Source organism: Ascaphus truei, chromosome 2 (assembly GCF_040206685.1).
Source record: "Ascaphus truei isolate aAscTru1 chromosome 2, aAscTru1.hap1, whole genome shotgun sequence".
NCBI lineage: Eukaryota > Metazoa > Chordata > Amphibia > Anura > Ascaphidae > Ascaphus > Ascaphus truei.
In genome coordinates, this window is record NC_134484.1 from 153,667,513 (window position 1) to 153,811,691 (window position 144,179).

At 40.9% G+C, this 144,179-nt stretch overlaps 1 protein-coding gene across 3 annotated transcripts; it reads right to left on the bottom strand.

Moving 5' to 3' along the window:
* Positions 1-30,193: 30,193 nt before the first annotated feature.
* On the bottom strand, positions 30,194-109,700 carry TMX3 (thioredoxin related transmembrane protein 3). 3 transcript variants are annotated; one of them, XM_075585438.1, is made up of 16 exons: positions 109,556-109,700; positions 108,985-109,045; positions 101,154-101,193; positions 96,751-96,874; positions 91,044-91,089; positions 89,341-89,421; positions 86,889-86,988; positions 86,348-86,425; positions 83,468-83,534; positions 56,444-56,542; positions 54,259-54,316; positions 40,959-41,012; positions 36,455-36,511; positions 35,763-35,892; positions 34,171-34,239; positions 30,194-33,354 (listed from the first exon to the last, which is right to left on the bottom strand). In XM_075585438.1, the coding sequence occupies exons 1-16, from the start codon at positions 109,590-109,592 to the stop codon at positions 33,094-33,096; spliced, it is 1,362 nt and encodes a 453-aa protein (XP_075441553.1). In that variant the 5' UTR covers positions 109,593-109,700; the 3' UTR covers positions 30,194-33,093. The 3 variants fall into 3 exon arrangements, with proteins under 3 accessions (XP_075441553.1, XP_075441554.1, XP_075441555.1); XM_075585439.1 differs by lacking the exon at positions 109,556-109,700 and adding an exon at positions 109,427-109,533; XM_075585440.1 differs by lacking the exon at positions 109,556-109,700 and adding an exon at positions 109,427-109,533 and having other exon boundaries at positions 101,109-101,193.
* Positions 109,701-144,179: the final 34,479 nt, after the last annotated feature.

Here is a 144,179-nt window from a genome sequence, read left to right on the forward strand (position 1 = left end):
ATTCGCTTTATGAGCTAAACAAATGTAACTTTCGATTTCGCTCCAGCAGTCTGAAAGCGCAGTGTACAGAGAACCTGCATCTCACTGTACAGCTCTTACTGGTGGTCACGCTGCTTAATTTATATTTATATATGTACATAGCATTGAAGCAGGGTGGCCATGGAGCTGAGCCGCATTAATTTCAGGTCTGGGGAACCCCTGCTTCTCGAGGTACAGGCCTCTGTATCAGGTGCCAGTGTCTCCTGCAAGTTTAAATGTCCCGTGTCACAGCCCATGTGACCGGGACATTTAAACTTCCTGGAGATACCGGCACCCCATTCTGGGGCCTGTATCTCAGTAAGCAGGGGGTCCTCAGACCTGAAAGTAATGTTTTTCAGCTCCATAGACGCCCTGCTTCAATCCTAAATAAAAAAAATAATTAAATACAAGGCGATCATCATTACTTTAGTTGTTAATCATTAAGGTAATGAAGGGGTTAAACAGCAGTATCAGTTTTTTTGTGGTAGAGGGCACAGGTGAAGGTTGTAGTTGCCCCATGGTATGTGGTTAGGCCTCCCAGAAGGGGTTATCCCTTCCCTTAGCGGTTACAACCGCTAAGGTAATGAAGGGGTTAACCCCTCCCATGAGGTCTAACCACCCACTCTGGGTAGATTTCCCCCTTCACTCACCCTAAATGAATCTGGCTGCATCTGTATAGCTACTAGAACAGAAATGTTTGGCTACCGTGGACTTTAAATCCCTCTTCCTGACTCTACTCTTGTGTTCACATATCCTTTAACTCAAAGGCCTAATCGTCTCACTAGCATGTACAAATCAACATGGACATTTAATTCTATTGATAATGAAAGATGTCTGGCAATTTAAATATCTCTCAATGGTGAATTATTTACCCACCCTGGTGTGAAAAAAAAACACATCTCCATGTATGGCATTATTGCACTGTACACTTCTCTCATTTTTGGTAGACAACAAGAGGTGAATTTAAACTGTGGTAAATCTGCTTTCACTAGGAAATTACTGATATTGCAATGAAATAGGTTATCATTGCTACGGTAATTCTCTGAAATGTTCTGCAATTTTCGTATCTCGTTAAAACATAACATGTTTAAATCATATGTTTAACGTCTTTATAATGAGTAGTACTGTGTCACGGGAGACCAGCACTTTTAACACTTTCTGGGATCATTCACTAGGCAAAACAAGGTAGTGGAATAAAATAAGGTTTATTCGGGTGAAACCCGCGGACACACAATGAATACACAATATACAGAAAGAATACATACTTACATTTATGAGGAGTTCTCTGGAGCACCGGATTAGGGGCTTGTTTTAGTTCATTTTGTTCTATATCACCAGGTCTGGCAGTTCAATTATCTTCCCTGTTGGAAGTCCTTTTTCTCTGGACCCAGTACTCAACCATTCCCCACTCACAAACTGTCCTGATACCTCTGGACTTCCCTTCACCCCTTTGATCCATGATCTCTATATAGACATCCCAGCGCCTATGTAGATGCCCGGGCTGAGAGACTAATACATACCGTATAAAAAATAATACCATGTTCTGTTAAACTTCTAAATCTTAGGGAACACTATATATGTTGGGGAGATGGGACCGGGAAACTTGGGGTCAAAAACCGTATTATGGGGGACACTGTGTAGCCCCGGAGTAATTCACCTCGCATACCCGCAGATACTGCCTGCACGTCTGGGAAAATTACGGGACTACCGGTAACTTTGTCCCCCGAACCCCTACAAAAGTTCTGAATGCATTTTCATCCAAATATCCCCCCTGAAACCCCACTGTGATTCCATGACGGGAAAAGGTTACACATATACAGGACAGGTTTATAACATGTTACACACTGTGTTCCTGGCTTATGGTGCTTTTTAGCTACCAGGGACCCACGGTTTTCAGGGTAACCAGTTGTGCTTCACCTTTAGTATGAACACTGGCTACCCCCTACCGTCACATACTGTATACATTTGTGCCACTGGTATATGTTTGCCATATCTATCCCTTTGGGTCATCTGTAATAAATTATCCCTTGGCATCTCCATAATTTTTGTGAACACCTGCTCAAGGCTATCCGGTGTATACCCTCTCCTAGACAATTTTTCAATCATCTACCTAGCTCCTTTCTTAAAGACTCTATCATCCTCTGTTATTCTGCATAATTTCCTGGTGTGTCAGCCCATTTTGTATTTTAATATTATATTGTGCTATTTATATTGCGATTTATCTACAGTACTATTTTTACTTGTACAATGCTGCAAATATACTACTTTTGATACTTTACATTTATTGCAGAGTTTTTGACTGACGAGTTTAGCTGCACTATAAGTTCTTTCCAAAAAAGTAACATTACAGTAAATTAAAGTGTATTAAATAAAAATATATATATATATATATATATATATATATATATATATATATATTAATAAAGTAGTAATCGAAACAACTAACAAAAGTCTCATTCAGAATCAGTGAGAAAAATATATCTTGACATTATCTCTTAACATTCCATGTAAATAATAAAACAGTCTATTATTTACAGTCAGTTCACGTGTTTTGGATGCTTTCAAATTATGGACTGAAAATTAAACATTAGCATAATTTTGCATTTTAAATAGCAACTGTAATTTAATTAAAAATAATGAAATAAAGGAGATTGTCAAATGTAGCTACAGTAGCTTAGGCTCTGTGCCCAACATGATATTTTATTCAGGATTTATGTCCAAGCCAAACAATTCTGAGTAAAGCATTTTCTGTCATCAAATTTTCCTGAGACCAAAAGTGCCTCACTATCACTGATCTGCTTTTCAAAATCATTTACAAAGCCTATCAACCTCTGTGTGTTCTGAGAATTATAACATATTATTAATTCATTCATTTCTTTTTAATTCATGATGGAAGATACAGCATATAGCCGCATAAAAAAGCAACAGACCAAAATGATTAAAAAAGAAACACAACTCAATGTCTACAAAGATAGGGGCCTATTGTAGTAGCTTCGTTAAGAAACTCATCCAGCATTTTGAGCCCTTCCCGAACGATTTGGCAACTTTTCTATTCAGAAAGCTCAGATGACTTGCCAAACTCGTTCAGGAAGTGCATCTCCCGGAGAGGTAATGCCGTGGCCCAAACACACTGAGCGGGAGCTGACTGGAAGCTACAGCTCACATTTTTTCTAAAATCACGCTATTCTGAACTAGCCAGCTTGTCACAGATCTCATCTCGCCACCCCAAAGGTCTTTTTATTGCATTGGATTGTAGCCTGGAATCTCCAGAGTTGAAACTCATTTATACCAGCTCCGGAGACCCCCGTGCTTCCATCTAACACAATAAAAAAACATTTACACACAGCTTCATTCGCTTGGTGGCTAACCGCTAAGGCAATGAAGGGGTTAAACACAAGTGACGGTTTATTGTGGGTAGCAGGGGTGGGTGAAGGTGATATTTGGCCCATGATGGGTGTTTAGGCCTTGCAGGAGGGTTGCGGGTGGAGTTAACCCCTTAATTACCGTAGTGGTTACTACTGCTAATGTAACGAATGAGGTTAACCTTCCCCTCCTGCCCAGCCGGTAGGCATAAACACCCACAATGGGCCAAATACCACCTTCATCCACCCTCACTACCCACAATAAACATTCAAACAAAATGCAAACACAATACTAAACAATACACCCATTGATTACAAGTGTGGTTCCCTATGCCCTCAATGGGAGCAAATGTAACCCCAATGGCAATGAATGGGAACCCTCTCCACCCCCAACAACAACTCCCCAACATATACAGTACAGTAATGGTCAAAATGACTTTTATCCAGATCTGGATATTAGCTCATTTGCCAAGTAAAACTAAGGGGCTTATGCAGAGAGGAGCGTGATTTGCTTAGAAAACGGCAATAACATAGCCACATATTTGGCATAAATTATGGCCGTATGCAGAAAGCGCATTTACCTTCTGTTAGCAGATAGTAGTCAAATTGCCAAGGTTTTCTGGCGACCTGGAACACGCCATATTATAGGTCAGAATGGCGTGTTCCAGCGGTTCGGTCCTTCTTGCATTGCACGCTATATTAGCATGGCGAGTTCCAGGTTCTCGCCACGAGTTTGGCGACTTTTAAACTTCTGAAAACTTTTCTGCCGGATTTTAAACATCGCAGCATTTTCTCACGAGTAAAAGGATTAGTGGCGATTTTTTTGGCCAGAAGATGGCGCAATTTCCATATCTATGCTCTCTGCATAAGCCCCTAAAACATTATCCAGCCAGCATAAAGTAAATAAAACTTGCATTTACCCCTGCCAGGATGAAGGCCATCCTCATCACCGTCCTCCGCATCTATGTCCTCTGTGGGTGCCAACAGTACAATAAAAAACAAACTAATAGTTAATAACCACTATGGTAATTAAGGGGTTAACCGCCCTCCCCTGCTATCCACCGGGGTGGCCTAACCACCCTCCCCAGGGCAACTACCCCCAACCTCTACCATTGATTGGCACAGTGGTATATCATGCCAATATAGTATGGGTATAATTTCCCACTATGGCAGTCAATGGACAACCTAAAAATAAAACCAGCACCAAAAATACACAACAAATAAAAAAAAACTCACTAATTAAACACAACTGAAAAAAAAAATCACCAAACAAAAACACAATTAAAAAAAACCAACCACTAATAAAACACAATTAAAAAAAAAACGAAAAATATGGGTGTTCCGAGCACACAGAGAAAATATGACAATTCAACACTGGAATATGCCAAAAGAATTGTACTGAAACAAATATATAATATAACGGATGCTACAGTACAATAATGCTGTACTTAGGATCTTGTATTCAAGGTGTATATACAGATGCCGAACTGGCGTTGTTGGGAGGGAGGGGAGTGGGGAGAGAGGGGGAATAAAACAGAAGAGATGGTGAAGGGGAGGGGAAATACAGTGTAAGACAATACTGGAAAAAGACGATGTGGTGCAGTAAGGAGGGGCAACGTTTCGGGGCGGAATGCCCCTTTCCCCGGGCCTGTTCCCACAGACCCCACAAAAGGACCTGTGGTACTTCCCTTCAAAACTAACGTCAATCTCCCTCCGATACATTTAAATGGTGCATAACACGCCAAACAAATGTAGCATCAAGTTCTGCTACCAAAGAAGAAATCACGTAATATGTATTCCCTTGACAAATACAACTATACAGGACCCAATATAAATGGTTACTTAAAGACAGAATGCTAACACAACAACTGTTTCTAACATATATAGATATTCATGTACATACAGTAGCAGTCAAGGATCCCAACGTGATCTGATATCAGGGCAGAAGCAATATAAATGGACCCACTGCACTATTTGTGGATATACTTTTGGGAAGCAACAATCCAAGTGTGCAGGGAAAAAATACAATCAAACTATATTGAAATAGAATTCCACATGTACAGAGTCACTCAGAAAGCCATACATTATATATCCCTGGATCAGTGCTGAACTTTAGTCTCTGGTGCCACCTGTAATAAAAATCAATTATCAAAAAAAAACACTATTAAAAATCAGGCATCAAAAATCCGCAATGAAAAAAATACAATCAATGTTTTTCATACTTTTGACGTTTTCACCTTCGGATTCCGAGTCCATCAGCAATAGCAGGAACCTCTTAGTGAGGGCTGTTTCCATGGAGTGAGCAGTGCGGAAGCCAGATTGTAGAGGGTCTAGGAGAGAATAGGTGTTGAGAAAATGGAGCAAGCGAGAGAATGCAAGACGTTCAAGGAGTTTAGAGGCAAAAGGCAGGAGGGAGAAGGGTCGATAGTTAGAAAGACAGGTAGGGTCAAGCTTGCTGTTTTTGAGTAATGGTATGACTGTTGCATGTTTGAAGGAGGATGGAAAGGTTCCAGAGCAGAGGGAGGAGTTAAAAATGTGTGTGAGGGATTATAGTAGGAGCAAGAGGTTTTAGGAGATGGGAGGGAATGGGGTCAAGAGGGCGAGTGGTAGAGGGAGAAGTGACGATCAACAGCGACACATCCTCCTCTGAGACAGTGGAAAAAGAGTCAAGGAAGGCAGGAGGAGAGTTAGGAAGAGGTGTAGGATGGGAAGAAGAAACAGAGGGGATGTTCTGATGTATGGATTCCACCTTTTCCTTAAAATAGTCAGCAAAGTCCTGAGCGGAGATGGAGGAAGGAGAGGCAGCTGAGGGTGGTTTGAGTAGAGAGTCAAAGACAGAGAACAGTCGGCGTGGGTTAGACTTGTGCATGTTGATTAGTGCAGAAAAGTAGGCTTGTTTAGCTTGCGAGAGGGCAGAGTTGAAACAGGATAGCATAAATTTGTAGTGAAGGAAGTCTGCGAGAGTGTGAGACTTCCTCCAGAGGCGTTCAGAGGAACGAGTGGAGGAACGCAGCATGCGTGTGTTGGAATTTAGCCAGGGTCTAGGGTTAGAAGGGCGAGTGCGGCAGAGAGAAAGTGGGGCATGTAGATCAAGAGAGGAGGACAAGACAGAGTTGTAGTTCCTGACCAGGTTGTCGGGGTCTGTAGCAGAGCTGAGAGAGGAGAGGGAGGAGCGTGAAGTGGACTCAAAGTCAGGTAAGTGAATAGAGCGCAGGTTTCTGCAGAACCGGGGTGTAGATGGAGGTGGAGAAGGGGAGAAGCGAGATAGTGAAAATGAGATGAGATGATGGTCAGAGAGAGGAAAAGGGGAAACGGAGAAATCGGAGAGAAAGAAGTTCTTAGTGAAAACCAGGTCTAAGTAGTGGCCATCCTTGTGGGTGCTGGCTGCAGACCACTGTTGAAGGCCAAAAGAAGAGGTTAGAGAAAGAAAGCGGGAAGCACAAGGGAGAGAGGGGTCATCAATGTGGCAATTGAAGTCCCCAAAGAGAATAACAGGGGAGTCTGAGGAGAGGAAGAAAGAGAGCCAGGATTCAAAGTGAGAGAGAAAGGCAGAAGGGGGATGAGTAGAGGTAGGTGGGCGATAGATGACCGCCACATGAACAGGGAGAGGAGAGAAAATCTGGACAGTGTGAGCCTCAAAGGAGGGAAAAGCAAGAGAGGGAAAAATAGGAAGGTTTCGGTAATGATAGAGAGAGGAGAGCAGGAGCCCCACGCCTCCACCCCTGCCATCAGTGCGCGGAGTGTGGGAGAAGGAAAGGCCACCGTAGGAGAGGGCAGCTTCCAGAGCAGAGTCAGACTGAGTGAGCCAGGTCTCAGTTATAGCAAAGAGAAGCAGGGAGTGAGAGAGAAAGAAGTCATGCACAGAGAGGAACTTGTTAGAGAGGGAGCGAGCATTCCAAAGGGCACAGGAGAAAGCGAGAGAGGAGGGAGGGTGGCAGGGGATGGGTATGAGGTTGGAGGGGTTTACACCAGAAGGAGTAGAGGTTGCAGTTGGCAGGCGAGGACGAGCACATGTAGGAATAAGACAGGGACCAGGATTGGGAGAGATATCCCCAGAAGCAAGGAGGAGAAGCATGGATAGAAAGATGATGTGTGAGGATGATTTGTAGGGGTGTGTTTTAGTGCAGGGTTGTATAGCTGTGTGGTGTCAGAGGACGCAGGTAAGAAAGGAGTTCATGTGAACAGAGAAGTGGTGAAGGAAGGAGAGATGGAGATATATGAATGGAGTTAGAGACATACTGAGGCTGGTAAAAAGAAGTGCATAATTTGAGAAGAAGTGAAGTCACAGCAAATATAAATGGTAAAGGCAGCATCACAGCAGTAATGATGCAGTCTGGTATTGATGATATCCTCCTTTCCAGCGTAGTTCAAATGCAGGAATCAGGGCCAGATGGGGTGTCCACTTCTTCCTCACTTCTTTTGAACTTCCTTTTAAACTTCAGTTGTTCAGTAGTCATGCCACTTATAATGGGCCACTTGGATATGGGCTGCAGGCAGACTAGCTGTTCTGACTGGGTTTATATAGGCCTAAAAAGTCACCTGACAGTGTGGTTCTTTCTGCTTAATTAGCACATCTGAGGCACATTCAAACAAATGGTTTTCTACACAGGGTGTTCCCTGCCTAGGTGGCAACACTTAATTTGATTAGGGGTAGACAGAAAACAGCATTCAAATATGGTTATATATATATAGAGATAGATAGATAGATAGATAGATAGATAGATAGATAGATAGATAGATAGATAGATAGATAGGTAGATAGATAGGTAGAGAGATAGATAGAAAGAGAGAGAGAGATACAGATATATATGTAGGTATGCTTATATTGGGAAAAACTATAAGTTTCAGCGGAAATATAGATAAGAACTGTAACATACGACACGCGTAGTACAGTAACATTCGTCACCTGGTGGAAATTGAGCCGAATATATTCCGATATCTCTGTCCCCTGTCAAACCCTCCACGACGACAGGAAGAATTTTTTCCCGCATCTGCTCCTCCAATGGAGTTAACATTAGAGCTTGTGCTGGTGGCCCACCTCCAGTGGCAGAAGCATGCATCCATTGTGCTTGGATTTTTTTCTTTAAGTTTGCCCTGATATCATCGAATCTCTTCCGACAATTCGCCCGGTCCCTGACATGATTCCCACACGCAGACACAGCCAATGTTATTTGATCCCACATTTCTTTTTTTGATGCTGAACTTGTCCGCCCTTGAAATACATACAAAATATATGACGTTAATTATTATTAGAAAAACGAGCAGTTTCCTAAACTGCTGCCTGTTCCAAGAGATACCAAACATGCTGGTTTAGGTTGAATATGTGTACCACATGAGCATTTACGTGGAAACATACAAATATGTTTGCATGAATATTGCATGAATATTGTATGAACTTTGGCAAACTTTTTAGACTGATTGTTATGGTCGTTATAAAGCATGAAGGATTATGTGTGTAACAATTAACTTTAATTGATAGATATTAGAGAATAATAGCTTGATATTAAGACATCTCACATGACATAGGATAACATGTCTTTGAACAATCAATGCAAAGATAGACGTACCTAGTAAATGCCCATACAGAGAGTCATAGTGCTCCAAAATCCCTGTGACAAGAACTCTGTTTTCCTCTTCATTGAAACGAGGATTACGTGGTCGCTCCACACATTTCCTCCGACCACGTGCAGCCCCAGAGCTTGGCTGCTGCTGACTGGACTCTCCTTCTTCCAATGGAAAAGACTCAAAAAGCGGCCCACCACCAACCACCCCACCACCAGACACCGCAGCAGCACCACCACCAGACACCCCAGCAGCACCCCCACCACCAGACACCCCTGCAGCACCAGCAACAGACACCTCACCAGCACCAGCACCAGACACCCCACCAGCACCAGCAACAGACACCCCACGAAGCACCAGCAACAGACACCCCACCAGCAAAAGCACCAGACACCCCAGCAGCACCAGCAACCGAGCCACCAGCAGCACTCGCACTCCCAGCAACACTACTCGCACTCCCAGCAACAACACTCGCACTCGCAGCAACAGCACTCCCCTGAATCCTACGTTCACTCAGACGCGTACTCACACGACTACCAGTACCACACACACCAGCATCACTCTTCCCACGCCTTTCGGCCATACCTATAGCACTCACAAAGAACAGAAAATAAATTTAAAGACAATCGCACTGAACACTTACAAAGTGAAAACAAGACAAAGATCTTAACAAAACAACACAGGACAAACCTCTCACAATACACAACAACTCTCTCAGTCAATATGAAATATGTAAATCGCCCAGCTCTGTGTGTCTCTCTCTCTCTCTCCCAACAACACAGAGAATGAATAAAAATACACGCTGCCTTTAAATGGGACGCTCAATCAAAAACATGCTTGCTTCGGCAGATTCAGCAAGAAGTTTCGTTGGCGAACCTAACATAACCCCGCCATGCACACCGATACACCTGTGTGTGATCGGCAAATCATCGGCAGAGTGGGAACAAATGTTTTCGGCTTGATTCGGAAGGGATTCGGCACTTATTGCATACGGTGAGGGAAAATCGGCAGAATCATGCCGATAAGGAACACTTGGCGAGAGGACTTTTTCGGCGCTTACTGCATAGAGCCCTATGACACTTGGATGCAGTGCAGTTAAACTAGATATCCTGTATCAGAACCAAGAGTAAAGGAATCAGGTACAATCACAACAGGAATGAGAGCTTATCAGAACTGGGCTGACTCTACGTTGTTCTAACCCTTTTCTGATAATCGTTTGCTAACTGTTCAGTGCTGTACTCATGCACCATACATTAATATAATATATTTGGCAAAATATGAATTATATTAAATAAAATTCCACTAAAGTGTTTAAAAACATTTTATATTACCCATCTATTTAAAAAGGGTCAGGTAAGGGTTTTGCGATCTGCAAATTGATTTTTAAGACCATATTCTATATCTCCCAAAGCTGAAATGGCATCGTTTGGGGAGCTCAGAGTCATATATAAAATATTTTTAAAAACATTCATGCATAGTGCAACAATTTTTTAAAGTCAAATGGGGTTTTTGAATATGATATCAATATCAAGTGGACAATGCTATTACGCAAATGGTGTAACGACGCGCATCCCAAGCAGGAAGTGGACCCGCAGGGCTGAAGTAGGAAGGTGACAGAACCGACCTGATTCGAGGGACAGAGTCCTGATAGAGTAGTGAGTCGTAGGCCGAAGGTCAGGGCTGGCAGCAGAGTTGCGTAGTCGGTGTGGACGCAGAGGTTGAGGCCGGCTGAAAGCATATTTGAGGTTCGTGCAGTGGTCGGGGCGGGCTGAAGACAAGGATAGCCATGGTACGTGAGCCGGGTCTGGTAACATGGAAGACAATAGGTATAAGCGCATTGCATGAACTCAGCATGAACTGGAACTTTGCTCTGCAACTTCCTGCTCAGAGTGCTGTCCTTTTAAAGGAAGTTGCCAAAGACAAAGGTGGACGAGTTGGCCCCAGAGAGCAAGCAAGAGCAAAATTCCGAACTGAACCCTGAAAACCCGGAAAGGATTTTGCTAAACCTCATACATGGCCATGTGAGAACGAAGTGCCTTGAAAGGTATCTTTAGGGATTTTCCTCAAATCACCTCTGTCTTCCCTGGATCTTGCAATCAAGTGATTGGTCGAAGGCAGGTGTGTGATCCTCCCCACGATTATGGCAAACGGTATCCCGCAGAGATGAATATTACACAGAGAGATAGGTGCATATAAACATGTATTTTTATAAAACAAACTAAAAGCAATTATGCACTAACATATAGGGGCAGGGGAAACCCCACTTCCACATCCGGCAAGCAGGCTGCAGCAACAGCTGATCACGAATGCGTAGACCACCTATGGTGGCTGTCAGGAGTCCAAAATAACAGTGTACAGTCAACAATGCGTTTCGCATAAAACTATGCTTCCTCAGGTCCCGTGATCACGGGACTTTTGACAACCACCATAGATGGCATACACATTCGCGTTCAGCTGTTGCTGCAACCTGCTAGCCGGATGCAGCAACGGAGTTTCCCCTGCACCGCAGCAATTGGAGGGACGCTGTGCCACCACGCTGTGGATATTGTCTCTGTCTGAGCCATTCAGCACTATATGTGAGTGCATAACTGCTTTTAATTTGTTTAACATAAATATATTTTTATACCCACCTATCTTTCTGTGCAATATTCATCTCTGTGGGATACCATTTGAAATTTTCGTTGAGAGGATCACATACTGTACTTACCTGCCTTCCACCGACCACTTTATTGCAAGATCCAGGGAAAACAGTGGTGATTTGAGGGATCTTAAAGATAAGTAAAGATACTTTTCAAGGCACTTCGTTCTCACATGACCATGTGAGTAGTGGCATTGTCCACTTGATATGATATCATATCCAAATCCCCCATTGGAATTTCAAAAATTCTTGCACTATATGCATTTCTTTTTATATTTTATATTTGACAGCGCTATGACACCATTTCAACTTTCACGAGGATCTAAGGAGGAACCTATTGGGTTGAGTAGCACAATCATTGTATTGTATTAACAACTTGTATTTGTTACTACTATTTATGTTATCACGTTATCACCACCATTCTTTTAGAGCGTGCCTTAGCGTTTTTTCTTTTCACAATATCCCCAAAGCGCCATTTTCAGCCAAAATTCCTCAATTAAGTCAATTGGGAATTCCGTTACAAAGTGGCACAATTGGCCACTTTGGTGGATAAAGGCCCATAATGTTTTGTGAACTTTAAAAATATTGTGAACATTCTCATGAAGAAAAAGGTAAATTTCACTTGGTTTGCGTTAGGCTGCGGTCCCAGTCACCGCCACAGCGCACGGCTCGGCGTGCGCTGTGCTATCAAGCCTCGCCCCCCCAGTCCCTACCTTGTCGCGCACCTTTCCCCAGCGGTGCGCGACAGGTTTTCAGGGAGGCAGGAGAATTTGATCTTGACATCTGCGACGGGGGCGTGGCCATGCCCCCGCCGGCAGTTCAGCCAATAAGGGCGAACCAGCCGCAGGACATCATGGCCACGCCTCCGCAAACCCACAGCCATGCCCCCTCCCTTCGCAAACCTTCCCTCTCCCCCCCAGACTGCAGATCGCAGTGTCGCGCTGTGCACGCGCCGCCCCCCCGCCGGGCGCGCGTGCCACAGTGAAGACTGGGGACTCAGCCTTAGTCAGCAAAAATGTAGCACATTTTTACTTGTCACTGTTTGTCACCCGAAAATTAGAATTTACAGAGTTCATCCCAGTGTACGAAGTACCTGATTTTTATTTTCATATGGATATGCAATGAGAGAAAGACAAATATTGGAAAATGTGCAGCGAGTTTGCTGTACGTGGTTTTACCAACGAGCAAAAAGAAAAACTGGAGAAACACATATATATATAAACCAGGTCATAGTGCACTGTAAAATAAATAAAGTGCACTAAATCAGGGAAGTAAATTTAAAAGAATCCAACTTTGGGGACACCGAGGCTGTACATGGTTTTAAGACTTTGTGTACAGTTGATAATTTTTGTAAGCAGCAAGATGAGTAGAGAAAATATTATAAGATAAAATAAAATAAGATACTTTTTTAAAGCCTGAGCTGTAAATGTTAATATACTCTAAGGAATTTAAAATGTATTTGTTATCAAATCTAAACTAAGATAGTCATGGGGCTGACTGAGAAAACTAACAGCTGTAACAATCAATCAGCTATAATGCGGAGCAGGAGAGGATACATAAAACAAAGAACCAACTTATGGATTCAGTGATTAATTGTGCCCTGTCTACAATTACAAAATGACAGATGGAAAGGGAGAAAAAAGGCACGAGAAATAAAAAATGTCATAAGCAAAAAAGGGAGGTAATGTAGGAGAAATACATATGCAATATCAGTCTCCTCAAATTCAGCTTTTCTGCAATTCTTAAACAATGATCGCATCCATTTAGACAAAATATTTCCTGGAGTAATTGTCCCAGAACTAGTACTGTAGTTTTGTTTTCCTATGCGTTATTGGTGTTTCTAAACTCTATTGTTTTCCAATGTTTATTCAGCTAGTAAATCTGTAAACAGATTGTACGATTATCTAAATGTATCTTCCAAGACTGTTGTACTGCAATGAGCCTTATACTGTATGAGTTTGATTCAATTTAGTTTAAATCTTGCATGATGAAATCATTAACTTAAGCTATTTATTCCAAGATAAACCACTGAACCAGTTTTAAGTGATGCCATAGCTACTGTCAGTTTATATGAAGCACCACAATGTAGTGATAATGTGAGCAACTCTAGAGGTTAATGTAAAGTTTGGTAATTATTTGAAACCACAGAGATGTACAGACGGCTATAAAGACAGAAATACATTATGCATTAGGTTGGCTCTGAGGCCAAAGTTAATGCTTCCAATAGTAGACTTGGCTAGTGTGAACATCTTTAAAAAAAGAGTTGCATTTCTTACAAAAGCATTATTTCTTCCTTTTGGTCCACTATATAATATACAATAGAAGCAAGGTCATACACAGGTAACAAAGCAACAACGTTATTTCAAGTGAATTGAAGTTTATGCCCCATTAACTGCATATTTCTCAGCTTCTAAATACCTTTTCTCCTCTTTATGTGTTCTTTATATTATTTGTTATTTATATGATTGTCACGTGTATTACTGCTGTGAAGCGCTATGTACATTAATGGCACTATATAAATAAAGACATACATACATATGTAACCAGGTCCCGTTTGGTACCTGGTTCCGCTGCATTCCTCCTCCTCTTACCTCCAGTGCAGGGAGGTTGATACCGGGCGAGCAGGTAGCTGGAGACCCGCGGCAAACGCCGCCTCAGGGCACCACCATGCAAGAAAGACTTGTGAATGCGCATTGGTTCCAGTACTTGTGGAGGCACCAGCACAACGCTTTGCGCATGCACAGTGTGGAGCATAGTGGCGGCCATTGGGGAAATAGCTCCGCCAGGGGAGCTACAAGCCCCAGCAGCCCCTGGGGTGAAGACCACATGGCGCACAACTGCCAATAGGGCTGCGAGGATGCCCTGCAGAAAAATAGTTACATTTGGCGCGCTAGGAGAGACACGTCAGTCAGAAGAGGGACCTCTGAGGAGTAGGTAGTGTCCTGGGAGCAGTGCTCCCCTGGACTAGGCCAGATTTTCCCCCTTAGGTCCCAGTTAGGCCCCAACTCATTGTAGCTTTTGGCTACTATAGGGAAATCCCATAGTCAGAGACCTTTCCCTAGTAGATGCCTATAGTTAGGTACAGCACCAGTGAGACGCCACGCGGTGACTGCGACCTGTGGTCTGGGACCAGACCAGCTACGCGGTAACGATGGTGTGGTGATATTATCCACGTCGGAAGTCACCCCACACAGAGACGGACACCATCGTGGACGACAACGTTGGATCAGATGGATCCTTCTTGTTATTCTGCAATACCTGGGTGCTGGAGCCCCGGGCAGGTACCTGACCAAGTGCACTAACACTCCACGGGATAGCGCTATCTCCAATACTTTGGGTGGGCCTTGACATTGGGAAAGGGACATCAGGGAATTGGTGCCTGGCACCCAATGTACTCTGGGGACACTCACTGGTGGTATCAGGTTGGGAGTCTATTTTACTGTGTGGTACAGGGTACCACTATTATTGTGTTCAGTAAAGGTTGTTAGCATATATCTGTGTGCGTGTATTACTATAATTGTTCCTGTAAGAGCCCATCCCTCCAAGTCGGGATTCCTTGCAGGTGGAGGCACTGTCACCATAAAACTCAGGTACACTCCAGGCTCCCAGCAGCGAAAGTTCTAGTCTTCTGTGAGCTACAGGTAACGCACCACACACCGTAGTCACCATATATACCAAAGGGTGGGGAAAGTGCGCTACATTTGGAGACTCTGCTGAGATCTCAGACCTGGGGTGCCCAAGCAGCAGCTAAATTACACCGACTCATCATGTTTGTGCCTTCTAAGCAACAGGTCCACGACTGGGCCTTAGAATACCGCGTGCAACAGCGTCACATGGTCACAGTGGGAGGGTCCTCATCCTTACGTCCATAAGTGCCAGGTGGGATCACGCAAGAAACTCACTGGGTCTGGCCAGTGCCACTTTCCGTTCCAATGCCATACTGATGGTAACCGACCATGAGATATGCCAGGAAAATGCCCCATAGACTTTAAAAGCCCCAGAGGGCCCGCCAATGGGCTACCCCCTCATATATTCTGATTTACCAGGGATCCGAGAAATGTTCATCTCAAGACCCCTCTCAGTGGTCCCTTCACAAGCCGAAACGTCCCCTGTCTCCCATCTCACCGGTGGATGGCCGTCTACTGCCCCAGTTTCAAGTACTCCCAACCGGGTAGACGCAACCTTATCACGAGTAACCTTCACCCTACCGCAACTAGTGGAGGCCATAACTATGTCTTCACAGTCACAGAATTACAGAAAGTTCAAGGCCTTCTCCGGGATAGTGCCAATGCCCATAGGAGAAGAAGGGCTTGAGACTTTTAGGGTACACGCTCTCCACGTGCTAGACGAGTGGTCATGCTCGGAAGCCATCAAGCGACAGAGGCTGGTTGAGTGTCTCCGACCCCCAGCCGCACAAGTGGTACAAACGCATTGGGACACCAAGGGAGAAGTTCTTGCCCACGAGTTGGTGGAACTGCTGACCCATTCTTACACAAGTGAAGTTGACGAGGATCAGCTAATGGCCCAGTTCAAGGCTCTCCGCCAGAGGGAGGAAGAGGAATTGTCCGCCTTCGTCCGCAGGCTCCAACAATCCTTGTGGACACTTCTCGCTAAGAAAGTTATTTCAGCTGCAGAATAGACCAGTACCGGTTCAAGCAACTGCTGAAGAAATCACTGCCTTCCCACCCAATAGCCCTTGTGATGCGGGCCACTTCGGCCACAACAGTACCTCCCAGTTACATGGATTTAATGCAGCACTTTCAAAAGCATGAAGTTCATCTGCACTTCCATGCCCCTATAAGGGTGAATCCAAGGGAGCATCTGCTCCGAAGGTCAAAGAATCCTATAATACAGAAGAGGAATCCCACTCTGAGCCACCAGCTGTCAAGTCCAAGCTGTCAGGGAGAGTATCACCTACCTATAAGGCCCACACCGCCTCTGGTGGCCTCATCTGCTACAGCTGTGGATAGAAGGGCCACTTCTGCAACGAATGCCCAGAGAAAGAAAAAAAACTCCAACTAAGAATTTCCACCCTAATGTAATGATCTGCTGGGTTCACACCCCCGAAACACCTGTCCCATTGGACAAAACCATTCCCTCGCTCTCCAATGACATCATGAGCAAAGCCCCAACGATGGAATCCCACCATTGGATGCTTAGTCGGGTAGGACCAGCAGCCATCATACGTGTCATCATGGATGGTGTATATTCATCAGCATTGTTGGACACTGGGTCTCAGGTGACCATCGTGTACAGAGAGTTCTACGACCAAAACCTCAAACATCGCCCCTTGCAGTCGGCTGAGCAAATAAAAGTGAAGGGGTTAAGTAATGAGGACTACCCCATTGATGGGATTGTGAATGTTCGTCTAGAGATAGTTCAGTTGAACCCAGGCAAATTTCACCCTATGGATGTGGAGGCACTAGTTTATCTACTGTTTATTTTGCCATAAGCCTTACATTGAACATATTTCAGGTAGCTTGACTCTGTACTTCCACCAGTTTGAAGACTCTTGGGCTTACTCCCTTAATCAGGGAAAAGGTAGATGTGCGGCGCAACTGCGCATGTCTGAAAAAGGCTCCCGGATGTCTGGTTCCAAAAACTTTATTTGACACACACCAGGGCTACACCAGCATCTCCCCCGCAACGCGTTTCACCCTTACGAAGAGGGCTTCGTCTTGGGCCCCCATTTACCCACCCTTCATTTGTTTGCACCCTCCTTTCTGATTGTTATCCCCCACTTCCCTTTTCTCCTCCCACCCACCCCCCTACTTTTGTTTTCCCTCCCCTTGTTTTTCCCATTCCTTATCCTCCATTGCACCCATTCCCCCCTTAGGTGTCATTTACACCTGGAGTAATTAGTACCTCCATTTACTCCCGCATCGTATTAAATGTACTTATTTGATCATCATTTGATTATTCCTTAATTGAGTGCTGGGAACTACGTGTTTGGTACAGTTGATACATTAGTAACTGTATCCCAGGATCCCACTATCCCCTAATATCAGAGGTGGACATTTCATCCTTAAGAGTACCTACAGGTGTAGTGGCGCATATATTGGTGCATATTCTCATGAACTATAATGTTGTCTGAAACATTTTGGTAAACCAGGAAGCTATTTAGTATGGATTAGGTAAGGTACTCGATATATTTCCGGTTGATAGTAGAATGTCTATGTAGTCAGATTATAGAAATTTGTAAAGGGTGCTAAGAAGAGTGTGTAAAGTCCAAATACACTGTGTAACCACTATCTAATGTGGGATGGTCAATAAATTATTCAGTAGTGTGATTAGGAATACCTGTAAAGGTGTCAGAGATGTGAACAAATAACATGTGTGTGGGTAATATGTGTACACAATAAGCATAATGTAAACAATCAAAGTGACCAAAGGAAATGTACTAAGATAACTAAAGTGACAAGTGCCCGTGTAAACACATAGATCGTAGACACTCATCTAGTGAGTGTATTACAGTGGTCCAGTCATAAATATAATAAAAATGTTAAATAAAATAAACTATGAGGTGACTGTAAAAACATGTGATATGTATCTACATATTCATAACTATACATCCATATCTTTTCCCAGCACCCTCCCATTAGCTATGATGTCAATGGAACCCATAGGTTCATAAGAAGGGTGAATACAGTATATAAACCATTCATTCAATCCTCCTGGGCTCAGTGTCTGCAGGGTATAGATCCATTTGCACTCTCTCTAAAGCAGTCTCTTGTCCCAATCCCCCGTTACAGGTCCCCAGTGGAACATATTCAATCCCACTGAAGTGAAGTGTTTTGCTGTCGTCCATATGTGCCTCTACTTCATTACTACATTACTGTCTTATTTACTGTACATAATATTCACCATTGTTCCTGGAGACATAGATTGATGGTGTTTTAAATGACATCACAACATTTTTTCTAGAGAAAATATATTTTGATGATTTGAGATTCGTGATATTCAAACACTTGCACAATCAAAATGTTAGTTTAAAATAAAGTCAACCACTTTATCGAGAGCCTCTAAAAATGTCCATGGTACATATATTTTCACATACAATAATACAACAAATAGGATAGTATGAGTATAATTGTGAAGGCAGATCAAAATGTTTTATTGGTTGATTTATAATATAACTTTTTATAAAGGCAATGCATAAGTATAAAGGGAAAGATAAACCAATGACTGTTTCATACTTTAAGTTGTCTAAAATGTAATTTCAATTACAATTAAATAATACAATAATGTGTATCTTATAATAATTATTATAAAATTGTATCGTAGTATGGCTAACAAAGACAAAAAAAAAAGATAATTGCATGTTCAATCCTCAAATTGATAATCATTTATAAATGCTTTACTTTATTGAAAGACAACATAGAAAAGACTAATCATACATGCATGAAATTTATTTTCACAAAATCAAGACCGAAAAGTATTATAGCTTGTTATTGCATTTTCCATTTTATTGAATGTTTTTCATTTTTACGGAATTCTATTATCGTAGTCCTAAAATATTATTGCAGATTTACAATGTGCACTACTTATATTTCCCCTGAGGGGTTCATACTTCATTGTTCTGCAAACGAAAAGCAAATCCCGGATCTGAATATATTCTCAAGATTTAAAACATTGTACAGCACAGATTGTTTTAATTAAAGTACAGTATGAAGCTATAACCACTATGAGACCCAATAAACTGACAACTAATGTAATTTCAAATTTATATTAACATATTATGAAAACAAATATATATACTGTACAGTGTCTATCTATCTGTATAGTGAAGTTGTTTCGGAATTAATGGTAAATTGTAATAAATAGCCTGTATAAATGTGTAGTCGCGGAGTCTGCTAGGACTGACTGGGTTTTAATCCCAGGAAGAGGAAGGAAGGATGCAATACCGCACTGAAGCAGGGATGTCCTATCCATATCCTTGGAACAACAGAGGAGGGATTCTCTGAACTCTCGCAGGGTCCAGAAGGAATTACGTGGAGCCCCAACCGTAACAGACCAAGAGCTAAGTAATATATTAATGTACCTAAAACTGTTTAAATGCGGTGCACATAATAGGGTATGTTTAAAGATGGGAACCAGTTTAGTTGGCCAGTGCTGTTAGAAAAGGGCTAAATGTTTAGTTAGTTTCCCCTAAAGGTAATAGGTGTTATTTTTATGACTTTAAGGGACGGTTTATTAACGCTGTAAATAAACCCTGTGTAGAGAAATATAATGTTTCTGGGATGAAAAGATAATGCAACGTGATGTGGACATCCCAATTAGTGGAGAATGCAGGCAGTCTAAAAGGCACTAAGCAGTGGAAACTGGGGTTTGAAAATAAATGCAGAGATTTAAAATGGCCACCAAACTGAAGTGAAAAACAGATTCTGCGAGTGAAGTCTGTCCCACTGTGTATGACCCATTGTGCTTACAGGATACACAGGGAAAGATATGAAGAAATAGCACCTCAGAGGTCAAGGTGAAGAATACACCTGAAGGTAGAAAATGGAGGACACAATGTGTTTTTTGTGTAATGTGCCTGGCCACACAAAACAATGTCCCTTCTGCCAGAGAGTACAAAACTGGGCTAAGAGTTCAGCTTTATCATCCTCTGCACTATAGGCCTGGTTAAGGAGTTTGACCAACTCCTGGGTGGTGGCTTCTCCCTTGTTCTCGCAGTGCATTCGCACAAGTTGGGCTGCTGGGGGCCGTAGGCACTCGACTAGCCCTTGCCTTTTCACAGCGTTGGAAGAACTCCTCGAGCGCGTGCAGGGTATGTTCCCTTCAAGTCCCAAACTCTTCATCCCCGATGGGAATGGGTGATATCCTGGAGAATGCTTTGAGCTTGCGGTTGTTGTGTGACTACAAGGACTGCACTAGACCATCCACCAGGTGCTGTAGTGCTCCCCCGCAGTCGGAGCCTCCGATCAACCGGCGACTATGGCAGCCAGACCGGCAGCTGTGGAGTGACTTCAGACTAGCTTTGTTCCTTCTGGTGCTATCAGAGGGGTGTGGGAGTTCAGCTCCCAGCTGTATCCCAGGTGTTGGTCCGGGACTGAAAGTCCCCATTGGTATCGGTAGGTCGGGTATATCAATGGGCAATCAGTGGGCAGGGCTTCTGGAAAATGCATATTTACTCAATTTGTTGCCGGAAGTAACTATGACTACGCTCCATCGGTAGAAAAAAAGAGAAAAAAACAGCGCAAAAAAACCTCATGGTGTAGTATTTAAAGAATATTTATAAGATAAAAAAGGGGTGATTATTGCACGTACATCAAGAAAAAGCATATATCAACAGGACATGTTTTGGACATGTTACCACTCTTGAAAACTGCTCCGTGTGGGCTCACTGTCTCTCTGGATGGTCCTCTTATCCTCAGTAGCCGTCCCAACGAGGGGTGCACACGTCGTAAGGGATTCGCCCCACAGTGTGAGTCTGCTCAAAAGCGTTAGTCTCTGATCTCCAGCGGGTCACTCGGCGGGAAGTTCAAACCTCTGTGAGGGATCTCCCATCAGCTGTGATCGTGGCAAACGCTATGCTCACACAGGCCGTTCCGGGTTGAGCCGCAGTCGTCCTGACGTCATCAGACGGCGCCCTTGTATCACTCCCGCCTGCTCGCGGATGGTGAAGGCGATGAATGTCCAATAACATGGGGGAGCCAATATTGCACATCAAACCAGGTGGGGACTGTTTGTCAATTTATGGTGGCCAATCAGATCAGGTTCATGTGTATAAGAACCGCCCCTTACACCCCCTCCGTTTATCCCTGAAGAAGTATCGATTACGAAACGCGTAGGAGAGGGCGCGTTCCATCTTTATTTTTATCAATACCCATTGCGGTTGCCATTTAGCATATTTTCCTTCACATGTTATTGGACATTCATCGCCTTCACCATCCGCGAGCAGGCGGGAGTGATACAAGGGCGCCGTCTGATGACGTCAGGACGACTGCGGCTCAACCCGGAACGGCCTGTGTGAGCATAGCGTTTGCCACGATCACAGCTGATGGGAGATCCCTCACAGAGGTTTGAACTTCCCGCCGAGTGACCCGCTGGAGATCAGAGACTAACGCTTTTGAGCAGACTCACACTGTGGGGCGAATCCCTTACGAGGTGTGCACCCCTCGTTGGGACGGCTACTGAGGATAAAAGGACCATCCAGAGAGACAGTGAGCCCACACGGAGCAGTTTTCAAGAGTGGTAACATGTCCAAAACATGTCCTGTTGATATATGCTTTTTCTTGATGTACGTGCAATAATCACCCCTTTTTTATCTTATAAATATTCTTTAAATACTACACCATGAGGTTTTTTTGCGCTGTTTTTTTCTCTTTTTTTCTGTATTAGTTGGATAGCTGAGCCATCCCCTAGAAACTGCAGCATAAAACCTCCCTATAAAGGTTGTATATTACTTTGTTCACAATATCACTTAACCTCTATATACCACTAATGAGCGCATTATCTGTTTTATTCGCTCCATCGGTAGGTAGGATCCCATTTTCGGCCTAGTGGCCGGACTCCAGCTAAACCAAGAAACAGCATTAGAGAGGTTCAGTCTTGATGTGGGGGTGTGGCAACCGGGACGTCCCCCACAGCGACCACGTGGCAGGGAGACTCTTGGAACTCCATGGACCACTGACGGACCTCTTGTTTGGATCCTTATATTTGGTTCTGCTATCTCGGGCACCCCAAGTCTGAATCTCAGGAGCGGACCCAGATTTCGGCGCGCACCGGCAAGAGAGAGAGAGAGGCCCTGCGCGAGAGGAAGGGAGGCCTGCAGCAGCATGGGGAGCGCCAAAGCCGGTCAGCAAGGGCCTGGATGCAGAAGTTTAGGCCCAACTCAAGCGCTGGCCAACCAGGCCCCCTGCTACCACCACCGGCATGAAAGAGAGGGAGGCCTAGAGCAGTGTGGGAGAGAAACCATTCCCAAAGTAAATATAAGCATTTTTTTTTTTGGGGGGTGGGGGTGTAGTGTAAATATGTACTTGGGGTAGAGTAAGATTGTATTTTGGGGGTAGTGTTAGTATGTAATGGGGGGTAGTGAAAGTATGTTTTGGGAGCAGTGTAAGTATGTAATGGGGGTAGTGTAAGTATATATTGGAAGGAGGGTAGTGTAAATATGTATTTGGGGGATTGTGTAAGTATGTATTTGGGGGTAATGTAAGTGTGTATTTGGGGGCGTATTGCAAGTGTGTATTTGGGGGGGTATTGTAAGTATGCATATGGGGGGTAGTGTATGTATTTGGGGGGGAGAGTAAGTAAGTATTTTTGGGGAGGAATTGTGTGTGTAGCCGGAGGGGGACGAGGGAATGAGTGTGAAGAGGGGGGGGGGTGGTAGAGGAGGGGGCTCACAAAGATATTTGAAATGGGGTGGCTCACAGAACCGCCGACACAGAGGGGGCCCAGTTGAAACTTTAGTCCTGGGTGCCAGGAAATCAGTTGGCGGCGCTGAAGAGATGTATAGTACTAGCTGAGGGAGCTACCCAAATAATTAATTAAATAGGTGGTTTTTTTTGAAGATTGACCTTAAAGGGTGATTGACAGATATTGAGAGGAGGGACAGTCCAGAGGTGTGGGACAGAAAGTGAGAAAGTATTAGGTGAGGGAGTGGGAGGAGGTGTATTAGATACAAAAGGGTTGACAGAAGACATCCTTGAGAAGAATGCAAAAGGCTAGCAGGTGAATAGGAAGAAATTAGGGCTGAGATGTAAGGACGGGGGGCAGAGTAGTGTATATATTTAAAAGAGAAAAGGAGAATTTTGTAAGCAAGATGGGATATAATAGGAAGCCAGGAGAGAGTTTTCAGCAGGTGTCAGACCTGCTGGATCAGAACCCACAACTTCTGCAATTCAGTGCAGCAGCTCTAGCATCATACGTTTGAGCTCTGCCTGCGTGCTGTTACACCTGTTGCCTTGTTGGCACTGCTGCTGCAGATCACTTCCACTTGCTAATTGCCAGAAAAATTGCCCTTGTTGCCCTGGTTTTGCCCTTTGCATCCAGCCTTGCAGTCCGAGCATATACAATACGGGTCTGTCTGACTACCCTATTGCTTTCTGTCTGGCCTGTTTAAATCTTTATCCCATCTGCCCTGACATTCACTTCTGCCTTGACTGTTGTATTGCTTTTGATTTTCAATCCCGCCCTTGACCAACTCTGTGACGCACAGCCTGTCTCTCCGGCCACGCTCTGGGCTCCATACAGTTACATCTGCTTCAGCTACCAGGATCAGCTCCCTGTTGTTGCACCCACCGTCATCGGTGCCATAAAGCAGGAGAGAAGCGGATACAGATTTTTGCCCACTTCATTCTATCCAGAACACAATTTGACTATGATTGCAATTGAAGATCCACTGTAACTGATACATTGGTAAGTTAAATCACTATGAAAAGCTTACATTGACTTCAGTTTCTGGTGACTTTTCCATGCGACATTGGAAGTACTGGCATTTGAAAAATATTGGTTAGCACAATACCAGAATTTTCATTGTAATGATTACACAATTGTAAGTCTGATATTTAGATGATTGTTGCTGAACCATCCAATTTATAGCAAATCTGATAAAATCCCTTACTGTATGTAGGCAACTACTGCAGCTTGGCATGATGGGCTAACATGCTGACTTTATAAACATCGGTGGAGAAACCTGTTTCACGGCCATTCCTCTTATGGAAGATATAGGCGATATTACCAAGTACAGTATATCATGAGAAGGTGGTCTTGTTTACAATGACAGACTACTGGAGGTAATGTTACAAGCGCCACACAGGCGTGAAACGCGTAAGAGCTACCCTCCATTCCTGTCTGCACCATGGTGTTCAAATAAAGAAGTTTTTTACCCTGCCACTGTGATCCTGATATATCCTCATTGTATGGCTGTGCTCTGCCTCACTGCTCCGAGCGGAATCTCCATTACTCTGACAATATGGTTAAATGATAAACTGAGTTCAGCACTTACTGTACTGTTGTTTGTTTGTTAAAATAGGAACGGTGCAAACAGTCACTTTGCTCTATATTGCCTTGACTAGGTACAGTACATTTCCTATAATAATGAAACACTGCACATTATAACATGTCATATTCTGGAGGTTCTCCACATACAGATGCAGCAGCTGTTATTTTAAGGCATCACAGCCCCATTTTCGTGTGCGCTGCTGTACTGCACGCGGTATTCACGCCGCATTCCCGCGTTCACGCCGCCCAGTTTATCCGCGGTTTACCGTTGTTGATCTTATTTAATTTAATGGTTTAGGATTTCTTTGGGTGCAATTCTTCGCGTATCCGCCAGGTGGCAACAATTAATGAATTGTAATGTGTACAGTTGTCTGTGCTACTGTGTCAATTTGCAGGTGTGTAAAAAACAAACAAAAAAACCCAGATAAAAACCAAGTTCCACAGTGGGCCATTGTGATTCGACCTGGGTCCTTGAAGACGTTATCAAATGTAGGCGCTTCATAATAAAAACATATAAAACTCAAAGCTGTGTGCTTTTTTCTACATTCCTACATTCCTACATTACTCTTGCACAATTGCTAACAGGACTGGGTACCATGTGTACACCGTACATGTATAAAAAAACCTGACTGTAGTTATTCATTTTTTATATTTTCTGCAATTAACGCTGCAGGTAACATTGTGACTGTAGCTAGTGATTGATTCTAAGAATAGCAAAAATTGTTATGGAAGCCCATGTCGAGAAACAAAACAAAAAAAGGGTCAATTTTTTTTCTTCAGACTTGAAATTCATATTGAACGATTAGTCCTTTTCGCCCAATGACACACACATTCTCGTCATTCTGTATGCGTTTCAAGAAGGTTCCAATGAGACATACACGCATGCGCCTAAATATGATGACACACATATGTTTCAACAAGGTTCCAATGAGATATACATGCATGCGCCTAAATGTGATGACACGCATATGCGTTTCAACAAGGTTCCAATGAGACATACACGCATGCGCATAAAATAAAAACAGTATGAAAAGAAGAGCAAGCCTACAGTAGCAAGTTGACAGTATTAAATAATAAATAATACATACCGTATAGAATAAAAGATATACACTTTTATTTTTGGGGTTTCTTAGCAGAGACATACATACATGCATGAGCGGAAAAAATATTTAACATTTGGAAGAAGCGACGTATTTTTGTATTATTCCCTTCATTATCCCGAACAAATACAACACTTAATTCTTACAAAATACTTCTTTCCCATATACACCATACAGTATGAACTTGTAGCGTTAATCTTCAAATTACAATTACACACTTGCAGTTCTGTACAGCAATAAAAGAAAGGTTGAATTGCTACAGGGTATTAGATTTTTAAGACAACTCGCGATCACCCACTTGAGTTTCTCGACGGTATTGCAGACCGCGCAAAAATACAATTTTCTGAATCCGATAAAAACCCGAGTCAACGCGCGTCTTAAGGCAGCACGGTTGGAAGAAATTGCGCACCATCACATGGGTATTCTTTTTGATCACAACAGGGATATCAGAAAATAAGTACGTCAATACAATTTCTACAAATATTCTGCATAATTTCTAGCCCCCAAAAATAAATTGTATTTTTCTGATAATTGTTTTACTAGAAATACTGTATGTATCAGCTGCTATAACATATCCAGTACCAGAAGAAACAGCTACAATACATTTCATTGTGTCGCATTATCTAATGTCCAAACAGTTTCAGCCAAGGCTTTTATTGCTAAAATATGAATGCCAAAATATAAATGAAGCTTGCGAAATAAATATTGCATCAATGCCTTCATTTCCAAGACAAACAAAAAAAGCCAACAAATATTTGCCTGCTGTAGCACTCCTATACACATTTCAAGCTCTCAAACTATAATGAAAATGTGACACGCTATGTTTCACACTGAGGCTGCTAAGGAAAAGTCACATATTTCCACTGTAGCGCACAATATTTCACCATGGGCTCTTTGTTGTAAAGAAAAAGTATAATTATTTAAGCATAATTCTGAGATAATTGCCTCCATGAGTATTCAAAGTAGTTGTTTGTCACTCTGTGCTTATTTTGCTCTAAAAGTTTTTTTTTTATATACAAAAAATAACTAGAACTAAATTGCCAACAACTCAATGTGGGACGTTATGTACTTTTACTTACACAGCATCAGTCTTTCAGCATTATGTTCAGTAATTAAATGCTTTTAAAGTGCTTTGAGGCAGCTATACAATGTGTAAATGACCACATAAATTCAAGCCTGTTCATTCGTTATTATAAGCTCTCCATGTTCTGAATGCAGCCCTAAGATATTGACCGTTTTTTAAGAAGAGGGTGTCATGTAAGCTGCAGCTTGCAGATTTACTACTAAAACATGAAAGCTTTTTTTCCCCAAGCTGCTTTTCTACACGTGCATCTGGAATGATATGAAAAAGAGTGTAATCAATGCATGTCACAAGGGAAAAATGTTGTTGGAAGCATCCTAAAGTGTAATTGCTTTAAAAAATAAATAAATAAATCCGCAGCATGTTGGTTGACCAACAAATAGATTTTTCTCTGTTGCATGAAGGAACTGATGCTCCCGTTTTTATTACCCCTTTTATTTGGTGTACAGTAGTAGCACGGTTTTTATTTTCTACTGTAGAGAGACTTGGGGAAAAAAAGAAACCCAGGGGAGAATGAAATTGCCACAAGAATCAACAGTAAGAAAATAAATCAATATCGCTTTCATATTTGGAGACTCAAAAAAAAAAAAATGTTTTATTTGTGTGGAGCAATGTTACATTATATTATCAACTAAGCTCTAAATTAATTTTTGGAGGGATTGTTGCTGTTATGATGGTGGCTTGCACTTAAAGCAGAAACCCCCTGACATTTTTGATGATGCGGTTACTAATGGATTTGAAGGCTCCCGCTGAGCTCCAAATGATCCTCCTTGCTCAGGGGACACCGTCTGGTTGCCTGTAAATTTACTTTAAGATTTAGACGTTTATTTTTTCCAGTTTGTGACACACACACACACACACACACAAAATATGGCCAGAGAATCACCAATAGGAAGGCACAATGTCACAACCTGGTGCCATAGTTTTCTACTAGCAACAGTGAGGCCTCCCCCAGCTACCATATTTTTCTCCTGGACAAGTATTGTTATCCGGGCGATAAAAAAAATATATACGATTTACCAGAAATTGGGGTCTGGATGACCTCTAAACAGAATTTTGCAAAATAGGTGAAAATTGCAATTTTTTTTTTTTTGCACAAAAACAAAGTGGTGTCTTGTTATAGAAAATTAGAATGTAACTTTAATTAACTCGTCAATTACAATACCATATTATTTAATATAAAGACAAAAAAGGTGTATTAAAAAGAACCTATATAATGTGTAAAAGTAACACCGGAAACCCTAGATAAAAATATCTACTGTATTATGCAACCAATATCCAGAGATCTATTTATCTACGATTCCCTGTGTTACTTTTACACATTATATAGGTTCTCTTTAGTTCACCTTTTTGTCTTTAGACTAAACAATATTATAGATTGAGTTAATAAAAGTTACGTTCTAATTTTCTACAACATTAAGCATCCACACTCAATATTGTTTAAAACTGTGGATTTAGCAATAATAAAAGGTACTGTGTCTATTGTTTTAGGAGTGCTCCGTTTTTAAAGGTAGTTAGCATGTCTACATGCAAAACACTGTCACTAACTGAGAACCACTTCAGAAAGCGTTTAAATGCAGTAACCGCCTCTGCGTGCGTATGTATATATGTAAAATATAAAGCAAAAATTAATTTATTAGATCAATTAAATCCAAAACTCCCAACAAAACATATCACTCATACACAATAGAACACATAAAACTGACCAAGAAAAAAGCCATTAGCTGCACTTCGTTGTTGGTGACCCTTAATAGGACATTTCATCCATCCACTGCCATTCACCAGTCTGAGCTGAGAATATTTATTAACGGTTGGCTCTTAGTGTATATCTGCATTAACTGCATGACCACAAATACCTGTGTTTTGCCTTGTAATTTCTGATCTGGTTTCTATTGGAATGTTTTCTCCTTTCCCTTTCAGGCAATGTTTATAGCCTCCACACATTTAGGCAGATTTTACACCTTACATGTGTGTGTGATTGGATGTTTTGAGTTATAACACTGCTCTTATGGATGCTCTTATGTTGATGTCCTTTGGGGGGTTCCCTCTTCATTTATTTGGTATGGCTCTATTATGAGCTACAGGTGTGGTATATATATCAAATAAAAATATCACTTGTGAGCACATTCACATATCTTAAGCAGCTCTGCATCCCTGCCTTTCACCTTTATCCCCAGCATACAGTGCTTCCACTGCAGCAAGGGATCCTGGGAAATGACATGCAAATGAGCACACGTGTCACCTTTTGTCTGAAAAACCATTGTTACATGGAGCCCATATAAGCTAATGCTCGCTGTTAACACAGTTTTAAAAGCACAGCATGGGAATCGGATGCAAAGCCAGAGAAACCAATCACAGTCATTTTTCAACCTTAATGGGTATCATCAGTGTGAAGTTGGTTGTACTGCTGGCTTTGCATTTAAGACTGTAGGGTTTACCATCACATTTTAAGTTATGGTGGGTGAAAAAGACAACAAGAAACCTCCACTGTATTGCATATAGCAAATTTGCTATATGCAATACGGTGGAGGTTCCTTGTTGCCTTTTTCACCCACCATAACTTAAAATGTGATATATATATATTTATATATATATATACACATATATATACTCACTTGTGAGCACATTCACATGTCTTAGACAGGTCTGCAACCTTGCCTTTCACCATTATCACCTAGCATACAGTGGCATTAGCTTATAAGGGTTCCGTGTAAAAAATGGATCTAAGGCAAAAGGTGACACGGTGTGCTCATTTGCATGTCATTTCGCACATACATATATATTTATTACACCCACATACGTTATTTTATCTGGTATAGATGGGATTTTAACTAGAGATGGACGACTTTTTGTGGATTTGGATCGCCGGTTTCTTTGATTCGCGGATTTCCATGATCAGTCTCAAAAAGGCAAATCTGCAGGTTCACAATTTTTATTTTAGAGCAACTCGAAATTCACACGGATTAATCCATGTGTGGATTTTGAACAATAAGGCCACGGATTGTGGAATACGCGGATCGATTCTAAAAAAAAAAAAAAAAAACCCCACCTGTCTGGATTCTATCCAATGGAAGATTTAGATTGATCCGCATAGATTTTTAGTGCCCAATCCACAGATGGATTTTGGTGGAAGGGGAACGGATCTGGCCTAAAAAATTTGTGCTAGTTTGAACATCTCGAATTAACAGGTAATGTGTATAGTAATTGTAAGTGATGATACCTTTGACTTTAGGATAACAAGTTTTGATGGATAATTGATACTTTTCTAAATCCCTGCATGCTCTTACCATGTAAAATATGCACACTTCTCCAGGACCAATACATCTACTGGATGTATGCAAAATGGTCATTGGTTTTAATGGATACCTACCGCGCTGTCAAGGTTAACACCATAAACAAATGTGTGCTAGCCCCTATCAGTGAATCTCGCCAAAGTCATCATAAATCTTAACATTCTACAGAGCAGAATTAAATTAAAAACAAGTATTTCTTTAGTTTCTTTATTACAATAAAAAGGCTTACATTTTGTCACAAGTTTTTAAAGTATGCTACCCGCCAGAACAAAGTGGTTTTAAAAAAACAGCAATATAATTGTCTGAGATTATGAAAACCTTTTTACATTTCTAAACTATAAAACATACAAATGACAATAAAAAATAAAAAAAAAGATTAAATAAAAACATACAATGGCAGCATCAATAAAAGTAGACCATGAGGAATGCAAGAACTGCAGGATATATAAAGCACTGATCATGTTTTTAAACATCTCTTTTTGCCCTTTCCAAAACGTTTTTATTTTATTTTAAATAGGATGCCGTGTTCAGGAGAAATAAGGATTTGAAATATTAAGTATCTGGGAGGCTACAATGGAGCTTTTCCCATAGCCCAATGAAGCCTAAAGGTTACTATGGCAGCCTAAAATATTACAGACCAAGAAAATTATGATTATTTTTTTTTCGCATAAAAAAAAAATAGAGCAAGACGTAGTAATGGGGCAAGATACTTACATTATACGAGCTAAACTCACAGGCTCCTGAGGGGATTGCTGCTTCGTTCAAGGACTGATTGTGCAGTCATGGCCATGCCCAATCACGGTGATCACTCTTTCGTGAATCTCCCCCTTAGTTTAGTTAACAGAAAAGCTAGCGACCTGAGGCACTTGCTTTCACATTTACAAAAAACACAGGGGGGCTGTATGTGAAGAGGTACCAACTCTAAATCTAATTAGTGATCATTATAAACGCCATTAGTTACTTGTAATGAGAAGTACACATTGACACCACAGAATGGTAATTCAAACAACACTGCACTACAGTGTTAGCCAACCAACATCACTGATGTTTTCTGAATCTTGACAAACCATGCTGCACCCCATAGTGATACCGCCTCCATAAATAGATTAGGTCTTAATATTATCTGTATTACATGGGAAGAAGTAGTGGAGAGGTAATTAAACTCCAGGGGAAGAACATTTAACCAGTACAGCTATTCCAGACTATGTTAGAGATGCTTTTATTCTCAAGTCAGGTATAATCAGAAAGCCACAGAGCCACAAATGTCTATAATAAAAAAAAAGGGTAAGAAGAAAAACCGATAGAAAACACAACTTCATGGCTTGTTTTAGTTGTGATAATTATGCCAAGAATATGACAACAGGAGGTGCAAGAAAAATACGGTATATTTCGTGTGGCAGAAATCAGTTGTACGATGTTTAAGCTAAGTACACTGCTTTGGTGAAACAGTGTGCGAGGTGTTCGTTTGAAGGCTTTCATGCATCGGCAACATTGACCTATTTTATTTTAGAATTCTATTTGAAATGATCTTTTAATGCAAGTGGATTATACACGTGTAGGCTTGTATGCATATATGGTGTGGGTTGTACAGTAGTAATTTGTCTACTGCAAGATGAGATTGTGAGTAACGACTGGGTTTGCTTACCATAAACAGTTGTATTCACGTGGTTTTTAAGAACTAAATAATATAAAATAATTTTCTGCATATTTTTTTTTTTAAACAAAACTAAAGAAAATCGGGGCCCCAAAGGAAATAGAAGCTCAGACAAGAAAAACAAGTGGCATATATGTTGCTATGGTGATCACCATGGTACCAATGAAGCTTATTTTGAGATTTCTAACCACTTATCCCTAGAGATTCTACGTGAAGCTCAGTCTCTGCAATGTCACTGTGTTAAATTTGTAATGGTACCAAGTGAAAATGTATATTGCTTGAAAATAGCCTTTCACCAAAGCAAAAATACAACACCGTATGCTTATAGCCAAAGCAGCCAAGCCTACAGTATAATACTCTCTAGGAGTGGTAATTTTTTTTTCATAGTTGAAGGTATGCCAAGTAGCTTAAAATTTGCAATGACAAATATATAAATAGATATTCCTATTTGTGGAAAGAGCTAATAATGCGGTAAAATCACAGTAATTTGGGATTATGTTATTGTGCATTTCTTAGACCGCTTACAATGGAAGCCATATAAACCTTTTTTTTTTTTACATTTCTGGAGAATTTGACATTGAATTGATTAAAAGGAAAGAAAAGTAATTTTACTATGAACCGTGGGGCTGATGCATTGATATCAGCTAGGAACAGATTAAAGAGTATCAGTATCAGATTTCCTACAATTAAGAATTTATAACCGGATGGGACATTAACCGTAAGAAAAAAAACAAATGAAGATTCAAATACCCAAATGAGGCATACATTAAAAACTGGATTTGGAGGAAAACGATCGTCTGCAGCCAAAATGTTTGCAATATTAGAGATCAATATCAGTAATCATTGATTACATACAGTATTGCTGCAGATTAAAAAAAAAAAAAAAATAAACATTTTAGGTCACAAGTTTTATTTAGGCACCAACATGTTAAAAGCTCTGCATGATACTAATATTACTGTAAAGATCCCTGCAATGTCCATGTCGTTACATATGAAGTGACTGGGAGAAAAAAAGAAAAAAAGAGAGAGAGAGAGAGAGAAAAAAAGCCCTGCTATAAACTAACATGGCCCTTTTTGCCTGAAGCATCAGTGAGCCATAGAGCAAATACTGTACTTATTCATTTGTAATAATCCAGTGATGCACACTTCACAACTGTACTTGTGTGAATAGGCAAAAGGTTACTCTGGGTTAGCTAGTACAGCAATGCAAGCAAAAGTCTCTAAATGTGCCTTATAGTTTCCAAATCCTTTGTTCGTTCATAATGAATGCCTTGCAGATGTTCCCATGTGACTTTAAAAATGTAAATCAAGTGCATGCCAATAACTAATGTAACAGAAGCAACGTATTTCCTGTTTAATAAAGCTCGGTGTCAGTGGCTGAAACCAATAAATAAGTTTGTTTTGAATTCCCAATGAATTATCCAGTTTCCCTATAGGTTAATCCTTTTTCTTTTCCAGAAAATCCTTTTCTTCTTGGTCGTCATCTGACACGTCAGAGTTCTCTCTATTCTTTTCCTCGTCCTGTTCTTCGTCGCTGCCCTCGTCTGTCCCATCCCGGTCTACAACGTCCTTTCTGGTCATTTCCTCAGACCCATCATCAGTGTCGGCTGTACAGATTCCATAACACATTATGCTGATGACACCCAGTGGCAGACCAAAGAGAAAGCAGCCAAGGAGCGGTGAACTCTTGAAAACGGACTGTAGGAGCAGATAACCACAAGTAAACATGCAGTTGTAATAGTACAGTAGATTACATGTAGAATAGTAAATGTTACCAAGATTTCCAGTTTGAAATTAGGTATGCTCTTTAATGGTAATTTAAAAATCAATTTGGAAAGCAAGAAAACTGGTTTCCCCTACTCAAGAAATACAAAAAAAGGGGGTGGAGGTGAGGTTAATTGTTAATGTTAATCTTCCTTACTCTACGGAAATGGAACTAAAATTAAATGTTCAAAACTTTGTTTTAACATATTATACGTATAACTGTATTTAATTCAATTTTATCATTTGAGGGAAGGTCTCTAAACGAGAGAGAGAGAGAGAGAGAGAGAGAGTGGTGAGAGAGGGAGAGAGTGGTGAGAGAGAGGGAGAGAGAGGGAGAGAGTGGTGAGAGAGGGAGTGGCGAGAGGAGATTCAGGGGAGAGAGTGAGTGGGGAGAGAGAGGTGAGAGGGAGAGTGGTGAGTGTGTGTGTGGTGAGTGAGTGAGTGTGTATGTATGTGTGTTACATATAATTAAATGGCAATGTTGCTGCATTTCATCACAATATATCCTACCATACGCGTCAAGACAACGAGGGGGAAAAAACACAGTACAGATGTACATGTTTCAGGTGTTAAGTACAAATGTTACACTCTAGGTACAATAGCAAATGGTTCTTAATAGACACATGGAAAGAATACATGACATTCACATTTTGAAATATTGTCATACTATCTTGGTTTGATCCTCAAAACTGATGGTTTAATGGCTAAATGTAAAACAAAGGTGCAATACATATATAGTGCTTTACTTACTACTACAGTAGACTTGGCATCATAAGCTACCCTCTTGATTCGTTGTAGTATTCCATCACCGCCTTGAGCCTGAAATGTTTACAGTATGAGAAATGTATTAAATATCTAAATATTTATCTTCTGCTGTATTTTCTTTTATATTACTATACCATGTTTCCTACGGCTATGTGACAGAACCGTTATATTAGCATTCTATCAAATATCATACACCGGTAACAACCTCTACCTCCCTTTATAAGCACAATCACACTCTGCACCAGTAATGCTGTATGTGTACTATTGTAGTATACAAATGTATTGCATCAAAATGTTTTACATATTACGTGCATTACAATAATTTAAATGGAGCATTTTTGCATAAAATACGGCAGCAGTGTTGGCCCAATGCGTTAACGGTGCAATAACACTGATACATCTTCTGTACATTGAAGAACAAATCAGCAACATTACCCACACAGCCTGTGTTACTATACTGTATGCAAAACCTGGTGTCAGATATATTTTACATCCAATAGATATACGTACCTGGACATACTAAAAAGTGGTATATAGGAGTGCAAACAATGTGTTAATAAATATAGGAGATTGTGTAATGTATTTTTCCTATGGAATATGGGAAAGTTGTAAAGATGCAGTTATTGCTCTCGCTGGCGTTCTGCAGACAGAACCTGCCATTGGGAGATGCTGTCACGCACGCAAAAAGGGGATGGGGCTAAAACGCTTTCTTACATGCAGGAGTGCCACCAGGTGCAAGAAAAGGTGGTGTATATATATATATAAATATATAAATATATATATATATATATATATATATATATATACATATTTTTATTTTTTTTATTAAACCATGTTGGTTTTTGTTACAGTATCACATTTAAAGGATATCAATAGGCAATTTCTTAAAAATACCATTCATACAATTCCTTCTCTTCAGATAGATATATCTATCTCTATATATCTATCTCTATATATCTATCTCTATATATCTATCTCTCTATCGATATAGATACAGCTCAAACTCGTTATAACGTGATCCGTTACAACGTGAATCCGCTTATAACGCGATGCAAGCATGGCACCCAATTTTTGTATTTATGAATACTTTACAACACAATAATTGGTATCTTAAATACTTTATTGTACAATGCATACATTATTTCTAACGCGATCCACTTATAGCACGATGTGATTCTTTGGACCCCAAGCACAGCGTTATAAGGGGATTGAGCTGTATATATATATATATATATATATATATATATATATATATATATATATATATATATATATATATATATATATATATCTAACACATATACATACACACACGCATACTTTCTGTATCCCTCCCGAATTCCCGCAATATTGTGTAGTAGTATATAAACGTTGCAATAAATACTTAAAAAAAAAAAAAAATTTTAATAACCGATACCTACAAATATGAGGATCATTGCAATTTATAGTATTTGCCGTGGAAAACCACACTGAATAATGACAGGCAAATGATAGCTACCGTATTGATACCAGCGAGAATACAATGAGTGGAATGCCCACATAGTGCATTTATTTACGAGTGAAATAAACAAGCTCACTTCTGCTGTTCCATCCAAGATGCTGTTAACGAACTGAATCATGTCTTCAGTGCTCTCAATTTTTTTGCTTGGCAGAAAATATTGTTGATTGGAAGTGTTAAGTACAACAATAGTGGGGACATTGACTTCACTGTAAAAATTAATAAAACATTAAAACAATATTTATTATTCTTTGTAACCACTCTACAGTCATTTTTCAGAAGACAGACAATATTATACATTTTAAAACATCTTGGTACAAAAAATTATTTATTGCAATTTAAGTCAATGGGCGTTTTGGGTTAATTTCGGTGTGATCAGCTGCCTCACATCATATTGAATAAGCCCCTTACCCTTGTACTCTATAACCTGCATGTTTACTAAATAAAGATGCATCAAACATTCAGCAACTACATGCAAAAACTTTTGACAAATCCTTGAAGCATTTACTATGGAAATACATATAGATATACAATTACGTAGAATTGAATGTGGATGTTTACAAATCAATAACATTTTAATGAGCCAATTTTTTTTTTTTTTTTTTATAAATACTTCCTTCTGCCACAAACAACTACTTTGAAGCAGATTAATGAAGCACCCACTACAGGTTAGTGCCCCCGACCTAGGGTTAACTCATTAAAGTCAACAAGGAGTTAACGGTGGATCTGCTGTGCTAATCCGTAAAAAGAACCTCTAAAACAAGAACTTACTCCATCAACAGGCTATTAATGTAGTCACTTCCGTCCATGTGCCCAAATTGAAAGTCTCTGCGAGAGAAAATACATGCAAATTACAATATAATCTAAAGCATTTACATGTGTTGATATTTGTATATGCTATACAATTTCTAACTCCTTATAGCATGAAACCCATGCCACTTCCTAATACAAGTACAGCAGGAAAGTGTAAGTGTTTGGCGCAAACAGATGTAAATCTAAATTAAAATTGCACAACCTAAGTTTACAAACTACAAATGAAAACCGAGATTACACATTCAGCTACGGCATTTTCAATACACAACACAAAATGGAGTGTTGAAATGTTGTCCATTACAATTTTTGCATTGCTTGTCTGTAGATCTAGTGTGGCTCATTTATCAAGATAATTGTACTAGTATCCATCCTGCTACATTCTGATATACTGTAATGAGTTTTAACAAAATCCTCTATCAATAGGTTGATCAAGAGATTGAGTCAGGTTATTTTTATTAAAGTTTATCTAACAAAAAAAATATTTTAGCAATTTGGTCTGATTTTTCTACCTGGGATTCCAAATTGATATTATATACATTTTGAATGAGAGGATGTAAATTACTTTCATTTGTTTTGGATTATGGGCTACGAAGCGTTTTATAGTTAAACAAATCTACAGTATTTCAATATCGCAATAATGGTATTTTAAGTTTTGCTGCAAAAAGAAGAATATCAAAGTACTTTTTTGTCCAAATAATTAATTTTTCTATTTATGGTTTAACATAATGTTTAGTTGTCCTCTTGCGTTTAATTATTCTAGAAAGGAGTCATTATCAAACATCTGCTTATTTGGTTTCAAGAGAGAACCTTTCCATGGTTTCTGTTCTTGTGTGTTACTAACTTTATAAACTCACCCCTAATTACACTTTTATGAGCTTCCCAAAGCATGGTTGGGGATGTATCAGGCTTGGTATTTAACTTCACACAGTTTAATAGGGCAGTTTCCATTTTCTCTAGGATTGTATTTAATCAGGTACCATGTACTCTCGTCAAAATTGCACTACTTAATAAAGACAGGAATCTATTCTAGTAGAGTATATGTATTATGAGGGCGAGACTGAAACATATAGCTCACGCAAAAATCAATAAGTAGGAATGCAGGAAATTATTAATATCTTTAATCATATTCATGCTCAAGGCAGATGTACCCAGGGAGTGATCTAATATTTGCTTAACATATTAATATCCAGAAGTTAAAAAAACGTCTCGAAATGAATTTAGCTGAATTCAAGTTTCTTGTAGGAATAATTTTTGACCAGTGAATATATATTTGCAAAAGTATTGGTTACACTAACCAGTGTGCCATTAAACAAAATATATCTGCATCACTTTTCTGTGCGGGTACATGTAAAGGTTTATGGAATAACATAGCTACAGTACTAGTCCTGTACACCATTTTTGTTTTTGAACCATTGAGATACTGTAGGAATAGGGTAAGTACATATCTAATGTTGGTGATTTATGCATTTAAGTGTTTCTTGCATGAAAAAACATATCCTTTATTTATTTTATTTGTATTCTGAAAATGAAAGTCTTTTTGTTATTGTATTGAGCCCTTTAAACAGAAAGGGAATTTAGTTTGAGAGAAAAATGTAGCTTTATAGAGAGCCTTCCTACAGTAGCAATTAAACTGTAACTTTAGCTGGAAACATTAACCATATCACATTATTAGGATATAAACTTAGCATAAAGAGTAGTGCATTTGGTTAGGAACAACAAATGAATTCAAGTGGGCCTCAGTTCTGTACAATGATAGGAATCCTGTGTCTTCGCAAACTCTTGATCCTTCCTCTGCCTGCCCTCTAACTTTATCTGTATTAAGCAGTTTCACATAAAATAAAAATTAACCAAGTTACTACATTCTTACAATATTCATTTATAATAAAAAGATACATGAAAGATACTTTGTTAGGGTTGATAAGTTCAGGTAAGCGGATCACAGTTCAGTGTGATTATCTGAATCAGGTACTGTACATCAGCAAGCTCAAGTGAGAGCCTTCCTCAGCCCTCCCTAATCTGTAATGTGCGTTGTGTGCCTTCTTCTAGAGACAAGGGTCCACTTCTGTCTTCTCGAGGAACTGGAAGGCCTGTGGAGTCCTTTGCTGGAAGAGATCTCATCCTTGCATTTTGGGACACCCAGCTTACTAAAGAAGTCAGCACGTTCATTTTCTAGTTTAGATATAATTAAACTGCCATGGTGCATTACTATCATCTTAATGGGATATCGCCACTTGTACTTAAATGTCACGTGTTTCTTGCAGTTCCATGATGTCTAGTTCTCTCATAAGTTACTGTGTAAGAGAGCAGTTGTTAAATTATTTTAGGTCTGCTCCTATGTTTGTTTTCTTCACTCCGATACCTTGGTCATTATAGATCACTCTTTAAAATTATTTTTACACAGTAGATGAGGTTGAAAAAAAAAAAAAAAGACATGTCTATCATGTACTACCTATGTTAAATTTAGACGATGGAGATACTCATCCTATCTTTGTATTTACGGTATAGAAGGCAAACAAAAAACCCATTGAAACATTATCCAATGATGTCTCATAAGGGGTGGGGGGGAGGGGGGAAATCCTTCCTGACTCCAGTGATGTCAAATCAGATTTCTCCCTGGATCAGCATCCTTCCCCTTTTTACTTATTTGGTATATCCCTATATACCTTTCCTATCCAAAAATATGTCAAACCTTTCCTTAAAGTTATATACTGTATCTGCCATCATAGTCTCCAGGTACAATACATTCCACATTGTCACTGCACTTACTGTAATAACTATTTCCTTTGCTGGTGAAATCTCCTTTCCTCCAATCTCCAGGGATTACACTGTTTGTACGGTCCTTGGAATCTATAGGCCTCTTGAAAGTTCATTGTATTAACTCCAAATATATTTGTAAATAGAATTATGTAGTTTCACTATAATGTTCCATGGTGGATCAAAAAAATGTCAGTTATGCTCTGAAGTCTGTGTGTGTACTGTCAATTTTCAGAGTTGTATCTGAGAACAAAGATCAGCTTCTATGTCTGCATGCTCAAGATTTCCAGGGATGCCTCTCATTCATGTGTGTCTGCTCTACAAGTTTGCCCACTCTGGATCCTAGGTGCCATAAAGTTTTCTGGATTTTGAAGATTACCCACATCATGCAGTCTTGCACTCCAGGGGCCCCATGATTTGGTGGCGGACTCATGGACTGTAAACTATATTTTCCAGGGGAGATCATGTTCTGTGCTCCCTCTTCCTTTCGCATCATCAGTGACACATCGATCACGTGATGGCTCCGAGGACATTCTGGTACCGGGGCCCCTCCAGCACGCAAAGGGTTAAAGAACTGGTGACACATTACAGCCAGATGACCTGCAGTGTAATCTGCTGCAGACAACTCTGGCAGTTATTAGCTACTTTTCATTAATTCTAGCCTTATTTTCGTTGTATACTTGTTTCTTCACCGTACTACACAGTAGTGTGTTAGTTGTCACTTCTTTTTCCCCTGTTCATTGCAACTTTATCTGTGTATTTTATTCCTAAAAATTAGCCTAAAACGAAGTTGACATGGATGCTAAGCTCCACCTAGTGTGACATCACTGGAATGGAAAGCCTTACCTGTGCAAAGAAACACGCCAAATATGGATTGTGGGAAATGGAAGCTAGCCGGGGAGTGTCATACTGTATAAAGGGGAGTTCAACATATGTAACATGGATGCAAGCTACTTCAAAACAGTTTGACTATTCCAGTATAAACTATTAGGAATTGCCCATCCATTAACTGAATTTAGGTGGCTGACACCATTTTTTGTAAAATCTTTAGCTCACAGTTTTAATAGCTACAGTATATTGGTCCTGGAAAAAGCAGATTTGTTGTAGATCTTGACACTTTTTTTTTTAGCAGACCAACATTACCGTTTTTCAGAAATTAAAATACTGTATACTGTACAGAGTTTTGAAACAGCATAGATTTGTTGTTCGAGTGTAATTGAAGCATGCATGTGACTTTACACTTGGCTCTGCACGATGATTTCAACTACAAAGAACTTTAATGTTGATCCACTAAAAGTTCACACCCTACAACGCCTATTAAAACAAATCTAAGAAAGTATTTTTAAACAATCAATGAATCCATAGAAACCCAATGTTTTTTAAATCTTAATCTGATCACAAAAGTGGATTAGGTAATTTGTAACCTGCTATGTATACTGTTGAATTGTCGATTAAGACTTCTTCCCCTGTGTCTTAGTTAAATTACTTATGCTGCCATTATTATACAAAGGGGAAGCCAGTTACACTGAAAACATGGAAAAAAAAAAAAACATTGTTTTTGCCCCCCCTTGTTGGACTGTCCTTTTAGGTAGAAGAGTGGATATAAGCATTTGATATGGTAATAAAAAAAAAGTATTGCCTTGGAATTGCACAATAAAGTAAAATTTTGCGTTAAAGAATAAAATGAAAAAATTAAAAATACACATACCGGTGAAAATGATCTCTGTACTCTTTGGCTACTTCTTGAACAATAGACTTTAATCTGAAAATAAAAAAATAGATATACGTTTCAATTATTTTAAATATATATTTGATATTTACATAGTTACATAGTAGATGAGGTTGAAAAAAGACATAGGTCCATCAAGTTCAACCTATGCTAAATTTAGACAACAGATACTTTATCCTATATCTATACTTACTTATTAATCCAGAGGAAGGCAAACAAAAAACCCCATTAAGGGGAAAAATTAATTCCTTCCTGACTCCAAGAATTGGCAATAGGATTAATCCCTGGATCAACATCCTTCCCATGCATACTTATTTGGTATATCCCTGTATACCTTTCCCATCTAAAAAGATGTCCAACCTTTTTTTGAACAAATCTATTGTATCTGCCATCACAGTCTCCATGGGTAATGAATTCCACATTTTAACTGCCCTTACGGTAAAGAACCCTTTCCTTTGTTGCTGGTGAAATTTCCTTTCCTCCAACCTTAAGGGATGGCCCCGAGTCCTTTGTACTACCCGTGGGATGAATAGTTCTTTTGAAAGCTCCTTGTATTGTCCCTGAATATATTTGTATATAGTTATCATATCCCCTCTTAGACGCCTCTTTTCTAATGTAAATAAATCTAATTTAACTAGCCTCTCCTCATAAGTTAGAATGTCCATCCCCTTTATTAATTTTGTGGCTCTTCTCTGCACTCTCTCGAGTTCCATAATGTCTTTTCTTAGGATTGGTACCCAAAATTGTACTCCATATTCAAGGTGTGGTCTTACTAATGCTTTGTAAAGGGGCATAATTATATTTACTTCCCTTCCATCCATTGCCCGTTTGATGCAAGATAAGATCTTGTTTGCCTTTGCAGCTACTGCATGACATTGGGCACTATTGCTAAGCCTGCTGTCTACAAGCACTCCTAAATCCTTCTCCATCAAGGATTCCCCCAATATATCTCCATTTAATTTGTAAGTCGCCTTTTTATTCTTGTATCCCAAATGCATAACCTTACATTTATCTGTATTAAACCTCATTTGCCATTTACCTGCCCACGTCTCCAGTCTCTCCAAGTCCTTCTGAAGAGAAATTACATCCTGCTCTGATTCCATTACCTTACACAATTTAGTATCATCAGCAAAGATGGAGACTTTGCTCTCGATCCCAACCTCAAGGTCATTAATAAACAAGTTAAAAAGCAGGGGTCCCAGTACCGATCCTTGAGGTACTCCACTCACTACTTTAGCCTAACCTGAAAAAGTTCCATTTAGGACAACCCTCTGTTGTCTGTCCTTTAACCAGTATTAAATCCAGGTGCATATATTATTACTGAGTCCAACTTTCTTTATTTTGTACACCAACCTCTTGTGTGAAATTAAAAACCAGGAGCCCCAATGGACTCAATGAGGGGTTTACTTATACACCCTTTATTTGATCAGGAAGGTTCTCCTGGTTAGACTGTTATCTATCCTGTGTTTTCCTGTTGTATTTAAATGGTCTACTCATACGCTATATATACTTCTATATACGAGCAGCCACACTATTTTCCATGCCCATTGTGTTGTTTCCCAGCATTTGATATTGAAAGATATTAGAATATTACCACCATATTAATGACTATATTACCAAAGTTCTAAACCCAGCGATGGGCTTAGTCGTTATGTATGTTATATGTGTGTAGAATAGTAATTACACAATAAAAACACCACGCAAAAATTGCTATATACATATACATAAATTGTTTTTTTATTTTCTTTATTCATCCTATCACTACCTCCAAGCCTGACACATTGAGCAGTATATCACTATGGGGGAGTATATACAACTTAATCTCTGCAATTATACTCTGCACAAAATATTTCCATAAGGTACTGTAGACCCTTACCCACTATTAACTGATTATTATCTGTCACATATTCAATAACACCCTTTTCACTTGCCAACATCTAGGGTATGAGCTTTTTAAGATTATCTACTATCTATACATCCAAAGCTCTATATGTACCCTTTATGGCTTAGATGTATATTATGGGCATTTCCAACCATATTGGATGAGGACAGATCGATTGAACAATTAAAATCACACTGTGTATTAATAAGGCTAAATATTTCTAAGTGCCCACGCATGCGCGATAAGAACATTTATTATTTTTGATGAAATTTTCTAAGTCCCGACGCATGCGCACTGCGCGTGATCTCAGACGGCAGCAAGCCATATAATTTTGGAGTCCGAACGCATGCGCAACACGCCTGGACTATGGCAGTACTGTTGCCTTAGTCTCTTACACATGCGCAGTTATATGAGTTATTTTGGAGCCTTCGTGCATGCGCAGTTACGCGGGCATCGGGCTAGAGCCTTTAAGTCTTCGCGCATGCGCAGTGCATAGACTCCGATTTAGCAACTTTTACTCTAAGTTCCCACGCATGCGCAATATGCATTACTTTGGTTTGTTGGATTCTCAGAGTCCGCGCGCATGCGCATTGGACTCTAATTTCGCCGATTAATGCCACACCATTATAGAAGCCTAAAAAACGCTCAAATTAACATACAAATTCAGCACTATTGTTGTTGAATGTATGGGAGCTGACACAGTTGTTTTAATTAGCATTTTTGAAGTTTGATGGGTTTAGTTTGTTAACTGACCAACTGCGCATGTGCAACAGCTGGCAATTGTTCAATCTGTAATCAAGGTACTGCTTGGGTATATAAGGGTTCATTCTTCCTCCCCCCAGCAAATTTGTCCCTGAGGAAGCTCCTTTGCTGGAGGGAAACGCGCGTTGGACGCGCAATGTTGTCAGTCTCCTACTTGGAGCTGCTTTTATGTAGTGTTCTGTAGTCTCCTGGCTCTATCTATGTAGATCTAAATTGGTTACTTTTACTAACACTCAGTGTGCAAGCCTTCCTGCTTTCTACATGATATGTTCATTTGGAGTGTGCTGTATAATGTTTCACTGACCAAAACGCTGTGAACAATTGCTTCACTATGCTGTGAATCATTTACCCTCCATTATCACACTATCAGTTGCACTTCTATACTTAGTGGATGGTAATACACTTATAAACCACAGAGCACTTAGGGATGTTAGTTAGAAGTCCAAGCAGGACTGCAGTATTTTCATGATACAATCATTCACTGAGTCTGTTAGTTATATTTATATATATATATATACATGTACCTGGTCTCATAGGTGCCCCAGAGGGGTTTTGTCACACTTGCCTCTGATCCGCGCGGAGACCGACTCAGGGAAGCACCACGGGGCAGAGTCATGCGCCCACGCACTGCCAGGGCAGTGCAGGCGCAGCGGCGTGATGGCGGAGCTCCGCGAGACGCATCGCGCACGCGCACGGGTTGCTCGGCAACCAGGAAGCAGGAGAACGTGAGGGAGCTGCTGGAGCCTCCCACAGGCGGAGACTTGCTGAGTAAACCGCATGACGTCATCACGTCGCGACGCGCATCGCGCACGCGCGCGGGTTGCCCGGCAACCAGACCTAGCATCAGGAAAGCCTAATTGCAAGCTGTTTTTGATCAGTGTCTCTCTGACACCATTGGTGGACCAGTACACACCCCTGCAAGGTAATTGGACCCTTCCCACATATATACCTGCTTCTGCCTGTCCTTCATTGCTGAGCATAAACTCCTGTTTATGCATTGTGCTCACCGCTGCTGTCTAGTTTTGTCTTGAACTTTGTCTGACCTGTTTGACCCTGCCTGTTACTTGGATTTCTACACTCTCCAGCACTTTGACCCCGGCTTCGTTACTCGACTACTCTACCTTCTATTACCCAGGACCTTGGCTACGAAACTCTACCTACCCGGACTCTCCAACCCTGGAACACGGCAAGTACCCTGACTACCCTGACCTCTCCAACCCTACGACGCGGTACGACTAGGACTACGCATTCCGGACAGGACTGCGTGGTTGTGGGTCGGTGCCTATCAATCCCCACCTCAGCCCCGCGGTCTTCCGTCCTGTTTGTGGTGAGCGCAGCGTTACAGGTTTATACCCTGACTATTAGCGTCTTGTGCCCCGCTATCTCAACCACAATTTGCTGTTTGAGACCATTCCAACGCACATTTACTGACACGGACGCTTGGTCTTGTTAATTTAATTTATTTTTAATGTACAATACACGACGATTTGGTAACATATGTTTTATGTAAATATATTAAAAGTTAAATTTTAAATCAAGTAGGAGTGCAGTATAGTGAATTCTTTTAGGAGACACATCCATTTTGTGTTTTCCTTCCCTCCCTTTTTCTGATTCACTTTTCAGTTCACAGTTTGCACCCACTTTTTTGATTACCATATATTCACCCATTATTTTGTTTCAATTGGTGTGGTTTTGTGATCACTACCTAACCCTAGTGTTTTCTCTCGTATCAAAAGCCTTTGCAAAATCTAAGTAGACCACATCAACTGCATTACCCTGGTCTAAATTCCTACTTACCTCCTCAAAGAAACAAATAAGGTTAGTTTGGCAAGATCTATCCTTCATAAATCCATGCTGACTATTACTGATAATTTTGTTTTCCATTAGGTATTCTTGAATATTATCCTGTATTAAACCTTCAAGTAGTTTCCCTACTATTGAAGTCAGGCTTACAGGTCTGTAATTTCCCGGTTGTGATCTAGCTCCCTTTTTAAATATAGGCGCCACATCTGCTTCACGCCAATCTTGTGGTACTGAGCCTGTGGAAATTGAGTCCTTGAATTTTAAATATAATGGTTTTGCTATTACTGAGCTTAACTCCTTGAGAACTCTTGGATGTATGCCATAGGGGCCAGGTGCCTTATTTACTTTAACTTTTCCAAGTCGCTTATGAACTTCTTCCTCCGTTAACCAATTGTTCATTAATATGGAGGTTGTGGCTTCCTCCTGCGGCACTACTATTGAACTTGATTCTTCCCTGGTAAACACAGAGGCAATGAATTTGTTTAATACCTCAGCTTTTTCCTTATCTCCAATAATCTGCCTGCCCATCTCACACTGAAAGGGTCCTATATTTTCTTTTATCTTTTTTTTTGTTATTAAGGTACTTAAAGAACTTTTTAGGGTTGACCTTACTTTCTATTGCAATCCTTTTTTCATTATCCATTTTTGCTAATTTGATTGCCCTTTTGCAATTTTTATTACATTCCTTATAATTCTGATACGATGTCTCTGTCCCTTCTGACTTAAAGAATCTAAACGCCTCCTCTTCTTGTCCATTTCCTCCCCAACCTGTTTATTTAGCCACATTGGTTTTGACTTATTTATTTTATACTTATTACCCAAGGGTATACACTGATAAATGTGCTTTCTAACAATGTTTTAAACACTGCCCATTTATCTTCTACATTTTTCCCTGCAAAAACATCATCCCATTGTATTACTACTAGATTAGACCTCAGTTTATTAAAATATGCCTTTCTAAAGTTTAAAGTCTTTGTTGAACCCAAGTAATCTGTTTTTTGATAATTTATTTCAAATGAGACCATGTTATGATCACTGTTACCCAAATGTTCCAGGACTTGAATATTTGTTATTACTTCTACATTGTTTGATATGACCAAATCCAAAACTGCCCCTCTCCTGGTTGGTTCCTCAATAATTTGGGTCATATAATTGTCTTTAAGCACCCCCAAAAACCTGTTCCCTTTTGTTGTAACGCTAATCTCATTGCCCCAGTCTGTCAGGATAATTAAAATCCCCCATTATGCAAACATGACCCAGTTTTGATGCCTTCTCCATTTGCAAAAGTATTTAAGCTTTCTCAATCTCACAGATATTTGGTGGTTTATAGCATATTCCCACAAACATTTTCTTTATACTTTTACCTCCACTGCTAATTTCTATCCACAAAGTCTCTACATTTTCATCATTCCATTCAGACATCATCCCTTATAATAGGTTTTAGATCCGGTTCAACATATAAACATACTCCACCTCCCCTTCTATTTGTTCGATCCTTCCGAAAAAGAGAATAACCCTCTAAATTAACTGTCCAGTCATGAGTTTCATCCCACCATGTTTCAGTAATGCCTATGATATCATACTGCTCTATGGGTATCTCGCTGCTTGTCAAACTTGCACTTGCCCCCATTCTACCTCCATACCACCTTGAATCCTCATCTATTCCATTTAGTTCATTATCTGTTTCATTCCCCTCCCCCCTCCATCCTAGTTTAAAATCTCCTCCAACCTTTTTAGCATTCTCCCACTTTCAAACGCCCAAGTTCTTGGGTTTTTCTTAAAACAATCATTATTTTAAATTGAACTCAGTCCTTTAGTGGGACAACAAATGATTACACATGCATTCGTTTCCTTCACGTGATCTCAAGGACTGACTACGGCTATCTCTGAAAGGAACATGAACTTATAGGGTCAAAATGAACCAATATCTGTGACATGTAAAGGATTCAATGTGAGTGATCGTTTTAAAACTAAAAATCAGACTATTTTATTTCAGAAATCTGTGTTTTATATTTATTTTTTAAGATGACAGGAGATGACATCATAGGATCCTTACAGTAATCTTTGATTATTTTTAGTTTATTTACTGGGATATAAAAAAAAACTGAATGTCAGGAACCGCTCATCCCACAGTGCTCTAGAAGCTGTAGTTCTGCTCCTGGTACAATTATTTTCGGATGAAAGGAAGCAGGGCTACATTTGCGGGGACTTGTGTGCGTTTGAAAGTGGGATTGTGTGGAAGGATCTGAAAGTAAATTGCTAATGTGTTTTCAAGGCTTTATGTGTACCAATGCTTGCCATAAAAAGTTGATATGTAAAAGTCCTTATGAAGGCCTTCTTAAAAGTAATCATTAAAGCCAGTTACACTATTTTGATTTTAAATCTGTGCTTGTTTATGGGTTAATACAAGGGGATTGAGATTATTTGGACTGCTAGCAGTACACTGTTTTTGCTATGTATATAGCAGCCAATGTGAGAACAATACCAACTTTCTACCTTAATATAAAGTGAAAACTATTTCATTATTCATAATCACAAATGCTCTGAAAAACAATGCAGGCCCCTGAAGCAATTCAACAAGAAAACATAACAATGCTATCATGTCATATATGTAGGGAACAGTAGTAAAGGAAAGACATGCATACGAGATGTGTTTATATTATTTCAAAACTATCATATTAATAATAAATGTAACATGAGAAAGGAACTTTTCACTGGTAAAGGATAAATCAAAAAAAGACTTAAGGTCGTTAATATCTAAAACAAGTCTTGAGAAGTTTCACAAATCAGGATGTACATTTAAGGCGTCACTACTGGCCACTAGCCAAAAAACCTTGTTAGTCCGTCTGAATGAACAGCGTCACCAAGCAACCCCTACGCGTTTCGCTCATTACAAGAGCTTTGTCAGGGGTTGGGGCAGATCATTGTTCTTGTATACACTTGCCAATAACAACATTTATTCAATTAGTAAAATCAATTGTAGAAACTTAAAGTGCAAAAGGGAAAACAATAATTTCATACTTAAACACATTATATACTAAACAGTTGACTAAAATATTTAGCAAGATAATATAAACATGACTAAAGGATTGTACATTCATACATCCTTTCTAAATATCAATATATGTGTGTTGTTGCAAAAAACAACACAAGCTTTCGAAACATTTTTTTGATTATTCATGATTGTGATTTAACCCATTTTAAATGTATGGGTCTAGAGAAAATGCCAGGTGTGGCATTTCGGTGTGGAGATCGAAATAGAATATTAATGCAAAATACATATAGATACTGCACCTTTTCTGTAATTATGATATTTATTTATTTTTTTAAACTGATGTATTGTACTTTTAATATAAAACGTATTTTGTTTTAATAAATATTGATATTTAGAAAGGATGTATGAATTCATGTACAATCCTTTAGTCATTTTTATATTATCTTGCTTAATATTTTAGTCAACTGTTTAGTATGTGTAGAAGTATGAAATTATTGTATTTTCCTTATTGCAATTTAATGCTGTACAATTAATTTACTAATTGAATAATTGTTGTTATTGGTAAGGGTATATAAGAACAATGATCTGACACAGCCCCAAGCCTGACGAAGCTCTTGTAATGAGCGAAACACATAGGGTTCGCTAGGTGTCGCTGTTCATTCATTCAGACGGACTGGCAAGGATTCACAAGGTTTTCTGTCAAGCGGCCAGTAGTGATGCCTTCGATGTCAGACGTCAGCATTGGGCGTGACGACCCGGAAGTGTGCGAGCTGATCGGAGTGCCGGGAGTTCTGCTTTCGCCGGCGGCTGCAGTGCTCCATAGACGTGGGATCTAACAGGCTGCCCCTGACACGCTATCATCGCAGAAAAGAGGTTGTACAGTACATTGTGCCCCACAGATATCGGAACCAATAGGTTGTGCCCCACAGACTGGCACTGTGACGGGAGATCATCCAACACGGCGGTGACTATACTAAACCTAAATCTTGCGACACTCTGATACTGCACTTTAATTATTTCATCATGTAAGTGATAATTGGTGGCTTGTGGCCTAATACATATTTTGCATTTTTCTAAGAAGGTGGTGCTTGTCTTCCTTTCGTTTTTTGCATATACTGTATATTTGGAGGTTGCCTGGTAGGACCTTGAAGAGGAACCCAGCCCTTACAAGATAAAAGCACATCGACCTTTCTTCAGCACATTTTATTATTGGAACTAGTAGTAGAGCATGGGTAATTAATCAGTAATAGAACTTGCAAAGAAACATGTCAAATATGTATTATAAGAAATGAACACTAGCGGGGGAGCATATATACACAAATATGTAACAATGATGCAAGTTACTTAAAGCAGGAGCTGCAGTCCCCCACCCCATTTAATTTTTAGCCTCCCGCCCCTCCCCCCCCCCCCTTTTTTTTTTAAGTCGGTGGAAAGCAAAGGATCTTCAGAGAGGAACCATGTTAATTTCAGCTCCAACTCAATAGGAAGCACCCTGGAAACGAGGATTAAAAAAAAAAAAAAAAAAAAAAAGGAGTAATAAAACTGGTTTTAAACAGGTTTCCTGCCCCCTCCCTAACCCCCTATCTTCCCCACACTTGAATGCATTTCAGCTCTGGGGACTCCATGGTTCCTGAGAGTCACACCCGTAAACCTAGTGCCCATACTGGGCAGAGAAATCAACCATTGCAGCTTCCCACTGGCCCGAGTAACATAGAGCAGGGGTGCGCAAACTTACAGTCATGCGCCCCCTTTCTCCTCTTCCCTCAGCTCGCCCCCCCCCCCCTGTACAGCTCCAGCATCACATGACCATGCTGCATCATTTGATGCCGGTTGCCATGGAGCCTGCGTCGTTGGAACCAAGCTAAGTTAAGATATTACAGAGAACTCACGCGATCCCCGGCATTTATTTTAAATGCCTTCGCGGAAGCGTGGGGCCTCTGTAACAGCTGTGCCCACTTTGCGCACTCCTGACATAGAGGATTTAAACAACCAAGTACCAGAGTTGGCGTTTCAAATATGTAGCTCAGGAAAAGGAGGGTCCCCTGAAATAAAATGAATTTCAGCTCTGGGGACCCCCCCGATTCCCATCTACTCTGTTATAATAAATGCATACCTGGGTGCGGGATAAAACCAGTGTTAATATTCCTGTGCAATTCTTTACCTCTGTCATGATGCTTCCTAATCAGTTACAGATGTACTCTAGTAATTACTTGCATAACTACTATATGGCTGAATAACTTAATGTAGTGTAGCAGATGGATAATGAACACTAAATAATTCATATAGTTCTTTAGTAACATCTTTTTGAAAATCCACCAGTGACGATTCCTTGTTTTAACAAACTTCAAAAAAAATGTTTGCTACTGAAAGTGCTCCCAATCTACATACACATCCCTGACAAGTCTGAATGTGAATGGAAGCCCTCAGGTACACGTGCCTGTGGTAAGAAGTAAGACCTCTGTATTTATAGGCGATGTCTAGAGTCTAGACATATATACTACTGAATGTATGGCATACAGCGGTATTCGTACAGTATATGTGTCTTTACTCTAGACATATATACTGTACGAATACCGCTGTAGGCCATACATTCAGCAGTCAATTGAAGACACGTAACCTTTTGAGTGCCATATTGATGAACCAGGTACGACATGACGGCTGGAACACCAGCGGCTCTTGTGATGTACGATGTATGTCATGCACTATCATCCCCTGCTGTGTCTCTTTAAATTCTAGCTAGGTAAAACCATATTTCAATTGTATGTCTGTCTTCAAATCATCCCTTGAAGTGTCTTAATTCAATTCAGCTTTCACACTTCGGCAAGACAACACCCTGCTTAGAATAACAATCTGTCTTAATGTTCCTCACATGTGCTAATTAAGTTGCTCGGGCCAGTCAGGTGACATTTTAGAAGTATATAAGTAAGCACACAGCAGCCTTGCTGTCTGCAGCAATGTTTGAAGTAGCCAGGTTAAAGTAGAATGTTAGTGCTGAAGTTAAAAAGGAAGTTCAAAAAGGAGTGAAAAAGTGGGCAACACCAACTGGTCCCGATTCCTGCATTTGACCTATGCTGGAAAGGAGGACATCATCTACCCCAGACTGCACATCTCAACACTTAACTATTGCTCCTCCTTTCCTATCCTTTGTGGAGGGGCGATCAGAAGAAATGTACGAAATGTAAGACCTTCATGCCCCTCCCCCACACACCCACACAGATTTCTTTTCTTCCATGTCTCGGTCAGGGGGACAAATTGTCTGCTTCTAGTGTTGCAGCATTGATCAGAGCATCCTCGTACAATGCCACATGTGCAGGAGGCTGTCTCTGATGGCCCTGTTCTGCTGCTCAGCTGTCTCCAGGTCATCATTCAGAGAGATCACTTCCTGAAAGTGAAGCATTGCAGGAAGCTGCTCTGATCAAGGCTGCAACACTATAAGTCAACAATCCCCCCCCTAAGCTGATCCTAAGGACTTGTAAGGTAGGGATACGTGGGTGGTACAAAGGGGTTACATTTTATGGTAACGGATACCGCCCATCTCCACTCCCTGTAACATCAATGAAACCTGCACCTCCCTTCCCCCAATTCACAGATGATGGGGAGGAACACACAGTTGCATATATATCTAAACAATATTCATGCATTCCTTTACCTTTTGCCCGATAAAGATTCTCCCAAACCAATGCAGACAATTGAAGGTGAAAAGTGCACTCTTTTTTTCCCCTCGTCTCCCTACTGGAAGTTTTTACTTTACACAGCAAAGTGTTACGTCCTCCAGTAAAGAGTAAATGGGAGAAAAATGTATCTGACTAAAATTTATAGTTACTCACTGCATTTAGTAAATAGTCAACGGCTATAAAAAGTTGTTTCACAATCACTATTTCACATTAATTCACCTACACTACACCATTTTTTAATAAATCAATTAAAAACAGCAACACTAATTCACCCCCTGCCCATTTTTTTTTGTCTTATTTTAATATAATTCAAACAATCCAGGAGGAGCAAAATATAGGGAAATAAAAACAGAAAACAGTGCAAATTTAAGTGCAGACGTTGAGACTCTGATGAAATAATAATGACAATATCTTGGCTCTGCCGGTCTATCTACTTACAAGATGTAAGTGGTAAGTATGCAGTTGGCAGATTGGGCTGCCACCCCAGGTAGTAGCTGTGTATTGTGGATATCCCTCCAGGCTTATCTCGTCAGGGTAACCATGGTGTACATATGGGAGGAAACAAAGCTACATAGCGCGATCTGTCTTTCCAAAAACTTTATAAAATGAATATGAGCATATAAAATGTGCACTTACAATGTGCCAGAATTAAAAATGCATTTATCACAATCACAGTGATTCTAGGGGTTTTTTTCCGATCTCACCGCCTCCTCTCTGGCTCTGGATGTCAGCCGTCTGCAACCTGGAACGCTCAGCTCCGTTTCTCCTCCGGTGCGTGTGACGTCACTGCTCAGTGGAAGGTACAGCTACGGATCCCTCACTAGACCAAAACACCACTCTACGCGTTTCGCCCAGCTCAGCAAGCTGTCAATGGCTTCGTCACACGCACCGGAGGAGAAACGGAGCTGAGCGTTCCAGGTTGCAGACGGCTGACATGCAGAGCCAGAGAGGAGGCGGTGAGATCGGATAAAACCCCCTAGAATCACTGTGATTGTGATAAATGCATTTTTAATTCTGGCACATTGTAAGTGCACATTTTATATGCTCATATTCATTTTATAAAGTTTTTGGAAAGACAGATCGCGCTATGTAGCTTTGTTTCCTCCCATATGTACACCATGGTTACCCTGACGAGATAAGCCTGGAGGGATATCCACAATACACAGCTACTACCTGGGGTGGCAGCCCAATCTGCCAACTGCATACTTACCACTTACATCTTGTAAGTAGATAGACCGGCAGAGCCAAGATATTGTCATTATTATTTCATCAGAGTCTCAACGTCTGCACTTAAATTTGCACTGTTTTCTGTTTTTATTTCCCTATATTTTGCTCCTCCTGGATTGTTTGAAATACATCTTTCTACTTGGAACCCTGGAAACAGGTTCTACCAGAGGGTTTGAGCAGGGTTTATTATTTGAGCACTAATATCAATTTTTATTGCACTTGCACGTATCACTATTGTATATATTTAAGTTGTTAGCGCCTTATATTCACTTATTCACAATATATTATTTAAATATAAAGCATATAACAATCTATAATGTTATATTCTTGCCTAAACTGGCAATCGTTTGGTGCTCCTGTTCTAAATCTGTCAAAATCCTGAATGTGTGCCTAACTAAATGGTCACCTTTCAGTTCCAATCAATCCTTCACTATGTAACTCAGCAGCTACAATGTATCCGGATATTACTAAAATAACATTATCTATTACTCCAGTTTACAGCTCAAACTGCTGGAAACATTGGCAACAATTATCACAAACAGGAAAATGTTACCAATATCTTGCACTGCTGGGGAGGTGGGCTAAAACCTATTATAGAACTAAAAGGATGCTCAGTATATTAAAACGGTATTAAGAATTGAATTAAAAAAAAAAACAAATAAAACAGTCAGTCACTTATCTAATACTACAGAACCGATTTATTAAACAAAAAATATATACGATTTCACATGTTTTGCTGCTTTAAAATGTTCCCTCTTCACAGAAACATCTATTTTGTCCCTAACCTACACAAAGCTGCCCCAATGATGCCAATAAATTAAAGTGGGAAATAAAATAAACTTACTTCTAAAGTGATTCTAAATGGGAGGGAGAGTCCGCCAAACAGGTGTTTTTTTTTTTTTACAGTTGTGGGCTGAAGGTTATAAATAGCCTTACCTTGTATGTTCAGCGGAATTGTTTCTCTCATCAATTACTGCAACAGCCACAAGCTTTCCTAACAAAGAAGATTAAATGTTTTAAGTCAGTCCCGTTCTACAGAACTTTAGTCAATTTTAATTCTCTCTCTCCTCCTTGTAATGCTCTTTGAGATACTTTACAAAAAGCACAAATAAAATCCTTTACAAAAAGTCAGATGTCTATTCTGTGTAAAGTTCTGTTGCTTCATACAGGTGATTATTTTATAATGCCCTGGTGTGTTTGTGTCTCTCTTCAAGGTCTTCAATGCATAGATGGGCAGGGAGCGGGGGGCGCGTCAAACAGTGGGCAGGTGCGTGGATCTGCAGGATAGCCACACCTAGCCATATAACCGTTCAGTGGTCACCACCACTTAACCCCTTGAGTGCTGCATCACGTAACAGTTACTGACCTGAAAGTCACACTGTACAAGAGATGCCGGATTTTGAAAATGAAAAGATTGATCATCAGCCATTAGATATTGGGTCATGGATTCACTTTGTGAAACCCCACAATTCCCTAGTGTCGTTTCTCCCGAGACTTATAAATCTCTCTAATGACAGCAACTGTAAGTGGTGGTACCAATATTTGGGTTGTTTCTCAAGTCCTGGGAAGATTGGACAGAGTTATTTTGTGGATTTGGAAATAGGGGATCCCTTCTTTTAATCTTCGCTGGGTTTTTCCCGTACAAAATCTCACAATTTGTCTGGTCAACAGCGTTTCTTCCGTCCCCCCCGCACACATTTATTGTGACTGGTGCTGGGGGCACAGTCTGTGGGAAGGTCCAACATATAGGTGGCCATCACTGAAATAAGAGCCACGCTTAATCCTAGTTTTGCATGCTATATGCATTAATAAAATACTGTACAAAAAGTGTGTTGGACCAGCACGCAAAACTAAAATCAAAAAGTAAATTGTATGCAAAAGTGATCAATTTAATCTAAATTCAATAATAAAACAAAAACAGCATCATCAGAAAAGTAAATAGACACAAAAATCCTAATATTTATAAAATACTGTACCATTTCATAAAATTAATTTAGGAAAGCATATTTGTAATTTTTACCGCTGTGTGTATTTGTCATAGTTTCCAATGCTTCTATACTGCTAAACCATTTCTTTACAAATAATATGCTTAGGTAGTCTGCAGCATTAAGGCTGGGGGCATAATAATATAGGATTGTCCAAGTGTGACAAATTAATAATAAAAAAAAAAACAGATTTTCACAAAACGCATTTTTTTTCCATTTGGACTGAAATGTACTGATGCAGCGGCCGTTATTCGAACACATCTCGGCACCGATTTTGAGTTCTCTGCTGTTCCCCACGCAGCATGAAACGCGGCTAATCGCCCCAGGCACCCGCGCTTATCGCGGATGTTTTGTTTGAATTTCATGGATTCTGTTTCTTTGTCTGCAATAAAATGGATGAATTGTAATGTGTACAGTACTGTGCTACTCTGTTAATTTCATGTTTTTAATAGCCAGAACACTAAAATTCGTTTTGCTGCGCTCGCATCTTAGTGCGGGAAGGCTGGAATTCATCCCGCGTTTTCAAATCAGGATTCCGATGTACATGACGCGTGAAGTGTTCGAATAACGGCCGCTGCATCAGTATGTAATATTGGATTAAAAAAATATTAAACCATAGGTAGATTTAACATTTTCAGATTATGATTCGTGTTAGCCATTCCATACAATGACAGATGGCCATTAACCAGGAGTGATAACCCAGCACAAAAACAAGCAGTGCTAGACAAATCTTACAAAGAGGATGCATCAGAAGGAGAGGTCTTAGGGCTGTTATATATATGTTGGCTGTAGTTAGTCAGCCTTTCTATAATAGGGCCGCACGCGCACGGCTGTGAGCGTGGAGCCGGCCGACGAGGGAGAAGATGGGGAAATGAAAGATTTTGTGCCGCTACCGCCGCTGGTATGTGTGTATGTGTCGAAGCAACACAATACATTTTTTTTTTTATTTATACATGTCTTTTTTTTCTTAAATATTATTTAACACATTTTTAATTCACATAATCTATACACACACATATACACACACACATTACCTTCCATCCCAGTCGCTCAGAGCAAACACACAAAAAGTGTGCGTCACGGGCATGCACGTTCGCACAGGCGTGCACGCACACACACTATATAACGGCCTTTACCTGTATCTCCAAGCTCATACAATGTGAAACCATCAACATGAAGATATCCTTCAAATCTCTCTTTATTCACCCAAGAGGATAAATCACCATCTTCATATTCTGTAGGAAATTCAAACAGAAAAAAGAACTGAAATATGAATAAAATGTAAACATTTTTTTTAATTAAACAAATTAGCAATAAAACTGATATTTTCAGTAGCAACGGAGTTTGAGTGTACACACATTTAAATATTATATGCATTCAATGATTTAAAAAACATATAGGTTGCATTAAATTACTTTCATGATTTCCTTTTTGTCTGAAATTGTGTAATCTCTTAAATCCCAAAAAAGCAAAATAGTGGGCAAGTATAAAAAGAAAAACAAAATGGACTATGGTCAAAATATTTGCAAAAATAATTAATTGGCTGTGTATCAAATGCTAAAACGTGTCAATATAATGACTATTAACCCTTTGAGTGTGAACATTTGCTATGGATGCAAATAAATGTCGCACCTTTCAGTATTTATCAAATAGTCCACAGTTCGGTTCTTTTCTCAATGTATTCAGAGACAAATAGAACACATCATTTACAGCATCATTTCAGTCAGTGACATCAGGCATATAGAATTTATTTATAGAATGGAGAATCCTTAGCTTGGTTGATGTTAAATGATTCAGCTGTATGTAGCTTGGCCGGTAAATGACTCTGAATTCTATACAAATACAATCTTTTATATACATTCTAAACGTAGCAATCACCCGTTTTTCTCACTGTCAGACAAATGTTCTTAGTCCAGCATCAATGTTTAAACCAATATTTATTCACTTCCTCATTGCTCTGATCTAAGAAATGCATTGTTCTGTCACTGTTCTGGCATCTCCCCGCCTCAAATCCCTCTCCTGGCTTCCAATCAAATCCTGCATCTCACACTCCATTCTTCTCCTCACTTTTAAAGCTTTACACTATTCTGCCCCTCCTTACATCTCAGCCCTAATATCTCGCTATGCACCACCCGACTCTTGCGTTCTGCTCAAGGATGTCTTCTTTCTACCCCCTTTTTATCTAAAGCCCTCTCCCGCCTTAAACCTTTTTCACTGACTGCCCCACACCTCTGGAATGCCCTTCCCCTCAGTACCCGACTAGCACCCTCTCTATTCACCTTTAAGACCCACCTTAAGACACACTTGCTTAAAGAAGCATATGAATAGCACTGTGGATATTCTGAACACATGATACATAAAGCTTGGCCCCCTGCAGACGCACTTACCAGAACTCCCTCCTACTGTCTCTGTACGTTCTCCCTACCTACCAATTAGATTGTAAGCTCCTCGGGGCAGGGACTCCTCTTCCTTAATGTTATGTTTGTCTAAAGCACTTATTCCCATGATCTGTTATTTATATTATCTGTTATTTATTCGATTACCACATGTATTACTGCTGTGAAGCGCTATGTACATTAATGGCGCTATATAAATAAAGACATACAATACAATACTAAGTAACTATAGGATTACCAGTGTTCCTAATCTTTTAAGACTAAGCTCTATTGTATTACCAACCATTTAACTAACCTTTGATTACAAACTCATGACTCATTCAACTAAGCAGACATTAAACATACCAAGTTTGATACAAAATGGAAATTAATACAAGATACTGTAGATTCTTAAGTCACTAACATTTCTACACTTGCCTTTCTTCAGTCGAATTTATGCCTTCTTATTCTTGCAGAGGCAGCTAATTTTCCAATATAGTTTCTAATGTAATACTATATTGTGATGGAGGGGGCTGCCCAGCACCCTCCCAGACCCCAGCACCTCCCACTCCCTGTGCAGGGGCTGAGTTTTCGCGCCAGGGAGTTAGTTCTGTGCTAGTGAATCTGGGCTTTCCGATTGACCGCTGCAAGCCCGGCCCCCTGCCGAATGATTGGCCCTAGAGCAGGGCTATGAAACCAGCATGTTACAGAGTCCCCTGATTGGCCCCCTCCCCTAGCAACCAGTCCCTGATTGGTGCAGCGGACTCCCACAGGTTGGAGACAATTTCCTAAGAGGAGCCAGCTCAGCCTGTCAGTTGAGACTCACAGGGGAAAGACATTTTAGATGCTGTGAACTCTCTGTGTAACATGGCGGTCTGCACAGTTACCTCTCTGCCCTGCACCATCCCCAAGACTGATTCTGCTTCCCGGGGTGAAACGGACTCCTAGTTAGTTCTAAAGTTAAACTCTGTCATTTATAAAACTCTCCCCTTTCATTTACTGATGCTGACTGTATGTTATTTTTATTGTACTGTACCCTCCAGATTAAACCCTTGTTCAATCGCTCTATTGTCGTGACCGAGTGTGAGCCCACAGGGGTGTGTGTAACTTTTGACCCACTGTGTACGGTGATATGTACTCAGACACCACCCACTAGTGAGTTCAGGCTAGGGTTGTGTAATTGGGGTCAGTGACTTCAATAGTGGGGGGCAGTATCCCAGGTATAAGAGTGTGGCTCTTGGAATGGGCCCCTGGTGGATCTGGGTGGTAACTACCCTTCTAGCAGTGCAAGGCTAGGGATAGCAGGGGATGTTTTTGGGCACCTTTTTGCCCTAGTCCGAGCAGGGATACCCTGGTGGTCAGCAGGACCGAGGCAAGTTCCCAGCGGCAGCGTCTGGATAGACTCCGTATACCGGTGTTCCGCTGTTTTGGGTATCGACGGTTTGGTGCTCCGTGACGGCCGTTCGTCACATATATTCCTTGTTTTAATTGGTTATATATTCATCATGTATGTGTAGACAATATAAGATCTTTATTATTCAGACAGGAAATAGTCCTCTCTTCAGAGTGTGCCATTACATAGCCACCATGTCATGGGATCTGGCACTCCAGAACCCCATGCTGCAGTGGCTACGTCATGGGGTTTCAGGTCATTTTCATCGAGAGATTGCATTCTGTGCCCACTGGAGCATTTAACATGATCCACTTTAAAGAGGGATGAAAGAGGACGACAACTCCTCTCTGTCATCCATCAATGACGCCGGATCACTCCAAGGAGCAGTCACGTGATTGCACAGTGGTGCAGCGGCCCCTGGCACTAAGAGGCTTAAGAACAATTTGGATCAGTATCTAAGGCCCCCTGTTCAATATGTTATGAAGAGGCCTTCTCCATTTAAATGGAGTTTAATTTTTCTTTAGCATGGAGAAGGCTGCCTTGCAGCAATTTTAGTAGCTGTGTAACAAGGAATGGTAGGGTGGAGTTATATGGAGCAGCAGAAGGAACTAGAGGGATTACATGATTTATAATAACGACAAAAAACAAATAGACAGTCAAGTCTGCATTTGACGTATAAAGGTAAGAAATGGAAAAAGAAAACTGATACGCTGCAAGGAAGCAATTTCAATTGTATTGATACACAACATAAGTAGTTCACTACAACCAGACTGCTATGCTGGCATATGCTCGCAGCTCCAGCCCTCTGACCTGTAAAATGTACTACAATCTGATTATTCAAAGGCCAAAAACTGGATCATTTAAAACAAACTGTTTTAAAAGACTGACACAACTATGACACTTGGTATCAAGACTAAATTACTAAAGCTTACACCAGAGTTACTGTCCCAAACCAACTAATACTGATCTACCTCAGTTACTAGCTTTAAATATTTGGGAATGAGGCTGGCCTCCCATCCAACATTTGGATTGCATATTGACACATGAACATCCAAAATCACATTCAAACTGGGATAACTTGATAGAATTAAATCTTGCCTACGCCCAATGGTCAGAAAGCGCATTGTAAAGCAGATGTGAATGCCAATTTGTGACTATGGGGACAGCATCCCAAATTCACCTCCGCAAACTTGACATTCTTTAGAATTCATAATGCTGTTTTGTCTTATTATTAAGCAACAACACACCCAGCATTGTGATATGTTAATTGGAATAGGTTAGTCATCAAGACGCAACGTACATTTTTCCTGTCTTGCCTTCAGATATTTTCAGGACAAGCTACCCAATTATTGGCCGCTCTTTACTTCTCTTACCGAACACCCAACTTCTGAAACCATTTACTAGAGTCTCTCAAAGCTGCCTCTTATCCAAGTTCTTTCAAGATTTCAGCTGTTTCATACCTTACACATGCTTGTAACAAACGTATAATGTCAACATAATATTCTGTTCCCAGGACACCCTTGAAATAAGAGTTAATGTATTTATTCCTAGTAAAATATTTTATTAATAAATTATAGTTTTATTGCGTCACCTCAAAAGGTACAATCTCACATAGCTGGCCAAGAAACAACCTTTTGTAAAAAAATACCAGTCTAGTGTGCTTCCATATACAATTATTACCAAGCTATGATCTGTTAATTTTCTATTCTTTGAAAATTAATTATAAATTTAATTTCTAAGTAGCCTCTGAATGGAGAAGTATGTAATTCAAGTGTTTTCTTCACCTTAATCTTGCCATATTCCTACTAGAGAGCCGATAAGAGGTGGGAGAGAGAGCGGGTGGGGCGAGAGTCTTTATGAGAAAACACTTGCTGATCACATAGTGACATCAGATAAGTCACAGCTCACCATGTTTACAAACAAATAAAAAATATATTAAGGAGATTTATAAATACACAGGAGAGAATTACATGAGATCTAAAAAAAGCCAACATCTGGAGTCCATAAATAATTGCTTAAAATTGAGATTCATGTTTTTGACATATTATGGCACAATTGACTCCACTTCCTGACACATTTTAGAGAAGGTGAGCACAACAGCTTGACATCTCTATATCTCTGCTATTCATTCATCTCGAGCACTTGGCATACTTAGCACCTGCTCATTTATGATACAGTAGGCTTAACTCTACTTGAAGACTCCCTACAGTTTATCTCCACCAGGCATACTTGAAAAGGAGAAGGTAACTTTCAATGTATGTTTACTTGTAAAATATTTTAGAAACAAAACCATTCATCACTTTTGGATATATAAACGCTCCCTTCCACAGTGAGAAAGCAACTTTAAGAAATCTATACGGTGTTTAACACTCATACCTTCATCTATGAAAAACTCTAATTTTAGTCCTTTAGAAGCTATCACATCCTACAGAATATCAAATCAACATCAAATAATACACGTACAACTGCAGAATCACATCATTACAGGCATCGGCAAACTACTACAAAATCAACATTTCAGACAATGTGCTGCACTGTAGGAATTTGATACTTTAGAGTCAATGCTCAAAGAACAAGACCGTTTACCACAATCAGAATGTCCATATGCAACTTGTAACAAATACATTGTTTGTACCATTCACTACTGCCTGCATTGTACCAGGCCATTCACTGCTGCCTTCATTGTACCAGGCCATTCACTGCTGCCTTCATTGTACCAGGCCATTCACTACTGCCTGCTGCTTCAACTTCTAAGGCCTGGGACATAGTGATTTTGTCCGGGCTGAGGGGCGCTGAGGCTCAGGGAAAGCGGTGCTTTCCCTGGCCTTACACAGCGCGCCGTCCGTGGGCGTGTCGGGGGCGGGCCAGCTCAGGGAGCGCCAAATTTGAAAACTGTGTGCGACACACACTTCCCCAAGGGTGCTGACGCGTACGTGAGCCCCTGCTAAAGCCGCTCTCATTGCGGCTGCAGGGGCTCAGTTCCAAGCAGCAGCATGACTCAGCACGGGTCAGCGCATAAGCGCTGACCATGCCCGAGGCCTAAGCGGGGGACAGAGCTCACTTTATATCAGGCCTGCACAACATACAGCCCGCGGGCCGCATGCGGCCAGCCTGGCCTCTCTGTGCGGCCCGCGATGAATCCGGCCGGGCGCCAGTTTAATAAATAAATAAATAATAAAAAAAGTTTTTAAAAAAAATGGCGGCGATTCCCCGCGGTCCCGGAGCGCATGCGCAGGGCCCACTCCCCCCCTCCCTGCTCCCTCCCCCCGCTCGCAACGTGGGACGGAGGGGGAAGTCACAGCCAGCTGAGCTCTTCTGCGGCCGCTCCCCCCCACCCTGCTCCCAAATTGGATATGTGCAGGGGGGGTGATGTGAGGTGCAGTCAGGGGGTGAGGTGAGGTGCATTGAGGTGAGGTGAAGGGGGGTGATGTGCAGGGGAGGTGATGTGAGGTGCAGGGGGTGAGGTGCAGGGGTGGGTCATTGGAGGTGCAGGGGTGGGTCATTGGAGGTGAAGGGGGGGTCATTGGAGGTGAAGGGGGGGTCATTGGAGGTGAAGGGGGGTCATTGGAGGTGAAGGTTGGGTCATTGGAGTGAAGGGGGGGGGGTCATTGGAGTGAAGGGGGGGTCATTGGAAGTGCAAGGGGGGAGAATGATGTGAGGTGCAGGGGGGGAGAATGATGTGAGGTGCAGGGGGGGAGAATGATGTGAGGTGCAGGGGGGGAGAATGATGTGAGGTGCAGGGGGGGAGAATGATGTGAGGTGCAGGGGGGGAGAATGATGTGAGGTGCAGGGGGGGAGAATGATGTGAGGTGCAGGGGGGGAGAATGATGTGAGGTGCAGGGGGGGAGAGTGATGTGAGGTGCAGGGGGGGGAGAGTGATGTGAGGTGCAGGGGGGGGGGGAGAGTGATGTGAGGTGCAGGGGGGGTGAGTGATGTGAGGTGCAGGGGGGGTGAGTGATGTGAGGTGCAGGGGGGGTGAGTGATGTGAGGTGCAGGGGGGGTGAGTGATGTGAGGTGCAGGGGGGGTGAGTGATGTGAGGTGCAGGGGGGGAGAGTGATGTGAGGTGCAGGGGGGGAGAGTGATGTGAGGTGCAGGGGGGGAGAGTGATGTGAGGTGCAGGGGGGGAGAGTGATGTGAGGTGCAGGGGGGGAGAGTGATGTGAGGTGCAGGGGGGGAGTGTGATGTGAGGTGCAGGGGGGAGAGTGATGTGAGGTGCAGGGGGGAAGAGTGATGTGAGGTGCAGGGGGAAGAGTGATGTGAGGTGTAGGGGGGAGAATGATGTGAGGTGCAGGGGGGGAGAAGGATGTGAGGTGCACGGGGGGAGAAGGATGTGAGGTGCAGGGGGGGTGGGATGTGTGTGGTGTGCAGGGGGGTATTGTGTGTGTGATGTGGAGAGGGAGTATTATGTGTGTGGGTGAGGGGGAGAGATGGGGGTATGAGATAGATGGGGAGTATCGCAAAGGTTGATAGTGAGGGGTTCTGGGGGAGATATGAGGATGATGATGATGATGATGATGATGAGAGCTGCTGGAGGAGAGATGATGATGATGATGATGATGATGATGATTATTTTACCCGTGCGGCCCAATTTTTTTTTCCTTGGAGCAGTTTGGCCCTTCTCGCTTTACGAGTTGTGCAGGCCTGCTTTATATGAAAAAATATAATTGAGCTTTAATTAAAGCACAGCACTCAGAAACAGGTCACCTGGACAGAGTTGCCTGCGTTACCTACTAAAAAAGGAGGGTAAGGCTTGGGGAGCCACGCCGCCCTCGGCACGCTCCTTCGCTTACCTGCTCCTGCCTCCGCAAGTCCCGCCGTCCCTTCCGGCGCCTGTGCAACCGCTCCAGCCTCTTAAAGGCATACCGCCTCAGACAGCAGGCACGCGCGGATGCTAGCGCTGCCCTCTCAAGCTCCACCCCAGGTAGCTCACCTGAACTTATCTCCTATCTCAGCCTCACTCCTGCACACACCTCCACGCTGCTGTTCTCCCATTGGACTTTCTCCCCTACATATGCTCAGCTGTGCCACTAGCACTTTGACTGAGCATAGAACCAGTTCCTGTTCTCATCACTCTCTGCGTCCCTAGTCCTGTCTTGTTTTGCAGTCCTGCTCCTGTGTACCGACCCGGCTTCCTTATCGACTACTCTGAACTCTTGGCATCTGACCTCGGCTACGACATCGACCACTCCGCTCTCTCCGCACCCGACCTTGTCTTACGGTAATACGACTACGTCCCCCTCTCCAACCCCGGACTCGTCTAACAGTACCTTCAACTATCCGTACCTCTCCTACCCCGGCCGGCTATCCAGAACAATCTACACTCAAGACGTGCCATCGTGGCTGTGGGTGGTGTCATATCCATTCCCACCTCAGCACCGTGGTCCTGCCTAGTTTGTGGTGAGCAAAGCGTAACAAGAGGCACATTAGTTAATCGGGCTCTCAAACAATATTAGTTAAGCCAGATATCGTAACCAGTAACAAGTCTAACTACAATATTTTTCTTTGGTTTAATTTACCCACTAAACCCCCTCCCCCTTTTTTTTTAAATACAAATACATTTTAACTAAAAGGTGCACAATTTTTGTACGGATTCCTAGCTCTGCAATATATACTTCCAGTTTCATTTACTGATGTTACACTACTCAGTTGGGGAAATTCCAGGCATCTGAGCCCCTCCCACAAAGAAATGCACCAATACCTTCATAACCAGTGGCAAACAGAGACTATAAGTCTTTTGCAAATAAGCAATGCAGTGTCAAAGGATCTCCTGGCAGAGAATGGCGTCAATGAATATTTGCATTCATATTGGCTCTGTGGTCGTTTCTACTCTGTGTCTTGTGGCACTGTTAATCTGGTAAGTTTTTCAAGTCAAGTGGGTAACGAGCTTATAAACAGGAACTTTTAAAATATAATTAAGTCTCGTCAAGAAGGGTTTAGAGACCAGTGGCAAGCTGGAACGGAAATTTGTACCGGAAATTTGAAAAGTAAAGTACCATATAGTCGCATACTGTAGTACAGGAAATACAGGTAATGCTTTATAACAACTTATATGAACTGAGGGTGGTGTTATTTTGAACCTTTTGTTGTTAAGGAACCCTACAATTATATTGTTGTGAAATTCTGAGGCATCCCAACCCTCTCTAACAGCGTGTCCGAGATTAGATGCATTGTAAGGAACCCTAAACCCTCTCTAATAGTGCGTCTGAGATCAGATCTATTGTAAATTCTTCTGTATTTACTGTAGTACAGTACAACTTTCAAATGCCCTCAAAATTGCAGAGAACCCTTTAGGGATGCCCAGGGAATGCAAGGGTTCCTAGGAAAAACACTGACTGGGGCAATACTACTTATGTGTCTAAAAACTGGTTAAACAACAACAAAAATATGTGGTTATTTTCATAAATAAAAGTATAAATCATTGTTAAATGATATATTTAAAAAAAATTATTAAAATGGAAAAAAATTGTACATTTAAGATTTTATTTTAAATTTGTATTTTAATAGGCAAGACTTAAGAGACCATCCAAATTGTAAATTCAAAATGGGTATATGTTTCTAAATCAAATACAAGCAGAAGACAGGAAAGAATCACAATGTAACGCATAAAAAGGTTAATAAAGAATTATATAAACTATTTAAAAATTTGGTATTATAGATACTAATAATAATAAAAAAAACAACAACAATTTTCTATTGTTATTTTCTCCAAATGGGACTCAAAGCGCTTCACAATTACAGTATAGTGCGCGGTACGTAGCACATAGGAATTGTTACAGACCGTCCCTGCCCCAGATGAGTTTACAATGTATGATGTTGGTGCCTTAGCACACTTAATACCAGCTAATGTTGTGATACGGTAAGATAAAATTCAATAAATATCAATAATGCAATTAAGATAAATGTAAGTCTGTCTAATCTGTGTAAGCTTTCTGTATCATTTTACAGTCCAATGCTTACTAGTTCTTCAATTACAATGTCTAGGCAGTTAGATAATTAATTATTTCAAATGCTACAAATAGCTAAGTTAAATATCTAAAGGTGCGCCGACGAGTATTCTAAAACTTGCCTTGGAAAATCTGGGGCTATCACCAACAAGATCCAGGTACATGCTGCAACATTTCAGTGACATTTCTGCAGAGACTAATGGCCCATCGGATTAACACAGCAGGGGACTGGCAGGGACCCCCGCTGTTAATCCGATGTGCCATTAGTCTGTCTGCAGAAATGTTGCATCATGTAACCAGAGCTTGTTGGTGGTTGCCCCAGATTTGTTTTAGAATCCTCGTCGGCACTACAGTATATGTGTCTTTTACTCTAATCACAACAGGATTTATCCATTATGCAGTTTCTGTTCTTGAGAGAGTTCCATTCAGATGAATGGGATATATTTCTGAACAGTGACATTCTGATTGTATTCACAAAATGTAATGCAATTTACTTTGTGTCAGGATTATTCTGACACTTATCATCATCATTTTTTATGTGTATAGTGCCAACATATTCCGCATTACGGTACAATGATGGTACAGAGATTTGCTAATTACATACAAATAAGGACAAACATGCACAGACACAAATCTCGAGGGAATGAGGGACAATGTTGAAACAAAAAGGTAAAGTGGCTACTCATTGTGGGATGGAGTATACCTCAGGTTGGAGTATGGTCCAGTCTGATAGCTGACTCCATTAACGTTTTAGGGTGGGGATGTTAGGGGTTGTTACATAGCATGGAGAATGGTCCAGCTGCACACTGGCATACTAAGCCCCACTCTAAGTAACCCTTTTAACCTCTCACCTCAGGCACATTCCTATATTCTTTTAAACATGCACAGATCACGCCCATTCTAAAGAAACTCTCTTAAATCTAGTCACTCTCTCTTCTCCCCTTTGCCAAGTTACTGTGTTGACTTGTGTACAACCACTCGACTCTTTGCAATTTGATTCCTGTCCTCTACACTCCACTGAGATGGCACTAACAAAAGTGGCTAATTACCTACTAACAGCCTAAGTCTAAAGGTCACGTATACCTACGTATTCTCCTGGAGCTCTATGCTGCCTTAGACACGGCTGATCACCTTCTCATGAACGTTCTCCAATCCGTTTGCCTCAGTGACGCAGTTGTCATCTGGTTCAAGTCCTACCTATCCAACTGCTCCTTCGGTGTGTCCTCTTCACTCCCTCTCACTGTTGCGGTCCCACCAGGCTCTGTCCTTGGCCCTCTGCTCTTCTAACTCTACACCTCTTCTCATGGTGAACTAAGACAATCTTTTGTCTTTCAGTATCATCGTTATGCTGATGACACCCAAATCTAACTTTCCTCCCCTGACCCCTAACCCCTCTCTGTCCCGTTTCACCAACTGTCTTTCTGCAATCTCCTCCTGGATGTCACACCGTTACCTGAAGCATAACATTTCCAAAACAGAACTAATACTCTTTTCCCCCTTCCACTGCCAACCCCTACATCCAAACTCTTCAGTACGGTCAAAAACACCACAATCTCATCAACACCTCAAGCCAGCAGTCTAGGGGTCATCTTTGACTGATCTCTCCTTCATTACTCACATTGTCCCTCATAAATTCCTGCCATCTCCACCTTCGAAAAATATCACCTGGATACATCTTTTTTCACTCATGGGACAACTACTAAAATCCTTAACTACTGCAACCTTCTCTTAGTTGGCATCCCAATTGTCCACCAATCCCAACTCGAATCCATCCAAAATGCTGTTGCCAGTCTAATTTACATAATTCACCACTCCAAAACTGCTGCACCACTACACAAATCCTTACAATGGCTTCCCACAGCCTCTAGAATCAAATTTAAATACCTAGTTTTGACTTAAAAAGCTCTCACCGACTCTGCCCCATCCTTTCATCTGAGCCCCCACCCCCACATATATCTCTATACGCCACCTACACTGTTCCCACGACAGCCTTATTACCTCCTCTCACTTCACCTACAAGACGTCTCACGTGCTGCACCCTCTTTCTGGAATTCCCTACCATGTACCATCAGACTCTCCACCAACTTTCACACATTTAAAAACTCAGCTTTTCAAGGAAGCCTATTTGGCATACCTCTAACATCCAACCTCACCCCTCCAACCCCCCGACCATTAAAAGGTTAGGAATGGTTAAGGCAGTTACAAGAGATGGCACAATATTCATTTTATTATACTCAGCCACTGATAGACAAGTGCCACGATACTTTTGTCCATCAGTGGAAGCTGGACAGAGTGCAAGCTACAACTGTTTAGGTATCCCGTTTACAGTGGGCTTCAGCCATCTACTAAATAGTTTGCATAGCTATTTAAAGATCACATTGTAATATCTCCAAATTCAACACTGTATTAAAAAAAATCCCCAAAACCAGAATTTCCCCCTCTCACCAAGTTCGAAAACTTATGTAGAGTCAATACTCATCAAAAAGGTCTAATATCAGAAATTTATGCTGAACTGGAGAAATCAGCAGACCTTCCAAACCATGATTAACTCTCAATGTATTACTTCCTGGTAAAATATTTTATAAATAAATAAATAATGATTATATGCACAAATGGGCAGCAGATTTGAATATAAATATTGACAGAGAGGATTGGGAAGACATTTGGGAAGCAGCCTCAGGAACTTAGATATGTACCACAACGAAGGAGAATATTTATAACATTTTATTTCACTGGTATCTTACTCCCGTCAGATTAAAACAAATCTACCCTCTGGCATCCGATCTCTGCTGGAGAGGCTGTGGACAAAAGGGAGACATGGCCCACATTTGGTGGACATGCCCAGAAATTGAGAAATACTGGGCTACGGTCCAAATTTTAATAAAAGGGGTCATCGGCCTTGAAATACTTATTGACCCACTGACCTACCTGCTGGCCAGGCCATTGAATGAGGTTGACCGCCCAGTCAGGAAATTAATCTCCTTCATTCTCACAGCGGCGAGATGCAAGATAGCGGCCTCTTGGAAGAAAACACCCCCCCCCCTCCAAAGGAACTATTAAAAAAAGGATCAATGAGGTGATGCTCATGGAGAAGTTAACGGCTCTCCTTAAGCAAAACCTAACCACATTCTACAGAATATGGGAGCCATGGATAATTTTATAAAATAAAAGTTACTTTTATATATCAATTAGGGATACAGAACTTACAGACAAGGAAATCCATGACTCCTCGACCTCATAACTAAACTAAGAAACATAGAAACTCGGCGACCAGGGAGGTTCCCCTCCCCCTCTACCCCCCCACTACCCCCTATACCCTCTGTTTCCTAGCCTTCACTCCTTGAAGGCCTTTCCTTACGACAAATATGGTTGTCAATTCTTTCCCCAAAAAAACAAAAATGTTTTTGTATTAGGCTATGTTGTATAATTGCCTAATAAAACTATTTGAAACAAAAAGATCACATTGTTAAATAAATATGCATATTAGTGAATGTGTACTTAAACCAGAAAGCAGGAGAAAAGGTTGCTGTTCAAAACAAAAAGTGGAGCATGTCATATTTGTATATGAACTACTCAATTTTAGTGACCGGAGTATACAGAACAAGAGATTTTGCCCGAAAGCTGAAGTGTCAGGCTAAGGGCAAATGTGGAAAAGTACTTTATCACGGACATGGTGGTGGATAGTCTCCCAGCAGAGATGGTAGCGGTTAATACGGTGAGCGATTGAAAAATGCTTGTAATAGACATATGGCTTTCCTAAATACGAAAGCCAAGGATCAAATAGGGTTTAAAACAAATTGAAGAAAGAATCCCTATTGATTGCAATGGGATTTTTTTCTTTAATTCATCTGGTGCAGATTCCCGCCCCTCCCCACCCCCAGAATTGCACCACTTTTGTCTGATAAATATGGTCCTATGTTTCCATTATAGAAACCGATTTAAGGACTCCTTTCATAATGTGTTTATATTCTCTTTATTGATTCAATTAATTTTTTTCACTTCTAGGTCATATTACAACGCAGGCTGCACAGAAGCTCTGCAAATAGACATAAAACCCCACCGTACTGCTAAAATAATGAAGTTACATCTCAGCAGCAATAATAGCGAGATAATAGAAACAATAAAGAAACTTCAGTTTACCCTCCCACAAGGCTATACGCAAAGAGAAACTACAATAAATGATAGAAAAAGACTTTGCTTCATTTTTTCAGTAACAGGAACGCCAAAGTTGGATTTACAAAATATTCAAGGAATCGTAATGCAGATATTCGAACAAATAAAAAATGAACTAGGACTTACAGCCACACTTCCCGTTTTTAAGTGTGAAACACTTAAAATCTGCCTATGGCTGAGTAAACCATGAACATACAGAATGATGCATATTCTACTTGACAAAGAACAGACAAAACTTCTCATCAATGACCCATATTAATGGGGCAGGCCCGAGAGTTTGCAATGGAATACTGCGGACTACTGAATGAGCCATTTTCTACTGCATTATGCTTTCGGAAATGTGGTAACACTGGAATACATAACTGTTGGAACATTCCTCGGCGTGTGAACCTTTTGAAGCAGGTTAACTCTTTAATTAGTTATGTCCTCAATCTTTCTTGTGAAGTCCATGCCCGGCCCCCATTCCCCCTTCCATTTTCCCATGGGTGGGTAATAAGGGGTCCCTGAAGCTCACCTGCATTAATTTTAGCTCCAGGTATCCTCTGGTTCCTGGGATACATACAGTACCAGGAAAGGTGCTGCAGGTAATTCCGCATATTTAAAACCCCTGGATCCCCGAGATAAAACACTGTGGCTTCCTACTGGACATTTAAACCGCAATTTTTTTTCCCCAGTACAAATGGCCTGAACTAGTAAGACTGTAAGGTTCTTCCCATCTGACTTTTTTTTATGGCTGAATGTAAAACGTGCTCACCATTATTGGAAAGGCAAAACTTCCCAATAACATAAAAATACCCCCATAAAAATTAAAGTCTGTAATTTCAGCATAAACTGTGATGTAGACATGTATATATGAGTTAGCACATTGTGTGAACAGGTGGCAAGATACTATGTGAAACTCAAACCAGTCAGTGATTGTAAAATCTAACACCTCAATGAGACATCCTCCCTCAGTTAAACAATGCTTTAAAGAGATTGATTAAGATATTCCTAATCAATAATTCAGAGAATAAGACCCCCAAAACTGGTTTTAAAAGCCCAGCGGGCTGCGAGACCAGCAGTTAACTGTTTCCAACAGAATAGGTGGTTCCAGCAAGCAGTTCCAGGGGGATGACCTGAATGATTGAGTGACGGAACTCCTCAAGAACACAAGATATGTGCAGGAGGATGAGGATATAATAATACAGTATTAATAATACTGTGTGTACTGGCTTGTGTGTACTGATTGATCTGTGTGGTTGATTGAAGTGCTTGTTGGTTGAAGTGTGTGCAGTTAGAACCAGAAGCAGTTTGAACAAGGTATAGTTAGTTTATTGAAGTACAGTTTACTGTTAGTACTTCTAAACTTCATAGTTGCTAGAATGAGCAGGATTGAAAATGCCACTCAGTGCACATCTTGCCACATGTATGTGCACTTGGAGCAGCTGTTCCAAGGAGCATACCACTGTGAGAAGTGTGAGCAGGTGGTCTCTTTAGAATCAGAGATTGCTGATCTGAAGAGGCAACTTGCAATATTGAGGGACATTGGCAATCTTGAAAGGGAATTAGAGCTCACTGAGCAGGCCCTTGCTTCGACTAGTAGTGCAGATGGTGGCGCTTTTAGTGAGGAGCAGGTAGGTAGCTTAGTTGCTGTTAGTGAGGAGCAGGTAGGTAGCTGGTGACAGCTAGAAGGGGAAGCAGGGGCAATAGGGAGAGGCAGGTAATTTCTGAGCTGACACATCCCAATAGATTTGCCATGTTGAGTGAAGATATTGGGAATGTTGGGGCAGAAATGGCAAGGCTGGGGGAGACTAATTCCTCTAGCAGCCAGGGGAATAGTTCCCCCAGCACAGTGGGGACTCAGGATGCTCAGATGCAAAGAAAGATTGTGGTGGTAGGGGACTCCATTATTAGGAAGGTAGATAGGGCAATCTGTTGCCGGGACCGCATGAACCGAACAGTTTGTTGTCTCCCGGGTGCTCGGGTTCGGCACATTGCGGATCGGGTAGACAGATTGTTGGGGGGGGGGGGAGACGGCTGGGATTGACCCGGCGGTCTTGGCACATGTTGGCACCAATGACAAAGTTAGAGAAAGTTGGAGGGTTCTAAAAAATGATTACAGGGATCTAGGCCAAAAGCTTAAGGCAAGGTCCTCCAAGGTAGTATTTTCTGAAATACTACCAGTGCAATGCGCTACCGCAGGGAGACAGCCAGAGATCAGGGAGGTTAATGCATGGCTAAGAAAGTGGTGTAGGAAGGAGGGGTTTGGGTTTTTAGAGCACTGGGACTCCTTTTCTGAGAGGTGCCATCTATATTCTAGGGACGGATTGTACCTCAATGAAGAGGGATCTTCTGTGCTAGGGGGGACAATGCTAAAAAGGTTGGAGATTTTAAACTAGGATGGAGTGGGGAGGGGAATGAAACAGATAATGAACTAAATGGAATAGATGAGGATACAAGGTGGTATGGAGGTAGTATGGGGGCAAGTGCAAGTTTGACAAGCAGTGAGATACCCATAGTAAATAGAGATAATACTAGAAAACTTCTAAAGACTAAACCAAGTGGGAGCAGAAAGGAAGGAGCAGATAAGATAATAGTACAGGCTGAAAAAAAACTTAAATGCATGCTTGCTAATGCAAGAAGCCTGATAGATAAAATGGGGGAGCTTGAATTAATAGCTACAAGGGAGCAGTATGATATCATAGGCATTACTGAAACATGGTGGGATGAAACTCATGACTGGACAGTTAATTTAAAGGGGTATTCTCTTTTTCGGAAGGATCGAACAAATAGAAGGGGAGGTGGAGTATGTCTATATGTTAAACCAGATCTAAAACCTATTATAAGGGATGATGTCTATGAAGGGAATGATGAAAATGTAGAGACCTTGTGGATAGAAATTAGCAGTGGAGGTAAAAGTATAATGAAAATGTTTGTGGGAATATGCTATAAACCACCAAATATCTGTGAGATTGAGGAAGCTAAAATACATTTGCAAATGGAGAAGGCATCAAAACTGGGTCATGTTTGCATAATGGGGGATTTTAATTATCCAGACATAGACTGGGGCAATGAGATTAGCGTTACAACAAAAGGAAACAGGTTTTTGGGGGTGCTTAAAGATAATTATATGACCCAAATTATTGAGGAACCAGGAGAGGGGCAGTTCTGGATTTGGTCATATCAAACAATGTAGAAGTAATAACAAATATTCAAGTCCTGGAACATTTGGGTAACAGTGATCATAACATGGTCTCATTTGAAATAAATTATCAAAAAAACGATTACTTGGGTTCAACAAAGACTTTAAACTTTAGAAAGGCAGATTTTAATAAACTGAGGTCTAATCTAGTAGTAATACAATGGGATGATGTTTTTGCAGGGAAAAATGTAGAAGATAAACGGACAGTCTTTAAAACATTGTTAGAAAAGCACACTTATCAGTGTATACCCTTGGGTAATAAGTATAAAAGAAATAAGTCAAAACCAATGTGGCTAAATAAACAGGTAGGGGAGGAAATGGACAAGAAGAGGAAGGCGTTTAGATTCTTTAAGTCAGAAGGGACAGAGACATCGTATCAGAATTATAAGGAATGTAATCAAAATTGCAAAAGGGCAATTAAATTAGCAAAAATGGATAATGAAAAAAGGATTGCAATAGAAAGTAAGGTCAACCCTAAAAAGTTCTTTAAGTACCTTAATAACAAAAAAATGAGAAAAGAAAATATAGGACCCTTTCAGTGTGAGATGGGTAGGCAGATTATTGGAGATAAGGAAAAAGCAGAGGTATTAAACAAATTCTTTGCCTCTGTGTTTACCAGGGAAGAATCAAGTTCAAAAGTAGCGCCACAGGAGGAAGCCACAACCTCCATATTAATGACCAATTGGTTAACTGAGGAAGAAGTTCATAAGCGACTTGAAAAAATTAAAGTAAATAAGGCACCTGGCCCCAATGGCATACATCCAAGAGTTCTCAAGGAGTTAAGCTCAGTAATAGCAAAACCATTATATTTAATATTCAAGGACTCAATTTCCACAGGCTCAGTACCACAAGATTGGCGTAAAGCAGATGTGGTGCCTATATTTTAAAAAGGAGCTAGATCACACCTGGGGAATTACAGACCTGTAAGCCTGACTTCAATAGTAGGGAAACTACTTGAAGGTTTAATATGAGATAATATTCAGGAATACCTAATGGAAAACAAAATGATTAGTAATAGTCAGCATGGATTTATGAAGGATAGATCTTGCCAAACTAACCTTATTTGTTTCTTTGAGGAGGTAAGTAGGAATTTAGACCAGGGTAATGCAGTTTATGTGGTCTACTTAGATTTTGCAAAGGCTTTTGATACGGTTTCACACAAGAGGTTGGTGTACAAAATAGAGAAAATTGGACTCAGTAATAATATATGCACCTGGATTGAAAACTGGTTAAAGGACAGACAACAGAGGGTTGTCCTAAATGGAACTTTTTCAGGCTGGGCTAAAGTCGTGAGTGGAGAACCTCAAGGATCGGCACTGGGACCCCTGCTTTTTAACCTTTTTATTAATGACCTTGAGGTTGGGATCGAGAGCAAAGTCTCCATCTTTGCTGATGATACTAAATTGTGTAAGGTAATAGAATCAGAGCAGGATGTAATTTCTCTTCAGAAGGACTTGGAGAGACTGGAAACGTGGGCAGGTAAATGGCAAATGAGGTTTAATACAGATAAATGTAAGGTTATGCATTTGGGATGCAAGAATAAAAAGGTGACTTACAAATTAAATGGAGATATATTGGGGGAATCATTGATGGAGAAGGATTTAGGAGTGCTTGTAGACAGCAGGCTTAGCAATAGTGCCCAATGTCATGCAGTAGCTGCAAAGGCAAACAAGATCTTATCTTGCATCAAACGGGCAATGGATGGAAGGGAAGTAAACATAATTATGCTCCTTTACAAAGCATTAGTAAGACCACACCTTGAATATGGAGTACAATTTTGGGCACCCATCCTAAGAAAAGACATTATGGAACTAGAGAGAGTGCAGAGAAGAGCCACCAAATTAATAAAGGGGATGGACATTCTAACTTATGAGGAGAGGTTAGCTAAATTAGATTTATTTACATTAGAAAAGAGGCGTCTAAGAGGGGATATGATAACTATATACAAATATATTCAGGGACAAAACAAGGAGCTTTCAAAAGAACTATTCATCCCACGGGCAGTACAAAGGACTCGGGCCATCCCTTAAGGTTGGAGGAAAGGAAATTTCACCTGCAACAAAGGAAAGGGTTCTTTACAGTAAGGGCAGTTAAAATGTGGAATTCATTACCCATGGAGACTGTGATGGCAGATACAATAGATTTGTTCAAAAAAAGGTTGGACATCTTTTTAGATGGGAAAGGTATACAGGGATATACCAAATAAGTATACATGGGAAGGATGTTGATCCAGGGATTCATCCGATTGCCAATTCTTGGAGTCAGGAAGGAATTAATTTTTCCCTTTAATGGGGTTTTTTGTTTGCCTTCCTCTGGATCAATAATTAAGTATAGCTATAGAATAAAGTATCTGTTGTCTAAATTTAGCATAGGTTGAACTTGATGGACATACGTCTTTTTTCAACCTCATCAACTATGTAAATAATACAAAAAAAATATATATGCATACACACAGTATTATGTGGTTATATATAGTAACCGCAGTTTGCTATGTTATATTAATTCAATATTTTTCATATTTGCGTTTCTATGTCACACGTCCCCAAAAAGAACATGAAAAACAGAGTTTTATTTCTTACACTACTGGCTGTCAGGACATTTAAACTGCATTTTTGTTTCCCCAGGAGGGAACGTACAGAATGTATAGCTTTACATACAATTTTGGCAAAGAGAGGCCCTGAAATAGTAAGATTGTGTAAGCTTCTTCACACCCGAATCTTTTTTATGGCTGTATGTATAAGGGTCTCACTATTATTGGAAAGGCAACATTTCCCTCTACCATAAAAATACACCATAAAGTAAATACTGTATTGTCTAAAGATTCCAACCACAAGCTAATTAGACACTGGTAATGTGTTTTCCCAAAAAATATTTGTAGCAAGGATAATTTGTTGAACAGTGTTCTTGATATATTTTTTCTTAGAAATGTAAACTAATTTCAGATGTTGACATACTTGCCAAGACAAAACACTCATATAGCATTAAAAATATCCCAATTAAAGTGTATATTTTGTGAAAGTACACACTCATTTAAAGGGCAGATATGGGTATTTTATCTTTTCCCACAAGAATATAGGGCCTTATTCAGAGAACATTCATAAAAAAATCGCCAGGGAATGTAAAATGTTTTTATTTTGGGCGTTGCTATCACGGTATTCAGAAAGGCTCGAATACCAGTGGTAGCAACATGCCCACAACTGGCGAGTTGCTGCCAGCGAGAGCCTCGAGCCTCTGAAAAGGCAAAAACCTGCAATTCATTTCTGCTGCAGAGAGAGCTGCTCTGAGAGAGCCGCCTCTCCCAGCTGAAATGTCGCCCGAAAATTATTTATTCAAATATACATTTCTTTCATAGTGTAGATGTGCAGGGGGTCTCCGGAGCTGAACCACGTTGGTTTTATGTCCGGGGACCCCCTGCTTCCCGAGATACAGGCCTCTTTATGGGGTGCCGGTATCTCCTATGCAAGGAAATGTCCCGGTCACGTGACGCGGGACATTTCAATGCAGAGGGATACCGGCACCCCATAATGGGGCCTGTATCTCGGGAAGCAGGGGGTCCCCGGACATAAAAACAACGTGGTTCAGCTCCGGAGACCCCCTGCACCTCTACACTATTAAAGGAATGGATATTTAAATAAATATTTAAAACAGATCAATACACGCCCCCCACCTCTGCCCAAACCCATACAGTACAGTAATGGGCAAAATAACTATTATCCAGATATGGATAATAGATTATTTGCCCATTATTAAACACTGCATTAGCATACAAAAATAAATAAATACAGTTATACTTACCACAACAGCAGGTCCCTCTGTCCTCCGTTGCCAGAAAGCATATATACATAATAAAGACATTGTAATGGCCCCTAACCCCTTAATCACCTCAGCGGTTCCTAACCGCTATAGTTATTAAGGAGTTAACCCACCCTGACCCGGGAGGCCTAAGCACCCAACCCAGAGTGACTATACCCACCCTATACCCACCCTATACCCATTGAGTAGTATAGTGGTACATCATACCCATATAATAATAATATGGGCATGATAAGCCTCTATAGCACTCAATGGGCAACCTAATAAAAATACAGTAATACACAAGACACACAGTAATAAAACCTAACTACAGGCATACCCCGCATTAGCGTACGCAATGGGACCGGAGCATGTATGTAAAGTGAAAATGTACTTAAAGTGAAGCACTACCATTTCCCCACTTATCGATGCATGTACTGTACTGCAATCGTCTTTTACGTGCATAACTGATCTAAATAACGCATTTGTAACAGGCTCTATAGTCTCCCCGCTTGTGCACAGCTTTGGTACAGGTAGGGAGCTGGTATTGCTGTTCAGGGCATAACGACAGGCGCATGCGTGAGATGCAGTTTGCCTATTGGGCGATATGTACTTACTCGCGAGTGTACTTAAAGTGAGTGTACTTAAAGCGGGGTATGCCTGTATACTCCCAATAAACACACTTCACTAAATAAAATCAGTAGTCAGCTAATCCAATCAATAGAAGCAATTACAATATCAACAATGAATTAATTAAACCATTACCCAATCAAACCAATTAATCCCTAAAGCAGCTCAAAATGAATAATAACACTAAACAATGTAAACAAGAATTAATCCTACATTAATTAATGTAACCATTAAAAGACAAATAAATACATTAAAACTATCTCTGAAGTATCCATAAAACACATTAGCTAACATAATATATCTTTAAGTACAAGCGAACACCAATCGCAAACCTTTTCTTACATTAACCATAAACAAACAATCACATCCAAATCAATAACTGCAATAACAAGCGAGAAATGCCCCCCAAATATTGGCATAATAATGTATTAATCTGTACCCTAAAGAGGTACCGATTAATATATTATCAGTCAATGTGCCTCCCCCAAAAAATAAAAAATCACATCCAAAGAATACACCTGTAAAAAGAGACATTTACAAACATTGAATATCTTACTTACCATTAGAAGCGGTGGCCCTCCGACTCCCGGGGAAACAGGAAGCTCACGTACCTTGAAGGCCTCCAACAGCATCCGATGCCATCCGCCATCAGGATCCGGCTCAGGTACCCCAATCTTCTTTTTTCTTTCTTTACTCACCGTCTTCTATCTTCATCTGTAACCATTTCTTGTTGTTCTTTATCTTCTTTCTTCATCTGTCAATCCATAAAACCCCATGCTAAATCCCAGCCGATGCGGTCTCGTCGGCTTCTTTGGCTCAAATGAGGCGTCACGGCCTTAAATATGGCTTGTGACGTCACATTTACCCTCACAATGGTTAACAGCCACCTGATTGGCTGTTAAAACCATGTGCAGACTTAAAAATTTTTTTTGCCGTGACGTCACTTAAAGGGAATGATGCCAGCCAATCAGAATGGCTGTGCTTCATTTACCTTTAACATGACGTCGGTAAATCCAAGATGGCCGCTGTGTCACAAGGTATTTCAGCCAATCAGCGTGTGGAATTGGTTCCCACGATCCGATTGGCTGAAATACCTTGTGACACAGCGGCCATCTTGGATTTACCGACGTCATGTTAAAGGTAAATGAAGCACAGCCATTCTGATTGGCTGGCATCATTCCCTTTAGGTGACGTCACAGCAAAAAAAAAAAAAAAAATTAAGTCTGCACATGGTTTTAACAGCCAATCAGGTGGCTGTTAACCATTGTGAGGGTAAATGTGACGTCACAAGCCATATTTAAGGCCGTGACGCCTCATTTGAGCCCAAGATGCCGACGAGACAGCATCGGCTGGGATTTAACATGGGGTTTTATGGATTGACAGATGAAGAAAGAAGATAAAGAACGACAAGAAATGGTTACAGATGAAGATAGAAGACGGTGAGTAAAGAAAGAAAAAAGAAGATTGGGGTACCTGAGCCGGATCCTGATGGCGGATGGCATCGGATGCTGTTGGAGGCCTTCAAGGTACGTGAGCTTCCTGTTTCCCCGGTCGTCGGAGGGCCACCGCTTCTAATGGTAAGTAAGATATTCAATGTTTGTAAATGTCTCATTTTACAGGTGTATTCTTTGGATGTGATTTTTTTATTTTTTGGGGGAGGCACATTGACTGATAATATATTAATCGGTACCTCTTTAGGGTACAGATTAATACATTATTATGCCAATATTTGGGGGGCATTTCTCGCTTGTTATTGCAGTTATTGATTTGGATGTGATTGTTTGTTTATGGTTAATGTAAGAAAAGGTTTGTGATTGGTGTTCGCTTGTACTTAAAGTTATATTATGTTAGCTAATGTGTTTTATGGATACTTCAGAGATAGTTTTAATGTATTTATTTGTCTTTTAATGGTTACATTAATTAATGTAGGATTAATTCATTGTTTACATTTGTTAGTGTTACTATTCATTTTGAGTTGCTTTAGGGATTAATTGGTTTGATTGGGTAATGGTTTAATTAATTCATTGTTGATATTGTAATTGCTTCTATTGATTGGATTAGCTGACTACTGATTTTATTTAGTGAAGTGTGTTTATTGGGAGTATAGTTAGGTTTTATTACTGTGTGTCTTGTGTATTACTGTATTTTTATTAGGGTGCCCATTGAGTGCTATAGAGGCTTATCATACCCATATTATTATTATATGGGTATGATGTACCACTATACTACTCAATGGGTATAGGGTGGGTATAGTCACTCTGGGGTGGATGCTTAGGCCTGACGGGTGAGTGAAGGGGGTATTAGCCCTAAGGATGGGTGTTTAGACCTTGCGGGGGGGGGGTAGCGGTTGGGTTAACCCCTTTATTACCTTAGCGGTATTAACCGCTAAGGTAATGAAGGGGTTAACTCCCCCCCGCAACCCCCCCGCAATGCCTAAAAAGCCACTAAGGGCCAAATTCCCCCTTCACTCACCCCCGCTAGCCACAGTATTTCATTGTACTGTATGTTTATTACAGTAAGCCTGGCACGGGTGTTTAACCCCTTCATTGCCTTAGCGGTTAGCCACTAAGGTAATGAAGTTGCTGTACATGCATGTTTCCTGCCTCGGATGCATGCCAGTGGGGTCCGGAGCTGCTATTAATGGCTATCAGCTCCGGAGACCCCCGGCATCAATCCGAGGCAGGAAAGGGGCCTGATTTCTTCTAAGTCCCGACCCATCGCAGCTCATCGAGGCCATCTCCCCACCAATTGTCCAACAATTTTGTGGGGAATTGGATTTGGGGAGAAAATCATTTTTTAGGCCTGCGATGGGCTGCGATAGGCTGCGACACCCGACTCGCGGGTCTCTGAATAGCGGGAGTTTATCAATCATCCGAAAATGGTCGATAAGGGCCTGATCGCTGCTCAGTCAGCGAATTTCGGACGGAGATAAAATTTTGCGTCGATACAGGCCGTTATCGAGCACTTATCGAGGCTATCTGAATACCAGTAGCCATTTTGGTCGATAAGTGCTCGATAAGGGCCTTATCGAGGCTTTCTGAATAAGGCCCATAGTGTTGTGAATTACCTCTTCAATGCCAAGTGTAGTTATTTTTGCAATACATTTTTGGAACTGTGATTTCTGCGTCAGTGTTGTTGTGTATCCTAGTACAGTCGTGCGCACACTTTTCAGTCTGCATCCCCTCTGTTCTCCCCCCCTCAAGTAGAGGAGCGTGGGGCTGGAGCTGCAGCCTGAGGCTTCGTCACCAGTGATCGCGACGGCATATGCGGCGAGAACAAGAGATGGCCCTCTATGGGGCAGGCCCCAGTCAGTCTGTGCGCGCGCATGCACAAAGCGTGATGGCGCGACCACATTTTGAAAAGTCAATACATTTGAATTTGGGTGTGGCAGTCGAGTGAGGGCCACTTCACGGCGGTTCAGCCAATGAGGGCAAACCAGCCGTGTGACGTCATGGCTGCGCCCTCGCCACTGCCCCCCGTCGCGAGTGATCTGAAGTCCACGTGAAGGCCTGGGTGAATGCCACAAGTGCCGCCAGGCACTCCATTGCGCGCGCGCGCTCACTGGGGCGGTAGCCTGAGAGACAGGCTGGGAAAGGTGAGAGAGAGGGGAAGGGTTAAATCACAGGGGAGGTAAAAACAGACATGAAAGGGAAGAAGACAGAAAAGAAGAGACACAAACAGAAAATGAATTACAAGAGCGAAAGACATAAGAGGGAAAAAAGAGACATGAGGGGGAGAAAAGAGAGCAAGAGAGCAAGAGAGCGAGCGAAACATGAGGGGGAGCAAAGGCAGAGACAGATGGAGAGATAGACATGAAGGGAAAAGAGAGGCAGACATAAGGGGGAGAAAAGAGAGATACGAGGGGAAAGAGAGAGACAGACATGAATGGGAGAAGAGACATGAATGGGAGAAGAGTGAGAGAGACGAGGGGAAAAGAGACATGAGGGGAGAAAAGAGAGAGACAGGAGTGGGAGGAAAAAGAGAAAGACACAAGGATGAGAAAGGAGAGAGATGAGGGGGAGAAGAGAGAGAGACATGAGGGGGAGAAAAGAGAGACATGAGGGGGAGAATAAAGAGACAGGCATGAGTATACAGACATAAGTGGGAGAAAAGAAAGAAAGACATGAGGGGAAGAAAAGAGGGAGACATGAGGGGGAGTACGTTTGTATGAGGGGAGAGATATGATGAAGGGGAGGGGGAGAGATGAGGAGGGGGCTAGAGATGATGAGGATGAAGAGAAGGGCAAGGGACGATGAGAGAGAGGATCAGGGAGAGGATGGGAGAGGGAGAAAAAAATTGCAGTCAGAATTAATATTAGTGAGGCCCTGAAATCACTTTTGCCCGGGGCCCCGCGCATGTCTAGCTATGCCACTGCCCCATGATGATGTAGGTGACCAAATATGGTCATGTAGCGTGCCCCTCATGATGTGGAGACTCATAAGGGCATCTATGAGTCACCCAAGGGGTTGGCAAGGAAATGCAGCCCTGCATATTACCTTCAAAGCTGCGACGACACACTGCAGAAGGAGAGACGTCTGCGCAACTCATCTAAGAAGCTTAGTACAGGTATTCTCCCCCCACATATGGCCAAAAAAAGGATTAACACTGCGGTGTCCCATTCAGAAGCATGGAACCCCGCAGTGTTAATCCTCCCAGGCAGTTTACTGTTCTCGGGGCCGCGAGAACTGTTGCCGCAATGGAACAGGGAAAATCGTGGCACAGAGAACAGTCATTTTGCTACATCTGTAGGCTCTGGCTGCTTTCATATACTGTGTCTTCAACAGATAAATATTTGGTCCCATTTCAACCACCTTTTATCCTTACCAAAATTACATTTTATTTGCTGTTTTAATTACTTTGTTGTACCCATTTCCCGTTTTTCTTTTGTAACCTCATTTATTACTCAATCTCAAATACATTTTCAAGTATAATTTTGACAGCTATTGAGTAGTACTCTACATACATTTTATAAAGTACGTTTGTAAACATGGTTATCGGAGACATGGGAGCAGTCTGACTTTCTCTCGCCTCTTCCATTTGTGTTCCATCACACGGGCTGCTTCTCCGGTAAGTATATCAAGAACCAGAGGGTCCTGGAGCCCAAATAAAAATGGTCCAGCTCTGGAGACCCCCTGCTTCCCATATATGTTAAATAAAATGGGGGAAGGGTTTATTTCACTCTTGAAATCCAAAGGAAAATCAAGATAAAGATATTGTTGCTCCTTAATTGCTATGCATAAACCATGAAATCAATATTACTCTCATTTTACAAACACTTTTTTTTGCTTTTTTCCCATCTACAAGGAATACATAATGAATATTTTTGCTTTCAACTGTGCCTTTTTAGAAAATAATTTTCTTGGATTTATCCTGGAAACAGCAGCAAAAATATTGGGTTGCGTAATGTCAATTTTTACCAATTCACTGCAATAAAAGTTGCAGATACTGTATACAATAATTTTTTTTGCCTTTTGTTATAATCTTCGTATATAACACAATATAAAAGACATAACATTTGTGTGTGTATATATATATATATATATATATATATATATATATATATATATATATATATATATATATATATAATTTCAGAATATAGGCGCATGTAAAAGTATGAATATGTATACACGTTTTGGGAGTGAAAGAGTTAAGCCGGTATATAACTTACCATCATACACAAAGTAGGTAGAGTCTTTAAAAACCAGAACAGCAGGAACTTCATTCAGCGTAACATACTGGAAAGAAAAAAATACAACTGTGAGACAGAGACATTTCCTTAAGTGTACAGTACTAATATTTCTATGAATCCAACATTACAGTATCAACAATATACTGTATGGGATCAAATTCCTTCCAAGTATTTACTGTTCTCAACTAATACATAATGGTGTATTCCATTTATTTTTATAATGTACGTTTGTAGATGATTCTGAAAGTAATTTGTGTTTGTAAACACGGCTGGTGCTCAGCGGTGTCCGCTGTACTAGGATAGGGCACCTTAACACTGGTCACAATAACAAGTAAGAAGTGTGCACTACGGAGGTCCCGCTTCCAATGCCGTGGCACCTAGAGAAAAGTTAGCTCTCCAAATGGAGAAATCAGACTATTAACTAACTGGGAGTAAGAGTACTGGCCACAGAAGCTGAACTTTCAATGCGGAAGCTGCATCCTAAATAAAGCTTGTCTTCTCCACAATCAGGGGAAATGTGCAGTATAGAATCAGCTGTACTTTAGGTCAGGAATGTAAAGAGAAAGGCAGAAGGGTGACCTGTCCCAACCATAACTAGCAAAGAACAATCCAAGGCTAAAGATGAGGTGTAAAGGAATAGAAAGAGGAATTTCCCTTCTATACCAAAAGGAAATCCTATTATTTAATTGCACAACTGATCCCAAATGTTTTTGCTGCAAAACCAGGGGCATGCAAGAAGAAAACACACATTGGACATTAGATTGGAGTGGAATAAAAACTTCCAAAATAAAACCATTTAGCAATGGCTCTTTAATAAAGAGTAGAAAATGGAATTGGTACTTGTAGATCATCGCAATTAAGCAATCAGAATCTCCTTTTCAGTAAAATACTTTAGCGATCTTTATTCAATCAGAAAAGATAGTAGAAAACAGCACAGTAACCATGTCCAGGAAGTCGGAAACGGAAAGAATAGCAGACATTACTCAGATGTGTCACACGGACACTCTGATACACGTTTTCCTGGCCGACATCAGGACATGCAGGACCTGCATCAGAGAGTCTGACCAAGTGTTGGTCTAGCCTGAAACACATTGATCTTCTAAGTAATTTCCGAGTGTAACTGTTCCAATTGAATACTTACTGAACGATTTTATACTCTATTTTCATGTTTTTTTTCCCCTTAAGAATGGAACTCATGTTATTTAGATGAATTCCAAGGAGTGAATTCCTGTGTCACTTGAGTGCAGATCCACAGTATACTACTTACACTGACAATCAGGGTTGTAAAAGGAAACTACCCTAGATCTTGGCAATGACTAATCAGTATATCTAAGCACGATACTGCACACAACACACAAACAGCAGATATGTCAACTCTTATTTGCAGAGAAAAATAAAAATGCACAAAAAGATCCCGTTGTCAAGCACTACTGAATTTCCATGAAACGTTGCACATTTTTCTTTATTTGTCTGCAAATAAAATAGTTGAAATGTCCCTCTGCCTACTGTAACTATGATGCATGTGCACTGGAACCTCTATGCCTGGCTGTCTTTATGATGCCACCTCTATTCCATGCTGGCACTGTATTACAAGAGTTTAAACTTCGCTGCAGTGAGTTCTCATACCGCACATGTACCTTAAAAAAAAAAAAAAAACTCCAATGTACTTGTACTGAATTGATGGAAGGAAACCAAGATAAATGGATGATTTTATATTAATGACTAAATTGTATTTACACAAATAAAAACCTGTGGCCTACAGAAAGGAATACCCTGTTCAGCCTATTTTGGAAGAGAAAGGAGGCCTTATCAAACAGTGTACTGTATTTCTTCATTTCATTTTGTTAAAGTATCACCTAATGACTAAGGTATCTCTTTTACCAGTAATTACAGAGGCCTTTTCTGCTCTACTAGCTGCACCTTAAGCATTTGCATTCTAGATCTGTGAAGGGAAAATTAACAGAGCTGGAAGTTACATTACATTGTTTCTTTTATTGTGGTAATAACGTCTGCTCTGCAAGAAAACCCATGAGACCAAGAAGAGTTCCCCCACATACGGATCCTCTGGCGCTCCATGTCAACCTCATTGAGTCCATTGAACACATATAAACAACGGACAACAAGCCTATAATGATTAGTTGTGATCCTGAAGCTATGGAGGCATCATTAATGTATAATGTCAATTGAAGACACAAGCAGAATAACATGTTAAAACATTGTGTACAGTTTTAAATTGACTTGTTTATTGGGGGATGTCTGCCACACATGCATTTGAACTAATATAGAAAAGAATCTAGCGAAGCTCTAATAGAACTGTATTATTGTTGTGTGAACGCTGAATAGAGTTGGAACATAATTGTCATTATAAAAGGTACTCAGCAGTATCTGATCGATCAAGTCTTATATGTCGAGGCCACTAGGAAAAGCCTACAATATAAATATTAGTAATTGCTTTCAATTTAAACAGTGCTGAATCTTACAAGTTGTGAAGAGTAATTGTAGCATGTTTGGACATGTTTCACTGACCTTTGCTTTTGGGAAGAATGTTATCGCTCGTTCTTACCAACGCAATAAGTAAAGGGATTTACATACGTTAAAACAGATATCCCAGTGGACCATTTTTTTACATAGCACTGAAGCAGGGGGTCTCCGGAGTGGAACACCATTAATTTGAGCTACAGAGGCAAGTATCTCTGGGAGCATGGGGTCCCCAGAGCTGAAATTAATGGGGTCCAGCTTTCAAGACCCCCTGCTTCAATGCTATGTAAAAAAAACAAAAAAAAACTGAGCTCTTGAATTGCTGCTTTAAAGGAAAAGGTGGGTTTAAAAAAAAAAAACAACACTTTAGAAAGACATTACCTTAGGTAAAACTTCCTCTGAAGCTGAAAAGAAGTAAGTATATACGATAAGTTCTGAAGCAACTTCAATGAATTTCTCCTGTGGAAGCAAATTACAAAATTACACACACAAAAAATAGTGCAATTGAAATGTTCTACTTTTCTGCATTTATGGTTTTAAGGAGCTTAGATGTTTATTTTCAAAAACATTTCCCAAAGATTTCAAACCTATTTTAGGATTTGGACAAATAGTATCAACATCTTATACCTCAGTGGAAATAAAGTGAGCTTGAATTTTACTTTAACGGGTAAAAGGAAATCAGTTAATAATAAAATGCCCACCAAGTTATTTCCTAAAAGGGGGAAGGGCATTTTTTTTTTAAATAGGTATATACACATACTGTATACATATGTATACACACACACACACACACACACACACACACACACACACACACACACTAAAGATGGGGATGAAAACAGTAGGAAAACACATAATTTTAACTGTGCACGATTATATATTTTTTTAATTTAAACAAATACTAAAAGAAAAAATGTAATACCTTTAGAGTTGATTCAACACCAACATATACAAAAAGTACACTGTGTCTCTTTTGTACATGATCAAACATCTGTTGGCTCGGAAGCTGACGGATTAATGGGCTAAAAAACAAATAATGTTATATTAGTTCTAGAGATGAAGAATACTGCAAGTTCATACAGTAGTTAACATATTAAGATCAACATATACACAGTTTTCATACATACACTGCATTTTCACGGTTAACATTAACGTTTATATATACTGTATCAATACAAAATAGGAAGGAACCACAACATACTGTAGTGTAATATTTGAGCATACAAGTCCTTAGCACTTACAGTATAACATATGTAGCAAAAGATACCCACGGCACTCATCAGGAGTTTGACAAAGGGTTGCTTAGACCGGAGACGTCGCATGTCAGAGTGCTGTGGACATCTCTGGCTAAATCCATTTTAGGATGTCTGGTGATCGAGGTCAATTGTCCCTGCACCCGCATAAAGCCAGGTTACATTTATATCTAGGTTTGGCCTTTTAACCCAAACTGCTGACACTATGTGTGTGTTTGTATATGTGATGATAGAGCGATAGAGCTACATATAGCAAATGGAAATATTACTGTATGCTCATTTGCATGTCTTAGGCCCGGGCCATAGAGGTGTGGGGAGAGCGGAGGCGCGCTAACGCTGAGGCTCGCCTGCTTCAGTCAGCGCGATTGCACGGACTTGCAGGCGAGCTAACGTGCGCGAAGGGAGCCGGGGGGAGGTGGTTGGAGGCGGGGCAGTGACGTCGCTGGGCCAATTGCCCGCGACGCACTGATGTCAATGTCACGGCGCCGTGACGTTGACGCTGCTTATGGCTGATTGGATGTTTTCAGCCGACAGCACGCTGAAAAACAGCTTGGCGCTCGGCTGAAAACTTCAAAGCCTGAGCACGCCTGCGGACGCTCGCGTGAGCCCCCTCTCAAGGCATCCTCATTGAGGATGCAGGGGCTCAGCGCTGAGCGTCCGCACGCCTCAGCGCTGCTTGTCCATCTATGGACGCAGCCTTAGGCAGGTCTGCAACCTCGCCTTTCACCATTATCACCCAGCATACAGTGCTTCCACTGCAGCAAGGGATTCTGGGAAATGACATGCAAATGAGCACACAGTGCCACCTTTTGCTTCAAATCCATTTTAACATTGGTCCCTATAAGATTATGCTTGCTGCGATAGATATATATCAAATATATATACACTGTAATAATAATAGCTTGTTTTTGTATAGCGCTGCTAGTTTTTACGTAGTGCTTTAGAGAGACATTTTGCAGACACAGTCCATGCCCCGTGGAGTTTACAATCTATGTATTTGGTGCCTGAGGCACGGGAGATAAAGTGACTTGCCCAACGTCACAAGGAGCCGACACCAGGAATTGAACCAGGTTCCCCTGCTTCAAACTCAGTGCTTGCTCACTTAATGTAACTATATATTTGTAACAATGTATTATTTGTAATCATAACTCTACCCAGGACATACTTGAAAACGAGCGGTAACTCTCAATGTATTACTTCCTGGTAAAACTTTTTATAAATAAATAGTCCAAACAAAAACACAGCTCTGATGAAGGTCCCGTGTAGTTTGACTGCAACGGTTGCTTTTAACATTATCTCTGCTATGCGGTGTCGCTTTCAAGCGGACTTTGGTTTGGGTGAAGTATTCGTTATGTTTTATTCACTTATAATAGGGCATCATTTTTGTAATGTCTGGGTTAAACCAATAATGTTCCAGTAACATTTGTTAATGAATCCTAGTATTTTTTGTTCTTCAAATTTTCGGTTACAATTTGTGTTTTAAATATGAAAGTATAAGTTTCATATAAAAGCATTAAACAATGTAAAGAAAATAAAAAGCCAGCGTTTTGTTAAGCGGGGTGGGGGAGTAAAGGAGGGGAGGTCCAGCTTTGTCAGCAGCTCTGTGTGTAACAGTCTGCATCACGGTCACACATCCTCTGAATTGAGCTCAAGGATGGGCAGATTCCTGGAGAGCTCCTTTTCGCTCCCGTCCCCATCCCTACAGCCTCGCTCTACCCACTCAACAATCTCACCTCCCTACCCCCACACAGCAGATTAAGTGGCATAGCGCTGACAGACCTGTCAAACACAGCCGCGACCAATAACAGCGAGCTCTATTTGGTTAGCGCCAGCAAAGCATGCTGGGGAGCGCTGTTGCCGGTTGAGAATGCACACAGTACAAGCACCCAAGGGGTTACATTTTAAGTTCCCATGATTTTTCATCCCTGCCCTAAACTTTCATCAACCATGTAATATTCATACCATCTGCATAATATATATATATATTGTCTTGAACAGATCATCCTGAACATAAGAATGAACGTTTGAGACCACCAGGCCGTTTACAGGGTTTTAAAATCCATCCCTGATTCATTAAACGCTGTAGTTAGTTTTGTGTCATACAGCTACATAAATACTCACCCCGCAACTCTGTTAGCAAATTCAATTATATCCTCCTTTGTTCTTGGACCTCTGTAATTGTAAGCCATTTCCCCTTTCAATCTGAAAATCAAAACGTAGTTTACCATCACATTTATTTCCAGTATTATTGTACATAAAATCATTAAAAAGGTGAATGTGGAAAGTGGTGATTCTTAAAATATGATTCTCTTTCTAGGGTGCTTTATTTGAGGGGTAAGACAATACCATCAATATAAGACATCAATACACATGGAAATGCTAATAAAGACATAAGTCCATATTGAAGAATATAGGGGGTCAAAGTGTCAGTATGTTAATAGAAGAAGCTTTCCTCCCTAGGTGGGTGGCAAAGGGTCTCCAGAGTTGAACTACATTTATTTCAACTCCGTGGACCCCTTGCTTTCCGAGATACTTAACTCTAAAAAGCCTGCAGATATCTCATCTATTTGAAGGTCCTGCGGCATGCGGGCCACAGGAAGTCTCAAGGGAGAACATTGGAGCTTTCTATTGGCCCATGGGACGTTTACACAGCCCGAGCTGCTACTGGAAGTCCCTTCCGAGGAATGTATCTCAGAAAGGAGTGGGTCCTGGAAGCTGAAATCAATATGGTTCAGCTCCGGAGAAATCCCCGCTGCAAACCTAGTTTACATTTTTTTCTTTTTTTAAAGAGAGTCACTTTAATGTTTAAAGGTTTTAACCAGGTCATAAATAAAATAATGAAATATAAATTTCCATAACACTTAAAATACACGTTACATACTGTACAGAGTAAACAAAGAAGCCCCAATGCAGATCCAATATGACAAATAATTTTGTTGATTTATATATGTATTTTCTTCTCATATGTATGTGTTATTTAGTACAATATTTGTTTGGCCAAAAAATGTTAAGCCAGCAACCACAAAAGGTAGACCCTTTCAGCAAGTTCCTTCACTACCAATGTTATGTGTCCTTTGGATTTCCTACATTGCATAGAAAGAAGAGGAAACAAAACAATGATAAAGTTAATTTGAGCTGGTTAAGATTGTGTATGTCTAATTGTAAATTGTTGGAATGAATGTGGCCCCTCCCCCATAGATTAAGCTCACCCATCCCACCTCTATGTAACAGTACACACATGCACATTCCTTTGCTGCAGAAATAAACGTGGGAAGTACAGTATATTGATTTTTTTCCCCTTGCACCCTCCCACCGTCCTCCTGGAACTATTTCTTAGGGGACTTCTAATCTTTTAACCAGTTGTAACAGCACTGAAGCTCCAACATGGCGTGCTTCTAAATGTTATCCCCTTAGGCATCGCATAATTGTCACACAATGTTATTGACTATATAATTATTTTGTGCAGTGGCGGAAATACAAAGGACACTGTATACAATTGGTAGTGTAGATACTTGCTAAAATGGTCAACCCTGACGTGGTTGCAGGCTTAGCGTGTTTTGGCAAAAATAATGAACTAAACGACCCATGAGAAGAGAACACAAATTATTTTGTTAATTTATATGTCATATTGACTGTGCATTGGGGATTCTTTGTTTACTGTTGTATGATTGAGGTCACTTTCCCAATAGCTCTCCAGTTGGCATAATTAAATGTATAAATATATAATAATGTGGGCCTGGGTTGAGATTGCAAAGATTGTGTTTGGCATATTATACTATACACATTAAGTATTACAGAAACAAATAATTAAAAGCAGCTCTTACAACTTTATAGTTGGAAAACCTCGGACGCCAAATTCTGAAGCAATACCTGTAAAATTAAGCAAGAAGATAAAGTGAATGGCATGATATATTCTTTCAAAACTACAGGGATTATTTACTAGTAGCGATGTACTTTGCCAAGACGGTGTAATATTTGAAAAACTAGTTATTTTAAGATGTGTATTTGTTTCAAGACCGGAATGAAGATAATATCCAAAGACAGTGTTGCTAAAAGGGGCAGATTCCCCTACATGTTTATTTTTTAACGTCATCCCAAATACTCAGCACCACATCATGTAAAAAAGTTAAATACTATTTGTTACTCCTATCTTGTCTATGTAATCATAAAACATATGCAATAGAAAATATTTACTGAGTGATCACCGGAATAGGCAAAGGCCCAACGCGTTTCTCCCTCTGGGCTTTTCAAAGGCAGCTTAAATGTAACACGCCCCCTTAAGTACCTGGAGATGAATCATGGATCTCACATAAACTCCAGCCCAACGGCACATAAAATACATTGTGGTTGAAATGCAAGTGTGGAAAGATATTAGAGAGTAGTATATACACTGGATTATAGAATACCCAAATATGCACCAAATACTGATGTCTATAAATAAACTTGATGGTTTACTACCTTATTTAGACCTTTTGGTACAAATGTGTCAATAGTTACTATCCAAAATGCTTCTCTGTGTAGAAGCCTCTGTTATTAGCTGTTATAATAAATATTTTTGCATAATCTGTGAGTGCCCCCTTTTTTGAGGCTCTGAGACTTTTGGAGTTTCCTTTCTTGGTTGTTCATGCTAACTTTTCTCCTGGGATGCACTGCCTGTTCACTAAAAAAGTATGGATTTTTGCTTTTTACTCTTATTTATCTCTCAGGAGTAGTGCATATCCGTCACCTTTTGCACCTTGTTGTATTTACCTAATATTTACGTGGGTCAGCAGCACAGTCATTTTTTTTTTTTTAACAATAAACTACTCGGAAGTAAAATATATTTCAGCTTTATTGCGCATAATAGATCATGAGATATATTACAAACGTAATTAGTTAAATGGCTGTAAAAGTAAGATATGCTTTGTCGCCCCTGTGAGCTCACTTTCAAAATAGGTCACATTGTGTGGAACTGCACCTGAATTGCCATCACATAAATTACATGACTGACTAATTTCAAGGACTATAATACATTTCAGGTAAGACTAAAGGAGGCCAATCATGTGACATGTAGAACATGGGTATTCCATTGTTTTTTGTCAAGGTCCAAGTTTCTTGTTCAAGGTATAGACAGGGTCCAAACTCACACGCTAAGCTATGATGATTGGTGCACTGCCAAAACCAGTTAGGAAAAAGAAAGGAGGAGAGGGGCCGAGAGTGACATGCTGAGGGAATGCTATAACATGGTGGGGAGAGAATACAGGAGGAGTGCAATAACACAGGGGGGAGAGCGACATGAGGATGTCCTGTAACATGGTGGGTGCTGTAACATTATGGGGGGGAGTGACATGAGGGGGTATGGGTAACATGGAAGGGGAGAGTGACATGAGGTGGAAATAGGTATCATGGGGGGGAGGAACATGAGGGATAATGTAACATGTTGGGGTTATGCTGTAACATCGGAGGAAGACATGCGGGGGTGCTGTCAATAACATGGTGGATAGTGTGACACAAGGAGGTGTAGTAACATGGGGGTGACAAGGAAGAGAGTGACCCAATGAATTGTGGTAACATGGGGGTAGAGCGTGCCATGAGAGAATACAGTAAGTTACATGGGGGGGGGTGTAAGGGGGAAAGTGGACAGGAAAGAAAAAACCTGGGCACTGCGGATTTCTACTTAGAAACATTTATTGTAAGCCAATAATGTATGACGTTTCGGCCTCAAGGGCCTTTCTCAAATGCAAAGTGGCATAATAAACTTTGCATTTCAGAAAGGCCCTTGAGGCCGAAACGTCATACATTATTGGCTTACAATAAATTTTTCTTAGTAGTTTTTTCCTTCCTGTCAGACATTGGAATACCACCCAGAGATTCCTGAACCAGGTGCACCGGTATTTATTTGATTTTGTTTCTTTGTAGGAGTGCTGCATTTCCCTCCTGTTCTGTAAGGGGGAAAGTGACATGCATAGATGCAATAACATGGAGGAAAGGCAGGGGTGGGGGAGAGGGATGAGTGACATGAGGGGAGGCTGTACCTCAGTTCCCAGGGGGAGCGGTGCAGACCTTGGAGGGAAGCCCCGCACTGGAGCCACATAGCTCTTCCCTGTCCAAAAGCAGGTTGTGTGTGTCCAAGGAGGGTGATTAGGGGACAGGTGTGCAGGGGGGACAATCTGTATTTAGCCCACGGTCCGACAATTAACTACCCTTATATAGAATATTACTCAACAACTAGACACAGGCCAGTAACTTTGTCCTGCACATCACTCAAACACACTTTCGTTTTCTGTTTTAATCCAGGTCATGCAGACTGTACAGTAACATCATCTTTATTGGATGTGAGGTATATGGTTGCCCTCTGGAGGGACACCATTCTAGTGGGACAGTTTAGTTAATTTACCTAATGTAAAACAAAAGATACTGTAGTTGCAGATGTCACTTACCCATTATGGTTAAATTAATAAACGGTTTGCTTGTAGAAATCATATAGTAATAGAATAGAAAAATATTAGATTTCAGATATAAGCGACATCTAATGTCTATGCTCATCTGGGATTTGATGTCTTGATAATATATACTATTATAGTTGAACGATGTTAATCTACCCCAGACAAGCAAACGGGCAGAAGTTAATTTAAAAGGTGGAATGCCTCCAAAATGTTTTACAGACATTTACATCCAGTTGTCTTTTTTTTGTGTTTCGCTTTTCTGCCAGTTGCAATTATAAAATGCATGTTGCATCATTTGGCAGGAAGAGACATATTTCCTGCAGAGGAAGTGGCCAAATACGTGCTCCGCTTCGTAACCTTTAAATGTTATATTAGCAATATGAAAATAACTGTACAACAGTGTGCACAATGCTACTTTTCGGCGTGTCAAATAGCCCAGTTTGTGTCTTTAAGGGGCAGATAGCAAAAAAGGTAAGGGGATAGCATACAGGCACTGCCAAGTTCTGCTGCCTTATTTTAAAGGTTTCTAGTATGCTTTTACCGCCCATAAGGGAAGACTAGTAGACCTCAGTGAGCCACTGTGGTTTATTGGGGTAAAAGGCTGACAGCCCCCTCTCCCATAAACGTTCATAGCTGGTTCAGCTGCACAGTAACTTTGACTTAACTACTTTCAGAAGTGCCTTCAATACATTTTGTTGATATAAAAATATTATGGCATTATAATACCTTTCCTTCCATAGTATGCAGAACTAATGACAGAAGATGTTTAAAAACATAACAGTGCTGCTCACTTTTCTTTTATGCATTTATTGATATCATAACTGATTGTGTGTGTGGGGGAAAAAACTCCCGCAGCTGAAACAATACACATCAACCTCTGGGGTCCCCACTGGTTATCACGGATAAAGTCTGACCCTGGCAGCCAAATTGTACTGCCAGACAAGTATTTATGGCAAGGAGTTGTAAAAGATAAATTATGTGGCAACCACAAGGTCCCAAGATGCATATTAGGTATAAAAAAAAAAGAAAAAACAGATTGACGTTGTAAACAAACACCAGTAGTTTGTGATATATCTCATGATCTATTATGCACAATAAAGCTATTTACTTCCGAGTAGTTTATTGTTTAATAAAAATTTTTTTAAAAAAAGTGACAGTGCAGCTGACCCAAGTAAATATTAGGTAAATACAAAAATGTGCAAAAGGTGACGGATATGCACTACTATTACCGAGAGATAAATAAGAGTAAAAAGCAAGAATCCATACCTTTAGTGAACAGGTAGTGCACCCCAGTGAAAAAGTTAGCATGAATAAACAAGAAAGGAAACTCCAAAAGACAGGGTCCCAAAGTCTCCAAAATGGGACTGTGAGAGATGTGTGCAGAGGTACATATAATTGAGACCGATTTGGGTGCAATTATATCTTGGCTTTATTGAGCCTGTTCATTTATCCAGGCAAAACATACAAAAAACAACCCTCCCCATCCCCCTTCTGAAAGGGCTAACTTACGTACCCAGACCCAATCTGCAGGGCTGGAGGGATATTTCCATTACCAACCTATCACCCAAAAGTCTCAGGAGGTACCTTAAGCAGGTGGCCCTCCATGTCAGTCTCTGGCAGGATCCTGGGACCTCTGTGTCCAGGAAATATAGGTGTCTGGGTGTCTTTATCTCAGCACAGCCTCTGTGCCAAGACAGTGTCTGTGTGCAGGCTTCTATGCTCTCCTGTCAGCCCAAATGTGAGCTAAGAAATCTCTCTCCTGTTTCTCACATCAGGTTTTTCTCAGAGCCCTAATCAGCCAGGTGGAGTCTGGTTGGTTGCCTGTGTGCAATTAACAGCTCGCTGCTGAATTTAGAGGCAGTTTCCTTCAAACAGTGATAAGTCCCTGTTACAGGGGCACTCACAGATTATGCAAAAATATTTATTATAACAACTAATACCAGAGGTGACACAAACAAATTAAAACTCTAAAACATATATAAATCACAGACACACCCAACAATAATCCAACAGTAAACCAGAATTTCAGGTGATCTATAGGACTCAGAGAACCATATATTCTGAGGTGTAAATGTCCCCTCAGGTTGTATCTATTGCTTTGGCAGGGTACTATCGGCATATTAAATGTGCCGACAAGCAAAAAATAGGGAGGGGGTAATGATATTACTCAGCTAGGATAATCAGTAAAATGCTGCAAGTTTATCAATGACAACAGTTCCAACCACACTGTTGCAGTTTAAGGTGAAAGTTGTCACCAAAATAGCTGAGAGAAGCTACAAAGACTAAAAGTAGCTAGAAGTACGAACTCAATAGTACAATAGCAGCAGCAGTGCTTGGATACCTCTCCAGTGTTCAAAGTAGTATCTAAATCACAGAAAATGGCACCGATCGTGGCATACGAGAGCCAACTCCGATTGGCTCACAGCACACGTCCATAAATAAGCAGCTGTGAACAGGCTACGACTGTGCAGGGGAATTAGGGTAAACCCAGTGTTGGGGAGAGTCCAAATGCTGACCTCATCAGCTGTGCACCGTTGAGTCTGCATGGTCGATTTGTCCGTGACGTCACCCAATGCTGCAATATCCTGTATATATTTTACAGTTTTCATTTGTGCGCGTCACCACCAGTATTAATTGTTATAATATATTTTTTTTATTTGTTGCATAATCCGAGTGTCCCATTTTTGTAGGCTCTGTGACCCTGTCTTTTGAGGTTTCCTTTCTTGTGTGATCAAATGCAAAAATGTGTCTGGGGGATTGTTGCTTTAATAGTGAGAATGCTTTCAACAGTAACAGGCAAAAACAAAAAAGACAAAATACACTGATCAGACCACCATATGAAATCATATATATTTTTCTATTTTCCATTAAATAAACATTTTATGCAGAATTATGGGATTCAACAACAATAAAATTATTTTTTAAATACAGAGCTGCACGGGAATCCGACTACACAAGTAGACTTTTCCACGCCTGGGATAACTCCGACAGCAATCTTGAGTTTTTCAATTTCATTTTTTGCCAAATGCCCACAAAATACCAAATCATGTTTAGGTGTGGATATTTCCTATTGTACCCAGATGTAAAAAAGAAGGAGACTACTTACTTGAGTGAACAGTAGCATCCATCTTTCCAACTTTCACTGGTGACCCACTATTCCTCATCTCCATACCAACTTCACTCCAAACGGGTTCAAGTTTCTTGCAATGACCACACCAGGGTGCATAAAACTGAAAATAAAGGTAAGCATTAATAGTCATTCAAGAACTAGGGGGACATCTGAATTAAAACCAAAATAAACTCTCTTACGGAAGAGCTCACAATGCCAGAAAATCTGGGTCTAAAAATGATTACTGTACACTTCAGATGTGTATGCATATGGAAGTGTTTATCATACCTAATCTTTTACCTGACATACATTAGTGAGCAATTTGCAGTACCTTCACCAGTCGATACAACATTCTTCATTCACTCACCAGGCCTCTCCTTTCTGGAATGGACTACCCGATACCCTTAAAATGTATGCCGCCGCCGCCACCACAATATTGAAGACATTTGAGCTTTACACTCTTCAAACATATTTGTACCAGTTTGTGTATATGTGGGTATTGTATATACCTGCTTTGAATACTTGAAAACAAGATGTTTCAATGTATCTTTCCTGGGAAAAATACTGTATAATAAATACACTGCGTGACATTACCATGCTGTGACTACTTACTTCGTACCTTTGCTACTCTTGAAAGCTCTACATACATAGTTACAAAAATTCAGATTCCTCTCACTCCTACAAACTCACGCATTTAGGAGCCCCATAGGATTATTTTTCATTCTCCACGGTTGGCACAATGTGAAACCGACCGTTATCATGTATGCTTAATTAGTAGTTTAATTATACCAGCTGGATGTTTGAGAAAAGCAATCAAACTGTATAATCATGTTTATATTTAGTAACCTTAAACTAAAAGCAGTAAATATGTAATAAGAGAGGAAATATAAAGCATGGTGTATAACACATGCTAACCACACAAGGCACGAACAAGCTTCCATCGTTAACAACCCTACTAATATTTTGTTTGCATTTAAGAATGTCAAAATTGAAGACACCAAGTCACTGTGCCATGGTAACCATTTACAACATAAATGCTGGCTATGGCTTGTTATATAGTAAGAGCTGGTGCGCGTGCGTGCACCCGGCGTTGTGCATGCACGTGGCGCGCGTTTCGTTTATATGTTGTAAGCGGTGGCGTGAGCAGCTAGGGGGCGTGGCTATAGATGTCCCAGCGAAAATATAAAGTTTCATGTATTTGCTGTGATCTGCCGCACCACCGCTAACTGCCGTGTGCGCGGGGCTGAATTATAGAACGCCAGGCCTGGACACAGCCGATTCTAATTGACGCGCACGGTAGCGCATGCACGCGCACTATATTACACGCCTTAGGCTTCGGACATGGTGTCATAAACAGCGCTGTGCAGCGCTGACGCTCATGCTCTCCTGCTCAAGCAGGAGCTTTTTTGTGTCCCTGCGTGAGCGTCAGCGCTTGTGAGCCGGGCAGAAGGCGGGGCGGGAGGAGCGGCAAGTGCACCACGTCACCGACTGCCATTGACTTTTGGCGGTCACGTTACCGGCCCTGCGCTTCCCTCAGCGGGAAAAATTAAATTGTGCTGTCGGCTGCAATTCCACACGCCTTCGCACGCCTGCGGAAGCGCCGTCTAAAGCCGTGCTCATTAGGGATGACGTTTCCCTTCAGCGCGGCTCAGCACAGTCTTTCTGACCATGGCCCTGGCCTTAGATTAACTTTACTCATGAGCTATATTCCGCTTAATATATTATACTCATGAGCTATATTCCCGCTCTCAGTTATTAAACTTATTCTCATTTAGATTCATACACAGCATGCTTATTTCCCCAGCATACCATTGGTCTTCAATTAAACTTGGTCACTCCCTCCATAACAACACAACACATCTCTTAATAACCAAGTATATTTAACATAGTTGCGTTTGATTGTTTTAGACTTAAAAGCTTTTACTTAGTCTACAGTCACAGCGGTTCTGTGTTCAGTGGATCACTTTCTCCCCCCCCTCCCCGTTTGTCCATTTTTGTAGAACAATGACAAATTTGTTCGGAGAATCAACGGTCATTAATCATTTAGTGTTTCTATGAAAAATAACAATGACCAAAACACATTAAGCCACAAAATATCAAACATTTTTTACGGTTTGCATTATTGAAGCAGATTGCTTAACCATTGTATTTAACTACCACTAATTACTATTTCTTGCTGCTTATTTGCACTTGAAGCACTTTAAAATGTTTGTTTCTTACGTTTCTGCCTTCGCCAGATATGCCATGATACAGCATCTGCATTACCTAAACAAAATTAGTACTATTTTTTATTTTATTGTACTGTGCTGCATACTTGGTAATGTCATATTACGGAAAAAAAATTATGATTAATAAATGATTTATCCAATTAACGGTTGCAAAGCTAACTATTAATTATTTCACAATGCGTGACTGACTTTCCATTCGAGAAAATACAGATGCAGCAAGATTTACTGTCCTTGTGGCTGCGGAGAAAAACGCAGACACAGGCGGCTTGAACGTGGCCACAAGCACAGCAAGTTTTGGGGCCTGGAAGGATTAACACTGCAGGGTTTCATGCTTCTGAATGGGACCCCACAATGCTAATCCTTTGCTTGGTGGGCCATCTGCACAGAGAACATACCGATACTCACCGATCAGATGAGCTGCGCAGTCTCGCGCTTTTTATTATAATTCTACATAGGGTTGATGCAAGGGGTCTCTGCAGCTGAGCCCCATTCATTTCAGCTTTGGGGACCCCCTGCTTTCGCAGATACAAACCTCTGAAAAGGGTGCCGGTATCACGTCAATGATTAAATGTCCCGGCCCACGTCACCGGGACATTTAAACAGGAGGTATTATTCAGTTCCCACATTTAACCCCATCAGAGCCAGAAATACTGCAGCACCGGAGTGCTACGGGCCGTCCGGCACATCATGATCCCGTGACCACTCTGAGTAGAGGTGCTCAACTCCAGTCCTCAATACCCTCCCCCCACCAGGTCAGGTTTTAAGGATATTCCTGCTTCAGCACATTTGGCTTAATCAGCGGCTCAGTCTTCGAATGAGCCACCTGTGCTGAAGCTGGGAAATCTTTTGTGCGACCTTGAGAGCTAGAGTTGTGCACCCCTGTCTCAGAGCACGTTCTACGCTACACAGGAGAGCAGAACGCAATCTCCCAAAGTAAAAGTCAGTGATGTAGCCGCTACATCTCGGGGCCCTGGAGTGCCTGACCCCATGACGTAGTGACTGTCACGGGGCATTCAAGGTCAACAAAATAGTCTAGTTGAAACAAATACACATTCAATCGTTAGAGTTTTCTTTAGTTACTGCAAAACAGAAAGCGACTGCAGCCGTTTTGCTTATTCCACATAATGTACTATTAAGTGCAAATTAAACATGGATAGTATGAGAAATAACTGTTTCGGTCTAAGAAAGCTACATCTACAACATATTGAAAAAGGCAGTAGAGATGCCTAGCAAACTGCCTTCTCCTGCCTCGTACATATAACAATCTACAGTTGTCAGTGAAATTAGGAGTTTGGTCATCATATGGCCATTTACATATGTATTCCCTGTATTTTGTGTATATTGCGTCGAGCGGCTTCACTAAGCTCTAATTAAGGGTTTCCATCCATCCATGTCAATAGCAGTTAATGACGGATAATGTTATAAAATGTGACTGTGTATAATATAATCAATAACTGTATTTCCGTTGTGTGAACATTACCAGAATGCAGTTGCTTTTAATTACTGTTGATCTATGTATGTCTTGAATTATATAGTGCCCACAGTGTACTCCGTACTTTACAAAGAGACAATACAGTACAGGGTGCTATAGTATAATAAGTGCAACACAGTCAGACAATAGGAAAGGAAATCCCTGCCACGGAGAGCTTACAATCAAAGTTTAAAATTCTATAGTACGGTGTTAATAATTTCTAAATATCAAAAACATGAAGCTAAAAAAGTTAGTCATAGTGCAAATGATGCAGTTGTCTCAGAATTATGCTGCCATGTAGAATTACAAGGTATATTAGGGAAATAACCTAACCTAAATACATGCTGATCGATAGATCACGAAGTACCTACGTTTTCACATAGCGAATGTAAGAAAACCCCAGCAAATACAATACTTGGTGTGTATAACTATGGTTAGCATATATGCAAGAGCTGCCTCTTCCATAGGGGCCCGCTCTTTAGTATGAAAATCTCCCCGTTGTAAAATTATAGCAAAAAAATGGACCATATTAAAGCAAAAAATACCATTTCTCCTTTTGGACCTTTTGTTTTCTGATACATTTGGTGCAGTTTTATGCTCCAGTTTTGCAGCCGGGAGACATTGATACATATCCCCATAGACTTAAGGTTTCTCACCAAGATGTTTCTTTAATCATCTGAATACTTTAGAAAATGACTTACATCCACAAGCCAGACATCATCTTTTCGATTATCCTTGAACCTGGAAGGGACAGCAAAAATAGTGAATTATTTATTGTAACAATTTTCGAGTAGCTGTTAAAGTTACCCACCCATACCTAAAAGAAAAAGAAAAAAGACACGGGAGTAGCAGTTGTGGTACTTTTATTGATAAATGTGGAACCTAGTAGAGACAGAAGTTAGCCTAAAGCTAACACAAGAACCCCAATTGCTGCACTCCGTAATGATAGGGGCATACAATAACCCACTAAAGGAGGAGTTTATTTCTCCTTAAAATCGTCACATCAGGGTGAGTATTGTTCGCACAATTAAACTAAAATAACAATTTTATTTCTATAATACACAACAATAACGTTTAAAAATATACACATAAAATAGATAAGATCCCCGGGTAGGTTGTTACCAACATACTTTGCTTATCCTCTATTGCCACATTTTTGTACCAGATACAGACTGCATTGTGTGCCTTGCTACAGTGTAGCATGCAGTCTAATGGTGGTTATATGTGGTACACTGCTAGCTTTCTACCTTTCCCTCATTATTATATGCAATCATAGCATGCTCTTTGACAAAGGGCGTCCCGCCCGAAACGCGTCAGAGTACTTGACTGGTGTTCCCTGCATACCATGGATTAAAGCTGATTTTTTAACCTACTGCGCGTGTTTAGCCCCCTACTTCTCCTCGTTGTGCCCCGCTTCTATCCTCCGGATTACTTCTTTTGTTAGCTTTAGGCTAACTTCTGTCTCTACCATATGCATTTCATCCCCTTGCACCCAAGTTCCTCTTTTAGTTTAATTGGAGAGCGTTGATTCCATTTCTATAGGTAGTTATAAATGTGGAATCTTCAATGTTGACATTGCAATCAAAATATATTGTGGTTATTTTTTATAAATTTAATACTCAAACTAATCCTACTTTACATACTCAATTGTTTCACCATCTCCACAACATAAACCAAAATAATTACTAGGGTCATATTAAAGAGGTGCAGAAATTACTGTTGGGGCAAGGTAACAGGCTAACAAACATGGGGAGTGACGGATTTAATAGATAATTTGACTTGTTGACCGGTACGAGGCAGGGTTTAGAGGGAGATGATAACTGAGTGTCAAACTAGAGATGAGCATCCATTTTGTAATTTTAGCCACGTTACCAGGTCAAGACTGTACTGTTATCCTGCATACTGTACACTTGGTGTCTCAAGCTATGAAGCAGCTTCAGTTCAGGGTGGTGTCCAGTCATGGCATAATCTGGAGAAGCTCTGGATGGAGACACATTGCTGCAGACCAGTTTGGTTCATTAGAGCTGTTCTTGGAGAGAGCGTATATTTTGGGAGCAGGCGGCAGCATGCCGTTTCGTGAGGTGGCAGGTTAGTTGAGCCACTCATGGAGAAGCTGCTGCAGCCTGACCATCTGAGCTAAACAAGGGGTTAGAACATTAGGTCACTGTCAGTGGATGCTGGTGAAGCCAATTAAAAAAAAAAGGCCTGTGACAAGAAGAGTTGAACGGCAGGTAGGTATTGTTTTGTTGGGGGGTAGTATGGCGTGGTGAGCAGAAGAGTGCCCCCAGAAGTGTTCTGGTTTGATCAGTAAGTTTTATTGTTGCTGCTCTAGAAATTTGATTTGGCGGTAAGCTGGTAACAAGCATGTGATATTTTGGACAGCACAATGGTGTGAAAGTGAAAAATCATATCAGCAAAGTACCCTCTGGTGGATAACTTAAGAGTAATTTATTTGGAGTACATGGAAAGGATCTGGCAATCAATCAAGGACTCTGTTTACTTGGGTATAATATTTGAGCTTGGAGTGTTCCTAATGAATTTGTATTATTTAGGAGTAATGAGGGCTGTCAGGTGGCTTTAATATATTTTTTGCTGGGCGAGCAGCAAGGTGGCAGTTCTCTGGCGACATCCATTATTGGTCATAATTTGGGTTACAGCAATTTTTCAAATTCAGCAATTGCTAGCCAGTTGTCGTAGGCGTTTTCTGGGAAAGATGGGAGACATCAGGTCAATCCTGATGTGTTGAATTCATTGTTTGGGGCATTAGGTAATTGTTTTTCGAGCAGCCGCTTTCTTTCGCCTTTTTTGGTGCTTTCAGAGCATGAACTGGACACAGCAGATGTCGTTTTACAGGTTATGGGATTACAAGTTTAAAAAAAAGTGTTTTGCTGGAGCATGGTTTTCATTTTATGTTTACTTCATGGGTCAGACATCAGTTGGTTATGGAGTAATCAACGTTAATTGGGGCTCTTAGGCAGTGTTCTTTATGCAAAGTCCAGCAGGCCCATAATTATTTGGAATTATGTCGGCAAGTTCTTTGTTTATTCATGAAATGGTGGTTCCCTCGAATTAGGTTCTAGTAGGTTTTTTTATTTGTATTGAGAAGTTGGGTTTTACAGTAGGCAGATTTGGCAGTGTTTCAGGATCTGGGCTGCTATGGAAACGTGGCATTTAGGACGTTTTGCTTTCGGAATTATATTAAAGTTATTTTATGTTTATATGTTGTTGTTTAGGTTCGACTGTTCATTTGGGAGGTATGGATCTTTAGGGCTTCCCATATTTATTTGGTCTGGAAAAAAAAAAAAAAAAAAGCGTTGAGAAAGGACACACATGGGCTCAGTTGGGTTTTTGACACGAAAAGTGTCAGTGTCTTGGTGAGGATGTTATTGTTAGAACTGGGCCCAGTCTCATCCTGAAATGATGTGTTGACGCACTGTAGGTTTAAACATCCTGACATGTTGGTGAACTATGTCGAGGGTAACGATTTGGACATTATGCATTTGAGGAATTGATAAGAAAGGATGCGACTTGTCTTATTTGCTGGTTTAATTCTTGGAGTGCAGGATGTGCCATGGCACCGGAGTTCCACAGCCCCTCTGCGATCAAGTGACCACTCCTCAGTCCCCTTTTCTTCAGCCAACCAGATCGTGTTCAGCGCTCCACAGTAGCACAAGAATGCAATCTCCAAGAAAACTATCAAGTAGTATATGACATAACAACTACGTCACGGAGCCCCTTGAGTGTCAGAGCCATAAAGTAATAGCTACGCCATAGGGTATCCACGTGGTTAAGAATGTTAATTAGTATGGTCAGAAATTATTTGCAAAGTTTGGAGAAATGCTGGAGTCCCTAAGACTTTAGAGAGGTGAAGGAGGAAGTTCAACAGGGGTGTTTTGAACTTTTGTAGCAAAATTCTTAAAGTTTAAGACATTATGATTTCGAGAAAGAATGATCGTTTGTTTCATAATGATAAAGTTCATGTTACTTTACAGTAAGGGATTGCATGTATATTAGCTAGACTGAGGTGCAGGGGGCAATTTAAATTATTTGCTTATGGCAGGGTAGCAACATGCCAAAATGGCCCAAAAGGCTGGAAATGAGGCTGGGTCCTGCCAACTATTAAGGCACCAAGATGCTTCAGTTTGGTGAGGTTTCTCACAAAGGGGCAATTTTTGGGGGCTATCCTAGCTGGGTCACGAGGTGGGGGTACAGATTAAAGGAATTGGTGTGTGGGTGCTGGTGTATGGGGTCCTGGCGAGTCTCCTTATTTGTTTTTGTGTTAATGCTGTGACCTTTTAGTTCTCACCATTGTGTGTTAGTGGTTCTTTGGGTTACTAAATTTGTCATGAGGCTGTTTAAAAAGGGACGCTTAACCCCATATGATATTTTTTAACAGTTCTAAAACAATTGTTGTCTCCATTAGACTACAATAAATTTAGATTAAAAAAAAATAATTATCAGTCTTACAAGTTATCTGTTGCAACATTTATGTTGCCAAGTACAGAAAAACAGTATCTGAATTTATTTCCTAAACCACACTGTCATATGTGACAAATAATTGATTTGATAGTTATAGTTCCAACGCCAAAAGCAAACTTCCTATGCACTGCAGGCGATTATGGGATTCAAATGTGCAAAGGCTTCCATTGTGATCTTAGAAAAACTGCTCTCAAACTCACCATTAGTAACTGCAACATGAAATTACTACAGTATTGTTTGTAAATTATATGAGCTGCCTATCTGCCCCTACGAAAAGCTATGAGTTTTATGTTCTATGGCAGAGGTGTACAAACTGGGGGGCGTAAGATCTTTCAGGGGGCGCGGCAGATGCAGATGTTCTACGCTTTTCCCCCCAAGGCATTTCAATTAAATGACGGGGGAATCGCATGAGGCCTCTGCAATGTCCCTTACATTGTCAACTGTGACGCGTCACCATGGCAACCCAGCATCAAATGATGCCGCATGGTCACGTGACCCTGCAGGGTCATTTGACGCGCAAGGTAAGGAGTGGGGCACAGCTATGGTATGTATTAGTGTAGGGGTGCTTAACTCCGGTCCTCAGTCTTTGACTGAGCTACCGATTGAGACACCTGTGCTGAAGCAGGGATATCCTGAAAAACTGACCTGTTGGGGAGGGGGGTGTCATGAGGACTGGAGTTGAGCACCACTGTGTTAGTGGATTATTCAATTAGGCTTTCCAGTCTAATTCTGCAACATTAACAAATGTATGAAAATATTTACTGCACCGACACACTTTATTCGAGCAAATACCCGGTATGTACCTGGCAGATACCTGGAATGCGCCGCTCCTCACCTCTGACAAGCCCCGTTGCGTTTGCCTTCCCAGCCTGGGTTCATGCCTGGCTGACGGGCGGCTGATCTGTTAAATGATAACGATTAGGATTTAATAGGCTGCAATGCTTCGCGTGTCTACCAGATGGCATAAATTCATGAATTGTAATGCAGTATATATATATATACTGTGCAGTATTGCAGCCAGCGGGAATAAAATGCTTTAATCCCTGCCTGGAAAATAACCCAATGCACTCGGGCAGAAAACAGTCACAAACCTCAATACACCCGGGTATACCCGAATTCGTGGGACTAGCCGAGCTCGAATAAAGTGTGTCGCCAGTGTACAGCAGCTGTTCATGTGTTGCCAACACACAAAATATTTTAATAATGCTAGTAGTACTAAATATGTATATTACTTAGTACAAGTAATGTTTTGTTCAAATTCACTAAACAAAGATCACTTTATAGTAAACACTGTGAAAAAGGCGTAATTGTGTCCATTATTGGTTGGCAACCCAGTGATTCTCAAATGTATAAATCCACATGGAGGGACATTTTCATTACTTTGGAAAGGTAGATTTATACCATTTAAGCTTGTTCAGCAATTTAGCATTTTTTTTTAACATAGAATAACCACAACAGATGCCTTGAGTGAAAATGTAATTTATGAAACATAATCTGTAGTTTTTGAATGTGTGATTTTAAGGCCCAACAAGATGGAAACTGTGATACAAAGAAACTGATGACACTAATCAAAGCTAAAGTATCCTCCCCCCTTCTTACTCCTAAGCGACTGTATTTCCAAACATATACGAAGAATATGCAGCAGAATTTACAGAAAATAAGGGTTAGGCCATGCAATGCGCAAAATAAAAATGTTGCTGAATACATTTTTTAATGGGTATAAATATTATACCATGAGAGCCAACACTTTCTCTAGACCAGGAAGAGTGCTCAAGAGAAACTTGTTCATTTCACACAAAGGACAAGACCAACTATACTTGTATTAAATATTGAGTCTACTAAAAGTGTAGTTATGTAAAGGAAAAGTCTTTGCATTAGACTCATCCTTTTTTCATTGAAGTACAGTACTGTACTACCTAAGGGGATCATATTGAAGTCGGACATTTAAACACAAAAATATATAATATTATATGTGTATATATATATACACACACACAAAAGAAGCAAGGGCACGTCCCTGAGGAAGGTCACATTTTGATGACCGAAACGTTGGATGCAGTGCCATGTATTTCTCATGAATACAGTGTTTTTGGACTTCCCTGGCTGTGTGCTGTCTCTGTTTTCCGGACCTACATCTGGTAAATTCATTTGTGTGTGTGTGTATATATATGTATATATGTATATATCATGAGCTTTAGCTATATATATATATATACATATATATATATATATATATATATATATATATATATATATATATATATATATATATATATATATATATATATATATATATATATATATATATATATATATAATAGGGCTGTTCTTATTTTCTTAAACGAACAGCCAATCTAAAAGCAATGCGAGAGTAGGTTTTGTGCAAGAGTGCTTACAAGAGAATAAATGTGGCACATCAACTAAAAAAGCACGTTAATTAAACAAACCAAAAATAAATAAAAACCATTAGCTGTTCAAATAAGAGAAAAAAAAGCCTTATGCTGATTTGTAAATGCTATTTCAGCATATAATTGCGTCTCCTGTCCATTACATTAGAACTTGCTCAGCAGTAGATCAGCTGTGAGTTTGAGCAAAAAGAACAGGGGAACCCTTCTCAAATATATTATGGATCTGTTGAACCTTAAACATTTATTGTGACTGTGGACTGCGAGCATACTTGTTCTAAGTAGATTTAAAAAATATATATTGTTTAAATATACCAACAACTTTCTATTGCACATATTTAAATAGTCACAGTATGATGTTATGCTCTTTTGGAAGAAAATATTGTAACATCTGGCAAAGAAAAAAAAATGATTGTATCTTGAAGAGTAAAAGTTCTTGTTTTTTATTAGGGAAGCTTTGGTAAACTTCCACAGGACACAGGTTGAAAACTACTGATCTAATCTATAAATGCACAGTTTGGGTCAGCTCATCATCGTAAATATGTTTTTCTCAGAGCAAGGATCACATCTTCTAAGAACACCTCAGAATTGCACAGTGAGAGGGGAGGGAAAAGTGACATAGGTGAGAAAGCGAGGACAGGTCACAGGAAGGCAGTAAAACAGAGAATGGGGCACAGGGGATGGACTTGGGGAAGAATGGCTTGTGGACAGAGAAAGGAGCAGAGGGGGAGAAATATTGGACATGGGGAGAACAGGGCTTGGGGAGAGAAACAGAGAAAGGAGAATGGGCCATGTACAAAGAGGTCTGAGGGAGAACAGAGCATAGGGGCTAGCGAGCAAGAGTGAGTGGGAGACACAGAAAATTAGAGGCTATTTATCCAGCGAGCCGCGTAAACAAGACACTTGTTCAGCATTATTTAACAGGCAGTGGAATAAAACAGGGGCTTGTTCAGGCTTATTTAACTGTCAGCAGAATAAATAAAAGACTTGTTCAGCCTAACCCTCCCTGATATGCCAGCCTAATCATAACCAGCACTCCCTGGGTCCTAAACATCCTTGTGGACAATTATTATGGATTAAATAAGGGAGAGGAAGGTCTTTATAGAGCCAGCTGCTGGGTACAGACACTTCCCAGACAAAAAGCTTTTGGATAATGAAACACAGGGCTGTGGTAGAGGGAGTGAGGGCAGAAGAAGGAACAGAAATATAGAATAAGCCACAATAGGACACAAAATAGAGGGGCATGTATAGAAATGGAATAGAGGGAAAGCAGGGAAAATGACAGTGAGGACAGAAGAAGAAATTATATAGATCACAAGCACATAAGTCATCTCACAGGAGGAAAGAGTGGGAAGGAATAGAAAGACAAAGGAGAAATATGTGGTACAGGATAGTGAGAGGCAGATCTTAAATGATGAATAAAATGCTATCCAGGCTGTAAAGTCATATTTTAGCTGATTTTGTAGTAGTAAAAAGTTAAAGTGTTGTTTACTTTCCCATTCTACAAATCAGAAGGCTTTTTGGAGGAAAATACTATTTCACTTATTAAACAACACAAAAAAAAAGCATAAACATCTGTTCCTTTGGTAACATTGGGTATGTGGGATACTCTGCTGTCATAAGGAGAGAACTGGGTGTCTGCACTTACGAGTCATCCAAATCTTCTACTAATGCGGAAACTGAAGTGGTGGCCAGCAGCAGTGAGGCAGCTGCAAGTAAATAGAAAATAGCATGTTAGCAATGGGGATTACTTCGCTTCTCCTTTTTTGTGCCACTGACTGCAGAACCGATAAAAAAAAATGGAACATGAAAGAGTAAAACTAGAAATACAACCTACAGTCTAGCAAATGCATATAGAGATGTGAACTGAGCAAATCAAACATAGTATAACATAAGAAAATAAAGAACATTCAATGGTCCAATGTAATGCACCATTAGTAAAAGGGAGACGGGGTCACATATGGGCTGCAAAACAATCAGATGGGGGGGGGGGGGGAGGGATGAAACAAAGAGAGGAAGTTGGATGAGGCGTGAGACCGGAGAGGGTCGGGAAGTATTGCATGTATAGCAAAGGTTCATGGGCTGCTTGCCATGTGCGAGGCATGGTGAGTGGGAGACCTGTCACAGGGCGGCTGCAATCTTCTGTACAGAGGTGACAGCACAGGCTGTGGAGTATGTGTGGGGGTCTGTGTCCAGGTAAAATTTGGCACTACCGGTACCTGCTGCAAAGATGAAGCAAAACCCGGCAGCTGCCATATTCAGAGGCTGTGATACCGGAAGGAAACAGTGAGTGTGTGTGATTTGAGAGAGCTTGTCCTACATCTGGGACACACCCCCACGATCACAGGAGAGTGGCTGCTGCACAGGAAGTGAGGGGCGGCTGTTTTAATACAGACATCCCACAGCTCCCCAGTTATCCGGAAGAAGTACTCGTAATGTCTGATTTCCTCCCCATGTCAGTGAGTAAGAGATCCCTCTTCCAGATGCCGAGGTGGGATATTCTGCTGCTCCTCCCTGATAGGATAGATCATGTAAATCTATGTGTTGTGCACTGTAGGAGGATTACAGGACATGAGATCCATGGATGCTGAGCAGTCGTTGCTGTGCCTTCATTCGTTACAAGAGAGAAAACCGGATTCCTTGTGTCCTGGGTTTCCCTCAGTTGGTGCATTTTAATAGACTTCAGCTACAGCATTACTATTAACAATTTACTCTGCAATAAACCTAAATACGTCTTGTTTTGAGGAAGAGAGAGAGAGAGAGAGAGAGAGAGAGAGAGAGAGAGAGAGAGAGAGAGAGAGAGAGAGAGAGAGAGAGAGAGAGAGAGAGAGAGAGAGAGAGAGAGAGAGAGAGAGAGAGAGAGAGAGAGAGAGAGAGAGAGAGAGAGAGAGAGAGAGAGAGAGAGAGAGAGAGAGAGAGAGAGAGAGAGAGAGAGAGAGAGAGAGAGAGAGAGAGAGAGAGAGAGAAAGAAAAAAAAAAAAAAAAAAAAGCAAGCCACCGGTGATATTTATTCATAACCAAACTAGAAAGAAAAGATTTGAAATATTGTAAATGTAGCCCATGTATTCCCCCCCACCCCCCAAGTGAGATTGGGGGTATACAGAAAAAAGGGGAATAGTGTTACCAGCGCTAATGCTTAATAATAGTAATAATAAGTATTATTACAGTGATTACTGAAACGTGATTTACAAGAAAGGCCGCCAAAGCAAAAAATGACCAACACAGATCAAATAATACAATAAAAAAACAAACAACCCGCGCCTATAATAAAGTGATTACGTGAACAAGTTCTGACCAATCGTAGATGCAGTCTCAAATGCCAAACAGTCCTTGGAAGTTTCTGGGCTGGTGTCCCATAGAACAAACAAACAAACATAAATGACAAGAAAGACAGAAAGAAAAATCATAGTGTAACCCTAAAAATAAACATCAAACACTAACAAAGAATAACAAAAATAGCTATAACAATTTAATAAAATAATGTCAATATATAAAAAAAAGCAAACCATTGCCTAATAAGGCTTGGGACAGGGTTGACCAAGTACATCCGCTAGGAGTAAAATTGAAATCCTACTTACAGCTATGCTGAATATAAAAGGCTCATAGAACAAATGTCCTTCCTCCTCTGCTGTATACACCGCTGGGGAGACTGTTGCAGGAACCCTCCGGAGCTCCGTGCTGTTAGGACAGACAGAGCCGCCGCGCTCGCAGACCCGCTGGTCACGCGGTGAGCGGATGACGTCACTGCACAGCGCGAAAGCGCCAACAAGTTCTTAGGGCCGATGGGGCCTGGAAAAGCTCTACCACTCGGATACAGGTCACAATGCCAATAGGGAAAGAGCTGTACCGTCCAACACACAGTCCACAAGTGTGAATGAAACCACCCTACGCATTTTGTGACGGAAGTCACTTCATCAGGGGCATGATGGGAAACATGGTATACAGCCTATATATACTCTAATGGCTGATAGAATAATTAAATAATTAATTACATATATACTAAAATGAAAACAATAAAAGTTATTCTAAGTAGTGGATGAGTATACTATAAAAAGAAATACACATATATAAAGACATGAAAAATAAAAAATACATATTGCAAAAATACAAACAAAACAAATGAGAACCAGATAATGCCCATAAATCGCAAACACAGTCAATGTTGGCATAGAGTATACTGAATATAGCAGTTAATGTTAGAAGCGAGACCAACTGGACTGCCAGTACCCACAACAACAAAACGTATCAAAAAAGTAGTTCGTATTATACACAACACCACAGATACTTGGTAAATAATCTATAGATTATGTAACCCAAAAAGGCTCCCAGGTCAAAATCAATATTGAGACCATTAGGGGACAATGTTTTTAGCTCATATATCCAATATGACTCACGTTTAGGAATCCCTTTAATCTTGTCCCCTCCTCTCCAATTGCCCGGATATACTTCGATTGCTTTGCAAATGAAACCTTTTGGGTTTTGCTGATGGTGAGTTAAAAAATGGTGTGACACACTATGAGTACAGAGACCTCTTTTTATATTGTATATTTGCTCATAGATGTGCCTCTGGTACGATCTCCCTGTGCGGCCAACGTATTGTAGCCCACAGGGACATTGTAACAGGTAAATTACAAACACAGAGTGACAGTCAATGTACGAATGGATATTATAAACCCGTTGTGTCACATTGGATTTAAACGTCACTTGGTTTTTACTGTGTCTGCAAGCTGTACAGCTCGTACAAGTGAAGAAACCTTCTTTACATGCTCCTACACCAGATTTAATTTGTATGTTAGGACAGCTGGGTGCTTTCCTAGATTGTAAATTAGATGATTTCTTAAAAATAATAGAAGGTTTGGGGGGAAGAATGTGGGCCAAAGCCTGATCTCTTAATAGAATTGGCCAATGCTTACACAAGACCCACCTGATTTCAGGGGCCATACTATTGTATTGTGTGAAGAAAGAAACAGAATTAGTAGAATAAGAATCTGCCTTATCTTTTCTATACTCTAAGAGTACTGTGAAGGTGAACCCCGCTTCAGCTAAATCGTATATGAATGTATATAGGTAAGGTGCTTGTGGGTGATAGAATGGGTAAATAGCTACTTATCTATACTCTAAGAGGCTTGATCTCTCAATCTCTTGTACTTGCAATAGAGTCTGAGAGAGTAATTCTTCTGAGTATTGCCTGTCCAAAAATTTGGCTTTAAGATCATTCGCCTGGGACCGAAACGCCTCATCGCTTGAGCAGTTCCGTCTATATCGAAGTATATCCTGGCAATTGGAGAGGAGGGGACAAAATTAAAGGGATTAGTAAACGTGAGTCATATTGGATATATGAGCTAAAAACACTGTCCCCTAATGGTCTCAATATTGATTTCGACCTTGGAGCCTTTTTGAGTTAAATAATCTACAGATTATTTACCAAGTATCTGTGGTATTGTGTATAATACGAACTACTTTTTTGATACATTTTGTTGTTGTGGGCACTGGCAGTCCAGTTGGTCTCGCTTCTAACATTAACTGCTATATTCAGTATATTCTATGTCAACATTGACTGTGTTTGCGATTTATGCCTTAAATGGGCATTATCTGGTTCTCATTTGTTTTGTTTGTATTTTTGCAATATGTATTTTTTATTTTTCATGTTTTTATATATTTGTATTTCTTTTTATAGTATACTCATCCACTACTTAGAATAACTTTTATTGTGTTTTCATTTTAGTATATATGTAATTAATTATTCTATCAGCCATTAGAGTATATATATGGCTGTATACCATGTTTCCCATCAGCCCCTGACGAAGTGACTTCCATCACGAAACGCGTAGGGTGCTTTCATTCACACTTGTGGACTGTGTGTTGGACGGTACAGCTCTTTCTCTATTGGCATTGTGCCCTGTATCCAAGTGGTAGAGCTTTTCCAGACCCCACCGGCCCTAAGAACTTGTTGGCGCTTTCGCGCTGTGCAGTGACGTCCTCCGCTCACCGTGTTACCAGTGGGTCTGCGAGCGCGGCGGCTGTGTCTGTCCTAACAGCACAGAGCTCCGGAGGGTTCCTGCAACAGTCTCCCCAGCGGTGTATACAGCAGAGGAGGAAGGACATTTGTTCTATGAGCCTTTTATATTCAGCATAGCAGTAAGTAGGATTTCAATTTTACTCCTAGCGGATGTACTTGGTCAACCCTGTCCCAAGCCTTATTAGGCAATGGTTTGCTTTTTTTTATATATTGACATTATTTTATTAAATTGTTATAGCTATTTTTGTTATTCTTTGTTAGTGTTTGATGTTTATTTTTAGGGTTACACTATGATTTTTCTTTCTGTCTTTTTTGTCATTAATGTTTGTTTGTTTGTTCTATGAGACACCAGCCCAGAACCTTCCAAGGACTGTTTGGCATTTGAGACTACATCTACGATTGGTCAGAACTTGTTCACGTAATCACTTTATTATAGGCGCCAGTTGTTTGTTTTTTTATTGGGGGTATACGCTACTGGTGCTGCACTTACCTGTTGGCTCAAAGGGGCCTAAGCCTCCGCCACGGGGTGATATAACACAATACTCTCTGTGCAACGCCTCCACCTGTGAGGGATCCCAGCGTAGTGGGAGGAGCCCCTCACAGGACCCAATAACATCAATCACACACTGTGTATAACATTTACTGACACAGATATAGCTCTTAACACTCTGTTACTAATAGGTACAACCCCACACCTTATTCCACCAACACCGTGTACCCAGAGTCCCAAGAGTAATGAAGTGTGAGACAGTGCTGCCCACTAGGTGAGGTGTACTGGATGGTGCACGTGTAGGGATGATGATGCCTACCGGGCGCGCAGATGCTTTATTTGGGATCTCTTGCTCCAGAAGGATAATCCCACATTGTGATCCGCCTCTGCGATGGATTGCTCCCACATGGAGTGATCCACCTTTAGAATGTCTCTGCCTCTGATACTGCAGAGGATGATCCACTTTCAACAACAGTGTCCAGGATCTTCACTCTTCCTGGCTGTGGCCCTCACTTATACTGGTGCTACAGGACCCTATCCCTATCCTAAGGGGAGTCCCTGCAGCAGCCACAAGCTGAGGGTGAATTGGACCTGAGGGGGGGTCTCTGGCCTAGTCCAGGGGCTACCTGCTCCCTGTACATACAACCTAAGTTCTCTGCATCCCAGCTCAAACTGACTCTCCTTCCCCAGCACGCCAAATGTATCTCTTTCCTCAGGGGACGCTCTGCCACGCGATTGGCTGCTGAGGGTCACATGTATGGCAGCCCCAGTGGCTGCTGGGTCTTGTAGTCCCCTGTGGAGCTCTTTCCTATTGGGGCCACGTGCGCTATCTCTGCAGCGCATGCGCGAGTTTGTAATGGCCGTCGCTACCTTCCTGACCCTCAACTGTTCAGTCTCTACATGTAATGGCCACCGCTGACACGTCTGCGCATGCGCGATGCCCTGTACCTGCGCGATCTCTCGCGCCAACCCCAAGATGGCCGCCGTGAATACGCCAAAGGGTTTAACTAAATGACCCTTTTTTCAAGAGATATATACTGATGCAGCGGCGGTTATTCGAACACATCTCGGCGCCGATTTTGAGTTCTCTGCTGTTCCCCCCGCATCATGAACGCGGCCAATCGCCCCAGGCACCCGCGCTTATTGCGGATGTTTTGTTTGAATTTCATGGATTCTGTTTCTTCGTTTGCAATGAAATGGATGAATTGTAATGTGTACAGTACTGTGCTACTGTGCTACTGTGTCAATTTCATGTTTTTAAAAGCCAGAACACTAAAATTCGTTTTTCTGCACTCGCCACGTGTGCATCTTAGTGCGGGGAGGCTGGAATTCATCCCGCGTTTTCAAATCGGGATTCCGATGTACATGACGCGTGAAGTGTTTGAATAACGGCCGCTGCATCAGTAGGTATTTCACTGTAAATGTGTAAGGAATCCGCTCCACGGTTTACTGGTTACCTTACCTTGCAGACCGGTGCAGTCCGGGAACAGCTTTCCTGAGGTTTGCTGCAGCCTGGATTCACTCAAAGCAATACACACTCCCTCTGGTATCTACTGCAGCTGTGCAGCCTTTCATTGCAAACTATACTTGCATTCACTCATTAGGGGCAGGACCTTCACACCCCCGCCGGGGATTGGCCCGCTGGCCTTTAAGTATTGCTTGCCCATAATGCTCCTTGCCGAGCATAGTCCTTACTGGATGTCAACTGTTTTGCCACAAGCTCTCGCTTGTTCCCCTTTGCTGATACCAGGTCACGCCCTGCGTCCTTCAGCTTCCTTCAAGCCGCTTGTTCTCCAATGCTGATTCCAGGTTACGTCCTGCATCCGTCAGCTCCCTGCAAGCCGCTTGTTCCCTTATGCTGATACGGAGGTTTCCCCTGCGTCCTTCAGCTTCTGTTCTCCTGTGCTGAAGCAGAGGTTTCGTCCCTGCGTCCTTCAGCCTCCTGGATTCCTGCACTAAAGTAGTGGTTCGTCCCTGCGTTCTGCAGTCTCCTGGATTCCTGCACTGAAGCGGAGGTTTCCCTGTGTCTACAGCTTCCTGGTTCCTGGGGCCTACTCTTTCCCTAATATAGAGAGGCCGTGTCCTGGTTCCTGCGCTGAAACAGTGGATTCCCTTGCCCGCTCAGGACTTTTGCGTTGTAGCACTGGTGCACCCGTACAGCAAGACGGTGTGCTATTCTGGTCTGCCTACCATCTCCTGTGACCAGCACCATGGGCCATGGTCGTCGCTCGCGCAAAGGCCAACCCCGCGCTCCTAAGCTGAAGCGGGTCTCTCCTATCTCCTTGTTGCCGAACTCCTGCATGGACAATGTTTATCCTGACGTCTCCTGTTCTGACACTGGCTTGTACAACGACGACTCTGTCTTCTCCAATCCTGATCCTGCGACATACGACTACGAACTGCGCAACCCGGATCAGCCTGCGCGGTCTCAGGTCGGTGCTTTTACAACCCCACCTCAGCCCCGCGGTCCGACCCTGGTTTGTGGCGAGCAGAACCCTGACAAAATGTTTGTCATATTGGATGTAGCTTTGGGCTTCTTTGTTTTTTGTTGTATACATTTTGCCACGCCCAATAGCACTCCAATTGACATATATATATATATATCCTTGAGAAAGTCACCTAGAGTGACGAAACGCGTTGGACGTCATCACGTAGCAACGCTGCAACGCAGTGACGCGGGCACGTTTTGTGCGAAGCAAGCAGGATCACTTGTTCCTTTACATCTGGGGATAGAGACACCCGTCTTCATATATACATCCGGTGCCGCTGCAAGGACTCAGATGCAGGAAGCCTCATCTCAAACTGAGGTCTGACACGTGGGAAGTGATTTTATGCCACAGGAGGGAATTGATTTTTCAGCATCAGAACAACACCAGTTTAACCGGATCACACGCTGAGGAGGTATATTCCGTGCTTCAACAGATGTAACAGGTCTGTCAACAGCATACCCACATCACTATTGAGATGGGACATTCTCTAGTGGGTGTTTACTGTTCCTTACTGGGCTATCATCAGCCATATGAATTGTCATTGACATTCACCACTGTTGGCCTTTTTTCCCATGATATCTTGCTTCCTTGCTCCACATCCCCTTCCATATGTCACTTGCTAATTGCTGCTATCTGCTTGTACCAGACATATTATTGCTTTTTAATCACACCAGTTTACTACTAGTCCTTTTGACTGCTCTGGTCATTTAATAAAATTTACACATATTTATTATTCAACCATACGGAACTGGCGTTTCTTTTTCTCCTGTTTTCTGTTTACATTTGGTCAGGCTTGACCACACAGAAGCTTCACCTATTCCGTACAGACTGACCCTATGCTATAATCAATTGATGCTCACATTATTCACTTGCTACACTTATTTAATCCTTTTTTCACACTATACATATATAGAATTAATTTGCACATTTTAACACTACCATTCACTCACTAGCGCTACTAATTGTTTCTGTGTATATATATATATATATATGTGTGTGTGTGTGTGTGTGTGTGTGTGTGTTCGACAAATGCACCCCCTCCCCCCCGCACGATCGCCCGGGGAGAGTGCATTTAACCCCCTGGCGAGTGCATTTAACCCCCCTGGCGAGTGCCGCTGCTGTGCTGCGGCTCATTTCAGGATGCCGTGACACGATCAAGCGGGTCACATAGCAACGCGGGACGCCGGAAGAATAGCCCAGCCGCAGACATCCCTTGGAGGCACTGCAGTGACGCTACGCCACGCACCAATGCAGGCGAATACAGACACGCTCTCCCTCACTAAGGATCTCCTAGCAACTGCCGGGACCAGAGGCGAAGAGGCCTGGAGATTGTGGCTGGATGTGTCTGCGGAGCGGCGCTGTGTGGCTGGAGGAAGTGCTGCTCGTGTTGCTGCTGCCTCCGTGTGTATCGTGGGCAAGGCAGACGGAGGGAGCCCCCCAGGCTGGATTTCCTCACTCTCATGGCAGGTAAGAGAGGGGTGGGGGGAGAGAGAGGGAGATGCAGCATACTACTCCAGTGAGCCGGCTTCAGCCATAAGAGCAGCCGCCCGGTCACTGCTATATTTAATCTCCTGTTGGCACCGCTGATAAGAGGGAGAGAGAGGAATTTGAGAGGATGGACACTCGCTCTCGCAGATGGGAGGTGTGACTGTCTGTGTGTGTGAGTGGATTGGGGGGGGGAAGTGGGAGAGTGTGTGTGTGTGTGTAAGTGGGAGAGTGTGTGTGTGTGTCACCCACCCTGTCTCCCTGTCTCACTTTCTGTCACCCTCTGTCTCACTTTCTGTCACCCTCTGTCTCACCCTGTCTCCCTCTGTCTCACCCTGTCACCGTCTGTCTCACTCTGTCTCCCTGTCACCCTCGGTCTCACCCTGTCACCCTCTGTCTCACCCTGTCACCCTCTGTCTCACCCTGTCACCCTCTGTCTCACCCTGTCACCCTCTGTCTAACCCTGTCACCCTCTGTCTAACCCTGTCACCCTCTGTCTATCCCTGTTACCCTCTGTCTATCCCTGTCACCCTCTGTCTCACACTGTCTCCCTGTCACCCTGTGTCTCACCCTGTCACCCTCTGTCTATCCCTGTCACGCTCTGTCTATCCCTATCACCCACTATCTCACCCTGTCACCCTCTGTCTATTCCTATCACCCTCTGTCTCATCCTGACACCCTCTATCTCACCCTGTCTCTCACCGTCTCACAGTCCAGCTCACCCTGTCACCCTCTGTCTCACCCTGTCACCCTCTCTCACCATGTCACCCTCTATCACCCTGTCACCCTCTCTCACCCTGTCACCCTCTCTCACCCTGTCACCCTCTCACTCTGTCACCCTCTCTCTCACCCTGTCACCCTCTGTCTATCCCTGTTACCCTCTGTCTATCCCTGTCACCCTCTGTCTCACACTGTCTCCCTGTCACCCTGTGTCTCACCCTGTCACCCTCTGTCTATCCCTGTCACGCTCTGTCTATCCCTATCACCCACTATCTCACCCTGTCACCCTCTGTCTATTCCTATCACCCTCTGTCTCATCCTGACACCCTCTATCTCACCCTGTCTCACCGTCTCACAGTCCAGCTCACCCTGTCACCCTCTGTCTCACCCTGTCACCCTCTATCACCCTGTCACCCTCTCTCACCCTGTCACCCTCTCACCCTGTCACCCTCTCACTCTGTCACCCTCTCTCTCACCCTGTCAGCCTCTCTCTCATCCTGTCACCCTCTGTTTCGCCCAGTCACCCTCTGTCTCACCCTGTCACCGTCTGTCTCACCCTGTCACCCTCTGTTTCACCCTGTCACCCTCGGTCTCACCCTGTCACCCTCTGTCTCACCCTGTCACTCTCTGTATCACCCTGTCACCCTCTGTCTCACCCTGTCATCCTCTATATCACCCTGTCACACTCTATCTCACCCTGTCACCCTCTATCTCACCCTGTCTGACATACTCTCTGTGTCTCACACACACACGCGCGCGCACACACACACACACACACACACACACACACACACACACACACACACTCTCTCTCTCTGTGTCTCACACGCACACTCTCTGTGTGACACACACACACACACACTCTCTGTGTCTCACACTCTGGGTCTGGATATCTTATTTACCCTATATATCTTAACTGGCCTATACCTACACCGTGCATGTAAGCAGATATGCTTTTAAGTAGAAATGTTTCAAGTAGAATATGAAGTTTAAAAAGGAAGTTCAAAAAGAAGTGGAAAAGTGGACATCACCTACTACTTCTGATTCCTGCTTTTGATCTACGTTGGAAAAGAGGATATCATCTATCTAAGACTGCACATCTCAACACTTAACTATTGCTATGATGCCGCCTTTATTTTTTATATTTGCTGCAACCTCACTTATTTTCAAATTATGCACTTCCTTCCACCAGTCTCCTTATGTCTCTAACTCTATTCATATATCTCCATCTCTCCTTTCTTCCCCACTTCTCAGTTCACATGAACTCCTCTCTTACCTGCGTCCTCTGTCACCACACAGCTATACACCCTGCACTAAAACACACCCCTATAAATCATCCGCACAGATCCTCTTTCTATCCATGCTTCTCCTCCTTGCTTCTGGGGATATCTCTCCCAATCATGGTCCCTGCCTTATTTCTACTTGCTCTCATCCTCGCCTCCCACATACAACTTCTACTCCTTCTGGTGTTAACCCCTCCAACCTCATACCCATCCGCTGCCACCCTCCCTCCTCTCTCCCTTTCTCCTGTGCCCTTTGGAATGCTCGCTCCCTTTCTAACAAGTTCCTCTCTGTGCATGACTTCTTTCTCTCTCACTCCCTGCTTCTCTTTGCTATAACTGAGACCTGGCTCACTCAGTCTGACTCTGCTCTGGAAGCTGCCCTCTCTTATGGTGGCCTTTCTTTCTCCCACACTCCGCGCCCTGATGGCAGGGGTGGAGGTGTGGGGCTCCTGCTCTCCTCTCTCTGCCGTTACCGAACTCTTCCTATTCCCCCCTCTCTTGCCTTTCCCTCCTTTGAGGTTCACACTGTCCAGATCTTCTCTCCCTTGGACTTCCCGCTTTCTTTCACTAACCTCTTCTTTTGGCCTTCAACAGTGGACTGCAGCCAGCACCCACAAGGATGGCCACTACTTAGACCTGGTTTTCACTAAAAACTTCTCTCTCTCTGATTCCTCCATTTCCCCTTTTCCTCTTTCTGACCATCACCTCATCTCATTCTCTCTATCTCGCTTCTCCCCTTCTCCACCTCTATCTACCCCCCGGTTCTGCAGAAACCTGCGCTCTATTCACTTACCTGACTTTGAGTCCACTTTACGCTCCTCCCTCTCCTCTCTCAGCTCTGCTACAGACCCTGACAACCTGGTCAGGAACTACAACTCTGTCTTGTCCTCCTCTCTTGATGTACATGCCCCGCTTTCTCTCTGCCGCACTCGTCCTTTTAACCCTAGACCCTGGTTAAATTCCCACAAGCGCATGCTGCGTTCCTCCACTCGTTCCTCTGAACGCCTCTGGAGGAAATCTCATAGTCTCGCAGAATTCCTTCACTACAAATTTATGCTATCCTGTTTCAACTCTGCCCTCTCGCAAGCTAAACAAGCCTACTTTTCTTCACTAATCAACATGCACAAGTCTAACCCACACCGACTGTTCTCTGTCTTTGATACTCTACTTAAACCACCCTCCGCTGCCTCTCATTCCTCCATCTCCGCTCAGGACTTTGCTGACTATTTTAAGGAATAGGTGGAATCCATACGTCAGAACATCCCCTCTGTTTCTTCCTCCCATCCTACACCTCTTCCTAACTCTCCTCCTGCCTTCCTTGACTCTTTTTCCACTGTCTCAGAAGAGGATGTGTCGCTGTTGATCGCCTCTTCTCCCTCTACCACTTGCCCTCTTGACCCCATTCCCTCCCATCTCCTAAAACCATTTGCTCCTACTATAATCCCTACGCTCACACACATTTTTAACTCCTCCCTCTGCTCTGGAACCTTTCCATCCTCCTTCAAACATGCAACAGTCATACCATTATTCAAAAACAGCAAGCTTGACCCTACCTGTCTTTCTAACTATTGGCCTGTCTCCCTCCTGCCTTTTGAAGGGTGAAAATCATCAAGAAGCGCAAATCATGTGGAAAACAAAAGAAGACAACAAACTTATGGTGCAGTATTGTGTGAATTCTGTGTGGTAAATGGCTTAGTTAGGTGTTCAGAATACTCACAAACGTGAGAGGTAAGTAGGCATATAAAGGTTTCTTTGACCCATGGGATGAAGCCAAGTGTTAGGATAGGAACCGCACTGGTAATCAGCTACACTTTAGCGATCTGGTACACTTTAACCAGCGGCCCCTTAGGAATAAAATGAACTGGACATAGTGCAGACTGTACATAGAATATTTATAAAAACAAGCAAAATCCAATCAACTCACATGGTGATGGAAAGAAACAAGCGTGTAGATCACAGTGTGGATCTCTGCAAAACCGGTAGAGTGGTGTCTCAGCTGTTCCTCTGTTCTGGTATGCGTGTCACGGATGCGTCTCACCGAAGACCGGAAGTGACGTCATCCGCTTCCAGAGGCTCCGGTTTCGTCTTAGGGCATCACTCTACGCATTTCACCTTCTACACTGGCGACATACTTTATTCGAGCTCGGCTAGTCCCACGAATTCGGGTATACCCGGGTGTATTGAGGTTTGTGACTGTTTTCTGCCCGAGTGCATTGAGTTATTTTCCAGGCAGGGATGGAAGCATTTTATTCCCTCTGGCTGCAATACTGCACAGTATATATATATATATACTGCATTACAATTCATGAATTTATGCCATCTGGTAGACGCGAAGCATTGCAGCCTATTAAATCCTAATCATTATCATTTAACAGATCAGCCGCCCATCAGCCAGGCATGAACCCAGGCTGGAAAAAATGTGATACTCGCATAGTGCAATATGTTAACAATACACATACACAGGCAGAGCTCTCATAAGAGCACAGTGAGGCTAGATATTAATGATCACTAAGTATCAGAAATATTAGCTGTGTATGGGCATCTCTAATGACCCATACACACAGGAACATAAATAGGAGGTAGGAATCCAAAAGAGAGACACCAATCCAATACTTAAAAAATGTAGATATTTATCCAGCATTGATAAAAATTGGAGGCTTACAGGATTCCGGAAAGGTAACAGCAAGTTTGTACACATGAAGGTTCACTCGAGTCGCGTTCTCGGGATCTCTGCACGATGCTGCTTCCTCATCCGGTCTCCGACCTGCGCTGCTTCAGGGGGCCGATACGTCACTTCCGGGTTCTTCAACTCGTATTGCGGACGCCACCGGAACTCCACAGCAGGCTCTCTCCCTCTGGATCTCACACGAGGGGTTACGCTCTACTAGTTTCGCCGTACGTAGTGACGGCTTCGTCAGGAGTGATGTTACCCCATAAAGAGATGCTATTTGTACCCTTTACTTAATGCTGACCTTTCCTCCTATTGGACAGCAAGTAAATTGGTGATTGACTACATATGTCCTCCCAATCTTCACAACACTGTTATACAATTAACCTTTAAAATACACAACAATGTTTATACACTTCAAAGTAAAATACATCTTTATTAATAAAAAACCCATTCTAAAAATTCACGAAGTGGCCTAATATACAACTGTGCTATTTTTGGAATTGTATATAAAATATATAAAAGACATAAAATCTAATAAAATCGCTCAAAATCTAACTTCTAATATATGTTGAAACGGCGATTGTTGTATCTCAAAATAAAATAGGGAAAAAAACAATTAGTTCACAATAAGTGCATTTTCAACCTCATTTTGCAGTCTAACGCAATTTATTGTCTAAAACGATTTATTATTACAGTTTTTTATAGGAAAGCACTTAGCTCAAAATCCACATTAAGACCTAGTGGTACAAGTGTTTGCAAAGTGAAGATCCAGAAGCTTTCTCTTTTTTTAAGAGCAGCTTGTCTGTCTCCACCTCTCCAATGTGTCAACACTTGTTCTATAACTGTAAAAGTGAGCCCAGATGTGTCCCCATTATGTTTTTGTAAAAAATGGTTGGACAGGTGATGTGTAGTAACACCTCTCCTCACATTACCGATATGCTCAAGTATACGTATATTTATAGTTCTTATTGTTTGGCCCACATATTGTAATCCGCATGGACAGGTGATAAGATATACCACATAATTAGATTTGCATGATAAAAGTTGTTTTATGTTGTATCTTTGCCCTGTGATATTTGACACAAAACTAAATGTATCCTCTGGTCTATATTTACATGCAGTGCATGTGGTACAACCATAAAAACCTTTGGATTTTGTTAGCCATCTGTTCCCCTCACTGGTTATTTTAGGTAGGGCACTGGGGGCTAATTTATCTTTCAATGATTTGGCTTTTCTGAAGATCACATTTGGGTTTTCAGGGACAATCTCTCCAAGCACAGGGTCATTTTTTACAATGTGCCAGTGCTTTTTAATTATTTTGGTAATCTTATCTGATTGTCTATTGTAATCTGTCATAAATGAGTACTCAAAAGTTTTATTTGATTTAACCTTCTTGTTCTTACTCAATAAATCATTTCTATCCAAATCATTGACTTTTTTAATGGCATCCTGTATGATCACATCATTGTAATCTTTTTCTAAAAACCTTTCTTGAAGAAAGACAGATTGTTTTTGAAAGGTACTTAAGTTACTACAATTCCTTTTAATGCGTCTTATCTGTCCATATGGAACATTTTGCAGCCATTTCGGATGATGACAACTTTTGGTGGATATGTAATTGTTTATATCTACACCTTTGAAGAAGGTCTCTGTTTTTAATGTCCCTTCCTCAATGAAAATAGTCAGGTCCAAGAAATTAACTTTTTCCTGACTATATTCACAATTAAATTTTAAATTGAGCAAGTTGTCATTAATATAGATAATAAACTGTTTAAGGCTTTCTTCATTACCTTTCCAGATAAACATAATATCATCTATATATCTACGCCATAGGCACAAATTCGCACCCAGCTCTGCAATAGACCAAATATGGTCTTCTTCCCATGCTCCCATAAGAAGATTTGCATAGCTGGGTGCAAATTTCGTGCCCATGGCGGTGCCACATTTTTGCAGGTAATATACCCCCTCAAACAGAAAATAATTGTGTTCTAGGATGAACTTTATGCCATCTAAAATAAAGTTGGCCTGTTCATTTGGCATATCTGGATCTTTTGATAAGGCCCTATCCACAGCTTCATGTCCATCTCTATGATTTATACACGTATAGAGGGAGGTAATATCACAAGTTACTAGATAACATCCATTTTCCCATACTTGACTTTCTAAGATGCGCAAGATATCCGTTGTGTCCTTAAGATAGGAAGGAAGTTTAGTGACATATTTTTGTAAATATATGTCTATATAAGCAGATAGATGTGACGTTAAAGAGTCAATCCCCGCTATTATGGGCCTACCAGGTGGATTTGTAATACTCTTATGGAGTTTTGGTAGGTAATAAAATATGGGTCTAACAGGATTTTCTCTGTAGAGAAAGCTATATTCATCACTGTTAATGACTTCTTCTATCTTACCTCTATCTAACAGGATTTTAAGTTCTTTTAAAAAATCTACTGTTGGATCTTTTTTTAAAGGTTGGTATGTATTCACGTCACCTAGAATTCTTTTAGATTCTGTGATGTAATCATTTCTGTCTATAATTGCTACACCGCCCCCCTTATCAGCTTGTTTTATAACAACGTTGGTATCTTCTTGTAGCACTTTTAAGGCCTTTCTTTCAGAGATGCTCAAATTGTTTTCAAACTTAGTATCAGATTTAACTAGTTTTTCAAAGTCTTTTAATATAAGTTGTGAAAATACGTCTAAATTGTTACCTTTCACATACTTTGGATAGAACGTTGAAGGTAATTTTAGGCCAGAGTGTATTAACATTGGTCTATCTTCTAATGTTACAGGTGACTTAATCACATCTGATGTAGTTACAAGATTATCGGCAGTCCTTTGTCCTACATCTTTTAGTCTAAAGAATCTTTTTATAGTCAGTTTTCTTAAAAACCTCTGTGCATCCACAAATAGGCCAAAATTATTTGGACCTACTGTTGGTGCAAACTTAAGACCTTTTGACATTAGTGACTTTTCCGATTCTGTCAGTGGTTTTGAACTTAGGTTAAAAATATTATTTCCTATTTCTTGCTTTTTTTGAGATACTTCTTTTTCCCTTCCTCTTCCCCGTTTTCGTCGGGTCTTGTTCTTTTCCTTTCTGACGAGGGATCCCTCTTCATTAGGGGAGCATAATGATTTGCTCCCTGAAATGAAGTGGACCCCCCCTCCCCTAAAAAATCCTTTTTATTACCATTTTTGGGGGCATGTTTTGTAAATAGTTTCTCTTTTTGAACTTCTCTTTGTTCTTTCCTAGAGTTTGTTACTATTTCTACTTCAGAATCGAAGTCTATACTTATAGTTCTTTTAGGTGTTTTACTTACATTAATCTGAACTTTATCAGGTCCTTTTGATGTTTTTGGAGGATTAGATTTAATTCTCCAATTTCCTCGTTCAGGACTCTTTCTGTTTTTATTTCGTATATCCCTTGTATTCTTACTAGATTTACTATTTTCCCTTGATCTATCTCTTTTTTGAAAGGATTTCTTAGGGTTTTTTTAGTAGATTTGGCAGATAAAACTTCAGGAGTTTTAATCTCTTTAGGATTTGTTTTCTCTTCCAGATCAGGTTTCCTAGGAGGTCCATCTTTATAGTCCTCTTCATCTCTCAGAAACTTTTTAACTTTCTTAGTGATGGTTTCCTTCCTTATCTTATCTAATTTATTTTGCAGATGAATGTCTTTCTCTTTAAACTGTGTTGTTTGGTTTAAATTACCGATCCTTAGTTCTATTTCATCGATCTCGACATCAATCTGCAAAACATGATTTCTCTGCTGTTCAATAATTAATCCCATTAGATCTTGTGAACATTTTTCTAGCAGATTATACCATTTCTCAATGAAAGCCTCATCCTCTAGATCTATAGATGGGTGTTTCTTGAGTCTTAATCCTCTTGGGACTCTGCCACTTATAATGTACTGTTCCAAAAAAGTGTAGTCCCAAATTTTTTTAATATCTTTGATAAATAACTTCTCCAATTTCTCAAATTCTGATTCCAAAGTATGCGACTCTTCAACTATAGTATCAGAGTCTAAATTTAGTTTCAGAATGCTGTCAAAGTCCACAACCCTAGTGTGTCTTCTTGAGAAAACATTGGGGAAGCTATTATCAATTTCTATTTCTTCCATACTGAGTGGTGCAGCCTAACTAGTGAATGAAACAAAACAAACACTATACAAAAAAACACTAGATGGCGCTCATACACTCTAAAAAACACACAACTTAAACCATGCAGTGATATATAGTGACTAGTGATATCAAAAATAAATCAAAAATAAAGTGCATGAAGTGATAAATAGACACTCAAACCCTTAAGGACTGTTTCACGGTCCGCAAAGTAACAGGAAAAGGAATCAGGGGAGCGTCAGTGCCTAAGGAAAAAATGTGATACTCGCATAGTGCAATATGTTAACAATACACATACACAGGCAGAGCTCTCATAAGAGCACAGTGAGGCTAGATATTAATGATCACTAAGTATCAGAAATATTAGCTGTGTATGGGCATCTCTAATGACCCATACACACAGGAACATAAATAGGAGGTAGGAATCCAAAAGAGAGACACCAATCCAATACTTAAAAAATGTAGATATTTATCCAGCATTGATAAAAATTGGAGGCTTACAGGATTCCGGAAAGGTAACAGCAAGTTTGTACACATGAAGGTTCACTCGAGTCGCGTTCTCGGGATCTCTGCACGATGCTGCTTCCTCATCCGGTCTCCGACCTGCGCTGCTTCAGGGGGCCGATACGTCACTTCCGGGTTCTTCAACTCGTATTGCGGACGCCACCGGAACTCCACAGCAGGCTCTCTCCCTCTGGATCTCACACGAGGGGTTACGCTCTACTAGTTTCGCCGTACGTAGTGACGGCTTCGTCAGGAGTGATGTTACCCCATAAAGAGATGCTATTTGTACCCTTTACTTAATGCTGACCTTTCCTCCTATTGGACAGCAAGTAAATTGGTGATTGACTACATATGTCCTCCCAATCTTCACAACACTGTTATACAATTAACCTTTAAAATACACAACAATGTTTATACACTTCAAAGTAAAATACATCTTTATTAATAAAAAACCCATTCTAAAAATTCACGAAGTGGCCTAATATACAACTGTGCTATTTTTGGAATTGTATATAAAATATATAAAAGACATAAAATCTAATAAAATCGCTCAAAATCTAACTTCTAATATATGTTGAAACGGCGATTGTTGTATCTCAAAATAAAATAGGGAAAAAAACAATTAGTTCACAATAAGTGCATTTTCAACCTCATTTTGCAGTCTAAAGCAATTTATTGTCTAAAACGATTTATTATTACAGTTTTTTATAGGAAAGCACTTAGCTCAAAATCCACATTCCACTCCTGACGAAGCCGTCACTACGTACGGCGAAACTAGTAGAGCGTAACCCCTCGTGTGAGATCCAGAGGGAGAGAGCCTGCTGTGGAGTTCCGGTGGCGTCCGCAATACGAGTTGAAGAACCCGGAAGTGACGTATCGGCCCCCTGAAGCAGCGCAGGTCGGAGACCGGATGAGGAAGCAGCATCGTGCAGAGATCCCGAGAACGCGACTCAAGTGAACCTTCATGTGTACAAACTTGCTGTTACCTTTCCGGAATCCTGTAAGCCTCCAATTTTTATCAATGCTGGATAAATATCTACATTTTTTAAGTATTGGATTGGTGTCTCTCTTTTGGATTCCTACCTCCTATTTATGTTCCTGTGTGTATGGGTCATTAGAGATGCCCATACACAGCTAATATTTCTGATACTTAGTGATCATTAATATCTAGCCTCACTGTGCTATTAATAGCTTTCAATCACATGTGACACATAAAAAATACAACATTCAACAACATCTGAATTGCAGATCAAATTTTGTCATCTATCTTATTGAGTGCACATGTGGGTTACAGTATATTGGCAAAACGATCCGCCCCCTTAGAACTAGAATATTAGAACACATTAGTAACATAAAAAGGAAAATAACAACACACAGTGTTTCTAATCACTTTTTATTGATGCACAACTCAGACCCTAAAGGGTTAACATTCAAAGCCATTGAGCAAGTCATGCCCAATTGGAGAGGTGGCAATAGGAATGTAGCCCTTCTCAAAAGAGAATCATTTTGGATGTTTGAGTTAAACACACTAGCACCTTCAGGTTTAAATTTGGAATTTGATCTCAAACCATTTTTATAACATATATAACATCATTATTATGGTCTTGTTCATTAATTATGTTTTTCACTTTTGTTCTTTCTATTAGATTTTGTTCCTTCTACTAGATTTGCGTCAATATATTTTATTCATTTTAGTCCCTTAAAGGGATAGTAATAAATGTACTTAATTTGTAGTTTTTTTGGATCTGTGCATATGTCAGATGCAACAGATTTAACTTTGTCTATAGCTTAGGCTATTTACCAATGGCTATTTAATGCCATTTTTTATTTTTTGTATAAACATGTTTTTAATTAGGTTTTACCTAGATATATTAAATGTTTTTACCTGCAACACCTGCATCTACCTAGATATATTAAATGTCTATACCTGCAACATTTGGCCATCTCAATCACAATTAAATGTGCTCTATTATCCAATTTACTCCCCACCTATGAGAGTAGAGGTTAGAGTATATAAGTTGCTCACACACTATGGAATATCACTCCTGAAGAAACCTACAAGGTGAAACGCGTAGAGTGATGCCCTAGGACGAAACCGGAGCCTCTGGAAGCGGATGACGTCACTTCCGGTCTTCGGTGAGACGCATCCGTGACACGCATACCAGAACAGAGGAACAGCTGAGACACCACTCTACCGGTTTTGCAGAGATCCACACTGTGATCTACACGCTTGTTTCTTTCCATCACCATGTGAGTTGATTGGATTTTGCTTGTTTTTATAAATATTCTATGTACAGTCTGCACTATGTCCGGTTCATTTTATTCCTAAGGGGCCGCTGGTTAAAGTGTACCAGATCGCTAAAGTGTAGCTGATTACCAGTGCGGTTCCTATCCTAACACTTGGCTTCATCCCATGGGTCAAAGAAACCTTTATATGCCTACTTACCTCTCACGTTTGTGAGTATTCTGAACACCTAACTACGCCATTTACCACACAGAATTCACACAATACTGCACCATAAGTTTGTTGTCTTCTTTTGTTTTCCACATGATTTGCGCTTCTTGATGATTTTCACCCTTCACTTATCCACGAGGATTGAAAGAGCAGTCCTGCATCAAGTCACAGCAGCATTTATCACACGTGGTTGTATAAGTATCACTATTTATTTTCTTATTTTATGTATAACACTGTGGGTTTATCTGACGTTGATTTAAACCATATACACTGAGCGCCACTATTTGATAAGTTATATACACATTTTCCCTCCTGCCTTTTGCCTCTAAACTCCTTGAACGTCTTGTATTCGCTCGCTTGCTCCATTTTCTCAACACCTATCCTCTCCTAGACCCTCTACAATCTGGCTTCCGCACTGCTCACTCCACGGAAACAGCCCTCACTAAAATAACTGACGACCTCCATGCTGCCAAAGACAGAGGTCATTACACTCTGCTCATATTACTCGACCTCTCTGCAGCATTTGACACCGTGGACCACCCTCTTCTCCTTCACATTCTCCATACTCTTGGCATTCGGAACAAAGCTCTATCCTGGATCTCATCCTACCTCTCCCATCGTACTTTCAGTGTCTCTTCTGCTAACACCTCCTCCTCCTCTATTGATCTCTCTGTGAGGGTACCCCAGGGCTCTGTCCTGGGACTTCTTCTCTTTTCTCTGTACACACTCTCTCTAGGTGACCTAATAGCATCTTTTGGGTTTAATTATCACCTGTATGCTGACGACACACAAATATACTTTTCAACACCCGACCTTACACCTGCTTTACAAACCAAAGTTTCTGAATGTCTCTCTGCTATATCATCCTGGATGGCCCTCCGCCGCCTTAAACTCAACATGGCTAAAACAGAGCTCCTCATACTTCCTCCCAAACCTGGCCCTACTACCTCCTTCCACATTACTGTTGGAACTACGATCATTCACCCAGTAGCCCAAGCACGCTGCCTTGGGGTCACACTCGACTCCTCTCTCACATTTGCCCCTCACATTCAAAACATTTCTAAAACCTGTCGCTTTTTCCTCCGCAATATAACAAAGATACGCCCTTTCCTCTGTTCCTCGACTGCTAAAACTCTGACTCAGGCCCTCATTCTCTCCCGTCTTGATTACTGTAACCTCCTGCTGTCCGGCCTTCCTGCCTCTCACCTGTCTCCCCTACACTCTATCCTTAACGCTGCTGCCAGAATCACTCTACTCTTTCCTAGATCTGTCTCAGCATCTCCCCTCATGAAATCCCTCTCCTGGCTTCCGATCAAATCCCGCATCTCACACTCCATTCTTCTCCTCACTTTTAAAGCTTTACACTCTTCTGCCCCTCCTTACATCTCAGCCCTAATTTCTCGTTATGCACCATCCAGACTCTTGCGTTCTTCTCAAGGATGTCTTCTTTCTACCCCCTTTGTATCTAAAGCCCTCTCCCGCCTTAAACCTTTTTCATTGACTGCCCCTCACCTCTGGAATGCCCTTCCCCTCAGTACCCGACTAGCACCCTCTCTATCCAACTTTAAGACCCACCTTAAGACACACTTGCTTAAAGAAGCATATGAATAGCACTGTGGCTATTCTGAACACATGATACATAAAGCTTGGCCCCCTGCAGACGCACATACCAGAACTCCCTCCTACTGTCTCTGTACGTTCTCCCTACCTACCAATTAGACTGTAAGCTCCTCGGAGCAGGGACTCCTCTTCCTTAATATGTAAAGCCCTTATTCCCATGATCTGTTATTTATATTATCTGTTATTTATTTGATTACCACATGTATTACTGCTGTGAAGCGCTATGTACATTAATGGCGCTATATAAATTAAGACATACAATACAATACACACACACACACACACACTCTCTGTGTCTCACACACACACTCTCTCTGAGTCACACACACACACACACACACACACTCTCTGTGTCTCACACTCTGGGTCTGGATATCTTATTTACCCTATATATCTTATCTGGCCTATACCTACACCGAAATAACCTATACTGCTTTCTTCCAGATCTGACTCTCAAGCTTCACACGGGAGACATTGGAATCCCCCCTAACCCAGAAGACAGGTAGGGAACACCTCCCCTCCAAAATATAACATTGCGGGAATGAGGGTACTTGGACATTGAGGGACTGGGGATCAAGTAAGATCCCAGGTGAGATTGCTGCTTTAGATATTGTGAAGCGGGGGCATCCAGACACTGTTTAAGGGGTTCAGGAAACTAGTCATTCACATCTGACTTTTTTTTCTAAATACGACATTTACACACACACACACACAAACACACACACACACAGTTAAAAAGGACTAATTGTAGTATAATGTAATACAATAAATAAACTTATGTCAAAAACGAATGTTGTTCTTACTAGGAATTTGTTAAAAAAAATAAATTAAGGCGGGACTAGTGATGGGGCTAGGTGGCGAGTAGATTTTTTTGTTCGGCGAGTAGATTTTTGGGTGATTTGTCGACCACTATATATATATATATATATATATATATATATATATATATATATATATATATATATAGATTAAAGAGAACATTGAGGAACATTCACCCCTCAATAAGCCAGTGCTGCAGGGCTTTAAACCACTTAGTTAATAAAAATACTGCTGTGTCCAGAGGGGCAGAGTGTAGAGAGATTGATAACCCCTATTTGGGCTGCGGTCTGGCAGTGACTGTCTGGGGGAAGTCCGTGGACCCACCCAGACCACTTGAGTCTCGCACAATATGAGCCACAACACCTGGGGAACTCCGCCATGAAGTAACAAATGAAAATCAAGGAAGAAAATATGTATCTGTAGGCGCCTGTTCAAACAATACCAATACAAAAGGATATAAAACCAAGCCTGTTGGACGATCAGGAATGACTCCTCATGGTGTGCTTAAAAAGAAGAAAGCACAATACATCGCGTAATACTGTTATATAAAGGACAAACAACACTAAAGACAACATACAGCTGAGATATCAATTAGGAACTATTAAAGATAAAAACATTTAATAACAAATTCATAAGCATACATAGACATAAAAACAATGGGACACAATAGATTGAATATGCACACTGCAACACGGTGGATGCTGATGAAATGCCCACTCACCAGATGGATATTGTAAGCAGGCAGTGGATATATTAGAGAGTATCCCCTCTCTGTGAAGTTCGCTGTGTGCTCCTGGGCGTCTCCGTTGGTGCGTGTACGCCAGCCGGCGTGTGAGCAGATGATTTCCCACAAAGCACAACACGGGACGCGTAGCTACTCCAGGCCTGCAGCCGCAGATTCGACACAGCGTCACAGGAACAGGCCGCCAGCTGTCTGTATAGCAGCAACGCCGATTCGTTCTTGTCGTGGGGGAGATTCGCCAAACACGGTGTATCAGAAGTGCAATAAAAGCCACCATACGCGTTTCGAAAGCTGAACTGCTTTCTTCCTCAGGGGTTTAAGATAATAAAAAGTCCATAGATGGTTCCTTAAGTAGAGAGTTAATTGAATCAATTAGTTCCACCTGCAGACTTATGCACATGCGCACTGAAGCAATGGAGTCAGTTCTTAGTCAATATTGTGTGTTTTGAACACATGCGCACTGGATTAGTCCATAGCACTGTTTAGTTGTGCCACTGCAGTTTGGAAACTCAGCTGATTACAGACAAAACTAAACAATACAAACAGTACAAAGCAACATAGGTGTAGTGTGTAAATAAACCTAAAAGTTAAATGTTTGAATAATTTGATTACTAAGTGATTTATAACAATAAAAACTTTTAATAACAGTGATTCAAATGTGTGGTGAATAAGTCACTACTGATCAAATAAAGTGAATAAAATATTAAGTGAAATAATATTCTTTGTGATGTGTGTGAATTATATTGGGTAAGTAAGTGTACTATAAGTGAATGGCTAAAGAACACATGTGATTATAATACTTATATATAATGGTTATTGAGGCAAAAAGTGACACTGTGTGCTCATTTGCATGTCATTTCCCAGAATCCCTTGCTGCAGTGGAAGTGCTGTATGCTGGGTGATAATGGGGAAAGGCGGGGTTGCAGACCTGCCTAAGACATGCAGATGAGCATACAGCTATATTTGCATATTTGCTTTCCTGTGGAGGGTTTTTGTCACTTTTTTTACTCACCATAACTTAACTCAGTATTATGGTTTGGCCTATCCCATAAGCCTCTCTTGCATTCCCAGTAAAATCAACCCCACACTGACGAGACCCATCAAGGTCGAAACAGCTGTCTGTGGGTGGTTTTCTGGGTATGCACCTTAACCCTGGCTGTGCTCAAAGCTGTGACCATGCAGCAAGCTTAAGCCTATAGGGAACCATGTTAAAAATGGTTATTGAGGCAAAAAGTGACACTGTGTGCTCATTTGCATGTCATTTCCCAGAATCCCTTGCTGCAGTGGAAGTGCTGTTTGCTGGGTGATAATGGGGAAAGGCGGGGTTGCAGACCTGCCTAAGACATGCAGATGAGCATACAGCTATATTTGCATATTTGCTTTCCTGTGGAGGGTTTTTGTCACTTTTTTTACTCACCATAACTTAACTCAATACTTATATAGAAATACAAAATCAGATATAGGAGTTAAACTTCCAAATGGACAAATTGCAGTGAATGGCAAAAGTGGATGCCTGATAAATATGTCTTATGATGCAGTGCAGGGTTACCCTACCAAAAAAGCTTTGAGATCAAATTCCACATTTAATCCTAATGGGGATAATGTTTTTAGTTCGTAAATCCAAAAGGATTCTCTCCTCCCTAGTAGGCTCACGGTGTTTCCTCCTCTCCAATGTGGTGTGATATTTTCTATTGCAATACATTTTAGACCCTTTGGATTTTGATTGTGCACTTGAAGAAAATGATTGGACACACTATGTGTAGTTAAACCAATTTTAATATTATATGTGTGTTCATACAGGCGTCGTTTGACACATCTGGTGGTCATGCCCACATACTGCAGACCACAGGGACATTCAAGCAAATAAATTACAAAAGAGCTATTACATGTAATGTGTTGTTTTATTTTATAATTTTTTAAGGTGTTGTTGGATGTAAATTCTGATTATTTAATACTATATTTACAAGCAGTGCATCTATTACAAGTATAATATCCCCCACGAGACTGTGCTTTGTTAGAAGCAGGCTGCAGCGATGGACAACTTGGTGCCAATCTTTGTCCTATATTAGGAGCTTTAGTAAATATAATTTGAGGGTTATCTGGCAATATGCCTTCTAGTTCTCTATCCTTTTTTAATATTGGCCAGTGTTTTTTAAAGATTTTGCGTATATTAGGTGCCATTTGATTATACTGGGTGATGAATGCCAAATTAGATGTTTTATTCATATTTTTACTTTTATTTTTATATTGTAAAAGATTGGTTCTGTCCATCGCTGCAACTTCAGTAATTGCTTGATCTAGGTCCCGAGAGGAATATTTCCTTTCTATGAATTTGTGTTTAAGATCTTCCGCTTGACTGATAAATGTATCTGCATGTGAACTATTTCTTTTTAAACGAATAAATTGACCCTTTGGTATATTTTTAACCCATGTAGGGTTATGATGACTTTGTGCATGAAGATAATTGTTAGATTGGACGGGTTTAAAATATGTACTGGTGTGAATATAATTATCTACAATTTTAATCTCCAAATCTAAGTATTCTATTTTCGTGGGACTAGTAACAAAAGTGAACTTTAAATTATTAACATTATTATTCATGTATATCTGAAAATCATTTAACTGTGCTAATGTGCCCAACCAAATAAAAATGATATCGTCTATGTAGTGCCGCCAGAGCACCAAACTTGCACCATATGGGCAGCTGGACCATATATGTTGTTCCTCCCAGCTGCCCATAAATAAATTAGCATAGCTAGGTGCAAATTTGGTGCCCATGGCGGTGCCACATACCTGTAAATAATATAATTTATTAAAGTAAAAAAAATAGTGAGAAAATATAAATTTAATGCCCAGAATAAAAAAATCAATATACTCCTTGGAAATAGACGGATCATTATTCAGAGTGTTTAGAACAGCTGCACATCCTTGTTCATGATTTATAATTGTGTATAGAGAATTAACATCCGCTGTTACTAAATGATAATGTGGTTGCCATTGAATGTCCTGTAGGGTCTGCAGTATGTGGGTAGTGTCCCTTAAATAGGATGGTAACTGAATTACGTATTTTTGTAACTGTTTATCAATATACTGGGATAAATGGGATGTTAAAGACTGAATGCCCGAGATTATGGGGCGACCGGGGGGAAATTGTATGTTTTTGTGTATTTTAGGTATTAGGTAAAATAGGGGTAATCTGGGGTAGGTATTATAAAGAAAATCAAATTCTTTTTGTGTAATTATATGTTGATCTAAACCTAATTGTAAATAATTATAAAGTTGTTGTTGGTACTGTATGGTGGGGTTTGAGGGGAGGGGTTGGTAAGTAGATTTATCATCCAAAATTCTCAAGGATTCCTGGATGTAATAAGATCTATCCATAATTACCAACCCCCCCCCCCCTTATCTGCCGGTTTTATTATAATGGTATCATTTTCTTCAAGTGCACGTAGGGTTAACTTTTCATCTTTGCTCAAATTATCTATTTTAATTTTAAAATTCCGGCTCTGGGTCTCTAAATCATCAGTTACCATTTGGGCAAATGTGTCTACAAAAGGGCCGCTAACAAATTTTGGGAAGAATGTAGACGGATTCCTAAAAGTAGAATGAGTAGAGGTAGTGGTAGTAATAGGTAAATTTGTATTACTATCAATTTTGGACAGAGCATCTCGTTGGAAATATTTTTTCAAACATAATTTGCGTACATAGCGCTGAACGTCTATGTACAATTTGAAACTGTCAGGTCTCATAACTGGTGCAAAGGATAAAACTTTGGATAACAATTTACTTTCTTTAATAGAAATAGGATATTGACTTATGTTGAAAATATTACTGTATGTGTGTTTCTTCAATGTTTTTGTGCCTTGCCCAACTTTTCTCCCTCCTCTCGTTCCTCTAAGGTGTTTTTTCTTTTTCTGTTCTGCCAGTGCTGCAGGGCTTTAAACCACTTAGTTAATAAAAATACTGCTGTGTCCAGAGGGGCAGAGTGTAGAGAGATTGATAACCCCTATTTGGGCTGCGGTCTGGCAGTGACTGTCTGGGGATGTCTGGGGGAAGTCCGTGGACCCACCCAGACCACTTGAGTCTCGCACAATATGAGCCACAACACCTGGGGAACTCCGCCATGAAGTAACAAATGAAAAGCAATAACTCACTGGGATCTTTAAAGTCCGTCCGGTCTGCGGCGTGCTCCAAGCTGTGTAGTGGAAATTGCAGGCAAAGTATCCTCACCGGGGAGAAAAGACAGCGGTCACGGCCGCGCAGCAAATGAACAAGGCTGAACTGTGCTATAAAAAATCTTTATTATGCCATGGGTATTTAAAAAGAGAGAGAGGGAAAGGCCCTTTGTGGCTGAAACGCGTTAGAGTTGCGGGGGGTGCTTCCCTCTCTCTCTTTTTAAATACCCATGGCATAATAAAGATTTTTTATAGCACAGTCCAGCCTTGTTCATTTGCTGCGCGGCCGTGACCGCTGTCTTTTCTCCCCGGTGAGGATACTTTGCCTATATATATATATGTTTTGGCCAAAATATCTAACTAAAAAAACATATTTTATTATTATTAGAATTAGCATTATTATTAGTACTGAAGCATTATTTCTTGTAATTATTACCATGTATGTTTTGTCATTTGGACGTAGCACTGGGCACCCCCTGTCGTTTGTTATATTTACTTGCCACAGCCCAGTGGCACTCTATGTGACATTACATATAGTCAAGATTAGGTGGGTGTGGGCGTTTGAGCTTGCTGGGTTTGTGTGTGCTAATTAATTTCTGACTGGAATCAGTTGTATGGAGGTTGTGGCACCTCCCCCATAGCTCATGTCACCTCCCCCTTTTTAATGGTGGATCTTCTCATTTTGCTGCAGGTAAGGAATCTATTATGGTTCTTCCCCCTCATACAGAGATATAGGTAACAGAATACAGTGTAGTGTAGGACTTGCATTTATTATGGTTTACCTTGACGATTTGGTGTGCAAGCTTATGATGCTTTGGCCAAAATATCTAACTGAAAAAACATATTTTATTATTATTAGTATTAGCATTATTATTAGTACTGAAGCATTATTGCTTGTAATTATTACCATGTATGTTTTGTCATTTGGATGTAGCACTGGGCACCCCCTGTCGTTTGATATATATATGCGTATAAGTGTCCAAGAGGAGTGCTACTGAGCATGGCAATATATATTTAAAACCAGAGACAGAACATGAAACACAGACAGAGCTCAGTGCTAAATCCAATGACACAAATACACAGTACAGTGCCTAAATATATATATATATATATATATACAGTGTTCGACAAACCTATACATTTGCTCGCCCCGGGCGAGTGGATTTAACCCCCAGGCGAGTAAATATTGGCCCAAGCAGCACACATTTGGTACTAGGTGGCGAGTAGATTTTTTTGTGTGGCGAGTAGATTTTTTGGTGATTTGTCAACCACTGTATATATATATATATTGATATCTTTTGAATAAAATGGTCTTTTAGTTTAACTCTTTGACCAAAGTTGTTTGTTATATATATAATGTGGTTTTTTTTTTGTTTGTTTTTTAGAGCTTGCTGGGTATCTGTGTGTTTATTAGCTCTTCAACAGGGCAGGTTAGAGAGATCGAGCTCGACAGTTGTAGGTTGGATAAGCCATGTATTTCAGATGGAAAAAAAAAAGGGTTAGTGTAGTGCGCTCTAACTCAACTATGTTAAACTACCACCGCCAGGTGCTCAAAGTGATAGGAAAAAAAAAATATATAGATATATTATATATATACATATATATGTAACTAGGACCATGAAAAATGCAGCAGGTATATAAAGATGGCTCAAAACATCCGATGGTGCAAATTTGAAGAAAAAAATACCAGCGCAAAAAAAAGATGTTCCAAAATAGAAAAATATTTTATATAGAAATAAAAGAAACACAAATGAGTGCTATGAAAAAGCATTAGATTAATTAAGCAAACATAAAATTGAAACGATACAAAGTTACCAGAGACTCCTTGTGCGTCGTGAATGCAGCTGTTAGCAAAGGCAACAAAAGTAGCAGTCCTGTGGTTAAGGCACTGCTTATAGGGGAAGCACCCGCCTTCAACTCGTCAGTGCAGGCAGTAAAGTTAGCTGTTAGCAAGGGAAACAAAAGTAGCAGTCTGTGGTTCAGGCAATGCTCATAGGGAAAGCACCCGCTCTCAGCTTGTCAGTGCAGACAGTGAAGTTACAAGAGGCTCCTTGTGGGTTTTTGAATGTAGCTGTTTGCAAGGGCTAACTTTACTGGCTGCACTGACGAGCTGAGAGTGGGTGTTAATATAAAAAATGTTTTTCTATTTTGGAACATGTTTTTTGCGCTGGTATCTTTTTCTTTAAACATGTATTTCTGGTGCTGAAGCCAGGTGGTTCAGTGCATTCAGTGTTAAATGTAAATAGTAGAAACCAAGTTATTTTGTATAAAATTGACTTAGATGGCACATTTCATGCACTGCCAGTTTATCAAACAACAGGAGACTTCTCCTGTTCAAGTGAAAGGGATATTTTTATAAAGGGACAGTGAAGTTTTTTTGGCATGTCCAACGCATCTTACACTTTTACGAGGATCATAAAAGCCGTAATGATTCACCTTAGCCAGAAAAATGTTGGTGTTTAGAACATCAATGAATTCTTTAAGAAGGGCTTACATACCCTTCCATAAAAGCAACACACCATCACTATATCTAACCCACAATTCCACGTGATCAGAGAATAATGTCAGGGCATTGCTGAAGACCAAAGTCTCCTCCACCAGCCAAGATAGAGATTGGCATAGGTGGGAGCACACATGGTCCCCATTGTGGTGCCCTGAATCTGATGAAAATACCGTTGGTCAAAAAGAAAATAGTTTCTCAGCAGTGTAAAGTCAAGAAGTTTTAGAACAAATTCGTTATGAAGTTTGGTATGTTCACTACGTGATCGAAGGAAGTGAGAGACTGCTTTCATGCCTGAAATGTGTGGGATACTGGTGTATAGTCTTTCCACATCTAAACCTACCAAATAGGTATCTGAGTCGACAGAGACATCTAATTTGAGGAGGATATCTTTTGTATCCCTTAAATAGTAGAGTAAAGCATTCACAAATGGGTGAAGGAACTTATCAAGGTAAACACTTGCGTTAGATGTTATATTTTCCATTCCCGAGATGATAGGTCTACCGGGATGAGGAATTATGTCCTTATGAATTTTTGGCAGATGATAAAAGATCGCGATTTTTGGTGTTTTTATAAAGATGAAATCATGTTTACTTTTAGAGATCACCTTGTTCAAAAGACCATCTTTAAATATGTATTTGAGGGCCATTTGAAACCTATTAGTAGGATCTCCTTCAAGTTTTTTATAACAACTTTTATCAGATAGGAGGCGTATACATACTTTAGTATACGCTTCTCTGTCACTAATTACAACATTGCCTCCCTTGTTGGAAGGTTTAATGACTATGTTTTCATCTTTTTCATGATCTTTCAAAACCAGATGGTCGTGTAGGGGAAGAGGGAGGGTGTGGGCGATGATCGGGATGTGTCCTCGTAGTACTAATTTGGGCAAAGTCTTGTTCGTTTTCGCTGGTACTTTGTTCCCACTCATTAGATGAGTCTTGGATTTTGGTCTGTCTGGCTCTAAATAGGTGGGTTTTGAATCTAAAGACCCTACCTTCTCTGAAGTCAGTGGAATCACGAATATATTTTCTCTGTTTCCTGTTTTTTATTTCTGATGTTAATCCTTTTTATATTGCGTTTCAATCTTTTCTCAAGATCTTCAAGATCTGTGTGATCTTTCCATGTATTGGTCTCAGCCAATAGTTTGTCAATATCAGCATTAACAGTATAAAGTCTCTTGGTTACGAACTCAATCAATTATTTCATGAGATTTGTTGAGCATTGTAATAATATATTTTCCCAAGCTTTTACAAATACTTAATCATTGATCTGGTGGGAAGGAGGTAGATTAACTCTAAGACCTCTTGGAACCAGCTCGGATAAGATATAATTTTCCAGGCTGGCTACTTCCCACAAAATCTTAGTCTGTAGACTATATGTTCTGTCAAGATCTGTGAGGTATTTTTTTGATATCTTGGGTTTGGGGAATCTCAATTGGTAATGTGGAGTTAGAGAAAATGTTTAATGTTTTGTTCTTCCATGCTCCGAAATCAGGTCTATGTGATAAAAATCCTGTGATTGTAGGGTGACCAGACTGTACCAAATTATATAATAAAATGTGAAACCTACTTGATAGGGAGCTAGTGGGTAAGAAATGGGGTCAAAAGAGGCCCCAAATGTAGACTCGTAAACGAAAAATGTAAACCTCACCGCTAAACCTTAATATCAAGGAAGTCATGAGAAGTATGTCAAATATACAATTGAAGGTGCATGTAGGGACAATGTCAATGCATATAAACCTGAATGATTCCCACAGTCCTCAAGGGCCACCAACAGGCCGGCTTTTAGGAATATCCCTGTTTCAGCACAGGTGGCTCAATCAGTGGCACAGTCAAAGACTGAGCCACTGATTGAGTCACCTTTTGCTGAATCACAAAAAGACCCTCATAATGTGCACTTAATCAAGATGGAATAGAGATAGGAGTAGACAGGCTAAATAGCCTCAGGGTATAAGGTCCAAATATGATATGATATAGGAATCATAGATCCAAGAGCCCAAGCTCAGACTGGTGATAAACATTAAAAGGAAAAAAAATAACGTTTTATTAACATGTAATCAACAAAGTGAGACACTATTTACAGTGAATGTTAAAAGTCCCCAGTGATGAAGCGTCAGATCGGCGTAGGTGTATACAGTAGGTTTAAAGGTGGGCGTATCACTAAATAAATGTACACGTGGAGATACAGAGCATGTGAGATAAGTCCCCAATACTGTTCAAAGGTATCTGGAATATGTCTCATGTGTCAGGTATTCCCTAAAGTAGAGAGGTAATGGATGTTCAATACGTAGTGTACAAAGGAATACACCGAAAATCTACATGTGTATACAGTTAGGTCCGGAAATAATTGGACACTGATACAAGTTTTTTTATTTTGGCTGTTTACCAAAATAAATTCAAGTTACAGTTAAATAATGAATATGGGCTTAAAGTGCAGTCTATCAGCTTTAATTTGAAGGTATTCAAAACCAAATTGGAGGAAGGGTTTAGGAATTACATCTCTTTAATATGTAGCCCCTCTTTTTCAAGGGACCAAAAGTAATTGGACAATTGACTCAAAAGCTGTTTCGTGGACAGGTGTGGGCTATTCCTTCGTTATTTCAACATCAATTAAGCAGGTAAAAGGTCTTGAGTTGATTCCAGGTGTGGCATTCGCATTTGGAAGCTGTTGCTGTGAACCCACAACATACGGTCAAAAGAGCTCTCAATACAAGTGAAACAGGGCATCCTTAGGCTGCAAAAAAAAAGAAAATCCATCAGAGAGATAGCAGGAACAGTAGGAGTGGCCAAATCAACAGTTTGGTACTTTCTGAGAAAAAAGAACGCACTGGTGAGCTCTGCAACACAAAAAGGCCTGGATGTCCACGGAAGACAACAGTGGTGGATGATCGTAGGATCCTTTCCATGGTAAAGAAAAGCCCCTTCACAACATCCAGCCAAGTGTAGAACACTCCAGGAGGTAGGCATATCATTATCCAAGTCTACCATAAAGAGAAGACTTCACGAGAGCAAATACAGAGTGTTCACCACAAGGTGCAAACCATTTATAAGCCTCAAGAATAGAAAGGCCAGATTAGACTTTGCCAAACAATATCTAAAAAAGCCAGCCCAGTTCTGGAACAGCATTCTTTGGACAGATGAACCTAAGATCAACCTGTACCAGAATGATGGGAAGAAAAAAGTATGGAGAAGGCTTGGAACGCCTCATGATCCGAAGCATACCACATCATCTGTAAAACACGGCGGAGGCAGTCTGATGGCATGGGCATGCATGGCTTACAATGGCACTGGGTAACTAGTGTTTATTGATGATATGACAGAAGCAGCCGGATGGATTCTGAAGTGTATAGGGATATATTGTCTCCTCAGATTCAGCCAAATACAGCGAAGTTGGTTGGACAATGACCCAAAACATACTGCGAAAGCAACCCAGGAGTTTTTTAAGGCAAAGAAGTGGAATATTCTGCAATGGCCGAGTCAATCACCTGATCTCAACCCGATCGAGCATGCATTTCACTTGCTGAAGACAAAACTTAAGGCAGAAAGACCCACGAACAAACAACAACTGCAGACAGCTACAGTAAAGGCCTGGCAAAGCATCACAAGGAGGAAACCTGGCTTTTGGTGATGTCCATGCGTTCCAGACTTCAAGCAGTCATTGCCTCCAAATGATTCTCGACAAAGTATTAAAAATGAACATTTTATTTATGATTGTGTTAATTTGTCCAATTACATTTGAGCCCCTGAAATAAGGGGAATGTGGATGAAAATGGTTGCAATTCCTAAATGTTTCATATGATAATTTTGTTCAACCCCTTGAATTAAAGCTGAAAGTCTGCACTTCTATTGCATCTCGGTTGTTTCATTTCAAATCCATTGTGGTGGTGTACAGAGCCAAAATTATGAAAATTGTGTCATTGTCCAATTATTTCTGGACCTAACTGTATATAGTCGGTAGTTTGGAGTATGAGTCCCAACAACAGTGCTCAATCCAATTCTGAACTGTTAATCAATAACAGGTTTTAGTCCACATATCATGGTAATAGGAATCTGTATTAGCCAAGAGATAGAGTATTTGACCCAGTGCTATTTGAATGCAGCAAAGACACTGAATGTAATGGCAATAGTCCATGTGTCACAGTAAATAAAGGGTTAACATACCATTGATGTGTAGGACTCTGCCATACCTGAACCCTTGTACTGCAGCACTGTTCCAGGTCATCAAGTCTCCATATGAAGGAGAAATAAAATACTCACGGATGGCTGGTTCCTTTGCTGCGTGCAGCACGCTCAATAATCAAGTGGAAGTTGAAATCCAAGGATTCCTGCGGTGCACAGCCAAGTAGAGTAGGGGACCAGCAAGGTGTGGGTTAAAAATATATTTATTGGTACAACATGGTATAGGGGACACACACTCTGACGCGTTTCGGACTGGTATAGTCCTTAGTCATAGAGCTAATTCGTGCCATTCATCCCCACTGTTTTAAAGAGCTCGGCCCGCCCCCCTACGTCATCGCGCTTCCGGTTTTGGCGCAAAAATCGGCAAAGTATGACCTGATTGGCTGCTACTCCCAGCAAATGGGATAGCTCGCTGCCGTGGGTATGTATCGAGAGGATGGGAATGACGCGCGTCTAGCATCAGCGCGCTGACCCCTTTACTGATGCAAGCAGCGTCGTTGCTAAGAGATGCTCCCAAACAATAACATTGAGCCATCTATATGATACATTACTATGCAATCCTATGCGAG

Bases quoted from the DNA above. Each gene is read 5' to 3' on its own strand.
- TMX3 (XM_075585438.1), bottom strand. From the start codon at position 109,592: ATGGCAGCTGCCGGGTTTTGCTTCATCTTTGCAGCAG. The intron at 101,194-108,984 runs GTAAGTGCAGAC...TGTCCCTTCCAG, and splicing joins GTAGAAGATTTGGATGACTC to GTTCAAGGATAATCGAAAAG. The intron at 86,426-86,888 runs GTATTACATTTT...TTGCTTCCACAG, and splicing joins GTGTTGAATCAACTCTAAAG to GAGAAATTCATTGAAGTTGC.